General features: G+C 32.6%; 6 protein-coding genes, 1 long non-coding RNA gene and 1 other non-coding gene across 12 annotated transcripts; 3 read left to right on the top strand and 5 right to left on the bottom strand.

Moving 5' to 3' along the window:
- Positions 1 to 2795: 2795 nt before the first annotated feature.
- Positions 2796 to 4718, top strand: LOC132740071 (uncharacterized). The gene has a single exon (XM_060727930.1). The coding sequence runs from the start codon at positions 2815 to 2817 to the stop codon at positions 4372 to 4374; it is 1560 nt and encodes a 519-aa protein (XP_060583913.1). The 5' UTR covers positions 2796 to 2814; the 3' UTR covers positions 4375 to 4718.
- Positions 4719 to 15289: 10571 nt separating this feature from the next.
- LOC132740070 (caveolin-3-like) lies at positions 15290 to 16948 on the bottom strand. Its single transcript, XM_060727929.1, has 2 exons — positions 16582 to 16948; positions 15290 to 15795 (listed from the first exon to the last, which is right to left on the bottom strand). Exons 1-2 carry the CDS (start codon positions 16762 to 16764, stop codon positions 15319 to 15321), a joined length of 660 nt encoding a protein of 219 aa, XP_060583912.1. The 5' UTR covers positions 16765 to 16948; the 3' UTR covers positions 15290 to 15318.
- Positions 16949 to 19750: 2802 nt separating this feature from the next.
- Positions 19751 to 55028, top strand: LOC132740077 (ras-related protein Rab-13-like). 4 transcript variants are annotated; one of them, XM_060727938.1, is made up of 4 exons: positions 19756 to 20254; positions 30221 to 30404; positions 50793 to 51228; positions 52993 to 55028. In XM_060727938.1, coding segments are annotated over exons 1-4 (705 nt in total). In that variant the 5' UTR covers positions 19756 to 20171; the 3' UTR covers positions 52995 to 55028. The 4 variants fall into 4 exon arrangements, with proteins under 4 accessions (XP_060583920.1, XP_060583921.1, XP_060583923.1 ...); XM_060727937.1 differs by lacking the exon at positions 52993 to 55028 and having other exon boundaries at positions 19751 to 20254; positions 50793 to 51809; XM_060727940.1 differs by lacking the exons at positions 19756 to 20254; positions 52993 to 55028 and adding an exon at positions 21902 to 21987 and having other exon boundaries at positions 50793 to 51809.
- A 6604-nt stretch (positions 55029 to 61632) lies between these two features.
- Positions 61633 to 78969, bottom strand: LOC132740074 (cytoplasmic dynein 1 light intermediate chain 2-like). The gene is made up of 12 exons (XM_060727932.1): positions 78837 to 78969; positions 76974 to 77047; positions 76301 to 76417; positions 75084 to 75314; positions 72330 to 72520; positions 71519 to 71612; positions 70370 to 70505; positions 69364 to 69475; positions 68691 to 68792; positions 68027 to 68125; positions 65356 to 65461; positions 61633 to 64726 (listed from the first exon to the last, which is right to left on the bottom strand). The coding sequence occupies exons 1-12, from the start codon at positions 78950 to 78952 to the stop codon at positions 64620 to 64622; spliced, it is 1485 nt and encodes a 494-aa protein (XP_060583915.1). The 5' UTR covers positions 78953 to 78969; the 3' UTR covers positions 61633 to 64619.
- Positions 74115 to 75019, bottom strand: LOC132740076 (uncharacterized). The gene is made up of 2 exons (XR_009627098.1): positions 74807 to 75019; positions 74115 to 74516 (listed from the first exon to the last, which is right to left on the bottom strand). It is a non-coding gene; the product is annotated as an uncharacterized LOC132740076 (long non-coding RNA).
- Positions 78935 to 94426, top strand: LOC132740075 (ankyrin-3-like). 2 transcript variants are annotated; one of them, XM_060727936.1, is made up of 9 exons: positions 78935 to 79017; positions 84083 to 84747; positions 85213 to 85422; positions 85951 to 86160; positions 86660 to 86738; positions 87186 to 87317; positions 87658 to 87796; positions 88803 to 88919; positions 89488 to 94426. In XM_060727936.1, the coding sequence occupies exons 2-9, from the start codon at positions 84499 to 84501 to the stop codon at positions 89741 to 89743; spliced, it is 1392 nt and encodes a 463-aa protein (XP_060583919.1). In that variant the 5' UTR covers positions 78935 to 79017; positions 84083 to 84498; the 3' UTR covers positions 89744 to 94426. The 2 variants fall into 2 exon arrangements, with proteins under 2 accessions (XP_060583919.1, XP_060583916.1); XM_060727933.1 differs by lacking the exon at positions 78935 to 79017 and adding an exon at positions 79137 to 79295.
- A 941-nt stretch (positions 94427 to 95367) lies between these two features.
- LOC132740073 (rotatin-like) lies at positions 95368 to 129104 on the bottom strand (the record flags this gene model as incomplete). The annotated part of the gene is given in 34 exon segments (XM_060727931.1): positions 95368 to 96163; positions 96923 to 97026; positions 97873 to 97995; positions 98301 to 98457; positions 99206 to 99390; positions 99619 to 99745; positions 100371 to 100546; positions 101485 to 101676; positions 102008 to 102178; positions 102618 to 102758; positions 103134 to 103345; positions 104368 to 104533; positions 104845 to 104971; positions 105860 to 105921; positions 106675 to 106957; positions 107289 to 107447; positions 107967 to 108068; positions 108479 to 108683; positions 109548 to 109682; positions 109938 to 110009; positions 110573 to 110800; positions 112234 to 112455; positions 115967 to 116164; positions 116419 to 116466; positions 116937 to 117030; positions 118236 to 118356; positions 118881 to 118978; positions 119535 to 119634; positions 121545 to 121713; positions 124891 to 125030; positions 125344 to 125460; positions 127439 to 127564; positions 128174 to 128300; positions 129000 to 129104. Coding segments are annotated over 34 exon segments (4924 nt in total), but the record flags the coding sequence as incomplete, so codon positions are not given.
- On the bottom strand, positions 111374 to 111446 carry Trnat-ugu (transfer RNA threonine (anticodon UGU)). Its single transcript has one exon. It is a non-coding gene; the product is annotated as a tRNA-Thr (tRNA).
- Positions 129105 to 129662: the final 558 nt, after the last annotated feature.

The raw sequence follows: 129662 nt of genomic DNA, 5'->3' as shown, positions 1-129662 counted from the left end.
TGAAATACCTATTTCTCTCCTATTTTGAGGTTACCTTAGTGTTAATTGACAAATTTTAAGCCTTTCTATATTTATGACGACAAGTGTTGATCAAGATAACTGTACCAGAAACAAACAGTCTGATTCCTGGAATATTTATGATGGTAACCAATGATTTAGTTTCCGTAAGCACAACAATTGCAGACCGAGGCCTCTTGTCCATAATTTATGCAGGTTACTGTTGACAGAGTTAAAAAATATACTAAAATTTCCCAGACTGAACACATTCTAACCCCCCCAACAGATTCATAGTAATAAATAATGACAACATAATGAGGTCTCAATTCTCATACAAACTTAATCATTATTATCAAAACCTTAACCAGGTACATTTGCTAAAACTACAAACAAGTACTAAATCATTTATAGAAGTTTATATTATTTTTACCAGAGATAATATTATGCAAAATGATACATTTTACTGTTCATATCGAAGTTATCTGAAATAAAATTCACCATCGTAGATAATGGGTAGGCTATGATAGATCCACTCCTGAGTGGTAAGTTGTCTTGCTGGACTTTCAAGTCTGTCCAACTGCGTAAAAATTTTTATCCTTTGGAGTGGTTTTTACTCAATTTTGGCTCTAAAGTCCACCTGAATTTCCATAAGACAAGGACAATGTGCAGAGCCTATGCAGCCATTATGAAAAAAAAACACAGGAATACAGGAATCAACAACAAGTTAAAGGCAACGTTCACAGTACGCCAGCCCCCCCCCCCGGACCACACCCAAGAAGGGCACCCAGAAGGCACCAAAACAACAACCTGGAGTGGACATAAGGGCGGGCGAAAGGGAAGGGACATGTAATGTGTTTGAAAAGATATTAACTAAAACAGGCCCAAGGAATTAAAGGGATAAGGGTGAAAAGGGGAGGGGGTAAAAATATGAGAGGTGGGTGAAAAAATACTTACCGTAAACGACAATCATTCACAAAACATGGTAAACATTTAAAAACCAGTAACAATACAGACATGAAAAACAAGTGTTTAAGAGGGGTACCGCCTTGGAACGGTCAGTGGTAGTTTAAATACCACTGGGGAGTTTTTAACGCCAAAGCTCAATGCGAAGATCAAGTGTCAGACAATTGTGTGTCCACTCTGCCAACTGTTTACCCCTTGAAAGATTTTCAAAAAGGTCATATGCAGAGCCTATGTTTTCTCAAGATCAAAATAACAGTTCAAAGGCGATTGCCACACAACTTCTTGTCCACTATAAATATCTTTTATTTTTATACGCCCGTTTGAAAAAACGGGTCACAAAATGTTCACCATTGTGAGGCAGAGTGTCGCATTGCAAAATTTTTGGTCTCTAGCTGCGGCCAAAGTCAAGTTCATACATAGGGGTCAAAGTTCAGATAGAAATATGAAAATGTGTATTTGGGACCATTTAGTCATCATTAAATTGAGGGATTGAAACATAAATGTCATTATCATGACTACGGGTGTGAAACATGTAATTTAGGTTAATATATGCAAGGTCAAGGTCACTAAAGGTGATAAAATATAGAGATTTTGTCCAGAGCATATCAGCTACACATATGGAGTGATACTAATGAGACTTCATAGACATATTCGCCACTATAAGAGGCAGTGTTATGCACATAAGCCAGGTCTCTAGGTCAAAGGTTCTAGGTCCCACTTAGAGGTCATTGAAAAACACTTGGTCCGGAGCAAAACTTCTACATGCATAGAGGGATTTCAATATAACTTGGCACAAATGTTCATCATGGTGAGGCGGAGTGTCACGTGCAAAATTTAGTCCTTGTGGCCAAGGTCAAAGTCACACATTTAATGTAAGGGTCAAAGTTCTGATAAAAATGTGAACAAATGTAAACATCAGCAAGGGAATGTGCAAAACATAGCCGCCGCTGTTCTCAAATGAGTTTGTGTCATCAACCCGATACCTAGCTATTGTATGATTTTCTTAAAACTTACTTTACACCTCATTAATGCTCAGATCCTATGCCACCATTGTGCAGGATCGAAAACTTTTCTGGCCGCAAAATTAATTCGGTACTCTTTTGTAGTTTTTTCTCTAACCCTGTATGGTCATGGTCACCTTTTAGGTCAAATGTAAGACAATTTTGTGTCCTCACTTGAAGGACTTTCTTCAAACTAGCGTTCTTAATTATTATTTGTCTAAAGAAATAACTGGGCCTACATAAAATCATTTGCTATAGATGGAATGGGTTGTTTGACTCTCTTGTGACAGATCTAGTTAAAATTTGCAGGGACTTCGGATTTCATTATTGAGATATATTTTTTTTCTAATTTCTTATGTCAGAGAGAAGAGAAAAAAATACATAACACACACTGTCAAAATGATTTAAGATTCAAATTAAAGTATGTTTAAAGTTTTTAAATATTTGCTCTGTGATTAAATGTGCCAGATCAATACTAGATCTATATTTATCTTGAAAGATCATTTTAACTGCCCTTTACCCGACTATTCAAAGAGGTATGCAAGTTTTTGCTTGCTGGTTGGTATCTCCAAATTTACTGAATACACCGGAGCATAATAGCTTTAAAAATCATGATTAAACTTGAAAAATGGTCGCTATGAAGTTATAGATCCAAACTGTAACCTGATACTACACCAGTCGCTTATTTGATTATGTGTTGAAATTTTAATAAATCGCTTTTAAACATTCATTATTTCAAAATGGACGGACTGTTTTCTTATAGACGTTTAAGCAGAAATGTGCAACGTGCAATAGAAAAAAATCAACTTTGCTCTCTTTCGTGGCAAGAAAAAAATCGATTGACGACTTGCGTATGCAGCATGTTCAGTTTCATTCAAAATTTGGTAACAATCCAGACAAGGCGAAAATTTCCGAAAAAACCTACGATCTTCTTAATTTTCTGGGATATTCGAAGAAGGAATCAACAGACAGGGTGAGAGTTTTTAACAAAATATCGGAAGCAATGAGACGGACTTTTATTGCACTCTCTGGTTACACGCATATAAAGAAAATTCTGGTTGGCAGCAAACGTGAAGGGATTTCTCTTCTGAGAGAAAGTGATACAGATTTAATGTTTGTATTTGAGAATATTTTGTGTATTGACACAAAGAAAAGATATCATCCAACGAAAGGAACGGATGAGTTGTTAGTTTACACTGATAATCGAGAAACGCCGCCTGGATATACATTACTATGTCTCCATGAAGATATTACTACCAATCAAAAGTTTGTTACGGAATCGGTAGTAAGGAAGAACGAAAAAATGTATCTATCTAGTAGCTTATTTCTTGAACAAAATGGAAAAAATCTACGCGCAAATACAGGTTGGATCGGAAGCTTATCTATAAAGCTTCCAAGGCGTGGTCCATCTTTACCAGAAACACTGAAAACAGCCGACTGGTATGATCATATTTTGAAATTATTCAGTGGAGAATCTTTAATCAGCAAAAAAGATTGCACTCCAGCTTTGAAGTTTAAATCCGCATCTGCTGTTAACGAATGGGCAGACAGGAAAAGACCTTACAACTGGCCTACCAAAAGAGTGATCAAACATGCAAAGTCTATCCAATTGTTCCTCGTTCCAGTCGGCGAGAAAGGGTCACCTGATTCAGATTTACAATGGCGTATAAGTTTTATCCTGATTGAGATATATTTGGTTCATCAATTTAGTGATATGCAGATTAAAGTTCTTGTTGTCTTGAGATGGATGGCGCAAAAGGTTTTGAAGCCTATTTACGAAGAAATGTCTTCATATGTTATGAAAAATATTGTGTTTTGGTTGTCAGAAACAGCCAACCTTAAAGAAGGAAGTATTTTGGATCATCTGAAAACTTCTCTTACTCTGCTACTCAAGTTTGTAAAAAAACGACATCTGCCTTGCTATATGCTTCCCAAAAGAAATCTTCTTGTCTGCATGGATGATGAAACACATGCGTTACTTGCGTGGAAACTAGAGTCAATATTAAAAAATGAAGTCATGGAAGCATGTAAATATTTTGTTTGGGATAGACACTTCGAACAACAAAATGATGAATGCCTCTCGAAGTCCGAATTTTCTCGCTACTTGAAGGCCTCTATAGAGGAATTGAGCTCGATCGCGATTGGCTGCAACAAATGCTCTACTGCAATAGGTGCCCAATGGTATCTTGCTAAAGAATATGCAAAAATCGAAGAAAGAAGGACAACGTTGGCGGGCTTATATGCAAAGGCTGAGAAGCTTGTTCGTGAAATAAACTTAAAAGGTGAAGTGCTTCTGCAGGCGGAACAGTTGGGTGACGTCGATGAAGACAAATATTTTCATATAGAAGCAGAAGATGTAGAATCTTTTTTATGCGAATTAACTCTGAAAAGAGCCATGTACGAGCATTCATAATATATACAATAACATGTATGCATAAGTAAATAACTAATTACATAGCAAGATGACGTGACTACAAGTATTTCTTTTCTTTCATTATTATAATGGTTACCATTGATTATATATTTAATTTACAAGTTATTTACTTTTTGAGAGATTCTACATTCAAATATATAATAATAAAAAACAAGATTGCATTTGAGAAAAATGCTATGCCACCGCAATAATACAACACTAAATAGTAGTGTAGGAACAGATTTTTTTGTTTCTTTACAATTGAAGATTGTCATAATGCATATCTAATTCTTATTATCAGATTAGTGGTTAAATCTATTGTTAACTCAATAAAAGATCAGAGTAGGAATATATCAATGCACTTGAGTCTAGTGAATTTGGTAGTGAAGGTCATATTTCACACAGCCTAAAATTTCATGACTGCATCAAAGGACAACATGTAATACACTTTGTCAAAAACTAGGTCAGCTGATATCAAAGTTCACTTTTAATTTTGACACTAGAGGCAAAATTTGAACAACTTTGGTAGAGTACCTATAGATGATATCGTTTAACAAATATTAAAGCTCTAAGACTTGAACCTTCAGACAATAAGATTTTTTTTGATTTTTTACTTTATGTATATATTGAAAATCAATGACCCCGGGGCGGGGGCAATTTTGACCCCAGGGCTATTATTTGAACATTCTTGCTAGAGGTTCACTTCATAATGTTTCATGCAAAGAATCTAACCTCTAGCATTTGTCAATTGCTAGAAGATTTTTTTTTAAAGTTTTTACTATATATAAGTTTTTACTATGTAAATATGAGGAAAATCAATGGCCCCCGGGGCCGGGCCGATTTTAACCCCAGGGCTATAATTTGAACAATCTGGGTAGATGTCTACAATGCCTTATGCAAAATATCTAAGCTCTAGGCCTATGGGTCTTTACAAAAAGGTATTTTAAGTTTTTACTATATGTACATATAGTGAAAATCAATGACCCCGGGGCAGGGCCGATTTTGACCCCAGGGCTATAATTTGAACAATCTTGGTAGAGGTCTACCAGACAATGCCTTATGCAAAATATCTAAGCTCTAGGCCTTTTGGGTCTTTACAAGAAGATTTTTAAAATGTATTCTTATAATTCCTTTTGGTTGCCATGGCAACCAGATTTCTGCATGGAATTAAATTAAAAGCTGACTTTTCTTATCTCACTTTCTCGTATTTCTTTATAGTATATTTTATTTTTTTTGTTGAAATTATGATTTAGAAACTTATTTATGTCTTGTTTTTGTTGGAGAGTAGATCACTTTTTGTTTGTTTTTTTTGTTGTTATTAGATATATTAGTTATGATCTTTGTTAATGAGGAAAATACTACTACTTTAACTATTTAGAGAGAAAAGAATATCATACTTTGTTACCATAGTAACAGTAATGAATTCTTAAAAAAAAGGAGCATACTTTTTGGAAACAGGATACACTTTTTCTATTGTTGCTTGTTCTAGTTTTTAATGTTGGTTTCATGGAGTTAAAAATGGCAAAACATGCATGCATCAGAAGATACTTATATAGAGTAATACTTTATTCATTCACACAAGCTAGTATATCATTGTAGTTACATACGGTATTTGGGAAAAAAAAGAAACATTTTCCAATTGTCTCAACAATTCTAAATGCTAGTAACATAAAAAAAAGTTCATTCTATTTTCAGAGACATTATAGTTTTCAAGTATGAATGAAAGTATTCATAGAAATTTTTAAGTAACAAAAAAAACTGTTTGGGAAAGAAAAAGATCTGTTTTATAAATATTGCTTCTTCATTTTCTTAAACTATAGTAGATATTTCACAATTAATTAAATGAAAAGATTTATAAAAAACTTACTGCAATATATGTAACATGGATATAGTCACATTTCTGTTCCCCTATCTCTGCTAACATAAAGTTTTTATCAACAATATGTGCTGTGTATGTCTGTTATTTTTGAATGACTACATGTATGTTCTCATATTTTTCAAATCTTAGTTTTAATATTGATGACAAAACATGAACGTGTTCAAATAAATGTAAATAACCAAAATAATGTTGTTTATGTCTTCAGAAATCCTACACACATAGTTTAACTAATATAGTCTTTTACCTTATTAGGTTTTATCCAGAAAGAGTTGAATCTGTTACTGGCACTTCATTGTCCGAGAGGTTGAGATCGTGACTTCAAAACCACTTGCCCATCACCCTTAAGTTTCAGTCCTGCCAGGGACTTTTGATTCCTTCATTTGAGGAAGCTATCTAATTTGCATATAAAACGTCAGTGGATCTACTCGGGTGCCCAATGGATGCCTTAATTAATGCAAGGAATGACACCTGAGGTCATCCTCCACAGTAAAGTCGCCATATGACCTATGCTAGTAAAACAAGGGACAAAAGAATATACTTCTGAAAGCGCCATCAATTTTGTACGGTCAACATCAGTTACAATTGTTACCAGTGAATCAACTGGCTTGTCATCACTAGAATGTCCACCTGGGACCTTGGATTTCTGTCACACAGGAAGTTACTCAACTAGCTCCCAAAGTGTGTTTGAAATAATGTACAGATAGTCAGTTTTTGTTATCTCTTTTTAATTCCATTTTAGATGACTGGATGTAAAGCCGAAATATTAGAAAAGAGTATTGTTATGATTACAAGAAGAGAAAACTACAAGTCTACAAGAGACCATTATATGATTAGAAGTTCCGAAACAAGAACAATATTGAACGTATATTTAATTAAGACAATAACTGTGTAAGTTGCAGAAAGAACATAAACTTCGTGGCGATGTTGTCAGTAAAGTTGAAACCTTCGACTTTCATGTTTAAATCAAGTCTTTGTGTAAAACAAGACACTTTAAGCGTGAAGTAAGGTCCTAGGAAGAATCAAAGACGTAAATGGCCTCCTGACAGATACGTTACCACCATTGTTGTAACAGTAACAGTTGAACATTTCAAGACGTTTTTTTTTTCATGAAAAGTGCCAACACACGACTTGCAAATCTAGTGAAAAAGACCATCGAAAACAGCAGGAGAAGGCTTTTTAACCACTATGCAATACTTTGAAAGTTATTGGAAGAATAACATTTTTTAAATTTAAATGTGACTAGGTGTAGTCAAACTTATGAGCATTATGAGAGACATAGAGATGTGGAAATTACTCTTATATCTCTTTTTATAATAAAGAAGAAAACATAAATAGGTTAAACAAGATGTGATGGCATTCAAAGGTGAAATATTTTTTAAAGCAACCTAAATGATACATGACATAAAATTGACATTTTGTACATATAAAATTCTAATTTTGAACCATTACTATAGACATTACTACAGATCACTTTCAGCATTATAAACGAAGATTTATTCTTAATTTACTTAAGTGTTTTGCAATATAGATAGTTGGACAATACTGGCGATGATAAATGTAGTTATTTCTACTAAATTATGTTAAAAGTGATAGTTTGCATAACATTTATGGGTGATATTTCATAATTTGGATGAATGAGACTTTGGTAACGTACAAATACGTTAAATAACACAGCAAAAGACTATATAATGAGTTACTTTCAGAAGTTGAGTATATTACCAGGTGCAGTGTTTGTTCCTACGGATTTTAGGAAAAATAACCGAGTTTGTTCTCTTTATTTTCATAAATCTTTCAACAATAGTTAAAAAATGCTAGAATAATGTCAATGTAATTGATGTAACGTATGTTACATTTTGCTTTTAAAATGTCTAAAGTGATTAAGTTTCTTTATTTATATAAGCTTATGTGATATAAATATTATTTGAACCTCTTTTTAATTGTAAATATTAGGTATTTTTAAGATAATGCAATTTGAACGTTTTGCATTATTATTATGAGTGGGTGGGGTAATAATCGTCTGTGTCACAAGTGAATAAATAGTAAAAATAAGGCCAGACCTGTTATTATTCATTGCAAATTCTATTTTTATGAACACCAAATACATACTGGCTAAAAAACTACCAATCTATAACAGAGAAAGACAAGACAATCGCCATATATTAAACATTATAACAATATTATATTACGATTTTTATCCCTGGACAGGTACTCTTAAACTACCTGCCAAAAGTCAAGTTTCCGAAGGTATATTTTTTTAGGGTTTTACTACAAGGTCCATGCATATATATTGATTACAAAATACTAAAGAAAGCTTGTGTTGCAATTTGTTTGATGTCAAGCTACATATACTCATAACTTTAGTGGCCTAAGAGGGGCATCTGAGAACTTTGTTCCTCAGTTTTGATGGAAGGTCCACATATGGCCTTTACAGTGTTTGTTGTATAATTTGTTCATCGTAGACCAATCCATTTAATAATGGGTACCTATGATATAGATCCAGTGGGTAAGTTGTCTGCTGTTTTTTTCCGTATGTCCAACCTTTAAATACTTTATCTCTTGAAGGACTTTACTCAATCTTGATTCTAATGTCCACCTGAACAAGGCAATGTGCAGAGCGTATGCAGCCATTATGTAAACTCAATGTTAAGATCAAATGTCAGATAATTTCGTGTTCATTATATCAACCATTTACCCCTTGAAAGATTTTCTTATATCTTAGTTGAAATCTTCACATAAAAAGTGATATGCAGAAGCCATGTTTTCTCAAGGTCAAAATAACAGTTCAAAGGCGATTGTCACACAATTTCTTGTCCACTCCATAAATCTTTAACCCTTTGAAGCATTTTTTCCTCAACCTTATCTCAAATCTCAACATCTACTACATGTGGGAAATGGACAGAAACTATGCCACCGCTGTGATGACTGAATACCCAAGGTCTTTTTTGACAGTTAAATATCAGTTTCGTGTATGTGTCTACTCTATAAATCATATATCCCTTGCATGATTTTCTTCAACTTCAAAACATAAGCATCAGCAAGGAAAAGTGCAAAGTTTCAAAGTTTATTTTCAACACACATGACAATATGAGCTATAGCATATTAACGTACATTACATAAAGCATGAAAAATAATGATATTAATACAATTCATCTAAATAAAATGGAGAGAAACACGCATTTTCAAGGACATGATGAACAAATATGTAGAAATGTTAACTATTCTCAAATTTTGTGATTATTTCCTTAACAAATGAACAAAAAAAAATTGTATTCATTCATATTCATTATAGATTTAAAAGTTGATATATTTGGATGTCTTAAATAATTATGATCTAACATTATTTTTCTTAGTACAGATAATTCATTGTATTCAATGCAAAGAGATAGTGAAATTCATCTCCAATACTTCCAGAGCTGTTACAAAGAGTACATTTACGTACATTTAAATCTATACCATTCCAACTTCCGGTTTCTGCAGAACATAAGCTACTGCTGTTCTCAAGGTCAAGTTCATTTTGAAGGTCAAACATCAAATGATTTCGTGTCCTTTCTATCAGTTCGATACCTATTGTATGAATTTCACACCTCATCAATGTTCAGATCCTATGCCGCCATTTTGCCGATCGAAAGTTTATGTGACTGCAAAATAAATTCGATACTCTTTTTTTGGGGATTTTCTTCAACAATATATGGTCATGGTCACCCTTTACGTCAAATGTAATACAATTTTGTGTCCAAGGACTCTTCAATAATTATCGTTCGTCTTCAAAAATAACTGGGCCTACATTAAATCCTGGGCTATAGAGGGAATGGGTTGTTTGTCACTCCTGTGACAGCACTAGTTAAATTTGTATGCTTTTTATTTGCTTCTGTTTCAATTTATATACAAATCAAAATTTGCTAAGGATCACCTTTTTGACATTGCATATTTCAGTCCTATCATCATCATATTAAAATCATATTTCCGCTAACGATACACCTTTCCGGGATCTAATAATCGTGTACTTAAGTTATCGATTTGTCATGTACACCTTGCACGAAAAGCACGTGGAATAGCATTCCCATGGAAGTTTGGTGTTTTAAGGCCATATGCTTTCACTTAAACATGTACAAGCAGCAATACTTCTCTCGTTTTATTTATTGTAAAACTGTAAACTATGGCAAATCGACAGGTTAGACGTCATCTTAGTAAAGATGAGATGAACATGGGTATTGGAATGTTGGAGACTGGCCGTTCACAAAGGCACGTTGCCCATGCCTGAGCGTTGTCTCCAAGATGTGGAACCGATTCCAAATGACTGGAAATGACTTGCAGGGTCACGCAAGTGGTCGGGAACGTCCAACGACTCAAGCCTAGGACCGATGTATTGTCCTTTAGGCCAGACGCCAACGGTTCTCGAACGCTACGAACTTACGTACCGACTCCCAAAATGCAACTGGCGTGCGTGTAAGCACACTGAAACAGGTAGTATGGTGCTGGGTCGAGGTCACGGAGACCAGAAATTCGCATTCCTTTGCAATGGGCGCAGACTCATGTCGCATGGACAGTTAATGATTGGTTACTGATGAGTCAAGGTTTTGTGTGGACTTCACGGACAGACGTACTAGGGTTTAGAGAAGTCCAAATGAACGCTTAGCTCCAGCATGCGTAACACGACCGTTTTCGACCGTTTTGGCGGGGGTTCAGTCATGGTGTGGGCGGAAATAAGCACTCAGGGGAAAACGGACCTACACATCATTGAAAACGGTATACTGACGGCAGCAAGGTGCGTCAATGAAATCTTAGACCTCCATGTACGCACGTACTTTGGTGCAGTTGGCCCTGATTTCATTCTTATGGATGACAACGCACGTGCACACAGAGCTCACATCACAAACCGATATCTTGAGGAGGCAACTATAGTCCGCATGGATTGGCCAACGAGGTCCCCAGATTTATTTCTTCACGCCACATCCAACCAACAACAGTTCAGGAGCAAAAACATGCAATCAAAGAGGAATGGACACAGATTCCTCATCACAAGGTCCACAGGCGATGCCAGGCCGTAATTAATGCCCGCGGACACCATACTCGGTATTAAACACCCTACGCAAACCATTTCCTGATTTGCAAAAAAATTTTATTCCACTATGTGATCTCAAAATTGTTGATTTTCTTCCAGCACATTCTTTTGCAACAGGCACACGTCAAGGAACACTTCCATTGTCATTATTTTAATAAAAATCAATTCCTAACTTATAATATTTAATTCCTTTTAATAAATTTTCAAATTTATTACAAATACACACAAGTAATGCACTGTAGAAAAAGTGATCCTTAGCAAATTTTGAGTAGTGTATAAAGTAAAACACGACAAGTGTTTTACAATTTGTAAGGACTTCGGATTTCATTATTGAGATTGATTTTTTATGTCAAAGAGAGAGGAGATAATAATATTATATAACACAGACTGTCAAACATTCTTTTAGAGATTTTATTTTCATCTGCTTTGTAACATCCACCTTAAATATTTGTATGTTAGGATCTTGTCTAAATTAAGTTATGTTTTTGTTTTTTACCAGATCAGTATGGTGAAAGATCATTTTGGTTATCCTTTATTCTATTGTTTAAGCTAGACTATTTGGAAAGCAGTGTTGGCAATTTTACTTACCCAGGCATCGGTATTAGCGTCCAGCTTTCATTTCCAAACTTATTTGAGGGTATAATAGGAGGTCACTGTCCAAGAGTCATAACTCTGAAAGGATTTTGACAGAATTGTGGCTCTTTTTGAATTAAGAAACTTTTATATTATCTAGAATCATGTTTTACTATAAAGCACTGAGAATAATCACACATGCTATTTTACCGACAGCTATTGTTTTTATTATGACCGAACTTGAAAGAAAATGATTACTAAAAGATGGAGGCTATTCTGGGACAAAAAATAACCGAGACTGGTTACCGCCATTTTACAAATTTAATAACAAAGTGGAGGAAATATTTGCCACGAACATTTACAATGTCGTTTATTTAAGAGATTGAAATGTCCAGAAAGTGAAAATAAAATAATTCTATATAAGAATCATCCTGTTGATTAGATATATTTTCAACATGTTTTTCATAGACTTTGTCAACACGAATTAAATATGAGAAAACTTTTATTTAAAAGCGATTACTGCTTTATATTTGAGTCATAATTATTGCTATTTTCAAATTAATCTAATTTACTAAAAAAAACGATAGCTTAACTTTTAACCTATTTTCAAATAACCGAAATCACCGGAAATTTATGCACATGTACCGTAACTACGGCATCTAAACATTGCGGTTATCGACACCAACATATATAGTGACTGATAAGAATATCATGATTTATCATTAAAAAATTTTTAAGAAAGCGACAGTTACCTGTCTCGTTACCCAGCGATACTGAAAATTTCAAAATGGATGGACTGTTTTCTTACAGACGTTTGAACAGAAATGTGCAACGTGCAATAGAAAAAAATCAACTTTGCTCTCTTTCGTGGCAAGAATTAAAATCGATTGACGACTTGCGTTTGCAGCAGAATAAGTTTGATTTTTTATTTGGTGATAATCCAGACAAGACGAACATTTCCGAAACAACTTACGATCTTCTTAATAAGCTTGGATATTCGAAGAATGAATCAACAGACAGGGTGAGAGTTTTTAACAAAATATCGGAAGCAATGAGACGGACTTTTATTGCACTCTCTGGTTACACGCATATAAAGAAAATTCTGGTCGGCAGCAAACGTGAAGGGATTTCTCTTCTGAGAGAAAGTGATACAGATTTAATGTTTGTATTTGAGAATATTGTGTGTATTGAGACGAAAAGATATCATCCTCAGAACGGATCGGATAAGTTGTTAGTTTACACTGATAATCGAGAAACGCCGCCTGGATATACATTAGTATGTCTCCATGAAGATATTACTACCAATCAAAAGTTTGTTACGGAATCGGTAGTAAGGAAGAACGAGAAACTGTATCTATCTAGTAGCTTATTTCTTGAACAAAATGGAAACAATCTACGCACTAATACAGGTTGGATCGGAAGTTTATCTATAAGGCTTCCAAGGCGTGGTCCATCTTTACCAGAAACGCTGAAAACAGCCGACTGGTATGATTATATTTTGCAATTATTTACTGGAGAGTCTTTAATCAGCAAAAAAGATTGCACTCCAGCTTTGGAGTTTAAATCCGCATCTGCTGTTAAAGAATGGGCAAATAGGAAAAGATCTTACAACTGGCCTACCACAAAAATGATCAATCACGCAAAATCTATCCAATTGTTCCTCGTTCCAGTCGGCGAGAAAGGATCACCTGATTCGGATTTACAATGGCGTATAAGTTTTATCCTGATTGAGATATATTTGGTTCATCAGTTTAGTGATATGCAGATTAAAGTTCTTGTTGTCTTGAGGTGGATTGCGCAAAAGGTTTTGAAGCCTATTTACGAAGAAATGTCTTCATATGTTATGAAAAATATTGTGTTTTGGTTGTCAGAAACAGCCGACCTTAAAGAAGGAAGTATTTTGGATCATCTGAAAACTTCGCTTACTCTGCTACTCAAGTTTGTGAAAAATCGACATCTGCCTTGCTATATGCTTCCCAAAAGAAATCTTCTTGTCTGCATGGATGATGAAACACATGCTTTACTTGCGTGGAAACTAGAGTCAATATTAAAAAATGAAGTCCTGGAAGCATGTAAATGTTTTGTTTGGGATAGACACTTTGAACCACTTTGAATGCCTCTCGAAATCCGAATTTTCTCGCTACTTGAAGGCCTCAATAGAGGAATTGAGCTCGATAGCGATTGGCTGCAACAAATGCTCTACTGCAATAGGTGCCCAATGGTATCTTGCTAAAGAATATGCAAAAATCGAAGAAAGAAGGACAACGTTGGTGGGCTTATTAGCAAAGGCTGAGAAGCTTGTTCGTCAAATAAACTTAAAAGGTGAAGTGCATCTGATGTCGGGACAGTTTATAAACGTCGATGACAAATATTTTGATATATAAGATGTCTCTTGACCGTCAGAAAAAGGTATTCAACATTCTACAGAAAAACTGACCCCTCTTTTTTATAAAATAATGACTCTCTCTAAAGAAAGATTATCTCCCTTTGAAAATCTATAAGTTTGACGCTCATCTAATTGACCTCAAACAGTAATTAACTACTGGAAGTTGGAAGTTGCTTTGTTGTCGCAACTCTCTTTGACTTTTGTTTAACATTAATCATTCCATGGATCTACTTCCTAGACTTAGAAATCAACTTGATGTACCAGAATATATGCAGACTTTTTACAGAAGCTGATATACTTTTACATACTTCATTTGTTGTTTTTTATTGAGTCTGATCAAGAGAGATAGATTAAAGATCTAACATCACTCACAACCGCTATCACCGACCGTATTAAAGCAGTATTCAATCCTTAACAAGATAAAAATATTGAACACATTGATACGGACGACCAGAAAATATGACAGTAGTGAAAGCACTAGGTCATTATTTACTGTTGCCAGATTATATTACTGACATAACCGACATTTTGTCCAATGGTATATTTAATACTCAAATGATCATGAATGAGTATCCTGCATTGTTTTTCATATCAAGTGGATGCATTAAGTTTGTCTTATCGTCACAAAAAGGACCAAGAAAAAATGAGGTGATACACAGGAAAATTTGCAAACAACAATTTATGTAGAAGTACATTTTGTATTGCACTTCTCATATAGTATATATTATAGGCAAGATTTTATCTTTTTAAGATTTTATTTCAATACAATGTATATGCAAAAGTCTTACAAAAGCGATAATACATACATTCACGCAAGAACGCACGCACGCACGCACATACATACATACATACATACATACATACATACATACATACATACATACATACATACATACATACATACTGGCTATTGAAATTTATAACAATTTAAAAAAAAAAAACATTCATACTCGTGTTGTTGTTTTTTGTATTGCATTTATATAGGTTTTCTCTTCCCATATGTACAAGTAAGTTTCGCGTCATTTAGGTATAGTTTTAGCAGTACTATCGTCTTTGTTGTCTCACAGCCTGTATTCTGGATACCTGTTGATCTTTTACACCTACAGTGTTCCTTGCCGGAATCTTTCTGGTTTTTACTTTGTCATTAAATGTCACACCCCCGCGTTTAGTTGTCGCACCTGATCCTTTCTTCTTTCCATCTGTATTGAACGCGGAGAAAATTTCCCCACAATTCTCGCACGGAGCACCAATCACGCACAAAATACATTGTCTGAAAATCGTACTGAATGAATGACAGCATATTTGAAAGGCTTTAGAAAACGGTGTTATACACCACACATGAGGGAACGCTGTGCATCCGAATAAACAACCGTAGATTGTAGCGAGAGGAAAGCCAAATATTAGCGAGACAAACCTATACAGACAGTTTTTACAGCACGTATAGCAGACGAAAGATTTAATCCAGCAACAATCAACCGTTCTAACCCCAACTGGTTCTCCAAGGACGTCCTCAAACTGAATCTGAAAGAAGATGACAAAATTTACTTTTAGATTACATGAAAAGTTCATCTACCTCAGAAAGACAATAGATACAAGCTGGATGTCTGTTGTTATTCAGGTAAATATAAAGGGACAATACAGGATATCCTCTAATTATAAGATATTAATACAATTGTATTTAGATTATTTGAACAACTAACAATGTCTGAATAAATATTTGCTCTACCATGTATTCAAATTCTTGCTATTTTGCGGGTCTTAAATCTAAGATCATTTATACACGACCAAGAACGAGTATGATATACACAGGAACTTAAAATTCTATCAAATAACCAATATTAACGATAATATCCAAAAATAACCCCTATATAGTGTTTATTTATACTAAAAAGGGGGTATTTTTTGGATATTATTGTTAATATTGGTTATTTGATAGAATTTCAAGTTCCAGAGATATATATACCAACTGGTCGAGCGGTTGGTCTATCGCTGCGGCGGCAGAAACGATGAATAAAAATGGCTTCGCTGTCAATGGTACATGTATCTGACGACATGGTGAAAATAAGCACCGAATTCTTTTGAACGCTCGCTGGCAGATAACAAATAATTTAACATCATAATTTAAGTTCTTCTTTGATAAGACTAGAATAAAATATAGTTTTCAGTGTGTCATGCAATGTTTTATTGTGGTTTGAAACCGCTGTACACCCATGCTCCATGATGAAGACAACACATTAAGTAACTTTGGTAGTAAATTATAGTAGCAACAAGAAGATTCTCATAATTAAAAGAAAAAGACAAACCTACCTTGACATGTTCATTGATAGATCTTGGATCTCTTGTTACAATCTGCACGTGTGCCTCGTCTTTCACACGAGCATCATTTCCTTTCTTTGTCTGCGTGCTCTGAAGCGCAGGACGACCGGTCCGTGGTGAGGGTCCTGCGATAGGTTGGACCTTTCTAGAGGCTACTGGCTTTGTTACTCCCATTTTGAAATATCAATTCTTACATGCTTCTAAACAATTGGGTATGTTTGAAATGTGGATGACCTTACGAGGATTGTGAAAGTGGGTTATATTTCAACTATAGACTGAGGATTATGAATTGTATATAATAATCCTCTAAAGAATTAATAACTTTCTTTTAAAGTTTATATATACAGTTGAAACTATCATATTGGGGGCAAGCCAGTAATTTCTACGTCTTTTGTTTTCTCCTTTTTTCTTTCTATCTTTTGTTGTTGTTGTTGATTTTCTTTTTTTTTGTTATCCTGCCATTTTAAGATATAATGACGATAATTGAAAGTTTATACAGTGAGTATATAGTTTATTAATATGTACTTCCGTGCAATAAGTTATTTTTGATTGTTTTTATTTTGATAACAGAAAACCCTAAAACTTATAATGAACAGTTTCAAATATTAAGCCGGACAAGCCCATTAGACATCAAGAAGGGTAAATATAAGTTCGACTACGGCCCATTATGACCAATATGCTATAAGTTTTACTTCTCAAAAACTTTTATTTTGGTAACTTGTTATACAGTAACCAAAAATTACTTATATGCCATAAAGATGAACTTTTGCTTCTTTTGCTCTGTTAGTCAGTTTGGTATAATTATGATAATGAATGAGTATTTTGTATGGAAGTCAAATTACTACTTTGTCTACATTTTGCTACTTTATGACACATTTATTACCGCGTGTTCGCGCTTCTTTCTTCAGTTGATAAACATCTAACATGCTCTCAATCCAATTGTTAAAACATTTCAAACACATGTTTGGCATTCTAAAGAATCTAGAAAAATGGATATCTGAGACATAATGTGCCTTTACATAAAAGAGAAATACCAAACTGACTATAATATTTCAATGCGAAGAGTTATTATAGGAGGTAATTTCAATTATATTGATGAATTATTGTAATTTGAAAAGAAAAATGACACTATACATGTATATCTGTGAACTTGTCTTTCAATATACATTAAATAATGGACAGTTCAATGTCTGATTAATACAATATTTATTTTATTATTCAATTTTACAGTCTTATCAATTCGTCCCTAAAGAATGAAAGTGGGTGTTAAAATGGTGCAATAACTTAAGTAAGACTTCTTTTCCATTTAAATTAAAGAAGATTAAAACTTAATTTCTATCAATATTGACACAGTTACAATATTTATTTTCAAATATTGCTACAATGTGACCATTTGGTCGACAATAATCAATTGAATTTTTCATATTTATATTAATTATATGATAATCGAAGTTCTCCTTGCACATATATAATTAATATAGAGGCCTACAATTGAAATGAATATATATGTATTCTCTATTTGATCGGTTTTGAGTCTCACATTTTATTTAACAAGGAACAGATTTTTTAAATAAAATAATCCCGTGACAATAAAGAACATGTACTGATTTTTTTTTGCAGTTGCAGTTTCCATAAATTTATTATTACAAGGGAAACAACTCTTCTGAGTCAAGAAATAACAACAATTTTTGATTGCCTACCTTTGCAATCTCTTTCAATGTAGTAAATGTTGAACATTTTCATTGCAGAATCGCATTAATCAAAAGTTTGCAAAATTAATTTCTTAATGTAGTTTCTTTTTGGCTCATTTGCCAGAACCTATATTTCTTATTTCATGTATCGGAAAGCACGTGTGTTCGATGTTTAAAACACGTATTTAGTTTCAAGGGCATGTTTACAATTATAATAGACGGGCTACATTATCAGACCATACTTTATAGATGTTCTTTCATACCTATCTCTCACAGTGCATTTAGTTTCACGTCTCTCAAATGACCAATGCTATCTATAAAATGGGCGCAATGTTAATGGAAAATACTGTAAAATTACTTCCCTGACACAGGAGCATGGGTGGTGAGAATCCGACCATTTATCTAATGTGGCGTTATATTATCTGCCACATTTCGGACATTCTGAGTAGCCACAAGCATTAAAGCAGGTAACAGGGCCGCGGATAACATGTATACAGTCTTCGAAAAGTCTGTATGGAAATGATCATTTCCCCATGAATATCATGAGATGCGTATCTAGATATGTCCCGCGTTAAATGATTTTAATTTAGCCGTTATTAAAATGATGAAATTCAAGATGAATACATTAGGTAATCGAGAATGTATACAGGCTGGTCGGACAGCACATGTTTTAGGCTGCCTGGACTGTCCACTGGTTAATGGTGGATATTATATGCTCCAATCTCCTGTATCACATATTGCGAACTTACCGTACTCATGGATTTTAATTATATTTGTAATTGAAGTCCGTGCCGTAACTTACTTCTGAATGAAGTATTTATATATTGAAAAATGTATAAATTTATTAATTACAAAATGTATAAATATGCGAACTATACATAGTAAGATAAAATTATGCAGATTTGAAATATGTTTTATAACATAATTCATAAAAGAAAACAAAAATGGGGTTTGTACGTAGTAATTGCGCTTTAATAAATGAATTAATACATGTATATATTTGATAAAAATAGACAGTCGTCAGGATAGGATATAATGGTTCGTGTATTTGACAAAAAATATAAAGCATGTTTCATGTACATGTTTATCATCATTCGCTTTTAGAACATTTTAAGTAACCATTGATTATAAAATAAATTTGGAAACGAATGGTTAAATAGTTCTGCAACAGAACCGTCCAATGAACGCTGTGCCTGTGTGAAAATATTTAAGACAAAATGGTTGCAAATGTCTTCTTCTTCTTTTTTTCTTTTTTTTTCTTTTTTTTTGCACTTCAGCACTCTCATTCGTTCGGCTTATCACCTAAGTCTACAATGATTACCTCTATGATTTTACGTGCTGATAAGCCTTCTGTTGTTATCAGGCTTTCAGTCATATGAGTTGGACCATATGTGAACTGGACGTTTGTTTTGACAACATCATAATTCTGTTTTCATTTTTTTTTTATTCATGAGTGCACGGAGTCATTTTTAGTTACAATTTTTCCTGTTCCTTTCCACGGTTTATTAATTTTTATCGTTTTAACAGTTGAAGGGTTCTTACACACTGCGTGTATTTTCAGGATTCACGTTTAAAAAGGTGGAGTAAGAGGAGTTCTAGGAGAATTAAAAAGCTCTTTGTCTCTCGCGGTGTGAAAGTGCTCCTGAATTTTGGATGATTGGTAATGATCGGCGTGCAGTGAGTGTGCAAATCGAATATATAATGCTGAAACTTTGTGGTAAGACGAATGCAGCGTAACTTTTAAATTTTGTATATCGTGTTTAATAATACGTTATATTAACGACGAATAATGTGATGAAAAACAAAAGTTCTTGGATTGTTATTTTATTATCATATTTTCATTAAAACGGTTTAAAATTCGAATGTTATTGGACTTATCTGGGAAGGAATATGTCCCGAGAAATGTGTCTCGTGGCGTCTGGGATACAATATAATACCCTTAACAACAACTACAGACAGACGAACGGACGCAGGTCAGTATTTCAAATAATATTTATACATTTTATAATTTATTACTTAGTTTCTGTATATGTTTTTTTTCTCTTATAACATAAAATGACTAAAATTGTGGTCATAAACTGTATACTTATAAACTGTATATTCTTACGCCCTTAATCTAACGTGCATCACAATCCAGGAAAAAGTCACGAGTCCGGAAGGATGTACTCGTTTTTATAAGGACACATGTTTACATTTATATAAAAAAATCCGCGCCTCTAACATCCATATTTAAATCAATATTTTTCTACATGCAATGTGTTTGCACTTGATCTGCAGCAGCTTTGTGCATTTGTACAGTGTGTACCAAATGTACAGTCAGCATGTAATTTATAGCACAAGTGTAAACATTTACTGTTATCGTTATCAGATCTAAGAAAGACGAAAGAAAACTCGATATTACTGTTCTCGTTGTAGCTTAAGCTGCTGCTGCTTTTTCTGAAGTTGCAGGATTTTTTTTAATGATTCAGTGTTTAAAATAGAGCTAACGATTAAAGAAATTGTCAGCATTACTCGATCTGTATCCTGTCACAATATAGAAATAATGGAAACAGAAGTCGTCGTCGTCGTCGTCTTTATATCTTATTCTGTTGCTCATTGCGTAAATGTATCGATATAAGTACTGGCTAGTGCTGCAACTCACAAAATTATTTCAATTTTAAATAAATTGTCATCATTATCAGTAGCTATTATTTCGAGCTTAGGTGTTGCAATCAGATCGTCTAGAATATAATAGGACATAACAGAATAGATATCACGTAGATATCCCATTTTGGATAATTAATATTTAAACATGAAATGGTGATTTTCTAAAATAACTCATTAAATAGTAGAATCTAGTTCATTATAAAATTAGGCTTAGTGAGTGTTATGCCTCAGTATCCTATATATAAATGCAACGATTTTTTTAGAAAAGCTGGGTATTTGTGCTCTGCCTAGTTGAATATGGTCGTCATATAAATTATATAGGCCCTACGTAGCCGAGGTAACTTCAAGTTTGTGACTCTGAGATTTGGAAGTCAACTCTTTTTTTAAACTCCTGCAAAAACTGGTGAAAATTTAGATCTATTACTCATGAGTCATGACCCCCTCTACTAGAAAACTAGTAAAGTGCAAACCTCCTTTGGAATATGTATTACTCCTTTAAATTGTGACCCACTTCGACAAAACAAGCCTTGATCTGCAGGCGCTTGTTTGGTATGGATGACGGTGGATATTTGGTTCTAGAAAGATCTATGTAGTTTGTAAAAGTTAGAAAACCTCTTTTTATTTGTCGAAGGGTGCTTAATAACAAAATAGATTTACATCGAAGCATTAATCTATGTATACAAATAATACACAGCAATCTTATTTTTAACAAGACCGACAAATAAACACGATTCAAATGAAAACATTATATATACACATTTCTTGCATATCAGACTGGTGTTTCCGTTAGTATTACCCATGATGCCATAAATTTTATCTGCCATGGGGGCAGGTGGGGTTGGGGCAGATGAATAGCAAAATAATGATGTCATTTTAGAGCATTTTATGAATGAACCGCGTTAGTTAAAATGACGTCATTTCGGCATTTTAAGAATGAATTAAAGTGCATGCTTAGGACGACGTCATTTCGCTGAGCTGAATTCATACGTCGGCTATTCTAAGAAAATAGAACTTTACTGATGACATGACATTAACTTCCATGAAAAATTGTTTTACTCAGGTAAAGAATTTAAAATATACATGTATGATAGAATATGGTAGAATATGCAAGAAAAAATAGATATATCTGACATGTGTAAAACTTGTGGTTCAGATCGGAATTTAGATAAGATTATGCACGGTCGTGCAATACCGTTTCTACGGAGTTGCAAAAGTGGCACGGGTGTGTGATAGATTATTAGTATCACAAATAGTATATCCTATTTGGTATCTGTTGTAACATATTTGTTCACACATATAATGTATATGTTGTATGGGACATCCGAAAAAAAGACTGCTTTGAGGTTCAGCTTAGAGTCCCGCTAATTATGATACCTGTTACTACTGAACGTTCTCGGACGAGGACAATGCAAATGCATGCATAAATTACTTTATATATAGATGTAATACATAGAGTTTTTAAAAGTAGGAGCAGAAGTTCATGGGCTGTGCTCTCTGTACACGTTTTATAAACTTCTAAACGTTCATGGGCCGTGCTATTTATAATTAGAAATATCTACTCAATGTATATGTTTAACTTCTTTTCTCATGAACAGACCAGGAATGCTTTCATACAACGTGCAAAGGTGTTAGGTTTTTTTTTTTCACTGTTATATTATTATAGTCTATAATAATATAACAGTGGATTTTTTTTTTAATATATTGATGTTTTAGTGCATAAATAACAAGGTTAAACACATTTTAGGTCAAATCAATGCCACTAGCACCTTTGACAACGTGGAGATATACATTAGATACTTGTCTGTAATACAAAAATCACAATTGACACCTGCTACTTCTTTAATTGCTTCCATTTTAACAAATTAACGAACGTAATATATGTGTAAAATCAATTGATGCCACATGGTTTTGACACATTTGAAGATTGAAAAAGATACAGCTAGAAAATAATTTTGCAGAGGACCTTCCTTGATTAGAGAATTAAGCTTTTGGTAAACCCTGTACTATCCATGGTCACGTGCTAGTCACGTGATAAAATACACACTTGAAATCAATAACTTCCGGATTGAGGAAATGAAGTTAAATATTTTGAAGACCTTTTGTTAATTTGACCCAGTTACTCACTGTAAGTTGTTTATTCTTGAATATTTTATCATATTATTCTGTGTATACACGTATGTTAAATTGTTATTATGTTCACGAGAGACGCTGCTTCAAAACAAAAAATGTCAGCCATCTCGACCTGTCAACTGATACTATAATTAGCTTGCGTGTTGCTTTGGTTGTCATGAGCCAGGGTAGAGCTCATGCCAGCCGTTTACAATCTTGCATGGGTGTACAATGACTAATTTTAATGTTCTTTATAAATACATTATTGATCTGTTGATAGTAGATCATTATAACTTTAAATATAAAGAAAGTAAAAGAAAGATTGTATTGTGACATAAGTTTTAACTTTTATTGTTATAAAATGTTTAAAAAAAAAAGAATGAAAATCACACAGTTATTCCATCCAGTTGGTTGAATAGGTAGAGTGTTGGACTGTGAATCGGCAACCTGAGTTCGATTCCTGGATGGCGCAGGTCACTTTTGTTGTGATTGATCATGGAAATCCTTTCTAGAGGGTACTGGTTGGGGACCACCAAAACCGGACAACCACCAAACCCGGACGGCCCCGAAAATGCTTAATTTAGTATTTTCTTTGTTCAGTGGTTGTCAGTCAATTTTTTATCAACGATAAGTGCATGTTTCTTTTAAAATTAAGTAAATAAATTTATTTCAACCTCCGTAAATGGTAATATTTTAATGTTTATTTCAAGAATGTTGACGTTGAAATTTGGGGGCCAAGAAAGCAATGCCTGACCTCATATACCAGCGATAATCATTTGCAGAGTGAATAATAGAATATCCAAAACTTCAGCATTTGTTGCTGACATATTGTATATCATGTTAAAAATCAAAAATCAAAACATCCAAGCTTTTATCTGAATTAAATCATATCATGTACATATCTGTCCGGACACATGGTACTGTAGTGTAGACAATTTAGGTAATTTTGATACCCTCCTTGTCGAGCCTCAGATATAAGTGTCAATACAATCAGAAATGAACAAACTAGTTTGTTAGTTAGGAGAAGAACCTAGCTGAACTGTGTCAAATTTATTGGTCTCTACGTTAAAAATTATGAAATCTGTACGGAAAAATGTTCCAAAAGTGTCCGGTTGATGGTCTCCGACCAGTACAGTCTTTCACGCAGTACATCTGCATTGGCATGTACAAATGTTATCAGTTCCTATTGAAAGTGAAGGCAACTAGGTCTGGAAAACTGCTTGATGAATGATGTGGTATCTGGTCCATTTTGCTGTGTATGGGGGTCCATTTTAATGTTCTGGGTACCATTCCTTAGTTGAGATACTGTATTAAGTATTGGTAGAAAAGAACAAATTATAAATTTTACAAATTTATGATATCAACTTTCCCAACTGAATTCCTTCAGATAAATATCAATAAGATCCAGAAGATCTGTTGATCTGCCCCTGATTGTTGGCATGATTAGTACAGCATTACATAAGCCCTTATGCCAAGGTTCATGCAAATTGTAATGATGTTTTGAAACCTACAGTCCTTCACCTATCATGACTAACATAGTCCTTGTTACTAGTTACTGCAGGAAGTGAATTGTGTAACTCACTTCCAAGTTCAAGCATTTGATTCATGGTTATTGCTACTTTTCTATGAAGGGGATACTACTTTTATCATTGAATCCTCATGTCATACACAAGTTTATTACAGTAGGAAGATATAATCCTTATATATTTATAATGTTCACACCATAGATCAGTGCAGATTTCTTCAGTTGGATCAGCTAGTTTTTATACTAATACTTACTTCTCATAGTTGTGTATTCAATAGGACATTTTGGAAGATTTTGTTTTCATTAATCTTAGTCTACATTTAATGTCCACATTTAATGTGCTTAGAATAGAGATATGCTTTTTTTTTGTCTGAATAAGCATTCGGCAGTAATTATTACAATTTTGTGTTGCCTCTAACTTTTTGTACCATATATATGTGTATATGTAAGGAAATCTTTCTGATGCAGATTATATCTTTGACGATGTATAAATTAATTGAATAAATTATAAATTATATATTTGGATGTGCAGAACTGAACCTTTTCTGATCTATATTATTGTGTGAATGCAAAGGTATCATTAAGCAATTTGAAGTAAATAAGCCCTTAGAATTCTTTAAATATTGTGATAACAAGCTTTTTTAAGTATCTCTTATCTTTGTACCATAGTAGAATATTGTAGTGAAGTTTCAGACCATTGATTTCTTGGTTCATAAGGAAGTATCAGGCTTGCTACATGTATGATGAACTGTGTTTTTTTCCTTCAAAAGCACTGCAAATTATGTCAGATATAGCCTAGTCTGTCAATTTAACAGATGATAAGGATAGACTCACTGGAATATCATTTGATATCATATGACAAAAAGGATCGTTTCCTGCCAAACAAGGAACCAGTGTCATCTAAACATTTAATGATAACTTAATCAAAAATACTGAGTGGTGTCCATGGCCGAGTAAAGCTGGAAATTCCCCATATGACCTATACTAGCTGTGCTGGTGCAACGTAAAACCCAACCAAAAAAGAAAGAAAAGGAAAATAGGAAGTACTGGCTTTGGAGTAATGACACTGTTTATACATTTTTAATTTGCAGAATAAGTGCAACATGAAAAAAATGTTGTATGCATTTCTCTGATACCTATAGCATAAAATATCCATTTAATATAAAATTGTCATCTTGTCAATATTTCTATTTTCAAAAATCTGAATGCAGCTCAATGTTTCTTTTTCAAAAATCTTGAGTTTCAGGCACAATGATTTTATATTTCAAAAAATCTGATGAGTACAGCTTAATATTTTTAATACTTTTCAAAAAATCTTGAGTATGGACATAATAGTTTCTATTTTCAAAAATTGACTGGACAATGCCAGTCAAATATTTCTCTTTTTACAAAAAAATCTGAGTGCAGGCTCGTGATAATGAAGATCATATGAGGAATGTTTGCCCAAATAAACATCAGAACAGAATTAGATAGCTATTATGACAGGAATACTATGTACCTGATGTTACTCAGAGCTCTTATTATGATATGAAACACCATGCATCATGTTATGGACCACAGTGACACAGCTACTTTTAGCAATTTCTTCTACATTTCTCTCTGGCTAATATTTACATGTTAAAAGTATATAAAGTTTCTACTTGGCCCAGCTCCTTTTAAATAGTAACAACAGTCACTGACTACTAGTTGCCATAATAGAGGCCTATATAAGGAATGTGCGGTCCAGCTTGATTCTACACTGTTACCACCTTTAACTTTTGCTTTTTAAAAGCTTCTTGAATTTTTACTTCTTAAAATTGAAGAAATCTGTTAAGTCAACAAAAGATAGCTTCAAATACATAAAATAAAGTCAATGTTTAAAGATAGAAACTAGACAGATGTGTTCAGTAACAATATGTTGCAGCTTAGGAATGGGTTGCTGAATATTGCATTGATATTAAAAAGTTGAAATAGAATAATCATTTTAATGATATTGTAGTAGTTTCAAACCTTACAAGCATTACTGTATAGATGTAGTAAAATTATATGAGATTGAAAATGGCTATTGAGATAAATATGATTAAATTAGATTGATATGCATATATGAGGTTAATATGTTTATTAGACGCCGCTTGTAAGCGGCATCTAGTAGATATGCATTTGTCCATACAGCAATGGGGGAAATTTTAGACTTAATTTTGTGCATTTTTTTTGTTTTAACAAAATCACACTGTTCTCACATTTTCTAATAAAAATAGTTTTTCTGATGTACAACATGTCAGTTTGTCACAGAGCTTTAAGGGATTAGAATAAACGTCAAACTGAAATGATAGTGCCATGTTTGAATATCATATTCTTTTTATCATTATCTAATTTCATCTACATAATAAATAACGTGCCAATGAGCCATTCTATAGTCGATCGTTCTAAAACTTAACCGTTGAAAGAGGTTACGACTGAGGGAGTGTCATTTACTTCATTTGCTCCGCCTCTGTTGAAGTTCGGCTCCGCCTTAAATTGTCGCGAAAATTTAAAATGATGCTCCGTTGACGGGACAGAAGGGAACCAGGACAACTTTGATCAATATCACTTGTCAAATATATCATTAAATTACAAGTCACAAAGCCTAATCCACCCCCGCTATCAGAGAGGCGGTTCTTCCGCAACCGTAAACTCGTTACGCTACGGGCAGTAAGGGGAAATCACTGCAGAACAGTTCGTCCTCAAAATCATTCGAACTGTATGCAATTCGTACCAATATTTAAATGTATATCTTCTCTGCACATATTGTCTTGAATTCATTATAAAAGTATACCAATCATTTCAATTTTACTTGTTATCCAATTTATTTTGCTTTTTCATTCAATCTTTGACATTTCAATCTTTGTCGGCGACAGACAAACATTTTATAATTTCAGACATGGCATTACTTTGTGAATTTATGCATTAGGTTCTACTTTTTCACAAAAATATGCAACTTTATTATTAAACAACGAGCTTAGAGAAAAATTGATTTGTGCTTTGGATATTCAACTGTAATAGAGAAGATTTTCAATGCTGATAGACTGTTCACATCATTTGGCGGGGTCTTTGATGTGCAGCATCAACATTTAACTTGTATAAGTTTGATATGCATACAAATGTATATGTATGTATATGAGATTAATATGGTTATATAATTTTGATATTCATATAATGTATATATATATGAGATTAATATGGTTATTTAAGATAGCTGCATGAGAATAAACTAATTATATGAGAATGATATGGTTATAAATTATAAGAAATTAATGGTTATATAAGAAATATATGGTTATAATATATGAGATTAAACAGCTGTAATTTCATTATCTATTATTAAATATTTGAGGTATCTGTGGATGAGTGGTTGAGGTTGTTGACTCCAAACCAATTGCCCCTCACTAAATGGGTTTGAATCCCAACAGGGACTTTGGAATCTTTCATGACTGTGTCCAGCTAGCTTATGGAATGTTGGTAGTTCTACCAGTACTTAGGTGCCTAAAATAATGCATGGAAGGCACCTGTAGTCTTCCTCCACCAGTAAAGCTGGAAAGTCGCCTATATGATAATGTATATGACTTATACTGTGTTGGTGCCACTTAAAACCCAACAAACAACAAAAAACAAACAAAAAACCCAAAAATCAAATATTTAAATTATAGTACATATTGGCTCACAATAAGTATTTATTAACCCAATTTACATTATTTTATCAAAAATATATAACCTTACATTTGTAGGTTTGAAAATCAAGATAATGATTCTCTTTAGAACCTGATATCTAAAGACCATTCATTTAAAGCCTTGTTGAAGCTTTATGGGTAACCTTCCTTCTATTGAATATAATAGTACTGGAGAAAAACAAAAGTTTATCCTTATTATTTATGGTTATTTACTTCAGTGATTAACTTTAAACAAACTTGGTATTATCTCAGGTTAAGGACCAGTGTAAATAGTATATTATCTATATAGACACACCTTGGTTTAAAAGGTTTTACACCTGGTTGGAGATCTGAAAATGTTATTCTTAAGGAAAACATTGCAAGGGTTTTTTTATCCATTTTTGTATTGAGAAGAAATAAAAATCTGTGCTAAATCCCCATTAGTTCTCAAGAGGGGTTTAAGTTTCTTCTTTTTTTTCCAAAGAATGATTTGTGAAAAATAGTTACTTTCAAACTTTATACTCAATAGAACTTTTATCAGTCACAATAGAAATTTGTGTACATGTATTTATATGTTGAAGAAATTATTTCATTTATACTGTTGTTTTTAAATGAAAACAACAGTGCAAAGTGTGTACTTTATACATTTAATCATTGTATGGTCAGTAACAACAATGTAACAATTGTTACAGCATAATGACACTTTAAAAGACAAAGCACCTTTATCTTATTCATTTTTGAAAAGAACAATGACTAAAAATTTGGTTTAACATTTTTTATCCAATTTTATTCAGAATTGTTGAATGTTTCTTCTATGTGAAACTGTATATTAAGATAAAGTCATGTTTGAAAGACATCTTAAGCTTCTAGCTTAAAAATAAAGAATAAAAAATATCTGCAGTCTTTGACTGTCTAATTTTAAATTTCATCTTAATATCTGCATAATTGATGGACAGCAGTGAAAGGGTTTTGATATTGGAATTCCTTGCAGTGACAATGGACTCTTCCAAAATTCTAAACTGGACAAGACCATTGCTAAATACCCTAATAAAGGATAAAGTTATGCCAACATATATATATTTAATATTGGGATGGCTTCACATGACAGACAAACATTGTTAATCTACCTTTAAATGTTTACACCTGGCTTGAGATTACAAAAATGCGGCCACCATATGAATTAAAATATTTAATACCACGTTCAGATCTGTGCCATCATGGTAAATTAATTTTGTATACAAGGACAAGAAATTAAACAAAAAATTAACATATTATGTGATTATACAGCAATTATTTAAACTGTTTTATGAATGGATAATTTCAGTCGGGAATAAAAAAATAACAACAACAAAAATAAACCATATGTGGGATATTTAAGGAATTATGGACTTAGTTTAGATCTGTTATTATTTACACCAAGACTGTTTTTAAATTAAAATTTAAAAAAAGTTTAAGATGCAAAAATTGTAAAATTTGTGAATATTTGTGGAATGTTATTCAGTGGAGTATAGTCATTGCTTATTGAATTATATCAAATTTGAAGTAAAATTCATGATATATGTTATTGAAGACATGTGTTTTTGGTAATAGTTTTGCTATGTGTGTATAACTGCAAGGCATTTATGTAGAGTGCATTTTATTCATAAACAATTTGTGAAAAAAGGGAAATTCAAGAAGAACATTAATTTTATGTATTATTCACTTTATATTGAAATAGATGTAGGTTTAGTGAGACACTGTGGACACTGAAAATATGATTCACATTTATAATGGAATACATGGAGTTTTGAAAATGGATATCAGACAATGATTTAGGAAGCTGGGTAGTGCAATAGTCAGGGATAGTTCAAGGTTATAAGCAATAGTCAGGGATAGTTAAAACTTTATAAAAAATAGTCAGGGATAGAAAATATGCCTAAAAGTAAGAAAAAGAAAAATGCTGATAAAAATGGAAACACTAACATCACTAATGCAAGTTTGGATGACTATTTTAGGCTCACCATGGCAACCGGTGCTCCTGTCTACAAGATCATCTTGTGCGGGGAATATGGGGTCGGGAAAAGCTCACTGTTCCGGCGGTTTATGAATGATACATTTACGACGGAACGAGGAAAAAAGTCATCTATTGGCTTAGACCAAGCCTCACAGAGTTTCTATGTGGCAGGGGAAGAAGTAAAGGTATGATCTTATTAAGTATCTTTTAATGTTTTATAAAGGGTATAAGCTAGTACATCTGATGATTCAAACAAGTATTATGTTAAGTATTGTGGTTTATGTTTTTGTGAAAAAACACTCCTGATACATTTGCTATTATTAAAAAATGGGTAGATTCATTGCAGACAAAGTTAGGAGGGGTTTCAAACTTTAAACCTACAGCAGATGAAATTGAGAGGAAACAGGACTTTTAATTATCTTTAAAAGAATATCAAAAGTTGTATTAGTTGTGACACACAAAAACTTCAAACAATATTAATGAACCTTGAATTGATTTCAGTGTATGTTTATACAAGTACCAATTTAATGAAGATGAATCTGAAATCTTTCTTTTATTACTTTTGTTTTTAAAGGAGCTTTATAATTCATTGATATACAAATATTTAAATGTTAAAATAAAACTTAATAGACCCATAGAAACGTAACAAAATGGATTGTAGCATGTGACTAAATCCACACCTGCACTATTGTGATTTGCTATTTGTTCACAGTCCATATTGTGACCTAAGTGACAAGGACCCCATGATAGAAATTCACCACATTTCCAGTGCAGTTAATCATGCTGTTCACTTTGATCACGTTTGTATTTAGTCAGATCAAAACATATAAAATATGAATATTTTTTATTCAGACTTTAAAACAGAAGGTGGACCAGAGTAACCATGTAAATGTAATTTTGCTTGGTGAGGGTTAATTAGCTCACTTCTAGATATTCACAGCATTTTAGTTTCCTCTGTGAATGTCAAATACAATGAAGCTATAAAAAAAATGAAACACCATGGGAAATGACTTGCCTGCAATTATTTTACAATTTTATTTCAAGGTTTTTAGTTTATTTGATGTTATTTTTTGTCTGTGATAAATGTCTTTTTAACTTCCGTTGCTTTGTGTCAGTTCATTGATTTAAAGTTTCTTGCTAACAATATGAAATATTGAAATTATTAACTGTAATTAAGTAAGAAATGGAAAATTGTCTAGCCCATAGCTGATATTGCTCTATATGTGTGGCAAAAATAGGTTTGTTATTATAATTTGTTTTTGGTTTAATCAGATATCCAAAGAAGGCATATTTCATATAGCCCAAGAATATTTAAAGTATCAATTTCTTATCATTAACATTAGTCATCAAAGCTCAAGTTATTCCTGTCTGTGAGTTTCTTTTGAAAAAGTAAAGTTGCTATTTTTTGTGCATTATGTTTGTACACTTTTTCATGCAGTATTTACTAATCTTATTTATTTATTATTTAGTTAGACTGTATGGACTTATGTAGTATACAGGTTCCATCAATGACTGGATAATTAGCTATGTAAACAGGATGAACTCAGATTACTTATAATAATTGGCTCTGTTTTGCATTAAGCTAATTACAGAAATTATAGCTGGCTTGTTATATAGTGCACATTATGTACCGTAGTTGTCCTGTTAAGCGTACCCTAGATATTTATGGTAAATTACATATATTTTGGTAACGATTTTAGCTGTTTTACAAAACTGTTTAGAATTGCATGTGTTCAGAAATGTTTACTATATCATGAGAAAAAACATACATGTTGTAGTTTTGTTCAACATTTGGGCGAATAGTTTGTGTGTAAATTGACAATTAGATGTAAGAACCATAACTCTGTCTGTCCATGTACTGTTGTATGACTTTAGGTTAAATACGGTAGGTCCAATGCAGGAATTAGGTTCATTATGAACATTGTAAAATGCCCATGGGATTATCTTGATCTCTTTGTTTGTTATTATTATTTTGTATTATCTGTTGGGTAACTGAATCATATTTGCACTGATGTGTGATATACTGATGATATCTGTTATGATATCACAAATGATATCTGTATGTCTTTATATGATATCTTTACTAGATATCTTTATTTGATATCAATAATAAAACTGTTCCAATCTGCAGAGCATAGAATATAATTGCCATTGATGAAAACAATCTTTGTTCATAGGTGGTCGGTCACCTGCTCAACAGGTTGGGTTACATTTACTTTTTAAGTTCTTTTGATATGAAAAAAGCAAAGCACATGTAGTCACCTTAAAAACACACAGGTTTAAAATTTGTATGATTGCAAATCGTTTACAGTATAGACTTGACTGTAATTTTTTAAGCTTTGGAAACATACTTTTTATTAGGTTGTCATATGGCTTTTAGCAGTTGAGGCAGACAACTTCTGCAATTACCTCTGTCAACAGGCCATGTTCAGAGTAGACTTCTTTATCTGGACTATTCCAAAATTAGGAAGAGCTATTGTACTTACCCATGTGTTGGCATCGGCAACGCACTTTGGTTAAGTTTTTGAGTCAGAGTGCAAGTTGTTATCTCCAAAACTACTGAAAGAGAATGGGTTGAAACTTCACACACTTATTTGAGAGCATAATAGGAGGTCACTTTCCAAGGCACATAACTCTTAACATGAATTTTGACAGAATTATGACTCTTTTGAATCATGGTTACCTGCTTCAAGGGACATTATTCATAATGTTAATGGTTTGAGTAGTACTAATAGGCAAGAACTCTAAAGCCATGACAGCATGTAGAAATCTGTTATTAAACCATTCCAAAAATGGCAAAATCAAATCAGAATATAAGTCCATTTGTCCATTAACATGATGTTGGTTAGCATTATTTATTTATGGAACTTACTGATTAAGTATTCAAAGTTCTAAAGTGTATTTATCATAACCAAGTGAAAATAAGTTGCATTGAAATACATGTATTTGGAAGTGCAATAAATTAGAGTAAGCATTTTTTTAATGTTCATTTTGAAATTATGCACCTTGATTTTTAGTACTTATTAACCTATAATCTTATTTTATGTGAACTTTTCATGAATCAGTTTGGACATTTAGATGCATGTTTATGGTTTATTTGAAGTTTATCAAATAAGTGAAATCTAATGAACTGTTAAGTTTAAAGTATTTCTTATTGACCAGTATTTGACAAGCCCAACATTTCGTAAATCATTAAAGTTTAAGTCTTTCCTGTGACCCTGTTTACTTTACTAAAGTGTTTGTAACAAATATCTGTTTTCATTTTTTATGACCGCTTAAAGATTTATTAACCTTCACTTCAAATTCTTTTGGTACTTTAACTTAATAAAATAAAGCAATTATAAACTCTGATTTACCCCCCTGTAGTATGGATGTAAATATTTACAAAAATATATCATTTATGAAATATTTCATTTGGAAGAAGATGACTTCTTTTAAAGGTCCATTATGCCTCCGAAATGCTTTAATTTTAAATTTTGGTGTACTTTTACAATTTCTAAAAAGTTCCTAATCAGCCACTCACCTGAAAAATCTTTTTCTTTCCAGTATGTTGCTATTTGGCAATAAGTGTAGTTATAGTGAGTTTGTATTTTGTATTTATTGTAAAAATACCATTTTGTTTACATTTTGCTTCTTTTAAAACAAATTATTTCACATTTAGCATTACTTTTTCAGGTAACAAGCATCTAACATGCTGGAAAACCATTATTTATACATTATAAAATTCATGTTTGCAATTTGTAAAGAAGTAAAAATTCATTCATTTTTGAGGCATAATGTGCCTTTAAATGATTAATGCTTGCTATCAGTGTTCCTTAATAACATAAAAATTCTCATATGAATAAACAATACATATATCAGGTTGGCAAATCCACATGGCTATGGGACAAAATGCACAGCGTAAAGAATCACAGATTCTGGTAGATATTAATTTTGTCAATATCTTTTTTCCTTCAAATGAAATACATAAACCCCTACAAGTTAATCACTTTCCTCCTCTGTTACTGGCTATGTGTGAAATTCGATTTATCTGTATTCTATGTTGAATTTTTTTCATTCTCCAATTTGGTTTGTAAAAGATTGGAGAAAATCTGAAAAATTTCACTCAAAGAAGGTAAAAAGGGAATAAAAGTCCGTAACCGTGGCAGGGGTTAATGCAATGTGAAGAAAAACTATTCAATACTAACAAAGATATTTAAGAAGAACAGATCAGAATACTAGTTGGTGTTATATATTTCTAGTGATATCCGTCAATGCCATGTGTGGTTTGCCACCCTATATTTATTTGTTGAGTCAGTGCATAAATATGCAAAGGATAACAAAGAAATATACTTTAAAATCGATTTTTGTGCAATAGTGATTATTCTGATAAAACAGGTTGAGGGAATGATGGGAATATTTGTACACAAGTTATTGGTCCAGACCTTCATCAATTGGTACACAAATCTAAAAAAAAAATAATTTCCATTCCTGTCATCTCATAAAACCTCAGTGGTGTCCCTTTAAAATTCAGTAGATAATAGTTAAAGGTCTTGTCAAGAACAGTCTTGTCTCTATACTGAAGGTATTGGGCAGTTGCTATTGCTGCTTAGTGCCCAGACAGTAAAACTCTCAGGCTTATCAGTATAGATCAATATTAACACCTGTCACTTTGTTTGTATTTACTTTCATGATGTGACTCAACTATTACAGATAGAGTCATTGGCTCTTTGTTCTTTTTATCATTTCTGTTCAGCTGTTGATTATACAAGGAAAATATTTTTTTCTATTCATTATAAATGAGTGAAATGATCAGCTGTTTCAAATATTGTTGATAAAAATTGTTATTTATTGGTCACTTTCACAATAAATTGAGAAGTGTCACGACAAAACCAACATAATGGGTTTGCGACCAGCATGGATCCAGACCAGCCTGTGCATCCACGCAGTCTGATCAGGATCCATGCTGTTCGCTAGCAGTTTCTTTACTTGTTATAGGGTCTGTAAGCAAACAGCATGGATCCTGATCAGACTACGCGGATGTGCAGGCTTGTCTGGATCCATGCTGGTCGCAAACCCATTATGTTGGTTTTGTCATGACACGGCTCAATTAAGTTCTTGTGTTCAACATATTTCATCTATTATAATAATTATACTACATCAAAGTTTAGAAATAAGGTAATTGTTTACATCAAAAACAGTTTGACTGCCTCAGTTTGGTTACACAAATATTGGTTTGCTTTATTTTGTTTAAAATGAAAATGTCAATGCAATTTAAAATTGTAAATTTACAGATGAATAATTTTCACTCGTGAAATACACATGTGTACTTATATCAAATGTGTGTGTTTCATTATGAGGTGTTTTTGACATGAAAATTAATATTATGTTTTGTTTTAAGTTGTTGCAATACAAGTGTAATTACATATGTTTTAACTGAGACATCTTTCTCTAATGATTATGCCATTTATTTCCTTACAAAAAGTGTTGATCTAAGTAAATGTAGAGACTATCCAGTTTGAGTAGATCTACAGGGTGCATCCAAAAATATTTCTGCGCAAGGTCATAATATTAGTCCATTAAAAAAAATCATGACAGGTTGCCATTTAGAACACTTTTATAATTAATGCTGAAGCACATATTTAAAACAAGCAAGGAAATGTTCCTCAAATAGAAACATGGAAAACAGGAAACAAGTTATTTTTAGTTTTCGTTATGCTAACTGAAATATACTGACATGCCGTAAAACAAATCTTTTAGCTTGTTTTATTTGCAAGCATGGTAATTTTTGTGAGCAATCATGTTATGTTTACATTACCTGGAGAGAAACAACTTTCAACTATTGCTATTTATTATGATTTCTTTTCCCCGATCATTTGTAAACAAAATTTCCCCAATCTGCAGATTATCACTTGAACAGCTGGTTGTTGTATTTACATGATTTTGATGACTTTTCAACAACATGTTTCCTTACCTCAATATATCCTTGATTTATTGAATCATATAGTATGCTGGATTCATCATTCATATTTATTTGTAACAAGTAAAAAATTGCTGGGAAATGCAGCAATGTGATTGTCACGGCGAAAAAAAAAGAAAAAATACAAAAAAAAACCAGTTATAAGTATAATGTTAAGGTATCTCCAAATAGCATTGAGTTTAATTGACAGGTTAACTTGTTAAGAAGGTTTTTGTATTTTCTGATCGCAAGATCAGATAAATACATAGCTAACATCCACGGTCTAACACAAAATTTCCTAACAGTCCTAACAACGCAAAGTAGTTCTTACTCAAAACTGCTTAAAAACCAGCAATTTAAAAGACAGAATAATTTTTAATGTAGGCATTTAACGAATTACAGTGCATTGAAAGTTCAGATTAGTCAATAGAAATATGAGGTTACAATCACAAATTTCGCGGATGAATATCATTTTAATCAATGAAAATGCTATTTTTAGCTATGTCGATTACTGAATACTCCAGGGCGTAGTATACAAATAAATCTGACTGCCGAGTATTGGAATATATACATGTCGGACTGTTTTGGCGAGAAGATTTTCGCTAAATTATTTTTTATCAGTGTTAAACAGGTTTATCGTGAACAAAATACCTCGAAATTGATATTGTTTGGTTTTATTAACCTGTCAATTACATACTGATTACGCGGTCGCTGCACACAGTATGTTAATCTTCGGTAGATGTTCGGTAAGTTCCGTGAGAAGTACGCTGTACAATAGAATTTAATTTAGTTTGTATCTACTCAGCGTTATAGCGCAATAGGGTAAATCACGAGTTTATAATCTAAGTGCCACACGTGTTTTAAGTTCGAGGCCTCGTTGGTCCGTGTTTTTTTTCTTATTAATACTTTCAACATTATTGAATCTATATATGATTATTTTATGTTGTTTGTTTTGTTTGATTATGTTTTACTTAATTTTGTTATGCATATACTCTTTTTAAATAACATGTTTTTTTTAAGAATTCATGTTTAAAATTAAAACGGATTAAAATCAATAAATGTCATTTCAATGCCGTAAAACACACTACAAATCTGTTCTATTAAAATATACTGCAAAAATAAAGAAAGAGTACTAAAACAATGGCAACAGTAAGAATCGAACCACAGACCTCTCAATTATCAGGCATTCTCTTTACCGACTGTCCTATTGTGAATTAACGAAAACTTTCACATAAAGCTGGCGTGACTTTCAATCGATGACTTATATACTCCACATTAATTCTCGTAAACTACACGGACCAAACCGAAGTGGGATCGAATATTTAAATGAGTCCTATAATGTATTCAAAATTGACAGGTCAATAAAATCAGACTATAAGGATTACAAACACGAAATGGAAATTCTCAATTTAGAATTACAATGTATTTGTTTTTATTCAGGCTACATATTACGTATTACTTCATCGTGGTGCAGGGGTATCGCGCTCGTATCGCGCTCGTTTAGGGTGTGAGAGGCCTAAGGTTCAAATCCTAGTCGAGGCAACTTTTTTTTTTGAAGTGTCTTTTTTTAGGAAGTAGCCACGATATGCAAGGATAAAGTGTGGCTGTCATAAAAAAATGATTTTTGATGCAACTCTAGTCATGCAAAATTCCATATGTATCAATCTCAAACTGTTATAGAGAAAAATCTTAACGCAGGCGCTGCGTAAGATGAATTATAGTATATAAAAATAAACCTATATAGGAGAATACATACAGATAGTCTGACTAGTCAGTATGATTTAGATTGCAAAGATCAGAAAATACCACAGAGCTTGCAGCCCTTTGATTAAGTATTGTAATGTAACTTGTTACAAGAGCCATGCATATGTTGTAGAGCAGAATAATTTATCATTCTTGTGTACTGCATACCTTTTGAGTGAGATCTATCCACATATGACGTTTCATGTTGATATCTCAAAGGCTTTTGTAGTTATGCTCTGGACGAAATTAAGTATGAAAAGTAACATTAAGGGCAATACCTGAAAAATAATGCACGGTAGGTGTGTGCCGCACTCCTCCTCAATGAGATTTATCCACCTATGAAGTTTCACGTTAATACCTCTAACACTGTTTGAGATAAGCTCCGGACAAAAAGTTTGAAAAATAACAAAGGGCAATAACTCAAAAATTATAAAGGGTATCATTCTTGCGCACAACATTCCTCCTCAATAAGATCAATCCACCAATGAAGTTTCATGTTGACATCTCAAAGACCTTTTGAGTTATGCTCCACTCAGGTGAAAAATTAAGTATGAAAAAGTACAAAGGGCAATTACCCAAAAACTATGAAGGATAGAGTCATCACTCTTTTGCACTGCACACCTCCTGAGTGAGATCTATCTACCTATGAAGTTTCATGTTGATATTTCAATGGCTTTTGTAGTTATGAAGTTGTAACCTCTAACAATTTTTGAAATAAGCTCCGGACAAAAAGTATGAAAAATAACAGAGGGCTATAACTCAAAAATTATAATGGGTAAAGTTATCATTTTTGTGCACAACATTCCTCCTTAATAAGATTTATCCACCTATGAAGTTTCATGTTGACATTTCACAAGCTTTTTTAGAAATATGCTCCACTCAGGTGAAAAATTTAGTATGAAAAATAACAAAGGACAATAACTCAAAAATATGAAGGGTAGAGTTATCACCTCCTGAGTAAGATCTATCCACCTATGATGGCTCATGTTATATCTCAAAGGCCTTTGTAGTTATACTCTGGGACAAAAATTAAGTATGAAAAATAACAAAGGGCAATAACTGAAGAACAATGCACGGTAGGTTATCATTCTTGCATGCTGCAATCCTCCTCAATGAGATCTATCCATCTATGAAGTTTCAAGTTATTCCCTCTTACACTTTTGGGATAAGCTCCGGACAAAAAGTATGAAAAATAACAAATGTCAATTAACTCAAAAATTATAAAGGGTAGAGTTAACATTCTTGTGCACAACATTCCTCCTTAATAACATATATCCACCTATGAAGTTTCATATTGACATTTAAAAAGCTTTTTTTAGAGATATGCTCCACTCAGGTGAAAAATTTAGTATGAAAAATAAAAAAGGGCAATAACTCAAAAATTATGAAGGGTAGAGTTATCACCCTTATGCACAGAACACCTCCTGAGTGAGATCTATCTATATATGAAGTTTCATGTTGATATCTCAAAGGCTTTTGTAGTTATACTCTGGACAAAAATTTAGTATGAAAAATAACAAAGGGCAATAACTGAAAAATAATGCACGCTCGGTTATCACTCTTGTGTGCAGCACTCCTCCTCAATGAGGTCTATCCACCTATGAAGTTTCAAGGTATTACCTCTAACACTTTTTGAGATATGCTCCACTCAGGTGAAAAATTTAGTATGAAAAATAACAAAGGGCAATAACTCAAAAATTATAAAGGGTAGAGTTATCATTCTTGTGCACAACATTCCTCCTTAATAACATATATCCACCTATGAAGTTTCATATTGACATTTAAAAAGCTTTTTATACGCCCGTTTGAAAAACGGGACGTATTATGGGAACGCCCCTGGCGGGCGGCGGGCGGTCGGGCGGGCGGGCGGGCGGCGTCCAATTTTGTCCGGAGCATATCTCCTACATGTATGGAGGGATTTTAATGAAACTTCATAGAAATGTTCACCACTATGAGGAGCAGTGTCTCGCACATGAACCAGGTCTCTAGGTCAAAGGTCAAGGTCACACTTAGAGGTCATTGAAAAATGCTTGTCCGGAGCAAAACTTCCACATGTATAGAGGGATTTCAATATTACTTGGCACAAATGTTCACCATTGTGAGGCGGAGTGTCGCGTGTAAGATTCAGGTCCTTGCGGCCAAGGTCAAGGTCACACATAGAGGTCAAAGTTCAGATAAAAATATGAAGATGTGTATATGGACCATTTAGTCATCATTTATTGAGGGATTGTAACACAAATGGTCATTATCAAGACTATGGCTGTGATACATATAATTTAGGTCAATATATACAAGGTCAAGGTCACTAAAGATGATGAAATATCCAGATTTTGTAAATAGAATTTAATCAAAGGGCGACAACAAAGTTATTACTTTGTTCATAAATGACTTACACAATTACTCCCCTTGATCTACTTTCACTTTCAATTCTAAAAATAGAATTTAATCAAAGGGCATAAAATAATCCTCTTTCTTGGACTTGAGTATGTTCTAAAGAATGTAACATTTATTTACACATGTTTCATTCATTGGTCAAGATTCTTAACTGTGATAACTATGGTGTTCTGTAGACTAGGTATTTGTTCATAAAGATCATACAGTACTTACCTTATCAAATGTAAATACTTTCCCATAGAAATTTAGTTATATTTTAATTTTCAAGTAAATATCAGTTCAGCTCATTCAAAGATTAAGAATTGTAATGAAATGTATTTCCCTAGAATAAAATCTTAAATCAGAATTTTTTAGTTATTAAATTACAATTACATGTACTTTTTATCTTCCCTACTGATTTGTTTTAAGGTTCATTTAACAACACAGTGCCAAGGATAAAAACTTGCTTGCTAGATAACACTTATCCATAATGCCCCCATCTCCATCTAAAGCTTTCGTAAACGGGCGTATTTTGTGACTATGGCACCCTTGTTTAGAGATATGCTCCACTCAGGTGAAAAATTTAGTATGAAAAATAAAAAAGGGCAATAACTCAAAAATTATGAAGGGTAAAGTTATCATCCTTATGCACTGAACACCTCCTGAGTGAGATCTATCTATATATGAAGTTTCATGTTGATATCTCAAAGGCTTTTGTAGTTATACTCTGGACAAAAATTTAGTATGAAAAATAACAAAGGGCAATAACTGAAAAATAATGCATGCTCGGTTATCACTCTTGTGTGCAGCACTTCTCCTCAATGAGGTCTATCCACCTATGAAGTTTCAAGGTGTTACCTCTAACACTTTTTGAAATATGCTCCACTCAGGTGAAAAATTTAGTATGAAAAATAGCAAAGGGCAATAACTCAAAAAATACATGTATGAAGGGTAGAGTTATCACCTCCTGAGTAACATCTACCTCTAACACTTTTTGAGATATGCTCTGGACAAAAAGTATGAAAAATAACAAATGTCAATAAATAAAAAATTATAATCAGTACAGTTATCATTCTTTCGCACAACATTCCTCCTCAATAAGATCAATCCACCGATGAAGTTCATGTTGACATCTCCAAGATTTTTTTTAGTTATGCTCCACTCAGGTGGAAAATAAAGTATGCAAAATTACAAAGGGCAATTACTCAAAAACTATGAAGGGGTAGAGTTATCACTTTTTTGCACTGCACACCTCCTGATTGAGATCTATCCATCTTAAAGGCTTTTTGAGTTATGCTCTGGACAAAAATTGAGTTTGAAAAATAACAAAGGGCAATAACTGAAAAATTATGTAGGGTAGAATCATCATTGTTAAGCACTGCACTTCTCCTAAATATGATTTATCCACCTATGAAGTTTCAAGTTGATACCTCAAATACTTTTTAAGATATGGTCCAGACTAAAATGAGGACGGAAGGACAGACTGAAGGAAGGACAGGCGGACGGACGGAGACTAATTTTATATCCCCAACCGCCTTTTCGGCGGGGGATAATTAAACATTTTCCAGCTTATAGCTAAAGGAAACTCAGAATTTTGCTCACAATAATGAGACATGAATTCTGAATGAAGTTCAGAAGACTTTGTGTAAAAGACTGATTTACGGACCAAATTAAGTTATTGTACAACCTGGTATGGTAAATGCTTACTGTGAAACGCATATGGAAAACCAAGTCTCATTTTAGGGAAAAATGTTTTATTGCGCAAGAAAATGAAATTATTCAAAAAAGACAACAAGAAAAGCATTGATGCAAAGCATCAAAGGGCGACGCCAAAAGAATTTGACCTAAATACTTAACAAAAGATGTGTACTTTATAGCTGTACCATTTCATGTGACCTGGAGGCTAGGCCCAGTTTAAGTTGAAACTTAAACCAAAAAGAATAGACACTGTCTTGCCAAGATGCAAAGACAATTTATAGTCAATTAACCAATCTTAAGATTTATTTTACCAGATACAAGGATACCTGAGTCATCATCATATAATCACATGCACGAGTATCGAACCTGGGAAGAAAATCTTATCATATTTTTTTCTTCCCAGGTCTGATACTTGTACCTGTGCATATAATAAAGCTTAGTATTGCTTAGGGTTGCAGACATGTCATTGACATATTTTAGACATAAAAGAGGACCTAAAATGAACATCAGGGGGACACCATAGGTACTCAGAGCAGAAGTAGAAGGAGTACCAGCCACATCAACCAGCTGCTATCAGAGATAAAACTTGAACCATGTAGGAATGTCATTACATATGGCAGATGCTTGAAGTTCCATTAAGAAGAAGAAAAAGAACTTCTTCATGTGCAGTATAGTGTAATCAACTGTATCAAATGCTTTTGTAGATCTAACAGTATCATGCAATACTGCCTTTGTCCATTTCAAATTAAATGCACTTTATTAAATGAATAAAACATGTGCCAGTCGCAAACCCACTTCTAAACCCTGACTGAAACTGCCTGACCATGACTCGAACCCATGACTTTCAGAAGACCAACTGAGCTATCTGGCCGGCTGCACATTTTCTCTTAAATAATGAAACAGTACTAAACCACAACATATTTCTCCACTATATTGATTAATGTCCTTGAATTTCTGATGTTAACAGAGCATAGTGAATTAAACTCATGGTTATATGCAGTCACAGGATGATAAAAACTTTCAGCTTCACCATAACTCAAACCTGTGACCCACAGAATAATGTACTGAGCTATCTGGCCACTTACACATTTTCTCCCCTAAATAGTGAACAGTTCTAAACCATGACAGATATTTAGATTTTCAAATTAACAGATAAATAATTCTTAATTAATAAATAAGAAAAAAAAAACCCTTACATACTCATATAGTCTTAATTAAGATAACAATTTATATACCATTGTATAATTATTTTTACTAAAAAGGGCTTAGACAGTTATTGGTTGTGCCATTATTTATAACAGGTCAATTTAAAAGTGAACATAACTGTGCTAATTCATGTACAATATCTATTTTTTGTACAGATAAAAAACTAACCTTTTTTCTATGATAAGAAATTTTATGAAGACTGATTTGTATTTTGCATCATTGAGGGCACCGGGCGAAAACATGAAAATTATGCAACCAACGAACCACTTCGTGGTAGATTGTATTTTCATGTTTTCATCTGGCGCCTGGTTACTTTTTGTACTTTGTTGGTTTTCATGTGGCACATTAAATCACCCACTATAAATTTAGTGTACAAATTTATTCAAGGGCAAGTAACAATCTACTCTATGAAAAGTATGTTGTCGGGTTGACTCAGGAGACCTGGAGATTGAGACCGGTGTCCCGCCATTACAAATAGATAAGGCAGAAGCTGTCCGTTTCAACCTATGCACATGTTAGAAAAACAATAGAATGTAACTATTCAGAATATGATTTGTTTTGAGACTTTATCAATTATATTGCTGGATCCAAGATTCAGGACATTTTCAATCAATGCATGTATTATCATTTATAACTTTAAATGAAAGTCTCATCCCTTTAATAATAATGACATAACTGTAACTCTTTAAATTCAGAAATATTATAAATCTCATCATATCAATATACTAAGATATACATGTATGCACATAACATTAATAATTCCCAGTTTCTATTAAATAAATATGAAATCCTAACATTAACATTGGTACTAATGGATGGAATTCAAAATCTAGTAGAAAGAAAACTATAATATATAAACTCTGTTATAGATACTATTATTAGCCAGCTAACACTGGGTATAAACATCTTTAACCTGTAGACTGATCATGTATTATCATTTAGAAATTTAAATGCAAGTCTCATCCATCATAACTGTAAGTATTTAATCTGGTCTAAGGTATATATAAAGCCAGTAAAAAAATATATATCAATATTCACTCATCATGGCCTCTATGCTTTTGATTAATACCTTACAACTGGTAAATTTATGAAACAAAAATAGTAAGTAATACCTAACTTCAACCTAAGATAGACAGAAAAGAACAGATAATTTAGTAAACATGAGTTACTTCCCCTTAAAATAGAGAAAACCTGAAACCCAAAAGAACACCCCAAACATCAAAATTAAGAAATGTTGCAGGCTCAGTTTTATTAAGCCATGCAAATTCATGGTAAAGTATTCATAAAAAAATAGATGGCCATGTTACAGCAGTTTTTGCAGAAAATCGGATAGCTTTCAACATCCGGATACTGGTACACCTTGTAAAAACAACCATTCTGTGCAACAGATAAACGTAATATATAAAATTAATAGGATAATCGTTTATAACAGTCCATTACCTATCCTTATACTAATTGGCAGGTGAACTTTCTTCTTGTAGGAAAATTTTGAAAATATATAAATGAATGAACGAATGGATACATGTACGGCATCAATGTAGACCACAACGATATTCGAAATCCGGGTTTTAGTATTCAAACTTCTCAAGTGTGTCGAAAGGATTTGCGAAATTGTGTAAATATATCACGCTGATATTTCGCGTGTTGATAAAAATACTGTAATGTATATGATTTGAAAGGAAAATATTTCTATGTAACTTTTCACGGAAATGGGCTGTACAATGATTGCGTAAAAAAAACCAATAAAATGTCGGCTGTAGAAATCGAAAGGAATTTTGTCACGTGACTTTTGCCCATGCTACCGAAAACTACCCATCACAATATCACGGCGTTGAGACGCCGTGAAATGACTTTTAAGCAAGGGGGAGATAATTATAAGGAAACTCAAAATTTTCATGCATTATAATACAATGTATTGTATCTGCCGTCATCATGTTATAGCAGTGGCACTTGCAACCCTCGTAAATTACCAAAAAAGGTCAAATTATGCAAAAATATAGCCCTTACTGCGATAGTCTATAACGCAGTAGAAATAAAGTTATAAATACTGAAAAATTAGTCATCAATCACACAAAACATGCATATTATTACTAAAATCTTTTACTTTTCCTAAAATCTTTGTACCTTTTTATCTGAAGTTTGATTTTAGTGAAAATATTTTTTGATCATCCGGAGGCATGTAGCTTTAATGTACTTGTTCAAATGCTGAATGAATAAATTGATTTGAATTGAACACATAGTGTGATGATATATTTTCACAGATCTTATTGTGTGAAATTAGAAATTATGGAAGGAAATTTCACACAGCTTTCTTTTAAGAGGTCAACTAGTTTCTTCTTTGTTTACAAATTATACTTTGAATATCTTATCTGTCCATCTTCTATGACTTATCTCTAATCTGACCATCATTGTGTAACAGAAATACTGTAAATAATGCCAACTACCTGCCTGTCAAAACAACAAAGAAAAGCTATCTGCCCTTTGACATTCGGCCTCTTTTTTGGGGGGAAATATTTATCTGTTTAGTTTTCAATATTTCTTAACACTGACCTTTAGCACTGATAGTTGCAGACTATATCAGTTAAAAATATTTCATTGAATCCCTTAAAGTAAGATAGTTATTTCTTCCAAGCAAGACAATTTGATTAGAGAAAGGTAGGTTTGTTACATATCTTGAGATTGAATGATATATTTTGATTAAATTATTGACTGAGGATTGATGTGCCTCGTATGTCTATACATTGATTTAACTTTTCCCTAGTTTTCAAACATTTGCAATAAACCAAATAACACATTAGTAAAACATCTCTATAAGTGCAACATAAAAGTCTCCCCATCCCTAAACAATTTGGTTATTGCAAATTTGATATTTATGGGTAAGATGAAATGAACAAATTAATGAAATATACCACAATACACCACAATCCACCCACATTCACAAAAAGGAAAGATGAGATGGTGATCGGCAAATTAATAAACACTTTCTGGAATAGGGTTTGCTCATCATCTTTCACACCTGAAGAAATGCTGGAGGATTTTAGGCTGAGCTTATCAGTAAATCACTTCAGATTGCCCTGGATCAAGTGAATCTGACAGAAAAAAAGATTGATATCTGACAGGGTAGAAATTATGTATATGTAGTGATTTAGAATCAAATATAAATGATTACTGTACAGTCTCGTGATTTTGAGGGCATTAAATTTTGTGATTTTGTTATAGAAAACAAAATTGCCACATTTCTTAATGGGGGTTGATAAATTAAATTGATACTGTGTAGAGAATTCATGTAGTCACAGTTAAGACCGAAATACATGTAAACTATGTTCATTATGTTGAGCCACCCTTATACAATTGTTTTGATAAGTGGGTTTGTTTTTTTGGGCCCCAATAATAAGGGTGACCCCATTCATTCTCGCTGACCAAATGATCAGTATGGGTCAGGGAAGCATCCCAAAATCACTTTTGCATATACATATACAGCAGTTATAAATTAACAAGAATTCATTATTTCAATAGCATGGATTATGGTCATACCATAATTGATGGCCCCTTTTTATTGGATTGACAAAAAGGTCGATGGTTGGGATTGAATTCTTTGTTGGCTGCATTTTGGTTTGTTCATTTTTCTTTTCTTTTGCAGAAACATATGCATACAAAGTACTTGCCATAATTTGTTTCCAGTAATCTTACACGCAAAAACTGAAAAAAATATATGCCAGAAATTTTTTGATTGACCGTATTTTGGTAGGTTGGCTGGAAGCAACAATTAAGCAAACACTGTTTTATATTAGGCCTTTTATAAAATATATGAAAATAATAATTTCCTTTTGAATAATTATGATTTTACAGTCTGTATGAAACTGAAAACCTGAATGTATCATATTTTCTAGGATTATACTGAGTGATGTTTAAGCTAATTTAAAGATGGTCTGTTCTTGATGGGTTTCCATTTTGTTAACACCAGGTAGCAAATTGCTGGGGTTTTAAATGGTTCCTGTCATTTCTTTGTCAAGAAAAAAACTAATAGAATGTAAATTGAATTTTAAAAGGAGGAAGAATGAATTAAAAAATTTTCACAAGTTTAATGAAAGTACTGTTCTGAATAAATGCCTTTCACTAATGTAATTACCATCATTCTATTCTGAATGAGAAAATTGTTCATTAATGTCAAAATGCTTCTTATTGGGAAGGTCGTGTTGCCTTTTATATTCTGTTGTTTCCAATAAGTGCATAGGCTGAACTACAAATTCGATGCATATTCAGTTTATGCAATTTAATCAGAATTAATAACTATAGTTATATAGTTACAGTTATCAATTCATAATAATTCTATGTAACAAATTTATGAGAGTTTTATGGGAAAATATTACAATACTCAAAACTCCATGCAATTGTTTCAAGCATCATGTACAGACCTTTTTTGTCTATGGAGAATATAATCTGTCCACAGCAGTGCACTGCACTAATCTATGGTGGCTGAATTTTGCCATTTCATGTTTTCGTGTCTTTGCCCCTCAAGAGTCTAAGGCACTATAATATGCTCACTTATTGTTACTTCACCTTCAGCTTTTGAGGGTGCCGACCTGAAAACAGCGAAATAACAATATTTTAATAACTTGAAGTCTGCAGAATTATCGTGTTGGTGGGTCTTTGTAATGGTGCCCTATATTTGTCGTGTTGTCGTGTCTGAGTTCACCTCCCAATGGGAAAGACAAAAACTAGTTGAATTAGCCAATTATTGTGTCTTGACTTTTGAGGGGCGAAGACACGAAATGGCAGAAATCAGCCACCATACCAATCAGTACAGTAGAGTAGCAGAACACAGTTACCCAGATTCAGGAAGATTTATATTGAATGAGTGAGTTCATTCAAATTATTTCCCCCCTTTAAAATGCAAAATAAGAAAATCTGTGAATATTATTTCAAAATTTTAAAATTACCTTCCATCATTAGTTTTAAGTTCTTTGATTTTTGTAAGACAATACCTCATTTGAATGCATTTTTGAGACACGTATGAAGCAGTTTATATTTCTATAATGTATTTGTCTCACATATTTATTGTTGTTGTTGATTATTATCCCCCGCCAATGGAATCGGGAGGGGGATATAGTTTTGGCGTTGTCCGTCCGTCCGTCCGTCCGCACTCACAGGAGAGTAATTATGTGGCTAGAGGGACAATAGGTAACTGTTCTTTCTCTTTGATGTCATTCTTTCCGTAATGCTTTTATGTGGCTATTTTCTTTTGTGTGACTAAAAAGAACAATAGAGAGAATAATAGAGTAGCCACATAATTACTGTCCTGTGAGAACTTCCGTCCTTCCGTCCATCCTTCCGTCCGTCTGTACGTCCGAATTTCGTTTCCGGACTAGTTCTCTGCAACTACTGGCTGGAATTCAACGAAACTTTATGGGAATCATCAATATCAAGAGGAGATGGGCTTATCATTGCCTTGTTGGGGTTAGACATTTTAACTTAGAGTTATGGCCCTTAATAACTTATGCAGTATACAACCAGAGCATTAATCGTTTCCGTGCTACTTTTCTGTAACTACTGGCTGGAATTCAATGAAACTTTATGGGATACGAAGAGGAGATGTGCATATATACGCCTTGTTCCAGTCAGACACTTATAACTCAGAGTTATGGCCCTTGATTAGTTATGCAGTATGCATACATCTCATTGGCATTTCCAGATATTACTATTTAACACAGAGTTATGGCTCTGTTATTGCCCTGAATATTTATCAAGTTCAAAGAATATTACTGTTTATGCCATGATAAATATATAAATAAAGCCTTATGTCTTCAGTTGTTGTGTTAGTAATAACCAGTACTGGGCGGGGGATATAAATTCAACGAATTTGCTTGTTGCATGTAGGAATATAGGTCTACAGAGTTTCCTTCCAAATTATGAAACTTTGTAAGCTAGTCTGATTCTACATAAGTAATAAGTTTTAATCATCATTTAAATTTTAGAAATGTTTTATGTTTGGTTGAATATATTATTGGAAGTCAAATGGCATCTGACTACATGTATATGATGACTATCTTCTATTATAGACTACTATAAGGCTGTAAACTCATGTTTATACAACTGCAAAACTACTAATAGAGTTATCCATTGGGTAACGGTTTAGGCATATTGTATTTCTGCCTTTTCTTTTGGGTGTTAAAGTTTTATATCAACATCTCATAAATGACAATTGTTAGTAAAACCATACTAAAAGATGGACAAAGATGATTTCCCTAATGTAGAGAGGGATGTATTAGTAATGTAGATGGATGGGGTAAATCCACAGATGGATGTAGGGAGGGTTAAAGATTAATCCAATAATGAAAAACAATGCTCCCGTTAGTCACCGGGATACAAAACTCTGCAAACTTACAGCCTGATTCAGTATGACAGTTATGCCGACTATTTAACTATAATGATACTCTCTGTCTCGAGATCCTGTAAGTAATTAGCTTGCACATCTGTAAGGTATATAGATATGTCAGTTTTCATAGGTAACACTGGAGAATTATAGCACCAGACTGATTATCACTTGCTATAATAAACATATCATTCATGGACAGTTTTACACCCATTTTACTTGGTATATTTTTATTTAATTTGTTAGTATTGTAATGCTAGTATCTGGCTTATTATCAACACCGTGAAAGGCTAAAGTCAGTTCATTCCTTGTAGTTTTCAGGAAGGTTTTCTTCTAGTTTATTTGATGTCAATACAGTTTGTTCTTTGTTTGCATATTTTCACATTTAGCTTAAATTTGTGATGAATAGAGAGAGCTATTTGTAGCCACCCCAGAGTCAGCATCATCATCACACTTTGGTTAAGTTTTTGCTTGAAAATCTGTATCTCTTAAAATACTGGTGAATGTGACAACTACAAAACAAAATCATCGTCTGCACTTTCCATAAAAATGGCTAATGGTTTAGTCCAGATTGAAAGATGGGCAAGTCCATTTAACATATTAAGTGTGGAAAGGGTGAAGGCTTTGTCAAAGTGTCAGGTGTTTGTTGGATAATGGTATCATATCATCAGTTATATCACTGTTATATTATAGTCATTGCATATTAGCAGTATTGAGATTTATTTTTTGAAATACGGGAAAACTTAACTTGCTGGAGCCAAAGGTGATAAGCCTTTTACTACCAAGGTCAGCCAGGCCTGAGCCTACACTTCTGTGCAGCCTGACCTGGTTCTATACTGTTGGTTCCTCACCTTTTGTATTCCAGTATTCGCATCCTTTAAACTTTGAATGGACTATTCCAAATTCAAAACTGGGCAAATCCATTACACAAATTCAGGAGGAGTAGGGTTAAGTATCATAGTTGGTAGAGGCCATGATCCTAAAGTTCTTGTGTTTGTACTTCAATGGGCAATGATATAGTCAACACTGACCTTCTGTCAAATGTAACAAATTAAGTTGACAGATTAGTTTTGTTAACTTTCCCCATCAAAATGACAATGCATTACTTTGACAGAAGAGTAATTGTTTGGTAAAATTTTATGTAATACTGTATGAAATTGATGGCCTAATTTCATGACTTTAATTTATTACTTTAATTTATTTGCAGATGAGTAAATTTAAATGTTTTATTTTTAATTTCAGTTGACGTTATGGGATACAGGTGGGATGGAACGTATGAGCTTTATAGGACAGAGCTATTACCGCGGGGCTAACGCGGCCCTACTTTGTTACAGTATCAACAACAAAGAAACATTTTCCATACTCTCACAATATATCTTAGACATAGTCATGAACGCTGAAGGGGCCAAAATATTTTTGTGCGGAAATTTTGCAGACTGTGAGAGCGAAGATAGGGTAAACGAAACTGACATTGAAAATTTTACGCGCGAATGTGGGAACGTTTTGTCGGGATCATATCAAGTGTCATGTAAAGAAGGTACTAGTGTTAAAGACATGTTTGCAGATATGGCACGTGTCCTACATAAGGAAAATGCGAAGAAAATGACATTACGTAGAGATCTCGTTATTCAGCCAGGTGTCACGGAGGAAGAGGAGGCTTATCATAAAAAGAAATGTTGTACGTCATCCTGATTTTACATTTTGTATTCTAGGTTCATTACTCATTATTTCTATTTACATATAATTTTCTTATACAGTGAAACTGCCCCTCATATAACTTTATTCCTCATACGGAATGTTACTGATGTTGGCAATTGGAAATTGTTTATATGTTTTATAAACCACCATTCTTGCAATAAGATCTGTATAACTATATAGGGAGACACATATAATATCAGACATAATATAATTATAACTTATAATACAATCTGACAAATGGATTGACACAAGACATGTACTACTGTTTGACAAACAGACATATGCACAGACACTAAAAGAAAAAAATACAAACAGAGAGACAAACACTAACAGACAACAGGATTTTCACTGTATATAACTATGACTTTTATCTGAATTTTGAATCTGAAGATTATGTACAGGTTATTGTTGGGGTCAATTTTTTATGTAAAATATTAACTTCCTTTTAATTCATTCAGCTCTTTTTCTTACTTTTCTCCATATAATAAATTTTTGTTCACTTGTTAGAATAATCTATATTTAGATATTCCTCCATGTTCACTTGTAACCCATGAACACTTACAGTTGTATATAAAGAGAGAAAAAACTAAGAAAAATATATTGCTAGATGAATTCCTATATATTTTCTTTTCACTGAAATCTCTGAATATCTAGTAACTTAAGAATGTAGATTGTAAAAACCACAGATCATTTTTGCAAAAGATTTTTCTAAATTGTTAAAGACATTGCCTGAAATGAATAATGTTTAGTTATTATATTATTTGATTATATAAGGTTAAAGGCACACCTAGGACAAATTGTTTTTGATGTCATATGAGGAAAACATGTCAAGACCTCAAGCTTAAAGCTTTGGGCCTAAGATAATAAAGAACTGTTCTAAGCTTGTTAATTGGTCAGAATCAAGCACAGACTGTACATCGTACTAATGAAAATGAGGAGACAGAGTTCAGAACATAAGTTTTATACCCTCGAGGCTGACTTTTTGGTAAATTTGAGGCAACACCTTCAAAAGTAAGCCAAGGTTTTTAGGGCTTTAAAGAGGTTTTTTGGCATAATGTTTGTCACTTTTAAAATATATAGAGTATCAAAACTTTTAATTTTTACCCAATTTATGTTTACATCTTTCACTTATGATTAGTTCTCTTTTATGCATTCTGGAATTACTAGTTATACATGTGATACTGTAAACATTCTTCATAATTATATAATCTAGTCACATGGTAGGTCACACCTCGTAATCAGATATTTATGATATTGTCTCTTATACTCTAATTTGTTGTTTTTATTTTGTTTTTTTCATTTTCCATTTTAATGAATTGTATATATTTTTTGTAATTGTATAAAATATCTTTAAGGATAATGTTTTTTTAAACATTTTCCGATTACCTGTATATTACACACCATTGATTTCATTATGAATTGGGAAATGTCCCTCTAATATTATATATTAGAATTTGCCATAAATATTTTAAAAGCAAATTAGGAGAATATGAATTTTAAAAACAATGATTTTGGATTTTAGAAAAAATAACAACAAGAAACCTTCATTAAATAGATGAAACTTTTTTTTTTTTAGAAATGGTTTTGTTACATTTTGTGTATATATACATCTTATCTTATCTTATATACATGTTTGATATTATTGCATAGTAATCAGTATTTTCTGTGCCTTAGTTATTATATAAATTATAATCATAGATTTTGATTTATTAGAGATTTTAATTTTGTGCCTTATATTTTTCAGAGTTTATAATACAACAAGGACACTAAAGCAGGGAACAAGATCCATGAATTATCTATTAAACAACTAAAAAATTGAGTGGTTTTTGGCAGCTTATTTTGAGTTCTTTGGTTCATAATTTTCTGTTCCATTATAGCGAATTTTCCTGTTGAGAAACTTAATTGTATTTGAATGCAGTTTTCTGGTAATTTTGCCCTCTTTGCATGACAGAGCAAGCGTATAGCATTGTCAAGTTTAACAGAGTTTCACAAATTTTTGTTGGACTTAATTAGAGACAGTAGTTAACGTTTGGCTTACAATAACTATGCTCAGTTATTGTTTTATATAACTCATAGTTTTAAAAGTTTGAACCACGGAAAAATCACATGATTTCTAGTAGAAGATTGTGTCAATTTTTGTCCATCTTCTGCTTCAGACTTCAGTATTTCATTTTGAAAACATGGGAATAACCTTAATACAAACATGAACTTTTTCATGTTTGTAAATCCTTATGTAAATCCTTATGAAAAGAAATGTTAGTTGGTTAAGAAATGTGTGTTGGTTTAAATATTCTCGTCCAAAAACAAGCATGTTCAAAAATAACCGTTGGCATTGCAAGATATATAACTCCAGCAATAACAGCAGCTTTACTATAGAATATACCCCTTCCCAATATAGCATGAAATCTTGTTACCTGCTTTTTATGTTAAAATGCATTTAATAAACAGCTTTTTTTTTCAGGGAAATGACTTGAAACTGTGAATTCATTAAAGTTTATAAGATATTTTGTAATTAATTTCAAAGACTTTCCTGTTCAACTTCAGGAATTTTTTTTTTAATTGGTTTCTGGAAATTAGAACCAATAAACCATTTTCAAATCCTGACATTTGATTGGATGATACTCGGGGCAAATTTGAAATTGACCAATAGAAGAGTTCCAGACAGGTCATCTTTCAAATTCATAATTATCGCATAGAGATGAATATTTTAATGGAAATATCTTACCTTTTATGGATTCACAGTAATTTAAGGTTTCTACATACTTATGGTTGCAATATTTCTGATAATAGTTATTATGTTTATTCTTACAATGCATTTGTTTTCTGATTGTATGCATTTTTGTAATCATCTTTCATTTGCATATCATTAATATTCATTTATTGAAACAGAAATTTTATTATAACATACAACATTGTTAAATGTAAGATATTTTGTAAAGGTTGGATACTATAAGTAAAATTTTATGCCAGTATCATTTTAGCTAGACTATTAAAAGAATAGGGAGAGCTGTTGTACTCACCCAGGCGTCGGTGTCACAGTTCGGTTAAGTTTTTTGTGTGCAAGTTGGTACCTTCAAAACTACTGAAAGGAATAGTTTGGAAGTTCACACCCTTATTTGAGAGGAGCATAATAGTAGGTCTCTGTCCAAGGCCCATAACTCTAACATGGAATTTGACAGAATTATTGCCCTTTTTTGACTCAGAAAATTCCACATTATCCAGACTCGTGTCACACACTTCAAATACCAGTAGTCAAGCACATTGTTCTGTAGACAGCTCTTGTTTTCATGGTATAAAAGTAGTAGACCTTATGCAAACAAACTTCCTCATTTAGGCATTTTGCTAATTTTGTTGATAATAAAATGGCTTCAGATGGAACTGTTTCCATTTTTTTTTTTGATTGTTGTCTGTATGATAAAATTTCTGTTTAAGATAAGTAATGTAAATACTAACTTTATACTCTTCTGAGAAAAATGAACCCAAATGAAGAAATAAACTCAAAGGAATATTATATAAGAGAGAGAGAATGGAACTCCAAGAGGATATTGTACTCAAAGAGGTTATTGTAGATAAAAAGAACAAAAGATATGTAAAGGAATGGAGATGTGTGGAGGCTACAAAATTTATGTGAAATTCAACATATCTGTTGGACAGTTTTTGAAATTCTTGTTATAATAGATATTAATTAGGATGATTTTAGAAGCATTGTTTTGAATTGTGCTATACAAAGCTTTTTGTTATTGGAATATGGATTGTTATATTTTGTCAAATGAGACAGAACTGTATCAAATTTGAATTTTGATTTTTGAAAAGGTGGAAAATTATAATTACTTATTTTAAAAAAATTTAACACCTGAAATACCATCTTTGTACAAATGTATAAACAAATCAATGCCAGTAAAAACTTTCTCCATGTTTTCTATCTTTCTTTGTGATTTAAATACAAAATTTTCATGCTCAAGGGGGATAATTATTTTCAAATTAAAACTGTATGAGTAATTTCCCTTTTAAAAAAATTGTTAAAATCATACAAAATTTCTCAAGAAGATTATTTATTTCAGGGACATTCATCAATAATTTTCACACATTTAGTTTAATTAGTTACTACAGGCATTTGTTTATATCAAATATATTTACATCAAAAGTAATATTTAATATCAATCAATAATCAAACATTCCTTGTAAGTTAACACCCTGTAATCTGTTTTATGTAAGTACATTGTAATGTTAAGATGATAGTAAAAAAGTGATGATTAAATGTAAAAAAGCAGTGTTTGAACATTTATAATTATTTTCATAGACCAAACATTTTGACGTGTTTTTGACATGTAAAAATAAAATATTTAGAGTATTCAAAGGGCGTTGTGGTATGATACTTGATAAGCAACATTCAATTAAGCTTTTAATTGCTTAGATATGTAACCACATATACTTACCTAGTGAACACACTAGTATATAATGATATTGTTGTTTATCTGGCATGTAACCAACAAGTCACAGATCTTTCATTATTCAGAATTACAGTTGCAACTGTGGGCATTGAAAATGTGAAGTGAATTTTTGTTTCCTTTTCAAAAAAAATTGTAATTTAAAAAACTTTTGCAATTAATTTTTATTTTTTTAAATGGAATATTTAAAACCCTTTGACCAAATTTCAAATGATTGGTTTAGGCTTTTTTTTCGCTGCTCAATTTTTATTTTTATATTTAAACCCTTAAACGGGAAAATGGATTGCTAGCTTGACTTTTACCCCCCCATTTAAAAAAATTTTAAGGGATTTCTTCAAAAAATAAATTAAGTTACTCAGAGGGTTTTTGGCCTTTTGCAAGCTCTTCTATCCGTTTGGGAAAAAAATTATACTTTTTGGGTCAAAAATTTACCCAAAAGGAAAATTGTAAAAATACATTAAAAAAAAATTTAAAATATAAAATATATGTAATAAAGTTCAAAATATTTTTGCGACTCACAATGAGATCAAAAGATACACTGCTTCATGGCTGTTTGGACACACAGTTGTGTTAACATGTATAGCTTTTCTCTTGTATTAGATATATCTATGTTATAACTTTTATTTTGTGCCAAAACATGTCAATATTGTTGCTTCATGTTTAATGATATATTGTGTACATATCTGTTCTCTAAAATATTTGAATAATAAAATCTATAAAAATTTATATACTTGTAGCTGTTCAGTTCTTATACTGTGTATAATACAGGTTTAATTATTAAAATATGTGGATCTGAAAGCTTTCAGCCTTTGACAGCGGTACCTGTATATAGCCAGGCCAGTCTGGACTTCTTTGCTGAGTTTGACCAGGTTCTATACTGTTAAAGTTGACAGCAACTATAACCACATATCTCTGGTAGTTAGATAGAAGTTACTGTAACCACATGGCTCTAGTGTAACAACTCTAACCACATGGCATTGGTAGTAGCAACTGTAACCACATGGCCCTGTAAGTAGCAACTGTAACCACATGGCTCAGGTAGTAGCAATTGTAAACATATGGCCCAGATAGAAGAACTGTTACCACATGGTCCTGGTAGTAGAACTGTTACCACATGACCCAGGTAGTAGAACTGTAACCTCATGGCCCAGGGAGTAGCAACTGGCATGGCCCAGGTAGTAGCAACTATAACCACATGACCCAGGTAGTAGGAACTGTACCATATGACCCAGGTAGTAGCAACTGTAACCACATGGCCCAGGTAGTAGAACTGTTACCACATGGTCCTGGTAGTAGAACTGTTACCACATGACCCAGGTAGTAGAACTGTAACCTCATGGCCCAGGGAGTAGCAACTGTAACCGCATGGCCCAGGTAGTAGCAACTATAACCACATAACCCTGGTTGTAGGAACTGTACCACATGACCCTGGTTATAGAAACTGTAACCATATGGCCCAGGTAGTAGCAACTGTAACCACATGGCTCAGGTAGTAGCACTGTAATTACATGGTCCTGGTAGTAGCAACTGTAACCACATGGCTCAGGTAGTAGCAACTGTTACCACAAGGCCCTGGTAGTAGCAACTGTAACCACAAGGCCCTGGAAGTAGCAACTGAAACCACATGGCCTAGGTATTAGCAATTGTAACCACATGTCCTTGGTTGTAGCAACTGTAACCACAAGGTTCAGGCAGAAGCAACTGTAACCACATGATCCTTGTAGAGCAACTGTAACCACATGGCCCAGGCAATAGCAACTGTAACCACATGGCCCTGTAAGTAGCAACTGTAACCACATGGCCCAGGCAGTAGCAACTGTAACCACATGGCCCTGATAGTAGCAACTGTAACCACATGGCCCAGGCAGTAGAAACTGTAATCACATGGCCCTGGTAATAGCTAATGTAACCACATGATCCTGGTTGTAGCAACTGTAACCACATGGCCCTGGTTGTAGCAACTGTAACCACATGGCCCTGGTTGTAGCAACTGTAACCACATGGCCCAGGCAGTAGAAACTGTAATCACATGGCCCTGGTAATAGCTAATGTAACCACATGACCCTGGTAATAGCTAATGTAACCACATGGCCCTGATCTATTACCACCTGACCCTGGTAGTAGCAACTGTAACAACAGAGCTCTACAAACATCAGCAATAGCTATGCTGAACATATTTATTATTAAGGACGTTACATTTTTATTTCCGCGTTATATATTCAAGCTTACAGTCTCAAACAATTGATGGATAAATAAAGAGCTAAAACACTTGTGGCAGTTTTTTTCATTTTTTTATTTTTTGCAGTAACATTTAATATGACCTAGACCCATTCAGTTATATTAAAGATGTAGTAAATGTTAAAGCACACTATAGGAGTACACAAAGTAACAAAGAATAAACAAACAAATATCTGAAGGCAAGTGCCTAACTACTATAACCACCTTTATTTAAATGCTTCTAAACTCATGCCATTCTCGATTTTTCTTGGTGTAAAAAAGTAATAATATATCAAGGTTTATATGTAATTATGTTACTATATAAATGTGGGTGTTTTTTTTCAATATATATTTTTTTTCATATTGAACACTTTTCCTGATAAATATTCGGAATTAAAATTTTTCTCTCAAAAACAGTCTCAATCAAACCAATTGCATAATTTTCAACTATTTATTTTATTTCATTACCGTAGGGCTCTCTGGTTTACTAAATTTTTATACAGGTTCTATATTTGTCATCAACTCATCCGGGGCAATATATTCATACTGTGTATCATTGTGAAAATTTTAAGTTAACTAAATTTTTGGTGGGAAATGTAAAAGAATAAAATTCTACTTGCAAAATCTTAAAAGCAACTATACATAATATATTTATGATCTTAGAAAATAAAACTCAAAATGTGAAAAATGAATAAAGGTCTTTAAACTCTTCTTAGATAACATCTCAATTTGACATTACACTGTTTTTTGTTTTTGGTTTCATTCTTTTCCAGATCTATGTGGACAGAATTTTAACACTTGAAAACTATAGATTTCACTCATAAAGATATTGAACTATATTTCCATCTAGCATAAATTTAACTGAATTTGTATCGCGATAAAATTTATTTTACAAAGTAACAATAAGTCATGGATTCTGCCATTTAATTTATGATATACTACCTAAATGATAAACTTAGCTGATTTGTCTTTAAAGATTTATTTATTCACTAAACAGACAAGTTTCCTATTGAATTAATTATCATTCACCTATGATGCATAAATAATTAAAAATGCCATTTCTTAAGTTTCAGTTTATAATGTATTTCTTGTTTTAACACTAGAACCGGACTTTACGATGGATTAAAGGCTCGTATAGAATAAAGATAAATATATCTAACTCTGCCCGTTACAGAAATAAAAATATATCGGTAAAAATCAAGAGAATAAACAATAGAGTACTTTACAGGCAAGGACAAAAAACAATACAACCTCCTTGTTTACACAGTACAAAATGAGATTACTAGATGATGGTCGGTGATTGGCACAATTACACTTCACACTTGCATTACTTAAAAACATTAACTCGAGTTCCTATCATATTTTCATTCCATGCATGCGTACATTTCTGTGACTTTTATACTTAGAAATATAAGCCATTTTTTACTCAAGTATTCAAATCAAACAAGGAACTTCGTACACATGTTCTTTTATAGCATACATATTTACAGAGACATAGTGAAAGAGCAAAAATTATTGTGGTTTTTAAATAGGCTATTTCTGTCCCATAACCTATAAATAGAAATAAAATTCCAATAAATCTCTAACATCTACGAATAGAGAAAAAAAATTCAACACCAACTAGTTTACAAGTCACTTAACTTAGTTGGAGTTAAGTTTGAATCGTCTTGCCATACAGTATTTAAATAATATCATCAGCCATTTCCTCGCAACTGATCTATACATTTCCAACTGCCACTTTATCATCAACAGACTGTAGATGGGAGCATTATATTTATAGCAGATGATGGAATACTGGGTGTAATAAGCTTAATAATGATGACATGTACAAATGAAAATATTGCAACTTTTTCTGAGGTTCTACAATGATGAGGCCATAAATGATGTCATATGTGATGTCATCGATGATGTAATATGTGATGTCATACATGAAACCATGCATGATGTCATTTATGATGTCATATGAAATGTCATACATAAGAGACCATAGATGATGTCATTAATGATGTCATATATAGAGGATATTGAATGAGTGTAAGTTCAATACTGAATTTATTGCACAAGTTGAATAAAATGATATTATGCCAGCCTCTGGCAAGCATAATATTATTTTATTCAACGAGTGCAATAAATTCAGTAATGAACTTACACGAATTTAATATTCTATTTATCACATACCCAAAATAAAGACCGTTTAAAGTGAAATAAGAGTCATTTTTCTTTGACGCGCCTATATTATAACGCTAACATTTAGCGCGTCTTTACACTTTGTTTGTATAACGCTAATGACGTCACGTCAAAATATATTCACGGCCGTGCAATACCATATTTACAGAGTCGCAAAATCGGCACAGGTATGTGATAAATGAGGTCATATTCAATGTCATATATGATATTTGAAATGATGTCATTAAAGATATTTATATATGATGTCATAATATATGATAAGCATTAAAATGCCAATTAGCGGCAAATCAAATCTAATTACAATAAAATATGACAATAAAATGCTAAAGGAAAATTACTATTTGGTATACCTACTCGAACTAATGTGAATAAAGTAAAAATTTAGAAACATAGCAAAAAAGAAATCTATTAAGTTCAGTAACCATCATAAGTATATTTACTATAAGTACAAAATCTAACTTAAAACTTCCCGCCCTTTTCCCTAACATTTTTTTTAAGTACGTTTTCAAGAAGTCAAATTAAGAATGATTGTAACTTATTAAATATGTAAATATTTGTGTTCACTAAAGATATATAAATTGAGGAAATTTTATGTCAGTTTCTACAACACTAGCACACAAACTGGAAGATTTCATTTCAAATAAGGCCACTTCAAGCTCTAATACTAAAGTTAACAATGTGTATTTAGCTACAAAAAATAGTCTACTTTGTAATTTTGATTATAGAATAAAAACAATAATCCTACCAATCAACAGGAGACCTTATTTAAAGGGATGTAACTCCATTTAAATATTACCAGAGTGGAGCCCCTTTATTATCCTAATATTCTGTAAGATATTAATTGAAATATGAGTATCTGTAAACTGTAAAAATATGGAGTTTTTCACAGAAGGTTTGTTAACATGGAATTGTACTAGTATACGTCAGAAATTATAATTTAACAGAGAGAAGTAAAACCTTTTGTCCAGTCAGACTATACTTGTGACAAATGCCTTGCATTTATTGCTTCTTATTTTTAGAGATAAAGCTTGCAGATAGACGGCTGAAACACAGACAGATGGACAGACAGTGATATGAACACCAGCCTCTGCATCAGAAGCATGAATAATGTAATATGAACTTTTTTGAATAAGAAAAAAATAATGCTTATTAAATTATGTTTTAACACTTAACATTTTACATAAAACCTAACACGGAGACTTTTAATATTACAATTCTTGAGTATATTAAAAACAAGGAATGTGTATGATGTAAATTTTGTGTAGTTAGAATTTCAGACAGGTCATACATATTACATGTATTAAACACATTACACGTTTACACATTACACATTTACACATCAGGGCATATTTCTTCACTGTCAAAGCTTAATAATTATATAAATCTTAATTCCTTTCTATATACTCTATAAATAAAACTATTTTTTTAAATATAAAGAGATGAATTTTATCATTTTCTTGGCAAAATAACATTATTCAGTGCACAAAACCGTATCCACTATATAAATCCTTTCGGGGTTTTTTAACAATTGGAATTAATGGCAAGTTTGTTTGGGGTTTTATTTTGGCCAAGAACAAATTAGAATAGGAAAATGGTAAACACTTCAATTGAAAATTGGACATTGTTTACATAAATTCTTTCCAAGGACTAGAACACTGCTATTTATTCACTACTGAAACTATACGGCATGCATAGCACATGCATGCCTCAATATCTTATCTGTCTTATAATTCACACAAGTCTTAAAGTTCAATCTCTAGCAAGATAACTAAAATATCACAGCAATTCAAAATAATTAACGCAAAGACTTGGAATCAAATTCAAGCAAAAACTAGTTTATATAATCTTGTCAAAAATATTATAGAATACAACATTTTTCCAACACAAAAAGATTACTATTTATATCCTAAAAATCTAATCTACAGAGATTCAAACTAACGAAAAAGGTAGTGTCTTTTGAACATATCTACGTAACAGCAAATTTTCTATTATTATTAACTTCGTTAATTAAGTTTAAAAAAAAATCAGGATAAATCAAGAATATATTGCAACTTCTTCCGGTCTTCCATGGCAACGGAAGACACTTGATGGCTATTAGAATAACTTTTCAGGCACCATGGTACAGTCCCTAATAGTCTTACCAAGCTGGCAGCTGGCCAAAAAATTATATTAAGTTTTACTCAACCACATTTGCCCCATATGCCAAATCTATATAACATAATATCATCTTTTTTCATGTCAAAGAAAAAAGAATACTTGATGTACGTTTTTAACAGAACTGCAAAATAAAATTATATCTACTATAGACCATAACATTCATTATGTATGCATATTGCAATTGGAAATTCCAAGAAAAAAGGTTTAAATCTTTGCATTTTGTTCACTTTAATTCAACTATGTGACTAACTCCTCAATCATCTTTGAACATCTACAATGCTTGTTGTGTTGTTTTTTTTCCCCTTGTTTATTTCTGAAAATCATTAACATATACACACCTTCCATAATCTATATCCCCATAACTCGCATACATATGTTCTGCATTTAAATTTGTACATTATAAAACATAACTTCATGCAATGAACATTTTTTTTTTCAACATAAACATTTTTTTTAATGCAATTAACATTTTTTTCAACATAAACATTTTTTTTTTCATCATCATTTTTGGATAAACATGACAGGTAGCATTTTCAAAAAGACGAAAAAATAAAAATAACATAAACTAAACAAAACAGCACTTTTTTTCATAATTAACATAAATAGAAATGATAAAAATTATAATTTATTAACAGAAAAATAACTAAATGGGTATCTTGGTCATAAAAATGTTTTAATTGTATGATACATTCTGTGGCACCGATATGTATTTCACTCTAATCTCTACATCTGAAAAATTTTGTTTCATTAAAAATTCTCAAATTAAAACCAATGTTAATCTTGTCATATTAACAACACTTCATCTGAAACACTGAAGAAGAAAAAGTTTATAACTTCAATAGGTAATAATGGTAAATCTAAAAAAAAAAATGTCCCTTTGCGTTGAGGCTAGTTTCATCACAGAACTATTTGACTGGTCAATCCTAAATCTGTTATCCAATCAGGAGTCAGTATTCAAAATTGTTCACCAAATTACTATTGGTAACATAAAGAAATGTTAAGGTCCTTGGCGTTATACGTTCTGGGACTTTCAGGACACATTATTTTCATCAATAAATAAAATTGTATGTAAAAAAACGCCAATCTAATAACAAATTGAATGAAATACAAATCAATGCTAAAGTATGCAACATAAAACACTAATCATGAAAACTCAAAATTCTCTTTCCAACTTACAAAGCAATAAATAAACAAACAATACAAAAAGAAACAGTATTCCATTATAAAACATAAAGCACATTCTTTTTGCAATACATGTATATTGAATATAAGTATTATAATTTATGGACTATTTTTATTGTGGCAAATATATCTGGTAGGTCAGATATCATGGTAAACATACATATATATAATAATTAATTTTATAAAAACAACTTCGGCATTGACAAAAAAATAAAATCATGTTTATTTCAAATTTCCCATCCGATCTTTTCCCCCCTTACTTCTCTTCCCTGTCAACTGGAGCCTAAAGAAGGAAACAAAAAGGTTAAATAGGAAAGTCAAGTTGTTTTTTATTTTCAAACTCCCCCCACCCCCATATATTAAATTCTCCCTCCTCGATTCTCCTGTCCGTCTAAGCCGCAAACAACTAAATCAAAAGAAGTTGATACCAGATGTTTTGCTATTTTTTCCCATAATTTTTAAATTTACACTTCTACGTACATGTATAATGTTACCACATTGAAATTGAAAATAAACATGTTTTTAATTGCCTTGTGTTTTTTGAACAACTCACTAGATATAACTTTAACTGACAAAGAAAACAGGCTTCTATATGCATTTTAATAAAGCGAAAAAACGAAAATCAAACAAAACAGGTGTTTTTAAATGTTGATATATATATATAATATATACTCAATGTACATGACCTTAATTTAACTTTTTCTCATTTTTCAACTGTTGATTTCACACATTTAAACAAGACAGTGGAAAAAAAACTTGTTTATATGAGAATTTTATTGCAATAATATGATCTTATACTCAATTCACGTATCAACACACTGTTCTGTCATATAAAAACCTGTATCAGAGACTGTTATCTAGCGAAAAATGTTGTTGGTTTTTTACATATATATTTTTTCTCTCTCTCTGCATTTATGTCAGCAGACTGAAATCATATGAACACAAGATGTGTCTACACATTCCTTATTCTCCTCAAATTTGATTGGCGGAGAGCACTGTCACATGAATTTTGAAAGAGCCAATCAGATGGCAGAAAATCAAGTCACATAATCACTGGTGGGACTGATTTAATTTGGCTCATTCTTATTTAAAAATGGTGTACTTTAAATATAAACAAAAATGATCACAGGATTGACCAATCAGGAAGCTTTATTTAGTCACATGGTTTAAAAGCAACCAATCATGATGTAGAACTTGGTCCATTTGGATTCACATCTGAATGTGCTCTTTTTGTCTGCTTCGTGGATTTTGTCATTTTTTCCAGTTCTGCATGCACCCCAGCAGTATCTATTAAAAGGAAAAAAGATACAGTTAACCAATAATAGTTTTAGGGTTTAAATTGGCAAGTTATTTATTTAAACATTGTTTTTCCAAATTATTGGCATGTGAATAAGAGCCATATTTTTCAAATTTATTAAAATAAATTTGTCAAAAGCATAACCTCTATCACACATTATCACACATCTGTCCTGTTGGATTTTTAGATCAGTCCATTGATAACCCTTACACTAATTTATTTCTGAAACTGTGTATTGCGTATTTTCAAGGTGGGCCACCAACAATAAAAAGCCTGGTCAAACTGAAAGCATGTACACACTGGTGTCATTATATACTGGTGCCATAAACTGTTCACAACAGGTTCAAGCTTCCATGGGGGTAAATATATAGAATTTATATAGAATTGCTAACTAAGTCACTACAACATAATAAATTGCCTAGTCACACTAAATCTCTTTAAAAAGTGCATGGTACTTCAAGCATTCATTGGATTAAACTAAGGGATTAACAATTATCAAATTAAGAAGTCAATGGTAAATATTCTTGTCAGACTGAACAAATGCTGGCCTAGCTTTATAATCATTAATGTAGACACAAGCTAGTCATTTTTATTGTTAGCATTTAGGTGTAACATATACCAGGTCTGGTTGTGCCTGCTGCTCCAGTTTTTTTGTTCAGTAAACTGTTGAAGAAATTGGCCAGCATTCCTTCACTCGTGTTTGGTCCACCAGCCTTATTGTCCATCTGAAACATTCCATACAAATATATTATGATTTCAATTCTTTCATCAAATACATTATCTGCAGGATTATTTCAATAATAAACCAGGTTCATCCTTTTAAATTATCATATTAATTGTCACAGGTTCTTTTTAAAGAAACAAATCACTCTGAAAAATTATTGTGCAAAATTGTTTTCATGACCATATCTTGTGTGCAAATTCAATCAATTTACAATCATAAACCCAGAATTTTTTGTTATGTTCATTGTCAGTCAAGTTAAACAAACACTCTCATATGGCATCTTTCAAGCCATACTAGTGGAAGAATAGTACAGGTACAAATTCACGCATTATTTCTGTATCTAGCCAGTATTTGAGTAAAACCACAGACCTTCTATAAGCTAATTTGGCGCTTTGTATGAGAACAACGCAGTACAGTTTTTATATTACACTAAGTAACATATTATTATCATCTCTAATAATCATATGGAAACTGAAAAAAAATATTAGCAGATCAAGTTACAAGTCATGCTGTTCAAAAGAAAAACAGTAAGAACAGAATAGTGTCAATTAAGATGCAAAATTTCATTTTATATGACTTCTATTAAGCAAAATTTTATCAGAAGAACATCAGCAAATATTGATGAGGATTTCACAGACTAATTACTCTTTATGACAGTAAAACTTTTACTACACTTATTATCAAAGCAAACCAAATTAACAATAAAATCAAAATAACTTTTGTTCAAAGCAAACAGATCTTTGTACAAAAGAATTTATTCCATTTTGATATTTATCGAGATACAAATCAATGATTTTATACCCAAGTTTTATCATCTACACTAGCTTATATCTAGTTTGCGAGGTCTAAAAATATTACAAACATATGAGCCGTGTCATGACAAAACCAACATAGTGCGTTTGCTACCAGCATGGATCCAGACCAGCCTGCGCATCCGCGCAGTCTGGTCAGGATCCATGCTGTTCGCTTACAAACACTATTACAAGTTAAGAAAATGATAGCGAACAGCATGGATCCTTATCAGACTGCGCTGATGCGCAGGCTGGTCTGGAATCATGCTGGTCGCAAACGCATTACGTTGGTTTTGTCGTGACACAGCTCATATATTTTCTCTACACTAAATCTCAAGTTATTGTTAAAATTTAAACACCAATTCACTTCAAAATTAGCAAATTGATACACAAATACATTTTATAAACATATTCCAGTATTTTGACATTACATTTTCTAAGATAATCCCCCACCATCCTGGTATATCATACATGAAATATACAATATAGATAATATCATCTTGTGTAATATAAAAGGTCATTCTAAGACCATATATTAAACTACTTTGATTACATAATCCTATATATATGAGCCTTCTCACTCTCCCCTTGGCATTCCAACACTATATATTATAAAATTTCAAAACAAGTGACAAGTCTATTATCCAAGCACTTAATTGGATAAATCCTGACTGTAATTTGAAATTGACCAATGAGAGAGCTCAATTTCCAGACTGGCTGCCTAATTTTTATTTATGAAGTATCATGATGATAAAGCATATGACTATATATAGAAGATGGTCAAAGTTACTGATAGTTACATGATTCAATGAAATATAATGCTTAAGTTTACAATATTTCAATGGCAAAACCTACTTTTTTCTTTAAATCTTACTTAAAATGTTACTTCTGTTAAGACTATAAATATTGTATTAAATTTTTTTCAGATCTCTTGCCAATGTAATCTCATGTTTTTCACTTCTTTAATTTGATAATTTAAGGTTATGTTTTGTCACAAATATGAACTAAAATATATGTGTTTACATTTTATTGTGAAAAAATCATTAAACTATTTTTACTAAAAGTAAACTTGTTGACATAAATAGATTTTAGGTAACAGTAGATTTTGCCATTTTCTGAAAAGATCAGCATATAATACTTATGTAAGTAAACAGCCAAACAGCTAGATTAAAGCAATACATTCCGGTAACTTACCAATTTCTACAAAAATCAAAATAAGTAATTTTCAAAATATAATACAATTTCATAAATAATGTGCATAACAAAAATAAAAGCAAAGCATGCAATCAAACAATTTATTATTCCTGAGATAAAATTATGGAAATTAGCATTTTATGTAGTCTTAAAACAAAGTATTACCAAGCAGGTGCCAGTCAGTTTCTATGTGTATTTATCCTTGAATAAGTCACTCAAGAAGAATCATTAAATAGCCATACTCTTTGATTTACAATCCAATAAAAATTTTCTCATCTTTTTTTTTTGTCATACAACACTTATGTTGTAACAGAATTTTTGTTTAAACTTAAAATAATTCAGTTTAAATGTCTATAAAACTTTCTCTACCAAAAGCCTGCAATCAACTTAAATTTGAACCAGTCTCTTTTTTTTACAAATAATTAAAAAACTATATCTTTAATATAAAACCTAACAGGATTTGTTTTCTTTGCAAGTATACATGTATAAGTAACCACAAGCAAACAAGGAACGAAAGATGCTGCTGACAATAAGGGAATTGTATGGAAGCATATTCCGACATTTTCTAACGGCAAACTTACCTTCTTGGGAGAGACCATAGAAGGGTTTGGTGTAGAAGCAGCTTTCTGTAAACCCGGTGAAGCTTTCGGCGTCGATCCCGATGGTTTTGAGGGAGACTCCTGTAAAATTCACACTTTATAATTAAACCTCAATTCTTAATTTATAAAATGATATTATGAACACAGGCATTTACCTAGAACTGAACACTATTTCAATGTAATATTTTACTGTAACAACAGTTTATTTTTTATCTATCTCCATTCATATGCGGCTTAAAATTTATTTTCAATTTGATATTTCTACTGATCTTTTAAGTTAGTAACGTTAAATGGTTACTGTCTAGTTACTAAGATGGTAAAGCAAACGTTATGTCTTGCGGGACATGACTCCCTAACATGACAAGCAATTGAATACTATGTAGGGTATATAAATCTAAAATAATCTTAATGTCAAATATATAACCATGCTGAATTCAGGTTACAGACACAGTTCATTGCTAATGCAATAGTCTATTGACAGGATAAAAAGAATTCAACATCAATTACTTAAATTGGACAATTAACTGTGTAAACGTTTAGTTCAACTGCAAGGTAAGCATTTGCTGGTGTAGCTATGTACATGTAGCTAGCTGCATATGGCTAGAATTATCAGCACTCCTGGTGACCTAAAGATTTAATGACGTACCCCAGCAGCACCTGGTGATGGTGCTTTACTTAAATATGACTGTTGTTTCATGAGGAACACTTGAACATCTTCTACTGTCACCTCCGCATCTCTCTGTACTGGCTGAATAATTATAACAAAGAAAATCATTAAAAATCAATTGTAACGCACATATGATGGATAGAGCTTAAAATCATCTCAAAGGGACTGTAACTCAGACAAGGACAAGAATCAAACATAGACAAACCTGTAATATTTTATGTACAAGAATCTGGAAGAAATTTGCTTATTTTTGTATAAGAGTTCCTATGACTGCATATTCTATGTCCATAGAAATTGGCTTCAACTTGGACATGAACAAGAAATTAATATATACATTTCTGTTTTTACTTTTTTAATTTGTAAAAAGACTGCTGGCTATTTATTCTTGGTTCTAAGTCTACTACGTTTATAAGACAAGGGCTATATATAAATAGTTTTATTACGTCTTTAACTTGACAGCACCTCATGATTATTGCTATGTCTTGAATTAAATAAGGAAGATATTTTGAAATAAAATATCAATTGATGAAACACTATCACTACACTTATTTTCATCATCTTTAACCTTCAGTTTTCAATGCTAAAAACCTTTTAATGTGCTTTACAAATGCAGCTTTATTCAGCAACAAATGTGACAGTAAGATAAGCTTACCTTCCTCGTGATAGGTTTTGATATAACATCTTCAAATGATTCTTCTGGTTTTATATTCTGTAAGTTTTCATGTAATATAGCTATCTTTTTATCATTATCCCAGCCTGTTGGTCTGAAATTAAACCATGACATTGTATAGTGAAGTTATTTTATATAGCAAAGCAAATAATTGATAAATCTAAAGACATAATCCTTCATTGCTTTTAAATCTGTAGATGTAATCTTTGAATGGATTTCAGCAGATATTATGCAATTCTGGTCATATCTCTTCACTCATTCCAAATCCACCTAACTCGCTCTCCTGGATAATTGTAAATATTGTTTCTTCAAGTGACCATCTACTACTCGCACATGATTTCTGAATCAGCGGCAGGAGGCAAATGACCATGAGTCTCAGTCACAGATAAATCGTCAGGGTTGGAGAAATTTTGCCTCACAGAGGATCAAACCAGTAACTCTTGTATTACAAATGTGATGCATTCCCTAATCCCTATTGAGCCAAGTGGGCAGACATATAACCCTTGAGCAATATACAAGTTAATCTTAAATAATATCTTTAACATAGATCATAATATCATTACACATAGTCTATTCAGTTATAATTTTATTCAGTGCCTTCATTACAATACACTACACATTTGCTTCCTTCTGGCAAAGTGTACAACAATCTTAAGTTTTCTTTCAATTTTCAACTTTGCAGTTCTTACTTATTGATCAAAAATATATTCTCGAAATAACCCACACCATCTGAGTATGCTGAATTTTTCTATTCTTTAAAATAGTTAAATCATTGTAACATATAATGAGTTGTTTCAGTCTTACGTGTTTGAATAACTTTTTTACTTGTTCATGAAGGGTTAACCATATACTTTTACTTTAATCATTCGCGTTTTACACCCAATTGATGGATTAATTGAATTGGTTATTGGAAATTTTTTGCCCAAGTCTAATATCTCAGACTTACTAACAGGTCTCAATAATTCATCAGCTGCTATATAATACTTACATGAACACGCTGTCTTTTTCAACAACATATGCAGGCATTGTAAAAGGAAAGCCATAGATTCTATGTAATAAATATTTATGTAGTAAGTCACAATTCTTTTCTTCCTTTACTGACGTATAAAACAATGCAGCACCATCTGTCGATCCGTTAAGGAAAACTGTTGTAACAATGTGCAATTTGAACACATGAATCGGTTTCCCTCCCTCTCACATGGCTAAATACATACAATCCAAACAATGTTAATTGATATTGAATTGCTACACAACACCTGTATCTGTTTTTTGCACCTTGTTTTGTGAAATGTATTTATATTGATTAATCTAGTTTGTTGTGCAACAGAACAAAGCAGTATTATACAGCTCATCTAATTACCTAAGTTAACTCAATACTTTAACAGAGAAATGATGTCATTCTCCACTATATTGCACATACAAAATTGAAAATAGCATGTTTGTTGTTTTTAATGCACTTTGTGAAATTTGAATTTATACCTTTCTACACTGTATGTTCCCACAAAAAAAATCTGTTAAACAGAAAACTCTTCAAAACAAACAACAAAACTGAATTTGAAAATATTAAAATGGAATTCAAATGCATCATTTGCATATTAAACTTTTCAACCAAAAATTGAAAATGACAAGAAATGAAATATGTGGCATGAAATAAAGGATAGAAAATGTCATTTCCAAGAAGCCTAAACATCTATTTCTAATTAAGATAATCATACTGCTAACAGAATAAAATGTATACTTCAAAAGAAACTAAATAATTACAACTAAATAAGTTCAATAACCAACATCTGCCATCTAAATGAATATATTTCATTATAAACAAGTCGGATATCACAATAAAACAAAAATATTCAAGCTTGTTTGACCAATTACACTTTCACTAATGATAACATATATATGCCTCGGAATTTGTGTAATTGACTAGTCTTGCTTTGATTCTGGAATCGTCCATTTTTAATTTACTGGATCTCAATGTCTATATGCTAAAATTATATAGTCAATAACATTTAACACATAGCCTCATGTAGAAATGTGTGCGCTGACCTGGTTCAATGCTGTACTATATGCTTTACCATCGCAGCTAGCCCTTAAGGAATTTTAATTTATCTTTGATCTTGCGTACAATAATAAAGGATACAATGCAAACAGAAGTTTCTTATATGCATTTGAATAAAATCGAAATGTTCTTCTCTAAAATCATTTTCTTTTTCTAAAGTCGAGATTGCATCTGCCTGAAATTAAAAATCAAAATTGAGCCGCGTCAGGACAAAACCAACATAGTGTGTTTGCGACCAGCATGTATCCAGACCAGCCTGCACATCTGCGCAGTCTGATCAGGATCCATGCTGTTCGCTTACAAACCCAATAACATGTAGAGAAACTGATAGCGAACAGCATGGATCCTGATCAGACTGCGCGGATGCGCAGGCTGGTCTGGATCCATGCTGGTCGCAAACCCATTATGTTGGTTTTGTCGTGACATGGCTCAAATCTAGAGAATAAGATAAAAATCAACTTTACATAAACCAGCAATATACAAAAAGAAACGAGAGCTCTTGGTAGGACAGCGTGCTCAACTATTCTCAGCGCTTGATAGTAAAAACAAGCCTGGATACTGTAGAAGTAAAACAAGAGCCCAGATGATGTAGGATTTTTAAGTTAAAAACATTTTTAAAAAGGCCATAATTCTGTCAAAATCAATGTTAGAGTTATGGGACTTGGACAGTGACATCAAGGAAGTTACTTGAAGATTTAAAGATGCACCACCATTTAATGCACAATCATGAATCCTCAAAATTAAAATTTTTAGAATATATAATATCAGATACAAGTACTAACAGAGAAAATACTTTAATAGACTAAATTTTTTCCATAAGAAGGAGTCCATAACTTTCAGCATAATAAAGCTAATATATATAAGTTTAAATTAAACAAGAGTGAAAAGTTACCTTTGTTAATACAACTATAATTGGTATTCCTAAATTTTGTGCTAGAATATTTTCACCAAGAGGTAACAAGACTTTATCATCCTCTCCGGTCGGAGCTTGCGGATGTAGAGGGTTGACATCTCGCCGTAAAGGTGCTTGACTTACTGTACTGTTCTCATCTGGTTCAACATACTCCTGGTAGAATCTTATTACTGTCAAAATAGTAATAATACACTGGTCAATAAATGATCTCATCATGATTATAAATACGCTGCTTGCCTCCAGATATGCCAAAATATTTCAATACAATCAAACTCTGTGTAAAATGTACTAAGATTTTAGGAAAAATAACAAGATTCAAGATTAAGTATATTTTTCATGCTATGTGAGATTAACAATCAATTTTTCACTATTTATAACCATATTTCTATTGTGTGACTAATATAGTAAAGGTTATTTTGAACATTTTGACCACATTTTGTTAAGTTATGTGGGTTGTGGGTGCTCTTTATAATGTGTATATTGCTTTCTTTTGGTTACTTCACAATATATATTTCTTTTAAATATATTTTCAAAATTTTCATGAAAATTAGCATGAATCTGGAGGCTGCTGCTTTAACAAACACTGATTAAAATTAGTTAAGCTGAACTTTGTTCTAACTAAAAAGCCTAATAAATGCATAGTGAATTTGTATGTGCCGAATAAAAACAAATATTAATTTAAGGCACATGGTGACTTTTAAACTTTAAAGCTTTCTAGATGAAGTAATTTACTTACTGGTACACATCTCAATTGCTTAGAAAATTCAATCTCTTAAAATTTCTGGAGTAGTTCAAACAACTTAAGAAATAATTTCATTTAAATCAATTTCAATTGGTTTTCCTATCATGATTATGATATGGAAGTAATAAGGCTACTTTACTTTCAGGGTTATATCATGTCTAAAAAGCAAAGACAGTCTTAATACTACATGTAGTTCAAGATTAACTTAAAACTTATAGTTTAGATACTTGAAACATTATATCTTGTATAATCACTTTCATTTATATGAGAAGGTAGTAAATGATATATTTTCCTTGCTAGTTAATTACTCCTATTTCAAGAGTGATTTCATTCCATCAATGACTTCATAATAACTTGACAATAAAAACAGATATCATGGCCAAAAATATAAACAAGAGCACCGCTAGGCGGAGCATTATATGCCCGAAAGTGTTTTTTTTTTAATAAGGATGAAGCATTTATAAGACATGGGAATTAGCTGTTCATCCTATAAAATTTTACAGCTGTAGGTTGATTAATACTCAAGTTATTAATAATGACCTTAACCTTTGACCTTTTGACCCCAAAATCAATAGGGGTCTTCTACCTTATATGGACAATCATCCTAAGAAGTTTGAATATTGTTGGCCAATTGGAACTTTAATTATGCTCTAGAAACTGTTTTCAGTATTAAGGTAAAAGTGACATTGACCTTGACCTTGTGACCCCAAAATCAATAGGGGTCTTCTACCCAATATGGACAAAATCATCCTACGAAGTTTGAATATTGTGGGCCAAATGGAACTTACGTTATGCCCCGGAAACTGTTTTTGGTTTTAAGGTAATTGTGACCTTGACCTTTGACCTAGTGACCCCAAAATCAATAGGGGTCTTCTACCCAATATGGACAATCATCCTATGAAGTTTGAATATTGTGGGCCAAATGGAACTTAAGTTATGCTCCAGAAACTGTTTTCAGTTTATAGGATATAGTGACCTTGACCCTTGACCTTTTGACCCCAAAATCAATAGGGGTCTTCTACCTAATATGGACAATCATCCTATGAAGTTTGAACACTGTGGGCCAAATGGAACTTAAGTTATGCTCTGGAAACTGTTTCCAGTATCAATGTAATAGTGACCTTGACCTTTGACCTTGTGACCCCAAAATCAATAGGGGTCTTCTTCCCAATATGGACAATCATCCTATGAAGTTTGAACACTGTGGGTCAATTGGAACTTAAGTTATGCTCCGGAAACTGTTTTCAGTATCAAGGTAATAGTGACCTTGACCTTTGACCTTGTGACCCCAAAATCAATAGGGGTCTTTTGCCCAATATGGACAATCATCCTATGAAGTTTGAACATTGTTGGTCGAATGGAACTTAAGTTATGCTCCGGAAACTGTTTTCAGTTTTAAGGTCATAGTGACCTTGACCTTTGACCTTTTGACCCAAAAATCAAAAGGAGTCTTTTACCCACTATGGACAATCATCCTATGAAGTTTGAACATTGTGGGTCCATTGGAACTTAAGTTATGCTCCGGAAACTGTTTTAAGTATCAAGGTAATAACGACCTTGACCTTAGACCTTGTGACCCCAAAATCAATAGGGGTCTTCTACCTTATATGGACAATCATCCTATGAAGTTTGATCATTGTTGGTCGAATGGAACTTAAGTTATGCTCCGGAAACTGTTTTCAGTTTAAAGGTCATAGTGACCTTGACCTTTGACCTTTTGACCCCAAAATCAATAGGGGTCTTCTACCCAATATGGACAATCATCCTATGAAGTTTGAACATTGTGGGCCAAATGGAACTTAAGTTATGCTCCGGAAACCAAATTGCTAACGGACGGACGGACGGACGTACGGACGGACAGACAGACAGACAGACAGACGGACGCCAGGGGGTATAACATAATATGCCCTTTCGGGCATATAAAAACAAAAAACGTGAAAGTGTGTATATAAAATTATAATATGAACATTTTCAACAAACATAATACTTACAACTTTGTTCATAATCCCTACGATCTTCTGGTGATATTTTCAACCTGTCTATATGCTGACGTAGCACTGATACCCATTTCTCTATAGAATCCAAAATAGCCCATGGACAAGCCATAGAGGCTACTAATATGACTAGAGTATGTTCGAAATTCTCCTCTGTGAGAGCGTACTTTAACAACCCTGTATGAGTGGGATCTCCATCTAATGCCCATATGCCCAATCTTCCTTGATCTGGAATAAATTCGCAGGAAATTACACCCCCAATTAAACAATTTTTTTTTTTTGAGGTTAAGTATATTTTTTTTTATTTTCAGGTTAAGTATAAATCAAAATGTTTGAATAGGTGTGAACTACTGGAAAATGAGTGTGTAAAATAAACTTCAAATGACAATGCCCTCATGCATGCTTTATTTCACATTTAATATATGTATTAGTCAGAGTGCTAAAAAAATATTTGAGTATTTCTCACAAAAGGAATTTTGGTCCAACAAGATGCAATGGACAGTCTTACATGTGAAATGCAGAGTCAAGAAGCAAGGTAATTAACTTAAAGAAAAAACTTCTCAACAAATCAACATTTTATTAACACAAATTAATTCCTTCATTTTAACACTGCCAATACTGGAATCACATGCGAATGAAAACTATTGATTTCTGTCTGCACCTGTCTTGAAGTGTTAAAATCGGTTCTATATATTAAGCAGTTTACATAATAATATTAAATAAGACACTTTTACTTTGATATAAATAAATGACACAAAAACTGTTTTGGGTTTTTCAAACTGCATCTTCATTTACTATTTCATTATGTAAGCACAACACATTAGAGAATTCAATATTCCCAGCAGAGCTTACGCAGAACTTAAATAACCTAAATCATTTATTACCCTCATCAATTCAACAAACAGCAATGAGGGTGATAGTCAATCACATGACAATAAATGAGCCGCGTCATGACAAAACCAACATAATGCGTTTGCGACCAGCATGGATCCAGACGAGCCTGCGCATCCGCACAGTCTGATCAGGATCCATGCTGTTCGCTTACAAACCCTATTACAAGTAGAGAAACTGATAGCGAACAGCATGGATCCTGATCAGACTGCGCGGATGCTCAGGCTGTTCTGGATCCGTGCTGGTCGCAAACGCACTATGTTGATTTTGTCATGACACGGCTCAAATTTGATCTTTTTACTTTCTAGTATGTTTAAACTTACCATCCCTGTATTCATCTCTGACATTCAAGTAGTAATACTCCAAACCTATGCCCTTCTTAGGCTCTTCCACACCTTGTAATTTTGCTATCAATGTCGTCTTCCCACACTCATTATCTCCTAATATAATACAAAAATTTAAATGTCATAAATTGTCATGACATTTGTAATGCTGGTTTTGCTTATATTTTGTTGTTTTTTCTTATTTTGAAAATCAATGATCAATTTAATTGCCTAAAAAAATTAAATGACAGTATTCATATAGTTCTGAAATATCATAATTATAAGAAATCAATTAGTACTTTTTTTTAGATTTTTTTTATCTAAATCTATACTGTACATTCAACTGTTTGAAAGCATTCAAGTTCAAAACCAATTCTTAAAAATATCAAAGCAACATCTAGGATAAATATTATTAATAGCTTACCCTTTATCTATAGCTTATCATTTACTAAGTTTTGGAAAATTTACAACACACATAATTTTTATTTTTTAAACAAGGAGTACTATAGCACAGTTAATCTACTTTTAGTTCTTACATTAGTACAGCCTCCTTAAAAGCGTTTTAAGATCTTAAATGAAACATTACTGAACAGTAAGTATTGTGAACTTACTAAGGAATTGAAACTTTTTTTCAAAGTTTTTCCTTTATTTTATAAAATATAACAAAACTTACCTAAAACAACAACATTTTTTGTTGTAGGAAGTTTGGAAGCAGAGCTTGACTGAACCTCACTCAGAATGGTTGACCTGTCAAATGAAAAGAGAAACAAAATGAGAACTAAATCATGTATTTCCACTTGACAGCTACTGAATCTACCCATGTGACCAATACAGACCAAGATAAGCAATAATTTTAGTAATGTTTTTACCCAGAAATACTGAATGAATGCAGCTACGGAAAAGATCTAAAAGAATGGAAAACTGTCAGAAAAGGACCATCAGACAGACCAAACAACAGAGTTATCTTAGGCCTCAGCAGTGACATACAAGTGACAAGTTCCAGATCATATGACACCAATGTTTGCCTCACCAAAGGATCAAACAAGCAACATCTTGATAACAAAGCAAATTTATGCTTTCACTACTGAATTCAAAGGGCATACTTTGGCCAATGATTTTACATGTTTGAAACTTTGAGCACCAGTGAATTTAGACAACTGGTGAGAAATAACCCTTTATTTTTTGTTGTTAAGAAAGATGTATACCCTATATTTTATATATATGACACAGGTACCTTTACAAACAGAACTTCAAAAATATATATTTATTCATATAAAATATAGACGAATAAACTGTAAAAGCGTCCTGTCATCTTGCAGCAAATGTCAACACATAAATACTGCAAAATATGAAAAAAAGTGACATGGTTTTGCCACTCAGAGATATATTCCTTAGATAGTGTAAGGTATTAGGGACAGACAAAATGTCAATAAATGTAGAAAGTGCACAACAAGATTTCATACCAATTATTTAACAGTAATCAAGAAATGACAGCAATCTACCAAATTTGATGTGGATCCTAAATCACATTCGTCAGTTTAATTGAAATCAGTATCTTTTTATTTGCATGATTTCCTCTTAATTGTATATAGTCTCAGTATCCTGGTTGTACTATCTACCGGGAGTGTAAGCCTTATTAGGCTCACCATCATATAATACAAAAGAAATCTAATATAAAATAGTTATTTTCTGTAGGAGGTACCATTTTTTGATGAAAATAACAATCATCCAAAAGAAATTTTAACTATACATCAAAAAGATAGTTCTGTTAATAACCTCATATGAGTGGCAGCCATTTTTGTTTTAAGTACTTAATACCAGGAATGACTTTTAAGCAATCAATAAAAAGTTAAAAACATATGTAAATGGTCCATTACTGTTAATGATACTGAAGTTCTATTCAATATTTATCAGTTATCACACAGTAAAAGGGTAATAATTTGATAAGCATTTGCACACACATTCAAAATATCATGATGGGTCCAAATTGTTAGCAATATTACTGGTTTTTATTCGTAAAACCCATTTATGTGAATAGGGTTATTAAAACTTTGAATTTTCTTCAAAAAATGCTATATTTTGTATGAAATTAATGTGAAAAACACTTGCATACAAAAGAAATTTTTTATGTAAGTATTGTTTGTTATATCTGGACATTCCCGGTACAAAGTACCTCCCGGTATAAAGTACCTTGAGGATATAACTTATTAATATTAAGACTTTAAGTGGGTGGGGTAATGTTGGGTGTTGTCAGTTATTATTTCAAAACTTTTCATTGATCAAACAAATAAAGATATTAAGAACAATCGTTTCCTTCCGATAACCTCATAATATTGTTTAATCATTTTGTTTGCAAGTGAACATATGCGACGACAACTACGTGAAAATGCTAATTTCCAGTTTCAGCGGAAACAGAAATTCCGCATCCAAAAATACAAAATGCATTACTCATATACGTTTTTGACGTTACTGCAAAATAAGTACATTTTAAAAACCATTAAAATATTTCAAGAACTAATTTTGGTAAAACATATACCAAAGATTTTGTGACTCAGCGTCTTCATCCTCCCCTACAGAATTCATTTTATCGTTTCTTTCGCCAACGGGAGCCATATTGGATCGAAAGCTCCCGGATAAATGTGATGCACGCATGCGCACAATTATAAATGAATGGTCGTGGCAGGTGAATCATCACGAATGATGTCAGAGTAAGAAAGGTCAAGCTTATTTCTGTTATCAAAACTAAATATGCATTTATCAGCTGAGATTATTTATTAACTACTTTAAGATTTATCACGAATGTATAAAGTTTACAGCATGTGCATTTTAAGCAAAACTTGTTTCAACTTTTGTTTTGATTGTACCGGAAGTTTACATTTGACAGCAAAATACCGACACAGATCGAGGGGTTTTCTCAAAGTTGACAGTAATATGAAAGAAGTGAACATCCTGTCCAAATCGAAACATTTTGTTCTGTTTTGTGTTTAACCGTCAGGTAACTTTTGTTGGAACAAATAGCCTCATTTCAATGTATGTCAGTTTCTTCAAATGTCTCATAAAATGTACTGCACATGGCATGGGCTAGCCCAACAAATTGTGCGCTTAAAGGGCTTTTTATTAGAATGACAGACTATTCTCTCCCTTACCAGTTCCTCTCCCTGACGGTTCTCTCCCTAACCGTTTCCTCCCCTGACAGTTCTCTCCAAAATTTGAAATATGCAGACAGTTCTCCCCCAATTTTATTTTTATAAGTTATCATTTTAGTTTTGACTTAATCTAATTATATCTCTTAATGAAGATTATTAAAAGAATGTGTTTGATATTAATAAACTGCATTTTATGTTTTATGTTTATCAGCTGAAAAGTGTTTGTAAATTTAACACGTTTTTTCATTATTTTAATCCTATCAACACCTTTATTGTGAGAGATATAGATCATTGGACAGTGATTAATATACACCTGTAATTATGTTAAGGTCTAGCTTGTGATGTTCATTTATTTGTTTAATAGTGAATAAGGTGGAAACAAGTATGTTCTAGAAAATAAATAAACAACAACTGGTATGCAAACACATTCCACATTTACTTTTTTACGAAATTGATTTAAAAAATGTATTCATTAACTTGAAACAATATATAATACCAAATAACTAATATAATACTTATTCATCAACGCCTTTTCACAGCTATTTTAATCTAATCAACACCTTGATTCTTGAGTAATGAATTAATAAACACCTCAATTATCACTGACAGCAAACTTAATACATACATCATTACATGTGTGTATTGAACTCCTTTTATCATTATACAACAGTTTAGCAATTAGAATTTATTAATCATTTTTTGCCTATAAATTTCATTTTTATTTATTAAAAAAAAAAAAAATAAATAATATCTTATGATTATCCTAATCAAGTAAATTATTCATTAATTATTTCAATGACTAAACTGTCTAAACACATTAAAAAGTATACATTACATCTAATTAAAAAATCAGAATAATTAACTAATATCATCAATGATCAATTATTATTATATGTTAAAAAAAAAGTTTAAACATCTAAATACTTCAATAAAATATTTATTTCTCTAATTTATATTAATTTTTTATAATAAACTTACCGATTTATTGTTGCTGATGATGCTAACAAAATTGAAACTTGAATTAAACATCTGAATACTTCATTAAAGTATTTTCTCTCTAATTTATATAAATTTATAATAAACTTACCCATTTATTTATCATCTAAATACTTTAATAATAATGTAATAATAAAAATAAGAATGGGGAGGAACTGTCTGCTTATTTGCAAATATGCAGACGGTTCTCCCCCAAAATAGGGAGAGAACCGTCAGGGAGGAAACGTCGGGGTAGGAACTGGTAAGGGAGAGAATAGTCTGACTACCTTTTTATTATATAGACGATGGTGGCATAACATTTGAAGCCAAGGCCTCATGTGAATGGTTTTATTAATTTTGAAAGATCTGTTATAGTTTTGTTTTTAAAGTTCTTTTAAGATTTCTAACCTGACTGAGTGACATGAGAAACAACTTTTCAAAGGTTAATTTAATAAGGAGGAATGGTCAGTAATCTGTATGCAGGGAAACATAGGGTAAATGCAAAAGAACAGGTTACATATGTAATACAGTTTACAGGTGTACGGCCAATAGCCAGGTCAGGAACTTGTACCCCTAACCTGTACCCCTAACCCAGACCTCTGTACAACCTAGAAAAAGTAAACAACTTTATAAATATCCTTATATTTTTTATCAACAAATAGTTCCTTACAATATTAATAATCATTAATACTTCAGGGTTCTCGGGGACGCTTATTTCGGCGTCCTGGTATGTATGTTTATTACAGCTGGATCCAAATATTTCAAAGCAAGGATTCTACGTACACTTAATTTTGCCTGGGGAGGCATAAACATTACCGATTGTTTACAACCACAAATACGTCAGTGGGTGTCAAACTATAGGTAGGCAGTCCTATGCACATCGACCAGTGAAGCGATTAGCCAATCAGTGATAACGCTTTCGATCGTTATCACGCAATAGAGATCAGACTAATGTATACATGCGCTGTACATGTAATTACCAGATATAACACGATGTGATAATTTTTTATCTTTGATCAACAGTTGATTGGAAGTTAGCAAATTTTACTGACAAAAGGATAAACTATTGACTATTTACGCCGCAAGTTTAAAGACTGTTTTTTCAAATTACAAATGAGTGTAATTTTGAATTATTGTCAAATATTTTCTGCATTTTCTAGGCAAAACTTTGCTTTACTGTAGTTTCATTCTTGCAAAAATGTTCTATAGATAAGAGTATTAAGAATTTAAGATATTGTGCCGAAATGCCAGGACAACAAACCAAAATACACATTATCACATACGCTTTTCTTTGATATTTAGATTCTACAGAACATCGGCGATTTCACATTCGCCAGAAACCCTAAAATTTCGCAAAGGGCACAAAAATTCTCAGTTTCCAAGCCAAACATGTGAATGAATTGTTCCTTTGTTATTTAATCAACATTAAATTTTTAAATATCGATCTTCAATTTGCCCCCTTTTGAAGATATTTGCTATAATAATTGTCGATCGGATGAATCTCTTACACACTATGTGAAGCTGTACAGGATTTTCCTATTTATTCCGCTAAACGCTGCCTATATACATTAACGTTTTTTTTTACAAATATAAACTTTTGGTCTTTAGAGTTTACTTATTCAACCAGAATAAAATTTGATTTGGTATAAAAAATATGAAAAGAAACAAAAAGATTTCCACTTGTTGATGCATTATAATTTTATTGTTTCATAATAAATATTAACAACAAAACAATAATTGTACTATGTAGTTCAGAGTTTGTTTTGAATAACTATAAACTTTGAAAGTCTCTTGAAGATTCAAAATATCAGCATTCAGCAATGCTATTGTGAGCATTAAATGACTAATCTGTAAACATATTAATTGCGACACGCTTTTGGACTCCAACTTTTTCAGGCTTGGGAGTCCATGGACTCCATGTTTTAAAGACCTAGTGAGAACCCTGATACTTTCATACACATACGTACATGTACAAGGCCGTCGTCGATGGTCCGGCCGGTCCGGCCTTGGCCGGACCAATATTTTGGCCAAAAATGAGTTAAAAAAAAAAAAAAAAAATCTAGCACCTGAGACGCCGGGTTTTAGAACTCTGTGTTCTTTATGTGTTGTAAACAAACTAGAGAACTTGGTTTTGTTTGTGATTTCTATGGTAACGATATATTAACCGAGACATCTTAGAGGTGCAGCTTCAGCTGCTACGTTCACATTTTGATAAATCAGAAAATAGTAAAGTAAAAACTATTTTAAGTGACCTTCGATGGGAGGAAAGAAAAAATGCCATTATAGACAGGGAGTCACTGTGAACAGTCTCTAAAGAATTTGGATATACGAACATATGTTGCCAATATTTTGTTTAAAAGCAGGATAGTACCATACTTAGGGTTTAATTATATTTTTCATTTATATTATACATATATTAAACACACCACATATCATCTTTTTATTTCACTTTCTTTTTTCCTTCAAGCCCCATTATGCCGGAGATATGCTTTAATCTTAATTTCGTAAAAACTTAATTTTTGGTAACCCATTCGAGCTACTCCCCTTGCAAAAGTCGCTTTACACGGCTTATATAACGTAACGGGAGACGCTAAATCATGGTCGTTGTACGCACTAGACAGGGAGTCGCTACATACAGACCATTTATATAGTAAATACTGTTCGGTGCACCAAACTATGGTCTTTACTGTACTGTTACTCTACCGGACGTTTTGAAATTTGTATCAGAACAGTTGGTGCTAGAACGAGCACTGTTCTCTGAGGTTATTGTGTTGTTAAAGATTTTGTTAGTTATACCTACTACTAATGCTACCAGTGAACTCAGAAGAATAAAGACATACCTGAGATCGACAATGTCTCAAGTACGCTTGAACAATCTAATGGTGTTACATGTTCATAAGTACAGGACAGATTCACTCAACTTATTTGTAATTGCCGATGAGCTCATTACCACCAGAGAACGACGGCGATGTGGTTTTGGAAAATTTACATAAAATGAGACTCTGTTGTGTAAGATTATTGTGAACAAAATACAAGTTACTGCTAAACAAAAAGTGGTTATTGTTGACTCGTAATGTACTATTTTTCCATCATGTCATTGATTGTTTATTGTGTGAGTTTTGTTAAACAATAATCCACGTACTGTAATATTTCTTGTAGTTGTTTATTTGTAATTATCAGATAAAAATGCATCTAAAAAATTATACAACATTAATTATTGTTTATTTTTTATTTGCCAAATATCAATTACATGTATTCATCTTTTATGTACACCTATGCGAACCTTAAATTTCACCCTTAAAATCTGTAAAAAATCGTTGACATATTACTATAACATGTACTAACGGCAGGCTGTAAACTGTGCCAAATATACGGTAAAACGGCCCTGAGAGCATCCTAGAATAAAAAAAATTCCGGGGGAGCATGCCCCCGTACCCCCCTAGATTCTGGCTAAAACCAACCAAATTGGCCGCACCAATCACAAAATCGTGACGACGGGCCTGCATGTACTATATTTAGCTCTATGGATTCAGTGATACACGCATAATTTTCTCTGTTAGATATTTGTATAACTGTATGGTAGTTATTTGTTATTAATTGCTTATACAAATGACCTTTTAATTGATACTAATAATTGATCAGAATTTTTTTTTTAAAACAGGTGTTGGTCTTGAGGTGTGATACATATTTCACAAACAAGCAGGACTGGTGTTACAACGTTAAAAGTCATACTAAAAGAAGAAATAACAGTTGACTTTGACATGTGTAATAACTTCCATATGTCTACCGACTACTGATTCTTCATATGCAATGATTATTTATGTGATTGAAGGTTTTTAGTGTTTTACTTCTGGCAATAATAAATGGTGTGCCCATAAAATTTGATAAGTAATTACTTATGACAGATATTTCATGAAATTCTAAAATTTCTGTTGCATAAATTGGCAGAGTTTGCCATTCAAACAGTTCGTGTTTGAAGATATTATTTGGAACAGTTAACTAATAGAAATAATAGAACTTACTTTATATGTGTTAGAATATTAAAATTAAAAGTTAATATAATCATTTCCTATTGATATGGACATTAATTATACTTTCCTTGGAGAAAATGTTAGTCGTCCTGGTAGAACTATTTATGAGACTGGGGAAAGTCCCCTCTTGGATTGCCTTAAATATGAAGGGGAGGATGCTGTGTGTAAGTTAAAAGCTGTGTTAAAAAGTGGAGTGAACTTTGATAGGAGTTTCTACGGATATACATTTCTGGGAGCAGCATGCTATATAGGAAGATGTGATATTGTGAAGGTTGTGATTGATCATATAAAACAGGTAAATTAATATATTCTTGATAAAAGTGTCAGATCCTGAAAAAAATATTAATTAATATTATAGATAAATAAAGTTTTTTTATTTTACTAATTCAAATAAATTTATGTCAAACATTTCAGATGTTGTTTAACATTCTTAATTATGTCACCAAAAATCTGTTGACAGAAAATTATAGTTGACTGACCAAAATAACGTACGAAAAAAAATCGTTACTTTGGTTACAGTCAGCATGATTATGCCAGTCATTGACAATTGTTACATTGACATAGTTTCTTTTTGCTTAAAGTTATAATGTGGAATATGCGTAATCTCAGAAAAAACAATCTTATTCATTGTTTTTATCAGCTACTTCAATGGGTGCTATTAACTCAATAAAACAAATATGAAATATAAAGATAATATTTTGCAATGTATATTTTATATTGATATTACATGTATAGTTATAAAGAATATATTTTATTGCAGAATTTAAAAACAAGAGGTAACAGTGGTTGTATAAGACGGAGATCTGCACTTGATGACCATGACATTCATGGGAATACACCATTACTGTATGCAGTTTGCAAGGACAATTTGAAGATATGTAGACTACTTATAGCAGAAGGTGCTGATCCTAATATACCCCATCAAATGTCCAGACAAACACCCCTGTTGGTAGCAATAGAACAGTCCCAGGTAGGTACATATAATTTATGATGTGTGAGATTAAAAATAAGTAAAAGGGATGTTGATTTAAGCTGTCATTATAAAGTGTCAGTAATGTTTTAGAACTGAAAACAGTAAACATTAATTGTATCATAGAATTATTTAAAATTTGTTTAAGTAAAACTTGAATCATCTAGTATTAACTGTAATGTGTTGAACCTTTAACTTGTAGTAAAATTTCTTAACCAAAAAAAACAACCCACTAAATGTCATAAAAGGGGCATTTTCAATACAATCTTTCATTTTCAATAACTTTAATGCAATATTATGTAATACATTTTTTCTTCAGTTTTGAAAGAAATAATATTACTCTTTCCTGTGTTTTCTATGTAATTCTAATTAAAATGCTATTTTTCCACTGTAAATTTATATCTATTAAAGTCCCAGAAAACACTTAAAAATGCTATACATTGAGAAAGATTTTTCACTTTGAAAAGTTTGAAGATATAAATGGAATAGTCAGACAATGTTTAATTTTGATATTAACGTTTACTTTAGGATGAAATGGTGACATTCTTGTTAGAGAATAATGCTGATGTACAGATATGTGACAATGTAGGTATCACACCACTATATACTGCCATCAAGTGTAGAAATGAGGGTGTGGTCAAACAGCTTATACAGGCAGGTTGTGATGTAGATATTGGTAGCCAGGACCATACACCTATCTTCCTAGCAACCAGGACTGGTCAACTTAATATTGTTAAGGTAAAATGCAAATTCATTCTAGTATTTAAATAACAACAAAAAAAACACTTAGACTAGAATTAAAAAAAACTTAAGCGAGAATAGTTAAAATGATTGTACATAGAGTTTGGAACATGCAAAAGCAGTCAAATTTAGGTTTTAATTGCACAGCAGAAATATATTTTATCTGATTTTTCAGGGCATTTTGGAATTATTATTATTTCTCGTACTGAGTAAAGTGCGACTAGTTTTGCTTAAAAACCAACTCGATTTCAATTAAACTTCACAAGAGTTATCAGTTATGCATGTTAACATGAGTTTTCAGTTCTGAATGTACTATCTGGTTTCATACATTAATGAATTTTACTTACTCTGTATGGTTATTTTTGTATTCAGTGACGCATATTCATTATTTCTGATACAATTTTATTAGCAGTCTGCATGAATTGTTAATGTTGGAAATTGAAAATCACTCTACTGGTTTCTATCATTTTGAAATTGACTCAGTGATAAATTTCAGATGTTATGTGGTGCAGGCTGTCACAAAAATGTTAGCAACAAATATGGTGTAACACCTGTATATGAAGCTTCTCTGAAAGGTAGGTAAATGGGATCTTGTTTGTAAATGAATCTTTTGAATAATTACAAAAATAGAGATGAATATTATGAACTCATCCTTGCATAAAATATTTTACTCACAGAAATTTATTGAGATCTATGAAATTCTTACTGAATATGTCTAATTTGAATAAAAGAATGAAAAAACTATGTATGGAAAGCTGCATTCCCTATTATCAGTCAAGTAAATCTGATCTTTTCTTTAAAAAAAACTGCCATCTTTTTTTTGATGATACTATATATTCATATTGTGACCACCTATTGTTGTGTAGAATTTTAAACATAACATATATACTAAATGTGTGAAGTCAAAACATCTTTTTTTTTTCATATTTACAAAGAAACTGTTTAGCAATTATCAATATTTTTTAATATCAAATTTGAATATCTTTAAATTAAGCATGAAATAAGTCGTCTTTATGTTTCAGGTCATGAAGCAGTGTTGGAGTACCTGTTAGATGTAGAATGTAGTCCAAATGTTGTAGATATGTATGATCAGTCCCCACTACATGTAGCCGTCATGTCTGGTCATCTCAGTTGTGTCACACTGTTAATGCAAGGTATAATTCTCCTCTTCTTCTTTTTTAAGTCGGGTGGTTTGAAATAAATTATTGGATATGTTTTGCTACAGATATTCTAATCCGAAATGCAAACATGATACAAAATTTAACTTGCATATTGTACCACTTTCCATCATATTTTAAATTCTTATAACGTAATAAAACATTTTTTCATGAAAATTTATGTCATTACACCCATAACTTTTCTTACAACAGCATATGAAATTACAACTTAATTCATAACAGCAGTACCATTCTCATTGATTGTGTAAAGTTATATTGAGAATACATGAGAATACAACTTTACACATGTGTGCAATATTTTTTATATTTAATTCAGCTGGTGCTAATTGGAAGCTGAGGAATCACAATAGAGAAAGTGCCTTTGATCTTGCCTTACAATTAGGCAAGTCAGAGATTGTACAATACTTCCTGGAAGAAGGTCTTAATGTCTTACCTAGAACCTCTACTCCCACTGCGTAAGTACACTTCTCATAATTTGTCTACAAAATTGTTGGTATTTTTAAATGCAATTTTCTAAAAAGTAAACTCTTTGCTTATGTGGCACAGAAAGTTATATTTAGATAACCTCTTTCAGTTATTGCATGAAAAATATATATTGCATATGAAATCCTTTACAGCATATGATAAAAATTGATAAAGAATGGGAAAATTCAAACATTGATAAGCTTTGATTGTTATATAACTGAAATGGATTTCAGATTGCTTCTATTGAATCAGTTTATTTCTCGGTATTTGTACTATATGCTATGATAATGAATACTGTAACCTCAATCTCTTTCATAGAATGTTTTCTTGTATAGAAGCTAGCAAGCTTATGTGATGGGAAAACTGGGTTTTACATACACTTTCAGTTAGGTGTTCCTCAAATATCCATGTGCTAAATCTGAAAAATTACTGCATGTATATATTACTTGTTAGACGTGACTCGAAACTTTACACCATGAACTGTTTGCCCTTGGTCACCGTGGGTTCAAATCCTGGCAGGAACTTGGCATTTTTTCATATTCAGAAGTTATACAGCTAGTTTTTGGAACAACAGTGGTTCTACTCAAGTGTCTACTTGTACAGGTCTGCAATAAAAGATGAAGGGACACATAAAGTCTTCCTCCACATGTAAAGCTGGAAAGTAGCCATATTGATTGTGTTGTTGTGTTGGAAGCTATAAGCTTATCGAAACACTCTTGATTCCGTCCCTGAACCAACCAGTAATAAGCAATGAGTGTAAACTTTCTTCTTGTTTACCGAAATAACAGCTTATCCCTGATGGTGTTTGAACCTATGCTGCCAGCAATCTTTAGATTACTTGTCTGACGCATTAACCACTTGGCCATGCCACCACTCAAAGTTAGACTTAATAGCCAGCAAAAAAATAAAGTATGAATTTTCAGGCTACTTTGGCTTAGAAAAAAATACAACAAAAAAAAACAACTGTTGTTAAGTTATGGTTTTGAATGTTTACAGGTTGAAGAACATAGTGGCAGTGTTTGAGCAGGGACATACAGCAACTCTTAGTGTTCTTATTAAAGGATGTGCCAAATTACCTATGCTCCATTGTATAGGAGTTTTACCAATGTTTAGGTAGGAGATGCTTGTATTTTAATTAATATAGTTATACGAGTTTTATGTTTATATGCATGGGCAAATGTTTTAACAGATTTTGTGTTTAGTTGTTGATAACACTAAATCTCTTAAATGTAAGTAAGCATAAATGGTTTGTGAAAAATCTGAAAATGAAGATTTTATGTGAGGAGAAATTTTATTTTTACAAATCCACACCAGATAATATGGGTGATACTGGCTTTGTTGGGTCTGTCTGTCTTTAAACTTCTTCATTCTATACTAATAGACAAAGGCTTTCATTATTGGACAAAACATATCCGAATGAGAGCTCTAATTTAATGTATTGATATACAAGATAAACAAATATAACCTTAAATTTTCTAATTTTGAAATTGTTGGTCAACTTGGTCTAGGATATTAAATTTTTACCACAAATTTGATTTACATTTACATATTTGAGACTATTATATATTTATGAATGATGTCTTGTTTTACATTATCTTCTTATGAAATTTCATAGATATGATACTTTTGATAGATTTATTAACTACAACACATCATAATTAATTTTGTCTCCTTTCTTTAGAAATCAAACTGACTTGATGAAGCTTCTTCTTCACTCTGGCATCCAGACAGTACCTGCAATTCTATTGGCTGCTGACACTCATCAAAGTAAGGAGACATCTGATTGGCTGAAAGAATTCAAAAGCAATCCCAGAAGACTACAGGACATGTGTAGAATTAGAATCAGAAGAACTCTGGGAAATAAAGTGTTATTTGGCGCCAAACAGTTGCCCTTGCCAGCAGACTTGAAATCTTTCATCACTTTGAATAGACTGTGATAAATCCATATTCGCAGTAATGCTATTTGTATTTGATACAAAAATTTAGTCCTTTTTTCCGGTGCCTAAATTTATACAGCAGAAGAATCTGCTCTATTATTAGTCAGATCTCAAAGGTCAGTAGAACACAAATTTTCATTAGTTACTGATATAACATTTAGTTACAGGAAAGATCATTTCATTCACCAAAACCCCAATTTAATTTTACAAGCTTTAAAAGCGGACAAAGCTTTTATTTCTCAGATGTTTTAATGACATTTTATAATTTTTTATTGCATTTCTTGTTTGTTTTTACCTTATTATTGAATGTTGTTATTGTTGACTTTTCACATATAGGCAATTTTTTGTTGAAAATGTTTGTTTATACGTTGGACTTTTAATATTTTAAAGTTAGCATTTATCATGTACATGTTTTAAACATATCATTGTAAGCATTATCCCAGTGACCTCTACCTGAATTGTCTTTCCATGACTAACCTCCATGTTTAATTTATAGTCACAAAAAAATTACAATTTATAGTTGTTAACCAATACACTTGTAATAATAGTAAGATAATCAGGCCATTTAGTGTTGATGCTGTTACCAGTGTAAGATAATGTGCCATTTAATATTGTTACAATTATTAGAATGTAAGATAATTGGCCATTTAGTATTGATGCCATTATCATAGTTTCAGATATTCGGCCATTTAGTATTGATGCCATTATCATAGTTTCAGATATTGGGCCATTTAGTATTGATACCATTATTACAGTGTCAGATATTGGGTTAGTAAGTATTGATGCCATTATTAGAGTGTATAATATTGGGTCATTTAATATCATTGCCCATTGATATGCAATTAATACAGATTAAGTATGTGGAGAAATATGATTGTCCTGTTAAAATAGTCTCATCATTCATTAAAACTTGTTGTATTTCAAACTAAATTTCGAATTTCAGTATATAGGTATGTGAAAATGGCCTCTGTTTTAAAAATGGCAACAAATATTGGTAAGCATGCATATATAATTATTATATCAGGAAGAAATCTAAACATCAATGATTTGATTTCCATGTTCTAAACAAAATCATTTATCATTCGATATACACCAGTCATCTGAAACACTGCCCACCCACCCCAAGAAAATAAGGCGTGCTTTTACCTTTCATCTATTCCAGTTCTGCCCCAATTAGGTGGTGGACTTGTTTTGGTGATAAAATGTGTCCAAATTGCAATGCCGGGCTTTTAAGCAGGGTTTTGAAAATCACAAGACAAGGTTGCCAATATTTTGGAGGGTGTATGGGTCCTGGTTTCAATTAACTATGGCATAATGCTAGACTTCTGCCTTGTATGGCTGATATTTGGGAAACTACTTATTTTACTGATTTATGTGATTGCTTTTAGCAGATGTAAAAAAAATATATCCAAAACATGTAAAATTTGTTTGTTTCTGCTTTATTTTAAGTGATTGCTTTTAGAAAATGTTCCAAATATATTTTAAACATTCAGAATTGTTAAAAATATACATGCTTTATTGATGGTTATATATACAAAAGTGTCATGTAGGCATTTCTTGTGTGCAATATATATACATGTGTATTAAATGGTAAGCCTTTTCTTTTGTATATGTTAATGTTCTTCTTTTTACTCCTTCTTTTTACTGTTTTGTTATTTTGTTAAAAGAATCGCTTGATTTGTCATATTGTATTTCTGTTTACTTGACTACTTACAGAAAGGTAGTAAGAGACATTGTCTGCATGAAACAATTTTTATGCCCCCACAATGTGGGAGCATATAGCGTTGCACTTGTCCGTCCGTCCGTCCGTCAGTCCGTTCGTCAGTCCGTACGTCCCGAAATCTTGTGAACGCAACTCCTCTTAAACCGGATGGCAGATTTTGCTTAAACTTACAGGGATGAACAACCTTAATGTGTAGATGGTAGTAAAGGAAGGAATTTTCGCTGCGACCAAATTTAACAGAATTATGGCCCTTTGTTGATTTTTTCACTAGATACTATGTAGAAATTTTGTGAACGCAACTCCTCTTAAACCGGATGGCAGATTTTGCTTAAACTTACAGGGATGAACAACCTTAATGTGTAGATGGTAGTATAGGAAGGAATTTTTGCTGCCACCAAATTTAACAGAATTATGGCCCTTTGTTGATTTTTTCACTATATACTATGTAGAAATTTTGTGAACGCAACTCCTCTTAAACCGGATGGCAGATTTTGCTTATACTTACAGGGATGAACAACCTTACGGTGTAGATGGCAGAAAAGGAAGGAATTTTCGCTGCGACCAAATTTTACAGAATTATGGCCCTTTGTTGATTTTTTCACTATAATACTATGTAGAAATTTTGTGAATGCAACTCCTCTTAAACCGGATGGCAGATTTTGCTTAAACTTCCAGGGATGAACAACCTTAATGTGTAGATGGTAGTATAGGAAGGAATTTTTGCTGCGACCAAACTTTACAGAATTATGGCCCTTTGTTGATTTTTTCACTATATACTATGTAGAAATTTTGTGAACGCAACTCCTCTTAAACCGGATGGCAGATTTTGCTTAAACTTCCAGGGATGAACAACCTTAATGTGTAGATGGAAGTAAAGGAAGGAAGTTTTGCTGCAACCAGATTTAACAGAATTATGGCCCTTTGTAGATTTTTTCATTATATACTATGTAGAAATTTTGTGAATGCAACTCCTCTTGAACCGGATGGCAGATTTTGCTTAAACATCCAGGGATAAACAACCTTAATGTGTAGATGGTAGTAAAGGAAGGAATTTTTGCTGCGACCAAATTTAACAGAATTATGGCCCTTTGTTGATTTTTAGTTTTCAACTTGTGGCACATGTAGTCCAAAAAATATTTGACCTAGAGTCATAAGATTGACAGAACAGTGGCGTGTGGGGGCATCCGTGTCCTATGGACACATTTCTAGTTTTATATATGAATATAATTACATATATCCTTTATTGGAAAAGACAAGGGTGGTTGCCTGACTTGAAATGAACAATGGATTAATGATAGCAAAATTTACCTCATTATTTATATATACTATATATACTAAAGATATACTATACTCATCTTTGAGTAAAATTTGTCAATCACAGAAATTTATTGAAATCTATGAAATTCTTACTTAGTAAGTCTAATTTGAATATAAGAATAAATAATAAACTATGTGTGGGAAGCTGCGTTGGATATTACAGGTCAAGCAAAGTTGTGCCTTTCTTAGAAAACACTGCCAGTTTTTTTTTAATGAGACTATATATTCAATTTGTGACCACCTAAAGTATGTAGTGTTTTAAACATGACATCTCTACTTTGTATGAAGTCAAAACATATTTATTTTATATTTACAAAGAGACTGTGTAGCAGTTACAACATTTTCTAATATCAAATTTGAGCACTGTATATCTTTAATCATTTAAAATTGACGATTCTAAATTACAGATATATAAGTAGCATGAAGAGAAAATATACATTTTATCAGAAGAGATTTTGATAAAGTGTGGCTTGCCATTACATGTTAACTGTTTGTCCAGTTTTTACACATTCTGTTTTAGAGTAAGGGCAGTTTGTATGTACAAGAGTAGATTTTGTATCAATAGTTCTAGTAGTGGTGTTGTGTACCCACCTGCTTGTTTTGAATATGTAGTGACAATATTAGGTAAGTGATGGATTAATAAAATGTTGCTTGATAAAAATACATTCATACATTACAGGAAGAACATGATTATTAAAATGCCAGTAACATGAATCATTTAATGATCGATATATTTGTTAGCAGAACATTAATTTTGTATTATTTATGATATGCATTTACTTCTACTTTATTATCCTGCCTTTGAATAATTTTTACTTCAAACTTCGAATAATTGATTTTTATTGACCACAGCAAATTTTTTAGACTTTTGCACAAATATTTAAAAGTTATCTGCCTTTAAACTTGATATTCTATTTAATATAATAATGTAAAAACTTTTACTTTTTAATCTATTGTATTACTTATTGAATTTATTTCAGACTTATTATTTCTATTATTACGTTACATATGACAAAGTTGATATCACTGACACCTATATACAAATGTTTTAAGAATGACCACCATGAATGTGCCATCTCCTATGATAGCTTGTTGTTTGAAATTTCTGTACAGTAAAACCTGTGATAAAGACCACCTCCACATAAAAATCATCCTGTAAATAAAGACCAATTTTCAACAACCTGCCATTGATAAATTAGAACATAGTAACCTCCAAGTTAAGACCTCGTCTATAAAGGCCATGTCAAGTCTCCTTTGAATGGCCTGTGGTCATAGGTTTGACTGTATTTAATTCTTGTGTTAATGATTAACTTTCTTTCATTTAAAGTGACTTGCTCGCATTTATCAATTTAAGACATTCTTCTTTACGAAATAAAGAAAAGTCCCCATGAAAATCTTTTTGTGTAATATACATTTAGTTAGTAAATCATTTTTATTTCAATGTATATTTTCTAGTCTTTTTCACATTCTTTCATTATTTCTCCATGCCAAAATGTGTTCTTGATGTAGTTTTAGTAGTTGTTAGGTTTTTTTATTAAAGGTAGATAGGTATACAACTTAGTTGTTAATGATGTTTTTGCATGTTTATGATTATTATTGCATGTTTTATACTTGGTAGATTAAAAGATACAAACAATACTCTTTTTTCTGTGCTCTTTACACTATCGCCCATACAATTTGTACTTCAAACCTTTTGCCCCTCACCGCTGTGGGTTCGAACCTGGACAGGGACTTTGGATTCTTTCATGTGAGGAAGCTATCCAGCTAGCTTACGGAAAGTCGGTGGTTCTACTCAGGTGCCCGTTCGTGCTTGAAATAATGCACGGAAGGGCACCTGAGGTCTTCCTCCACCAGTAAAGCTGGAACGTCGCGATATGACCTATACTGTGTCAATGTGACGTAAAATACAAAAAAAAAAATCTACCTGTACAGAAAGGAAAAATTCTATGTCACAGTGACAGACTTAGACCTGTACATTCTTTGAAATTATCACTACTTTTTAGCTCACCTATTCAAAGAAAACAGAGAGCAATTGTACTTATTTTGGTAAAGTTTTTGCATGCAAGTTGGTATCTAGGGAAATGGATAATGGTGTAATATACTATGCAATAACAGAAAGTTAAAAAGCCTAGTAACTCTTTCCTTTCAGATTCATTAGTCAAGGGCTTCCATTAAATTCCAAAATTTTGGAAAATCAAGACTAAAAAAAGTTTTTGACATTATTTTAGTTTAAAAAATGAAAAAAATTTTCAATTTGTTTAAATTTACAAGCCCAAAAATTAAAAAAAGTAAAATTTACTTTCCAAAAATTTTCCCCTAAAAGGGAACTCTTTTAAATCAAAATTTTTAAAAAAATCATCTTTAACATTAAAAATTCAAATTTCCAAGGGCAAATGATTTTTAAATAAAAGGGCCCCAATTTAAAACCCCAAAATTTGTTAAAATGGAATTTTTCCCCAAAAAATAAAAAACCAAATTTGGGCTTTTTTTTCTACCAAAGCCCCCCCAAAAAATTTACTTGACATGAGGGGTTTAAAATATTAAAAAAATTAAAAAAGCTATGTTTCAATATCAAAGGGAAAATGACCAAACTTTCATGTCTCTAATTTATAGTAAAACATCTCTTATTTGTATGATATTTATTCAGAATATTTTCTAAAATATTCACACTGCAAAACAGGTTAATTGACTTTTTATATTTTTTACATTTTAACCCTTGTTGTACACATTTCAATTTTTTCATGACTGTTCATGTTCAAACTTTAAATACTAGATAATTAGACTATATTTTTACTTTCAATAAACTAAATTAGGAACATATTTTTTTTTCATTTACTGGCAAAAAAAAGCTTAAACGTAAACGAACGTAGTTTGATAGGGAAATCATATACAGTTCAAACCAGTTTTAGCTTTATTTCATATCAGCAGCAACTGAACTAATCTCCAGATAAAGAAACAAAGCTTTCCAAAAAGAAGACAGTGTTAGCACGTGCTATGACTTGCTGCTTTATATGTGTATATACTCCATGAAAACTTTTCCTACACAATACTTGTCTAATGAAAAAAATTGTCAAATATGTGTCACTATTTACTATTCTTCTCATATCCACTAATCACTAGTATTGATCTATCAATTTTTTTTATCACAGTCTACAAAAATATATACAAGTTGGACGGATTATCACAATAATTTAATCAAACATACAATACACAAATCATGATCTGACTGTACATTTTGTTAATATAAATTATTCGCTGACAGTTTGAATAATGGCATGTATATCCATCACACATTTGTCAGAGATTCCATCCTCTTGTCCACAACTTAAAGCTTCCTGTAGTTTTGGCACCACATTGGCATTCTTCATCACAACCTTGGCCTGAAATGACCAGATAAACAATTCCAGTTGTAAACAAGCCAGCAAAACTGAAATATATTTCTGAATAAGATTATTTGTCTAAGCATTATTAAAGTCATTATGTTATAACCTCTACAAAGAGGTTCTCTGTATAACAATCACCTCTCTACAACAACTGTATATTTTTTTCCTAAATTTAAGCTTCATAAAAAAATAAACAACGATGTAACAACACCTCTTGCCAGAACCAAAAATCTTTGTCCAGGATATTGCACTACAGATGATCACATAATTCTACCTTCTGATGTATTATTTCAGGCACATTCATGCAGTCTGATCTGGCTCTTTAAAGTTGGGCTGCTAAATTCTATTATTTCTATAACAATATCCCTCAACCTAACATAGTACTGTTCCAGTAGAACAAGTCCGTCACAAAGATTCAGTTTGTTTTTTCTGTCTCCTTTATGCTGATTTCAACGCATATTTGGTCATATCTCTGCAGTTAATCCACCTAACTGGATTTCCTGGATAATTAACCAGTAATGACCAACTACTAATCACTCATGATTCCTGAATCAATGTCCAAGATTAAATGTCACAGAGATATTGCGCCTAGCCAAAGGATCGAACCAGCAACCCTTGGATTACTTATCTGACAATCTCCCTATTGAGCTCAACGGTAGTCCCAAAGATTCAGTAATACAAGGGTTAAAGGTGATCATTGACCAATTACACTAAAGGTCATGGGTTCTGAAATAACAAAAGTAAAAGTCGGCATACCTTCTGATTATTGTAGACTAGTGCCCACAATGCAGATGCCCCTACAGTTTTCAGTCTTTCCTCGTCACATTCTACACACTGTAGTAGTCGTGGTAACAATTTGTCTAAAATGAAATATTGCTTTTTCTTAATTCAAGGTGGTAAACTTTTGGACAGATTTACTATTATCACAATTCAGAAAAGTTTTAGTTAACATGTATTTATGTGGGAAAAGTTCTAAATGTGGAATTTCCTCATGGAAACATTCTAGTATTGCAAGTCTTACAAACATAGTAAGTCTCACAATCACAATGTTTGTCATTTTGAACCATTGTTGGTAATAGGAGAGCAAACAATTGATACAATCAAAATAATATCTCATAGAAATTTCAGACTGTAAATTACATGTGAATAAATGTTATCCGAACTCAGCAAATGTGCGTTTTCCCCAGCTAATTCATAGGTACAAATAAAACTTTTACCATTATAGTTCCACGGTGCACTACCCGTCACAATATATATTAGCACAACCTGTTGCGCTTATTTTCAAAGCTGTTACTGTAAAAGTTTTTTTGTACCTACGAATTACCTTGGAAAAACCCAAATATTCTTAATTCCGGAGTTAAGCTATTGTAGAAATCAAAATAAAAGTTAATGCAAGTATCAGCTTCATACAGTCATTTTGGGGGTCAAGGTAAATTGAAAAACAAAATGTGTTTTGTTGAAGAAAATCTTTGGTGAAGGCATAGCTGAGCTGCTAACACTTCAGACTTGTAATCTAATGATATCTAACCATATGGGTCAGGGACAACCGTTGTTTCCTTGAGCAAGAAACTTTACTCTTATTGTTCAGTACTGGTTTGTTCCAGGAATGGATTTGAGAGTTAGTCTGTAAGTCTATAGCTTCCTATACTACACAATCAAACTAAAACACATTCAGTATAAACTAAAACTATAAAAAATGCCCATACCATTGGCAAGCACTTTTGGTTTATTACTGGAATGACAGCACAGATTTCTAATGATGATAACAGCACATTCTTGTTGTCTAGCATTTGGGCACTCCAGAAACTCTAACAATATGGCTACAGCATCTACAAGGGTAATACTTTTTTTATCATCATGTTTTCTTTTGAGAGGAGACATTCATTATAATATTTCTAATAACTGTTTTCATATAAGGATGTTCAATAATCGGAATGTTTTGTAATTATTTTTTTATATCATACAAACATTCTATCAAATTTCCTTGTTAACTTAACAGTTAGTTATCAAAGAAGGAATTCTGTATAATGAAACAACCACTTTGAAATTTGAGTAAAGTGAGTTTGAGTTATTGATGATCAACTGTATATGGGGAAAAACTTTCCAACAATTTATAAATGAAATGACAACTTACCAGGAATTTTAAGAATCATCTGTTGACCTTCTAGAGAAAATGACAGGTTGAGGAGTAACTCGAGCCACAACACTTCATGCAACACCTGCTTTACTTTAGCTTTTGCTGTTTTTGATCTTTTAGGGTTTAAACTTCCAAATTCTTGTAAAAAGTTACTCTGTAAATTAATAAATAACACTTATTTTACCATTTGAATAGACAGATTTGTTAATGCTAGTTTTTCAAAAACAATTTTTTCAAGTACATGTACATACTGGTAATTGTTGTCTTGTCATTTTTTTTACCATTGAATTCCTATATAATTATGAATAATCAAAGTGTCAATCTTAAGTAATCACGGCTGTTGAATAACATTTTCAAACGATTTAATTTCTCAAATCACTTAAATGTGCTTCACTGTTATTGCTGTAAGTTTGGTTATACATATATTAAGCATGAGGAAAGTTTATTAAAACCAGACTCAGCCCTGGAATGCGAAAAAATACTGGTTATGATCCTAATATGACACAAACATATAATCTCTAGGTTGAAAGGCAGACATTGTCCTAACCACCAAGCCACAGGTTTTTTTTTTCATACTGGTAGGTTTTACATAACTTGCCAAATAGTCTTTAAGTTATTCAGTAAGATTTGTTTCGGTACTTGGAAAATTTATCATAAGTTACTTTCAATAAATGTTTTTGTATAGCACAAACACAGATGCCCTAACATTCCATTGGTTTTTTAAAAAAAAAAAAAACCCTGTAAATTACTATAAATTACAGTACACTGATGGACAGCTTGACTGACAAGGGCAAATGTACATGTATATGATGTATATGCCCCCTTCTACACCCCCTTCCCCTCTAAGTATTAAGTGCATAAAAATCAACTGTTATAGATAATTATCATAAAACCCTACAAACCTTCCAAATAATTGTTCTACACTCTGAGGACAATGCTAAATTAGCTAACAAACCAAACAAGCATTTCATCAAAGCATCTTTATGTTTGCCTTTCTCTATATGTTTGATAACACAGTGAACCAGGGATTTCTGCCCGGCTGCCTGCCCCGTCACTGTTCCACTGGAATGTGCCAATGAGCTGGTAGCTGCAAGTGTAACCCAATTACAATAATAAATAATAAATGTTCAAATTAAAGACTTAGGAACTAGACTTTGTACAAAAAAATAGGGTGACTGCTTAAATACTGAAATGTTCAATAGAGTTTAAATTATATAATTGGTTACTTTCCTAACATTTTAATTTGTCTATGTTTTACCAAAACTAAAAATAGCAATAAAATCTGTATCAAAACCTGAAAAAGAAGGCAGATTACCTGATGGACAGGAGGCAGTATATGAAGTCAGGAGGGCCAGTACACACATCATGAGATTATAATCTAGCTGACACCAGGACCATAATTTATGTACAACATCATGTAAATTACTGTGAAAACACGCCATCTGAAAACGTCAAACATAGAGAAATAATTCATGAATGTTTCACTTACTTTGCTTTAATTAAAATACAGACAATGGGTCACTACTAAAGTTTAATGCATATCAAACATAAGAATCAAATTATGAATATACATGTAATTCAAGAATATTGCAGTTTTAAGAAATTGTTGCTGTCTCTGTGTGGTTCATTTTAAAAGATTATTTTATATCAACATCTGAAAATGTTTTTGCCTGTATTAAACCAACCAATTTTTCTTTTGGGTTTTTTGTCGCACCAACTCATAAGAGGCCATATGGCGAGTTCCCAGCTTTACTGGTGGGGGGAAGACCATAGATGCCCCTCACTGCATTATTTCAGGTATGGTGAGCATCTTAGTAGCACCACAGATGTTCAGAAAGCTAGATGGATAGCTTTCTCACATGAAAGAATCCAAAGTCCCTGACTGGGTTCAAACCTACAACAATGAAGGGGCAAGTGGTTGAAGTCAATGACTTTAACAACTCGGCCACGGACACCCCAACCATTTTAGGTTAATCATTAATTTTTTTTTCAAAACAAAGGATGAATTTGATTATTACCATTTAAATAAACAAAGACCTATTAAAACTCGTAACACTATTTATTTACCTTGACATCCTCATTTCTATACATGAAGTTGCGTAAAAGGTCAAAGGTCAAGATGAGTTCATTTATTCCAGGATCATCTTTCACTTTGTTAGATTCTTTATGTACCAATAACATATTCATGTTCAGCTTGGAATTTGTCTGTTTTACATGCTCCAACAGGTTTTCAACAAGACCAGCTGAAAAATATAAAATCCAATTATCCTAGCTTATAACTTTGACCTTTAAAGGCTGTTATTTCTGTTATACAGTAGCCTTATGAAAAACTTATTGAACTTTTGCATAGACATCCATTTCTCTAGGGCTTTAAAACACAGAGACATAGTTTCAATACTGGTTATATCTCTATTTCTTATAAAACACTAAATATACAACTTACTACATACCTTTCAGTACTGTAAGTTACAGGTGCACTAACTTGCAATTATAGTTCTTGAAAAGCTTAAATCTTCGGATTTTATTATACCAGTATTTAGTTTTCATTTTCCAAAAATATTCTCTTACCTCATACAAAGGATTGTTTCTCATGATCAACATGGACAAACTCTTAGCATAGTTTCAAAGACATTAATAATTTGATCATCTGATACTGAGTAACAACTACTTATGCTCAGTAACAACTATTTATGCTGAATAATAATAACTACTTATGCTGAGTAACAACCACTTATGCTGAGTAACAATAACTTATGCTGAGTAACAACCACTTATGCTGAGTAATAACTACTTATGCTGAGTAACAACTACATATGCTGAGTAACAATAACTTATGCTGAGTAACAACTACTTATGCTGAGTAACAATAACTTATGCTGAGTAACAACTACTTATGCTGAGTAACAATAACTTATGCTGAGTAACAACTACTTATACTGAGTAATAACTATTTATGCTGAGTAATAACTACTTATACTGAGTAATAACTACTTATGCTGAGTAAAAACTACTTATGCTGAGTCACTTTTTTGGGATCCATTGATTTTTGGGACTCTGTTAGTGTCAAACCCTGTGAAACAACAATAACAAACAGGTCTATATGTTCATACCTGTTGGAAGGATTTTCACGTTTAAAATGGTATTTTTTTTTTAATTTTAAAATGTCGCATATTTTACTTACATTCTAAAGCTGTTGTCTTTGCTGACTCTGATACAGCTAGGAGACACTTTAATGCTGTTATTACATGAATTCTCTCCCCTGGATTAGGACTCTCCATCTTACGAAGGATGTATTGGTCATAGGAAGTAATGAGAGCCTTACAGAAACGTGTACCCGCTGTAACCTGGCTAGCGTCTTTATCTTCTACATCACCTGCACAAAATATAATACATGTAAATCATGAAAATAAGTTAAACATAAACCAGATATGTGTCCACAGGACACAGATGCCCCCACATTCAACTTTTGTCAGTCTACGGACAGAGGCTTCTCTACATGTATTGCAATTTGTATATACATCACTTTATTGATTATTCCAAAAGTATATAGTTAGCAAACACATCAACTGGTATAACTTATCTATATTTGAGCCGTGTCATGACAAAACCAACATAGTGCGTTTGCGACCAGCATGGATCCAGACCAGCCTGCCCATGATGCGGCTCATTTTTTTCATTCAAATCATAATCAGAGATATACACACCTGTTTGTAGAGGAAGATTTAGAAGTTTAGTAATGGTTGCTATGTTGTCGTCTGCTGTATTTCTACCCTGTAATTTTCCCTCCTCACTACACAACACGGACAGGAAGTTCACACAGTACACATACAACTCCCTATTAGCAAAATCTCCTTCTAAAATTCTTTGCAGATTATCTGAAAAGGGGGACATAAAAAGAAAGAAATATAATTAAGATATATCTCTAATGATAAGGAAACAGAGATAAACATTTATATGCCAATATCTGTATTTCTGAGAAAAAATTGTTTTATGACCCAAGACCCTCCAAATACTGTGGTATAAATAGTAACAATTATTTGATTAACATTCAGAAAAGCTAAATTCTCAAGGACAAGAGACAGACAAAGTTGCTTTATACCTGCAATAAGAATACAATGGGAACCAAGATATAGTGGTATTATACCTGCAATGGGAACCAAGATATAGTGGTGTTATACCTGCAATGGGAACCAAGATATAGTGGTGTTATACCTGCAATGGGAACCAAGATATAGTGGTATTATACCTGCAATGGGAATCAATATATAGTGGTATTTTACCTGCAATGGGAAACAAGATAAAATGGTGTTTTACCTGCAATGGGAATCCACTGTTTCTGTAACACCTGGGCTAATACCTCCACAGCCGGGGCACACTGTACCTGTATCAATGTGGTCAGATATGATAACACAGCTTCCCATAATGCCAAGCAACTTGCATGAGTGTCCTCAGTTACTGTAATATGTAACACACAATATAATGTTAAATAAAATAAGATCATTTCAAGTACATTGTACAGTTTAATTTAACAATTTGAGCTTTATTTGAAATTAATCTACATATACAACAGCACTTGCACTCAAAAAGTTTTCCTCTATATTTCTTTTGAAAGTTTAACACAACTCTTTCATATTTTGTACTAAAAAGGCAAGTCATGTTTTTGTAGCTATGATAAAATATGCTGTAATAAAAGATTTTCTTTCCCCTTATTTTTTCTTTAAAATATTTACATCATCATCATCATCACACTCATCACCTTTTCATCACAAAATAAATTGAGGATACAAAATCAAGTCTGCTTAAAAAACTTAAGTAATAATATGTCCTTACCATCTGAGAAAATCCTAAGTAAGGACACAATGCCTCCGAGAGCTACTTTGTCTTGAAGTATATCTATCCTGGTTTGTGAGTCATGCACGAGACATGTACGTAACAGATGTAAGATATTAACATGCATTTCTACCAACTCTGAGAAAAACAGTTCTAGCTGCTGAGATGATGTAAGCACCTGAATTCCCTCTAAGAAACTGGCATCAATCAGACTGTAATAGAATATATACCATGTATTTTGTAAATACAGAAAATACCATGGATTTTAGCTGCTATAGAAAATACCATGGATTTTGTAGTTACCAAAAAGACCATGGATTTTCTTTTAACATAAAATACCATGAATTTTGTCAAAGAAAATACCATGGATTTTTTTGTAGTTACAGAAAATATCACTGATTTTTGTTAAAGAAAATACCATGGATTTTTTTGTAGTTACAGAAAATATCACTGATTTTTGTTGTTAAAGAAAATACCATGGATTTTTTTGTAGTTACAGAAAATATCACTGATTTTTGTTGTTAAAGAAAATAGTCAAAATACCAACGATTTTTGTACTGTAGTTACAGAAAATAACATAGATTTTGTGGATACGAAAACAGCACGGTTTTTTGTTGATACAGAAAATACCATGGATTTTTTTTATAACATAAAATATCTGGATTTTGTAGTTACATAAAATACCATGTTTTTTTTGTTGCAACAGAAAATACCATGGATTTTTGTTGATACAGAAAATACCATGGAGTTTTGTAGTTACAGAAAAAATACTATGAATTTTGTTATTACAGAAAATACTATGGATTTTTGTAGGTAAAGAAAACATCATGGATTTTTTTTCAAGTTACAAAAAAAATTATGGATTTTGTAAATACAGAAAACACCACAGATTTTTGTTGTTACAGAAAATACCGAGGAGTTTTGTTGTTACAGAAAAAAACACAGATTTTTGTTGTCTTTGTTATCGAAAATACTATGGATTTTAACATTTACTGAAAATCGCACTGTTTAATCACAGAAAATACCATGTGTTTACAGTTATTTTATTAAACAAATTATAAACTTCTGTTTTGCTCTTCTTTGCTAAACCAAAACATATAAGAAATATTGATTAAATCAGTGTATTTTAAGTTAAGGATTAACAATCATTACACAGTCTTCCAAATTTGACAAATATCACAAAATTTCACTTCTCTCTGCAAAGCTTAAACAAATTGAAGAAATATTTACTCACCTAACAAAGAATGGTATAAGTGATTCATTTTTTAACGAAGTGACAGTATCTTGTGGAGCTTGTATCATCATATTACGTACTAGCTGAGATATTGACGATACCAAACATGGTGTTGTAACATTCTCATACGTGATTACCTCCCTTCCCTCATCATCTGCTCCTTGACCTGGCAAAAATATCAATACAATTGCATAATTGAATTCAAATTATACATTTCAATTTTTTTTAATTCTTTACAATTTAAGTTCAATTTTTTTCATGCTGATGTAATGAAAGCGAATAAATAACAAGCACTTCCGGCTATACAAGTATTCTAAGTGACATGCTACTTTTCTGTATCAATTCAAAAACAAAAATATGAACAAGGAAATAGAACCTAGGCTTTTATGAACAATATTCAAATATGTTCATTAGACAGATACTTTGATCTTTGGTGGTAATTGGGGTATGACAAAGTAGATTTAACAATATTTTTACCTTGATCTCTGGTGGTAATTGGGGTTGTTCTGCTACTACTATTTGGGGTTTGCTGGGTAGCTGTATGTCCATTAGCACCAATAACACCAGGTCGCTCTGACATTCTTACTGACGATACACCAGATGACTGTGGAAACAAACAAAATACTACATCTCTTTATTTGAGCCGCGCCATGACAAAACCAACATAATGGGTTTGCGACCAGCATGGATCCAGACCAGCCTGCGCTTACGCACAGTCTGATCAGGATCCATGCTGTTCGCTTACAAAATCTATAACAAGTAGAGAAACTGATAGCGAACAGCATGGATCCTGAGCAGATCGGCGGATGCGCAGGCTGGTCGGTCACAAACCAATTATGTTGGTTTTGTCATGACACGGCTCATTTCATTTTATACAAAAACAATCAAATATTTATAGTCTTATCCTCTTAAAATTGTAAAGTATCATTTTAATTCATGCATAGCTGACTTCTAAGAGTATATATCTGAACCTTATTATAAAATATACAGACAGATAAACCAACAGTATTATAACTCTGGCAAAATATGAAAAAAAAGGTTGACTTGACATTGGTGCAGAGAACTTGTTGTTTTAAGTTGTTGTTTTTTTTGTGTTTTTTTTTTTTTTTTTTTTTTTTGGGGGGGGGGGGTTCTTTTGTTTTTAATTGATACACATCAATACATTCTATAAACTGTCATTCTTACTTAAGGGCAGCCAAAAAAAAGCAAAAAAAAATTACTCTTTTGTGTTTTTTTTAACACTTTTAAGTGCTAGCTGTGATTGTTAAAACATAAGCTAAAACTATACAGCTAGGCCTGCCTACCTACACTGCCAAACACTCTAACAAAACACTATTATCCTTGCAGCTTCATATTTATTTTGTCTTTATATTGAAATCAATACAACTTCTAATGAACTCTTTTAAAATTCAAAGCACTGAAAATAAGACCATTACCCTAATTCATCAGGACACACAGATTATATGAATGAATAGAAATAATCATAACAAACCTGTAACAGAGACATGGTATTGTGGTGGGAACTTGTAGGTTTAGGTACCAACCCGGCATCAGCTGAAAAACAAACAGTTGTGCGATATTCATAATAACAGCAAAAGTTACTGTAACGTAGTATAGAAAAATCTATGTATCTTTATATCAGTAAAGCCATACCTTTCCCATGAAATTTTCATTTTCTGTGAATTGATAGATTCTTTCAATTCTAGGCTTAAAGTCAGCACATGTGCAATAAAAATGCTTCATCATAGGGCATTCTTAACATAAAATATAAAGTAAAGTTAATACTTACAATGTACCATAAACATATATATAGAGCATACTGAATGAGGTGTAGGTTTAATACTAAATTTATTGAACGAGTTGAATAAAATCATATTATGCGAGCATCGGACAAGCATAATATTGTTTTATTCCACGAGTTAAATAGTTAGTATTGAATCTTCACAAACATAATGTTTTTTTAATCACATATCCAAAATCATAACAGCTTAGGGTCATTTTTCATTGACATGCCTATAGTGTAACGCTAACATTAGTGCGCTTTAACACTATGTTTGTATATAACGCAAATGATGTCACATCAAAGTGTTATTACACTAGTGTATTACTGTTTTTTGTTAAATGGCTTTATTAAACTCCTGGGCCTTGGTTTATGTGATAAAAACATATATGACAAACATACACACATACATATAACTTATACATATATATATATATATACATGTAACAGGTTTAATTCACAGAAAAAACAAAATAAGCAGGGAGTAACAAGAGATTTAAACAAGCTACATATACCCAATAACTTACCTAGAACTGACAGTGTGTTGTCTGAAGCAGAAGCTGATAATTGGTAAAGGTCAGAGGTCACAGATGGCTGGATAGTGGGTTGTGGGTAATAACTTGATAACAGTACTGTCATCTCTCTGTAGAACTGACAATGGTGTAACAGGGCCAGGAGGGCAGTGAGTCCGGTCAGGGAAACCTGAGATTCTGTATCCATGACAACTGGGCCTAGCCAGGTTTTGTGGTCAGACTCGGAGCTTCCGCTGGGTAAACTGTGTGATGTCAGGTTGACCAATAATAAAGCAGCCTAAAAATATTTTTAATTCATGCATCAGCTATATTGTATTTTACAAAAGTCATGAAAAATTTACATATATGAGAAAAATATCAGACCATTAAATCATTTTTTCAAACTTTAAGGCATTTCAATAACTAATCTATTTTTAAATAAGAACACTATTTCATTTTTAAAAAGCTTATAATAATTCTATATCAAGCAGGAATTTCACATATCTAATATTTCAAATCCTGATTATATTGAAATGTAGAACTTTTATGACACAGAAAACTAGAAAACTATAAAATATGCCTAATTGGATACATTATCTTCAGTCTCTTGCAAACAAAAATTTACTTACCTGTTGACGAACCATACTGCATTCTGATTGGTCCAGCAGTATACTGAAAGCTGCCGCCCAAATGCCTCCTGGGATATGTTTACAATTTGTAGTCAGCAGCAGACGACCTTCCTCTGTTATACTCAAGGTCACAGCAATACCAAGGCCAGCACTCCTTACCTGCGGTTTAAGAAAAAAGTATAATCAACATAATAATGATTCTTTAAAGGCACATTAAGCCTCAGAAATTAATACATAATTTTCTTTTCTTTGCTTTGTTTTACAATATTTTAATTACGTAGACAAAGTTTATGGTGTTTTACAATGTTTGCATTAACTCGTAAAGTATTAGGTTGATAAATTATTCAAACATAAACTTTATCTTAGAAACATACACATGATAAATGTCTACCCAAATGGGGAAAAAACCCACTACTAGTAAAACTTTCAACTGACATAAATTCGTCCTGGTATTAGAGAATATATGCTTAGAGATTATTATAGTAAACATGTTGTGCATCATAAAGTAATGTATGTTCACAAAATCATGTACAGATTAAAAATTTCTACCCATCCTATTAGAGGGTCTTATTAAAAAGTGCTGTTTTTTAGTCAAAATAAAGGACCTGCGTCTTATAAGTGGTTCGTGTTATGGGTGAGTAATTATAGTACTACATGTACACTGTCATATAATCTTACCTCAGCATCTCTGTATGCCCACAATGTAAGCATCCAGTCAAGACCCAGGTCTCCACTCGCATCATCAGCATGTCGGGAATACAACCATTTCTTAGGCCACATCTACAAACAAATTCACCCTAATGTTGTTTAACTTTGTATCATAATGTATCGAGTCACAAATCAAATGCTATAAAGGACTTATATATCAGACTCAGCAATTTTCTGTCAAAATTCTGACAGACATTGGGACTTAATAACATAATGAGACAGGTAACAACATGTGGTTTTGTGAAATTGATTCCTATATAATTTAATCGTTAATCATTGTCATAGTGATGCTGCCATAAAGGTGTGAAAAATATTACTGTACGTTCACATTCGACAGTATTTCGTGAAATATGTTTAACTCACATCAAACTAATCAACAGCTAATATTATGTATCAAATATAGCATGAACATTCCGAAAACCTCTTTTTCAATGATCATAAAAGATGGCTGTTTATAAAAGAATCAAATTATTAAACAGTACCTGATTATCTGACAATGTAGCCATTTCATACGCCAGGTGACGCAGACATAGAGTGGCTGCCTTGGTTACACCTTTCCCCATAAATGACATAGAAGTTCCACCACGCCCAATGTGAAATGCCGAGACAACTTCAAGTAGACAGTTGAGAACTTGACAACATAGAGGACCTCTTTCTTGTTCTGTACATTCCTGACTCCAACCTGGCCTGAAACATAAATATCTTACTGTTACCTTATAGTTTATATTCCTACAAGAGGTTTAGCACAATTGAAAGACAGCCAAATCATATATGTATATGTTCTTTTCCTTGATAAGAGATCTCTAGGACTTTCATTATTAACAGATTTGTGATTTATACTATCTGTTAAATGCTGGTAAAATTGGTTGTTCTTTCAGCCTGTATAGTAAAATATCATCCTTGACCCCTGTCAAAATCAGTTGTTTTCTTTGTCACATCTGTTGCCTCAGATAAAAAAAGAAAATCCTAGATCTCCATCATAAATGGCTAATGTTTCCAGACATTGTATGACTTGCCATCCACCAATGTGGGTTCGAATCCCACAAAGGAGTTTTATATCATTTTATGAGAGAAATGTATTCAGCTAACTGATGGATTGTTGACTTAACTAATCAGGTGCTTACATCTGCCTGAAAGGTTCTCTGCTTTTCATATGCTAGATATATTAAAGGAACTCCACTAAGGATTTTTTGATATGAAGGTACTGGAAATAATTTGTAAAGCTTAATGTTCCATTTGATGACCTTCTAGACCAATAACTTGTGTGTAAAATTTTAAATCATTTCGCTCACACTGTTTTCCTGAATAATTATTTTGATTGTGAAAATATACCCAAAATAACAACACTTTTCATTCAATTTGGAGTAAGAATAGCACAAAAACACAACTTTTAATTAATTTCTTTATATATATTTTCTATTTATGTTTTGTATATCTTTCTGTTTTAAGTGCTCCAGCTGGACTTTGTAAGAAATTCAAATTTTATGTATTTAGGCTTTTGGACCTCAGTGAAGTTCCTTTAAAAAATTTGTATTCAGTTCACACACATACCTTGCTGTGATGTGCATGAGACACTGTAATGTTCCCTCTAGTGACGCTAGGTTATAGAAATGTGGAGCATCTGTCACATTAAGTCTCTGTATTAACTTGTAAGCTAAATCTCCCCGTAACTGGTGAAACTTCAACCTGGTAAAATTATTAATATGTTGTGTCACAACAATATCATTTATAAACACAGATTTGGAAAAAAGGATGCAAATATAAAGAAATATAGATATAAAGACCTTTATAACTGGAAACATTGTCCTTTAAAATATACCAGTGGGTTACCAGGTAAGTAAGCAAATTGCATTATATTGAATTTAAATGATATAATTTAACACAATTGTAGTCTTATCAAATACTAATATAAATCAAGACACTAGGGTACCTAGAACTTACCTGACAGTAAGCTGATATGGCAGGGAACTGTTGTAAGCTGATATAAATGCAAGGAGAGACTTGTCCAGGCTTCTGTAATTTATCAAATAAAACAAGTGTCACTCAAATGTCACTCAATACAAGTATGACAATTACAAGTTTTAGCAAAGGATTTTATTTTTCTTAGTTTTGTAAAGGAGACTATAATAACATGGATAATATTATTAAATAATATTTATTGCTTAAAGTACTATTGCATATATTTGACTATGCCACCTATAATAGAGCCATGCTGGTATGTATATCTGACCTTACCCAGTCTGACAATATACTGTAGACTGCTGAACTTAAATACATAGTCAATTAAAAATTATATGAGGAGCAAACCCGTTACCGCACTAAGGTGACAATATGTACAATTACCTTCATATTCCTCTGATTTATAACAGTCCATCTTAAATCAAACAAGTTCTTTACACATCTATATTAAAGAAGTTTGATTAATCTCTAACAACGCATGTGCATGTCAGGTGTTTCACAGCTTTAATGCTAGGGCATCTCAGGTGTTTCACAGCTTTAATGCTATTATTGTTGTATTCTCCCCTTAATCTCTAACTATAATGACATAATTACTGTGTATGAGTGCATTTGGATACCTTTTGATATTAACTAAAGGCTCAGACACTTCCTCAGCAGCCTCTCTTGCTGACTGTCTATGTAGCAGACCAATCAGGGGACCTTTTGGATGATAGAGCACCTCTCCGACCCACTGTAAAATGTTATCTGGCGCATGATTGGTCAGTTTCAGAACTATGCTGATGAATCTCAGTATGTCTAACAGGAGGGACTCGTCTGCTGATGATGAAGGTGTCACTTTAACAAACCTGGAATTAAATTTAAGAAATAAATTATTCTTACATACACTGTACCCTCCTCACATTAAATTCATTATATAAACCAAAATATATTTTAGTTTGTGTAGGAAGCTATAAGTTTATACACCTGGAATCAACAAGTATTGAACTATTAGTGTACAGTTTGTCGCTCAAGGAAATAATGACTTGCCCCCTGACAGGGTTTGAACTCGTAAAATTAGCAATCCTTTAATTGTTAGGTAGATGCATTAACCACTTGGCCATGCCACCACTTTCAAGATTTGAAGAAGGAAATATAAATGTTTTTAAATAAAGGTTTCTTTTTTTATCAAACTGACTTCTGGTTACAGATTTTCAAAGCTACACGCTTAACTCTGTCTGATAGACAGTGAGTGGTTGCTGGGCAAGTATTGATAACTGTTTGATACAAGACCACATTTTGTAATTGAATATCATACTTCTAAACATTTGTTGCATAATATAAGTTTAAAATCACTTAACCAGCAAATATTATTTCTTCCACAGGACAATTTTTTCATGATTTACAACAAAAAAAAAATTTACAAAAAAAACTTTTGAGACAGCCCCCAGTGAGGATCGAACTCACGACCCCTGGTTTACAAGACCAGTGCTCTAACCACTGAGCTATGGAGGCAGTTGGCCAACTGCACAGAAATAGGAGATAATATTTGTAGGTATAGAGTTTTTTATATTTCTTGTTCTAAATATAGGCAGAAATGTCATGTGACCAAATATTTATAAATAGATATCTACATGTATGTTATATAGCTATATATAGAATAATCAATAAAATGTATGTATAAAAGAGTATTATATGTATCTGTGTCAAAATGATATTTTAATCTTAATGAAATTAAAGCTGCTTGGTAGCATATGATCAATTAGAAATCTACAAGAATCTATTAGAGATTTAAATATCATATCATAATTTATTCAACTTGTACATGTTTACATTTTTGCAAGGGAAAAACAAACATTTCATGTTCAATAATAAAGAGCACAAATGAGATCAAAAAATAAATATGCTTATAGGGAACTCCTTTTTTTATGAAACCTACAAAATGTATTAAAAGATGAAATAAATGAATGACTCTGAAAACTGATTAGTTTTTCTGAAATATGTGTTACAACATTATCAAAGTACATCAGGAACTACTCTTGATTTCAATTTCTACAGAAACCAAATTTCAATTACTACAGAAACCAAATTTCATTTACTGCAGAAACATCATTTTACTTCAAATACAGAAAGAACAATGTTCATACTGCAGAAATTACATTTTATTTCATTTACATTTCATCAACTGCAGGAACTACATTTGATTTCAATTACAACAGAAACTTCATTTCAACTACTACTTAAAATACATTCAATAACCAAGGAAATAACATTTCAATTACTGAGCAAGGAAATTACTCACCTAGCAATGGCCCCACACCAGTCTAGTGTATGGAAGATTGTTGTTACAGCTTTATCACATCTTACCACCAGATAACTGAGTAATCTGGTCAGTGACCTTGACACGGCATGGTGAGATGTAGAGTTAGATATGTCATAGATTGCTGACTGAAGTCCCTGTTTCACATGACTTGTCACAGATACAACACGATCTGTTGGGGTCAGCTTTAACTTGGGAGAAAATCTGCAATAATGAGTAAATTATTTACACTTTAAATCAAGTGATTGCATAACTACAGTTAATGAGTCTTGTCTTAAACAAGAGGGCCATGATGGCCCTGGATCGCTCACCTGACACAACCGCATCCAAGCAATGTCTTAAACAAGCATCATGGCCAAGTTTGATGACAACTGAGTCAAACATGTGACCTCTAGTGTGTTATAAAGATTTTTCCATATTTGGGCAATGTGACCTAATTTTTGATCGGACACGACCCATATTCAAACTTGACCTAGAAATCATCAAAACAACCTTCCTGACCAATTTCCAGGAAATTTAGATCAAAACTGCAGCCACTAGAGTGTTAAAAAGATTTTTCTATTTTTAGCTCCTGTGACCTAGTTTTTGACCGGACATGACCAATCTTAGCACTTGACCCAGAAATCATCAAAACAACCTTCCTGACAAATTTCCAGAATATTTGGATCAAAACTGCAGCCACTAGAGTGTAAACAAGCTTTTTCTATTTTTAGCTCCTGTGACCTAGTTTTTGACCTGAGATGACCCATCTTCGAACTTGACCCAGAAATCATCAAAACAACCTTCCTGGCAAATTTCCAGAATATTTGAATCAATACTGCAGCCACTAGAGTGTTTACAAGCTTTTGCTATTTTTAGCTCCTGTGACCTAGTTTTTGACCGGAGATAACCCATCTTCGAACTTGACCTAGAAATCAACAAAACAACCTTCCTGACAAATTTCCAGAATATTTGGATGAAAACTGCAGCCCCTAATGTGTTAACAAGCTTTTCTATTTTTAGCTCCTGTGACCTAGTTATTGGCCGGAGATGACCCATCTTCGAACTTGACCTAGAAATCATCAAAACAACCTTCTTGACAAATTTCCAGAATATTTAGATGAAAACTGCAGCCACTAGAGTGTTAACAAGCTTTTTCTATTTTTAGCTCCGTGACCTAGTTTTTAACCTGAGATGACCTATCTTCGAACTTGACCTAGAAATCATCAAAACAACCTTCCTGACAAATTTCCAGAATGTTTGGATGAAAACTGCAACCATTAGAGTGTTAACAAGCTTTTTCTATTTTTAGCTCCTGTGACCTAGTTTTTGACCAGACATGACCCATCTTCTAACTTGACCTAGAAATCATCAAAACAATCTTCCTGACAAATTTCCAGAATATTTGAATCAAAACTGCAGCCACTAGGGTGTTAACACGCTTTTTCTATTTTTAGCTCCTGTGACCTAGTTTTTGACCGGAGATAACCCATCTTCGAACTTGACCTAGAAATCATCAAAACAACCTTCTTGACAAATTTCCAAAATATTTGGATCAAAACTGCAGCCCCTAGAGTGTTAACAAGCTTTTTCTATTTTTAGCTCCTGTGACCTAGTTTCTGACCGGACATGACCCATCTTCAAACTTGACTTAGATATCATCAAAACAACCTTCTTGACAAATTTCCAGAATATTTAGATGAAAACTGCAGCCCCTAATGTGTTAACAAGCTTTTCTTTTTTTGGCTCCTGTGACCTAGTTTTTGACCAGAGATGACCTATCTTCGAACTTGACCTAGATATCATTAAAACAACCTTCCTGACAAATTTCCAGAATATTTGGATGAAAACTGCAGCCACTAGAGTGTTAACAAGCTTTTTCTATTTTTAGCTCCTGTGACCTAGTTTTTGACCGAAGATGACCCATCTTCGAACTTAACTTAGATATCATCTAAACAACCTTCCTGACAAATTTCCAGAATATTTGGATCAAAACTGCAGCCACTAGAGTGTTAACAAGCTTTTTCTATTTTTAGCTCCTGTGACCTAGTTTTTGACCGGAGATGACCCATCTTCGAACTTGACCTAGATATCATCAAAACAACCTTCCTGACAAATTTCCAGAATATTTGGATGAAAATTGCAGCCACTAGAGTGTTAACAAGCTTTTCTATTTTTAGCTCCTGTGACCTAGTTTTTGACCTGAGATGACCCATCTTCAAACTTGACCTAGATATCATCAAAACAACCTTCCTGACAAATTTCCAGAATATTTGGATGAAAACTGCAGCCTCTAGAGTGTTAACAAGCTTTTTCTATTTTAAGCTCCTGTGACCTAGTTTTTGACCGGAGATGACCCATCTTCGAACTTGACCTAAAAATCATCAAAACAACCTTCCTGACATATTTCCAGAATATTTGGATAAAAACTGCAGCCACTAGAGTGTTAACAAGCTTTTCTATTTTTAGCTCCTCTGACCTAGTTTTTGACCGGAGATGACCCATCTTCGAACTTGACCTAGATATCATTAAAACAACCTTCCTGACAAATTTGCAGAATATTTGGATGAAAACTGCAGCCTCTAGAGTGTTAACAAGCTTTTTCTATTTTTAGCTCCTGTGACCTAGTTTTTGACCCGAGATAGCCCATCTTCGAACTCGATCTGTATTTCATTAAGACAAACATTCTGACAAAGTTTGATGATGATCCAATCAAAACTGTGACTGCTAGACTGTTAACAACCCAATTGTTAGAGTGTTAACAAGCTTTTTCTATTTTTAGCTCCTGTGACCTAGTTTTTGACCGGAGATGACCCATCTTCGAACTTGACCTAGATATCATTAAAACAACCTTCCTGACAAATTTCCAGAATATTTGGATGAAAACTGCAGCCTCTAGAGTGTTAACAAGTTTTTTCTATTTTTAGCTCAGGTGACCCAGTTTTTGACCCACGATAACCCATCTTTGATCTCGATCTGTATTTCATTGAGACAAACATTCTGACAAAGTTTGATGATGATCCAATCAAAACTGTGACTGCTAGACTGTTAACAACCAAATTGTTGACGACGCATGACGCACGACGACGGACATAGCCCCATCACTATACCTCACCTTGACCTCTTCGTGGTCAGGTGAGCTAAAAATGCAACAACAAAACATTTTACATGTATCTTGTTTGTTTGTTTGTTTCATTTTACGCCTTTTCCCAAAAGTATTTCAGTCATATATAGGCGGGTAGTTTCCTAACCATCGTTCCTGGAGAGTTACATCAGAACTATACTACCTTCCTCCACAGTAAACTACCAAAGCATCCCCCGGGGATCGAACCCACGCCAGAGAGGTAACTGGATTAGAAGTCACCGACTCTAACCCCTCGACCACGGAGGCGGTTTTACATGTATCTATGATATGTTAATTTAACCAACAATTTAAGTAAATAGAAAATGTAATAATGATATATGTAAGTTTTATAGATGTCTACTACATGAAATCACCAACCAAAAATATCTTTGCTTTAGACTTTTTTTGTTTCAATCAAAATTTTAATTTTTTTTTTTTCATCCATAAAAAGTAAATGACAACAAAAGCAACACTACGGCAGAACCATTTATAACTATAGGGCCATGCTTTCAACAACTATTGTAGAAATCTCCTGAAACAACATGTACATAACCAGTGTCTAAGCTGAACTTAAAACTTAAGCAGTCTCTATTGAATGGCAAAAAAACTTACTCTTGATTAGCATCCAGTGATTTATTCTCTGCTAATGTTTTAACCAAGGAATCCATCCCAGAATGCCATGCTGCATTCCATGTTATCCTCATCATCTCTAGAGGCTGTCCGGTCATTAGAGGATCTGGGTCCGGTGGGGACGCACATCGATTTGGACTCTTCTCAAAATGTGTGTGAGCACGGAACGGTAGTTTGTACCTGAAATACACATCATTATAAATACATGAGGATAATTTCACTTTCATTTAGAAATTTTATCTTCATTTTTATAAAGTCCTTAAAAATGATTAATAAAATTTACTTTTGCTTCATCATTAAACTAATAAATTTTTTATAAGTAATAAAGATTAAGTATGCGCTAGCAAATATTTTTAAGCATATTTAAAATATGTACACTAATTATAAATATTATGTGTATCAGCTGTACTAAAAAAGTAGGATGCTTTCCTTACCTAAGTTTGACAATGTTTGGAACAGAAAATGTAGTAGTTTTGCTTCCCCTGGAAAAAAAAGTTAAATATATTAAATCATAAAAATATAGAAACATACAGAAGCACCATATGCAGTGTTAATATTTATCTGTTAAAAAGGGGTAAAAACTCCAAAAATATAGCTTTCGGATGATGCCCCCTTGTCATAATAAGCGAGCATTCCAAGTTTATGTTGATAACTGTAAAATTGTTGAATAATGGCTTATATTTGCACCATAGTGACAACGATCATTCATTTTATTGACATTTTACATGCTATCAAAATAGAAAATATATTTTCAACAAAACTGACACAATTTAAATGATTAGCTCATTTTTTTTAACCCTTTTCATAGCTCAATTCGTAATCTCCCAACTTTTAAGACCCTTTGGTAACAGCTTGTGGGTAGTCTGCCGGTCCTTTTCCTTCCTAGTATTGAGGGAAAAGGTAAAAACATTTTTCTTTTTTAACTAAGGGTAGAAAAATAAATGAGACTTACCCCGAGAACCTAGCTTGCTCATCAAACAAGAGTAGAGTGAGAACATGAGAAACTTCGTAACATGTTCTCTCATCTCTATGATGGAGAAGTGCCACTGAAATTTATCAAATAAAACAGTAATATTGCAATCATTAATTGTAAAGAATAATGAGCCGTGTCACGACGAAACCAACATAATGGGTTTGCGACCAGCATGGATCCAGACCAGCCTGCGTATCCGCGCAGTCTGATCAGGATCCATGCTGTTCGCTATCAGTTTCTCTACTTGTAATAGGGTTGGTAAGCGAACAGCATGGATCCTGATCAGACAGCGCGGATGCGCAGGCTGGTCTGGATCCATGCTGGTCGCAAACGCACTATGTTGGTTTTGTTGTGACGCGGCTCAAATGTTCAAAACTTACACATATAACAGATGTTACTCGAAACAGTACACAGGTAAATTTTAACGACTAGCCTTGTCATGTGAATTGTTAGCTACTCATCACTTTGACAACAAGAGCTGTCAGTAGCATGCTCAACTAATCTCAATGCTTGTTAGTAAAACTAGAGCCAAAACAAGTTCAAAAACAGCCATTATTTTGTCAAAATTCATGTTAGAGTTAGGGGGCTGTGTAGTGACCTACTTTTATGCTCTCAAATAAGTTAGTGAAGTTTCAATGCATTCTCTTCACTAGCATTGGAGATATCAAATAGCAAGCAAAAACTTAACCAAAGTGTGATGTCAACACCAACTCCTGAGTGTGTATAATAGTTCTCTCTATTCTTAAAATTGTTGAGTTAATGGTAACAATGGAGGAACCATTATATTACCACTTATCAATAATGAAACACCATATGAATAAGGGACCCACTTATCACAAATTTTGTTATTAACTCTTGATATTTGCCTCATGAATTAATATATCACATGCCACTAAACTTCTAAATGATGTCATTTATACCATAACTTTCTATGTCTGTTATCTCTTAGCCAACCAGCAGCAACAGATTTTACCCATGCGACCAGTGCAGACCAAGATCAGCCAGCACATCCATGCCATCTGATTATGGTCTGCACTGTTTGCTATTCAATCAGTACATATTTCAAAACTGTCCCTACAAATCATAAATGGTTTTGTCCAGACTGAAAGATGGATAAGTCCATTTAAGATAATTAATAGTTTCAGGGGTTAAATTAAAAGGATAGGACATTATAAACCTCCTATAACACACTTTGATTATGTAATAGAATTGTCTTGCTGTGAAAAGTAGAAACTGTCTACTTCTAACTGAAGGAATATCAATATGAACTATTCTTACCTCTAAGGAGTGTATAATACAAGCTGGCATTATGAGCCATTTTATGTCTCAGTGAGTAGTCATGGTGTATCAGATGTCTCAATACTGTCATACATCCAGGTAAATACTGTATATTGTTGTTCTGTAAAATAAAATGTACACATAATACTACATGTTTGTAACGTCACTTTTCATTGGATTATCATGATATTTATACAGGATTTTATAATACTGCATGTTTTTAATAACGCTTTTCATTGGATAATCGTGAGGTTTATAAAGTTTAATATACATGGCTGCTGTTAATTTATGAAGAAATCTCACTTTCTTTGTCTAAATGTTCAATGTACTTCAATTATGACGATGGCTTTTGAAAGCTCATCACCCGATAGCATGTAAATAATTTAAAAATGATCAACATTTTTACCTATTTGTGATAATTTAAATCATAACATATTTCTAAAGCTTCTCAAATCATAATGATGGCAAACAGTAAACTCATGAAAGATTTCCAATTGCATTATTTGACTACAATGCCATACATAAGGTATAAAATGAGTTATTATTGCTGGGAATTATTGTTATTTTATTGATATTTTTTAAGACCAGCTTTGAAACTGACATTACCAAGAAAGAGTAATCATTTATAGGTAACCTAAGACTTACAGTATTAGAGTCACCATCTCTCAGTACACCAAGCTGAAGATGTGCCAATATCTTCTCAAATCCGCCATCTTTTTTAAATGCTGGGTGAAGAGTAGGGTCTGTTAAAATAAAAACAATTTGATAAAATTTGTGGCATATACTGCTTTCACGGATTCACATATTTTTTACAAAAAATTATCTTGAGTAGAAATTTTCATTTAAATTGCATATGCTATAAAAAAAAAATCTGAGATTATATAGTTACGTAATGACAATGAATTAAAGCGCCTTTCAGCATTTCTGTTGGAAAATCAATTCTGTGTTGTTTCAAACTAAGTTTTCAGTAATGTTAACTTTAAAAAGTGCAAAATATCACTTTTAAGTCTTCTCCAAAACAGCGTCTCGAGAGCTATTCATATGTTAGTGATGTTCTTTTCTAAAATATAGAAGATCGGGAAACGAATTGTCCTCCTTACTAATTTAAATATAGAGAGCGGACTGGTATATTACAGGTATCGAGGGATTTCCTAATTGTTGATGTATTTTATCGTCAGCAAATTTCATTTTCCACCTAAGTTCTTTTGATTTGACAATTATATGAAACAATTTGTCTAAAAATAATAGATTAAACCTTTAGAAAAGCTGAAGATAGCTTAAAATGAAATGTTTTTTTACCTTGCAGTATAATAGCAAGCTGATCTACAGCCGATTTCTTCACACCAGGATCGACAGAGAGTGATGTAAATATTTCATAAACTTTCCGTAAGCCATCAACCTTTAATACAAAATGATAAACAATGTATACAAGAGCTGTTCAACAAGTTCGAGGAATTTTGCAGTAACTCCTTTATTTTCTAATATTTTCTCTTTATATTTATCTTTATTTTGTATTGACATAATACATATACATTGAATTCAAAGAATATTTTAAATAAACACCCAAAATACTCATATCCATAGTAACCCATGTCTTGCTTGTTGCCAGGCTCCATTTTTCATATTTGATATTCTTCCATTATTAATGCAAAAACATCATTTTTAGAATAGAAAAAATTAGAGTGAAATTATTAGACATTCAAGTAATGTTATGACGTAACAATGTATACAGTCAAACCTGTATAAGAGAGACAGTATTGGGAATTTGTAAAAGTGTCTCTCTTATACAGGTGGCTCTCTTATACAGGGCTGAACTCTGGCTAGGAAAAGTGACTATTTTTAACTATTTTTTAGAATATGACGTAAAACACCTGGTGTCCTTACTTAATTTTATAAACTAAGTGAAAACGTAATCAAATTATTTCATTCATACGGAGGTGAACTCTTAATCAGTTTTCTTGCATTCATTTAGATGAAATCTCAAACAGTTTTAGAAATAATGGCCATTTACAATAAATGTTTCAGTGAATTCAACAATTAGACTGCCATGTTTATATAACTGTGATAATCTCAGAGGCATAATTATTGTTAAAACGTCGGACATACAAAGTTAACTATGCTCGGTTATTGATTCAATTTAATTTCTTTTAAATCCGTAAACTGTAGGAAAAGATATCAATTACGTTTTATTCATACAAAAGGAAAGTAAAAACAAGTTGTTCTTAATACAATTGAAGAAATTTGCCGAGTAACGCTTTGATTTGCGACAATAAATAGTTACTACTATACGATTTATGTGACGATGATTATGCAAACAAAGAAAGGTCATGCCCCGTTGCATGTATTAGATTGATACCGTGTACATATTACACATGTATGTTGACACGTCTTCAAAACAATCCGATTAGTGATTATTAGACATTGAAAGGTATAGATTCAGCTTAATAAATTGGACAGCTTAAATTTTACTTGGCAATTAGATTTCCTTAATGTGGTTTATTTAAAAGAAATTTCCATGCACAATTATAATTTCACTTTACTTTCGTTTATGGTACGAAAACGGTATGGTACGAAAACGGTATGGTACAGAAAAAATATTGGATCCAAAATGGCGACAAACGTTCTTGTACTGGCCGTTTTATCTGGTAATTTTGGCTATTTGGGGATGAAAATGGGTGGCCGTTGGCGGCGTTGAGCAGGTGGCTGTCTTATAAGAGACAAATATATAGTAATTTACATTGGGGATGTCCAAAGATGGCTCACTTAGGCAGGAGGCGCTTTTATAAAGGTGGCCGATCGGCAGTTTTGACTGTACATATATTCAACACTTTATCACTTACTTTTGAAAGTCTAAAAAGACATTGACATAAGATTGCTTGCATTACATCCCCTTACATATGAATTCATTACTCATAAAAACATTTTAACCATTAACACGATAAATGTCTAATATGGACTTGTCTGACAAAACCATTTATCATTTTTAGTGAAAATTTCAAAAAAAGTTACTGAGTGAATAGCACAAACAGCACAGATGGCTGATCTTAGTTTGCACTGGCTGCATGGGAAGATTTTTGCAGCTGTCCGCAGGCAAAAGATAAATAAACAGGAAATAAAGACAAAGTATCTTCATAGCAAGTATTATTGAGTGTGTGCCTTGAGCTTTTTCTATCACCTACTGCTAAATATTAGGATCATGATAGTTCTTATTTCAATTTTCTCTTATAATTTTCAACTTAATCTTGTAAACATGTTGTTAATTCTTCTACTTTGGCATAAATTTGGTAACAATTATGAGTTTTTTATTACCTGAAAGACAGATCTCCCGAGGTCTTCTTCTACAGATCTTTGTGTATCAACAATAAAAATGTTGGATAGATTTGAGACATCAAGGTCAGAGAACACAGGCAATTTTTTACCACTGTTAGTCTCATTTGATAGATACCAGGAAAGTCTCTTTAATGCCTCAGCTCTGACTCTGTAAAAACAAATATATTGCTAACATTGCCTTATATTTATGTCATATACATATGATATATCCAGTGCTCAGCAAATCATCAAGTTGGTGATATAACCCCACCTTTATAAACCAATTAGTGTCTGCAGCAATAACCCCTAGAATATATCCAGTATATAACCACCAGAACACATCCTGTATATAACAATCAGAATACATCCAGTATATAACCCCCAGAATACATCCAGTATATAACCACCAGTATACATCCAGTACATAACACCAGAATACATCCAGTATATAACCCCCAGAATATATCCAGTATATAACCCCCAGAATACATCCAGTATATAACCACCAGTATACATCCAGTACATAACACCAGAATACATCCAGTATATAACCACCAGAATATATCCAGTATATAACCACCAGAATATATCCAGTATATAACCACCAGAATATATCCAGTATATAACCACCAGAATACATCCAGTATATAACCACCAGAATACATCCAGTATATAACCACCAGTATACATCCAGTACATAACACCAGAATACATCCAGTATATAACCACCAGAATATATCCAGTATATAACCACCAGAATATATCCAGTATATAACCACCAGAAAACATCCAGTATATAACCACCAGAATACATCCAGTATATAACCAACAGAATACATCCAGTATATAACCACCAGAATACATCCAGTATATAACCAACAGAATACATACTGTTTATAACTACCAGAATACATCCAGTATATAACCACCAGAATACATCCAGTATATAACCACCAGAATACATACAGTATATAACCAACAGAATACATCCAGTATATAACCACCAGAATACATCCAGTATATAACCAACAGAATACATACTGTTTATAACCACCAGAATACATCCAGTATATAACCACCAGAATACATTCAGTATATAACCAACAGAATACATCCAGTATATAACCACCAGAATACATTCAGTATATAACCACCAGAATACATTCAGTATATAACCAACAGAATACATCCAGTATATAACCAACAGAATACATACTGTTTATAACTACCAGAATACATCCAGTATATAACCACCAGAATACATCCAGTATATAACCACCAGAATACATACAGTATATAACCAACAGAATACATCCAGTATATAACCACCAGAATACATCCAGTATATAACCAACAGAATACATACAGTATATAACCAACAGAATACATACTGTTTATAACCACCAGAATACATCCAGTATATAACCACCAGAATACATTCAGTATATAACCACAAGAATACATCCAGGATAGTCAACACATCCATTCAATTTGACTGCCAGTGATTTTTTTTGGTTGATTTTGACCCCGAAATAAGGCCTCTTCACAATGCCAAAAACACATAAAAAATTCACAAAAATGTGTAAAAAATTCACAATTGGCAGGATTGCTTTTCAGTAGCTAATAAAACAAGCAATTATCATAGTATTGCAAGCAATCCATAAGTCCCCTACCGGTTAGAACCCCAGCAACATTCTGATGGGCCATTGGCCATTCAATTTTACCAGTGAATGAATGACATGAATGAACTTAAATCTTTTGAGTTCTAAGTTTGTCTATATCACAGTAATGTGTTAAGTTTCCCTGCCTAGTAAGGAAATTATGTTTATACAACCTTGTCAAATTATTACGATGTGGGTTTTTAAAGTAAATCCTATAATGATTGAAGAAGTTGGAGTAAAAAATACCAATTTCTCGGAAAAAATCTAAGTTCAAGGGGGACATAATTCTGGAATTAGTCTTGCTAGAGTATTTAACATTCTCAAAAATGTTGAGTGATAATAAGAAACATATACATGTATATGAAGTTTGAAGTAGATACATTAGGAAATAAAGAAGTTATTTAAAAAAGACAACATTTTTTTTCATAAAAATTCTAAGTTCAAGGGAGGTAATTCTGATAATTTTTGTGCTAGAGTTGTAAACCTTAACACATATGATGTGGTTGGTGACCAGAAACTTATATTTAAAGTTTGAAGTAAACACCTTAAGAAATAAAGAACTTATAGTGAAAAAGCTGAAAAATTTAAATCAGAAATCTTGAAATTCAGGCTATTTGTTGCCATAGCAACCAGAATTTTCAACATAAGAAGAAAAGAAAAAAATGTGCATAATCTCCAGACTACCATCTACCCATATACCAAGTTTCATAAAAATATTTTCAGTACTTTTTGAGTTATCAGTGGATCCAGTTTATGTGTTAAATTTGCCATATTTTCAGACTATTTGTTGCCATAGCAACCAGAATTTTCAACATAGGAAGAAAAGAAAAAGATGTGCATAATCTCCAGACTGCCATCTACCCATATTTCAAGTTTCATAAAAATATTTTTAGTACTTTTTGAGTTATCGCGGGATCCAGTTTTGTGGACGGACGGACTGACGGACTGACAGACAGACGGACGGACGGACAGACGGACGGAGGGTAAACCTAAAGTCCCCTCCGGTTAAACCGGTAGAGGACTAATAATGAACTGACAAATGACAATCTTGAGAATTTTTTGTTTGTTTTGGGTTTTACATCACATCGACACAGTATAGGTCATATCGTGACGTTCCAGCTTTACTGGTGGAGGAAGACCTCAGGTGCCCTTTCGTGCATTATTTCAGGTACGAACGGGCACCTGAGTAGAACCACCGACGTTCCGTAAGCTAGCTGGATAGCTTCCTCACATGAAAGAATCCAAAGTCCCTGTCAGGATTCGAACCCACAGCGGTGAGGGGCAAGTGGTTTGAAGTCAACAATCCTTAACCTCTTGAGGATTGATATATTTGAGGGAATAAAAAGAAGAAAGCTGAAACTATGAATATAATTATTAAAATGTATGAATAAAGTGACTACAGGTGATGATTTATTTTTGTTTATTTTTTCACAATTTGACAGATTATCGCACTAAAAATTCACAATTTCAGGGGTATGGGTTGTTGCAAAAAAAGTTTTAAAAATCACTGACTGCTGCTACTAAATTTTAGTACACAATTTCTTAACCACAATAAAATACTAATGGACTGATCCATATTCAGAAACAATACAAGTCCATTATGTAAGGTCAGAATGGTAAGTGGTTATCATCAAGTAAAGTCATAGATTTATAAGCAAAAAATTTTCAAACTTTACAGTACTCACTTTAAGTCTGAAGACAGCATACATCTTAATGTACCCCTGAATTTCTCTATGTGTGAAAGTTCATTTGGGGATTCTGATGACTTTGGTTCCAACATAGACAACACTGTTGTCCCAATAACTGTTGTAGGTCCAGCATAGGACTGTAATTATAAACAATTTATCACACATTATGAAAAGGTACACATTATTGTGTTAATATTCATTCATTCTAATTCAGCTAATCAATGGTTTATTTTTTAATTGTTAGACATGACAATTACAGATCTTTGCCATAGTGTTGTCAAGCATATCTGTACTTCCATGCAGTCAAACATAACTTCTTATTGCTGAAAGCTCACTTATAAAACTTCAATTCTGAAACCCTTTGAATTACTAACAAGCAGTACAATCCATCAATTAAAACAATCATCAGATTAAAGATTAACCATGTATCATAATGAAAAGTTTACTAACTTGTAATATAGGTAATCCTCGCATTACAGCTTGTAGGAAAGCCTGCCATAATTCTGTAGACATCAATAATTGACTCTTCAAAAGGTGACACATTATATCTGTAGCACAACTTGCTATCTAAAATCAGAACATGTACTTCTTTTATATATAAGCCGCGTCATGAAAAAACTAAAATAGTGCGTTTGCGACCAGCATGGATCCAGACCGGGCCTCTGCACCCCGCGCAGACGGGTCTGGTTTCCCATACTGGCCCACAAATGCACTAGGGGGGGTTTTTGTCGTGACAGGGCCTCTTTTTTAAATTAAAAATAAATAATAAAGTTTAACATCGTACTAGTTATAAAATTGTGAAGGGACAAAACTTAACTTAAAAAATCTGGAACCAAAAGCGGTTAGCCTTCGCCCCAGTATATACATGTAGCCAGGCCAGTCGGCACATCTGTTCAGTCTGACCGGGGGCATTTTTTCGTTTTGATATTCCTAAAAATTTGATAAAGAGTTCTAACAAGAGGGCCATGATGACCATGAGGTGTCGCTCACCTGTATATAGGCCCGGAGCAGGGGGCCAGTTTTAACCCCAGGGGCTTTTTATTTGAACAAACTTGGAAGACACCCATAAGATGTTTCATGCTAAACATCTAAGCTGTAGCTCATTGGGTTTTTAAAAGAAGATTTTTTTTTCAAGCTTTTACTAATACACATATAGTTAAAAAAAATGACACCCCTGGGGCGGTGGCCAGTTTTTGACCCCAAGGCTTTTATTTTGAACAAACTTTGTAGACACTTTCTAGAAATGTTTCATGCTTAATATCTAAAACTCTAGCTATTTGGGTTTTTTCAAAGAAGATTTTTAAGTTTTTGCTATACACATATAAGGAAAATCTATGACCCCCGGGGCAGGGCCAATTTTGACCCCAGAGCTTTTATCTGAACAAACTTTGTAGACACTCACAAGAAGATGTTTCCTGCTAAATATCTTAGCTCTAGCTATTTAGGTTTTTCAAAAAAGATTTTTGAAAGTTTTTGCTTTACACATATATAAGGAAAATCTATGACCCCCAGGGCGGGGCCAATTTTGACCCCAGGGCTTTTATTTGAACAAACTTGGTAGACACACATTAGAACATGTTTCATGCTAAATATCTTAGCTCTAGCTCTTTGAGTTCTTTAAAAGAAGATTTTTAAGTTTTTACTATATGCATATAGGGAAAATCAATGACCCCCTGGGGCGGGGCCAATTTTGACCCCAGGGCTTTTATTTGAACAAACTTGGTAGACACTCATTAGAAGATGTTTCATGCTAAATATCTTAGCTCTAGCTCTTTTGGTTCTTTAAAAGATGATTTTTTAAGTTTTTACTATATGCATATAGGGAAAATCAATGACCCCCTGGGGCGGGGCCAATTTTGACCCCAAGGCTTTTATTTGAACAAACTTTGTAGACATTCACTAGAAGATGTTTCATGCCAAATATCTAAGCTCTAGCTCTTTGGGTTTTTTAAAAGAAGATATTTAAAGTTTTTTCTTTCGGTTGCCATCAACCAGAGTTCTGCATGGAATTAAAATTCTTTGAACAATTTTTAAAGGTGACCACCAAAGGAACATTCCTGTGAAGTTTGGATGAAATTGGCTTAGTGGTTTATGAGGAGATGTCATTTAAAGTAAAAGTTTACGGATGGACGACGGACGGATGATGGACGGCCGGACGCCGGACGAAAAGCGATCACAAAAGCTCACCCTGTCACTTTGTGACAGGTGAGCTAAAAATGGAAGATGAACCATTCTTTTAAAGAAATAATAGTTGTTTCACACAAAATAATGTTACCCCTCACACATATTCATGAGCAAAACCAAGATTTATTTCTTCTTCAATGAGAACTTAAATGAGCCGCGTCATGACAAAACCAACATAATGGCTTTGCGACCAGATGGATCCATGTTGTTCGCTATCAGTTTTTCTACATGTAATAGAGTTGGTAAGCGACCAGCATGGATCCTGATCAGACTGTGCGGATGCGCAGGCTTATCTGGATCCATGCTGGTCGCAAACGCACTATGTTGGTTTTGTCATGACGCAGCTCCAATGTAAGCTTACCTTTGCATCTTTGTCAGCCAAACCAAACACTATAACCTCATACAGTACATCAGCATTGATGATAAATTTTACCTTCAGACATGACGTAGAGGTAGGGTCGGATGCTTTAGCTACACTCAAGTGAGTCTGAAATATAACGGTCACCTTCATCGTAAAGGAAATTAAATATAATTTGCTTAGAGAATGTGTCCAGGTCCATTGAATTGGAAATTAGTCATGATAACAGGGAAATTAAAATTAAAAAAAGTCTTAATAATAGCCAAAATATGAATTTCAAAAAATTATCATAAGAAAACCAGAATTTTTAAACTATCAGGAATGGGTCAATGTACTTTAAGTAGGGGAACACACAGTTAGTATTGAACTGGTTATGACTATAGTGTACTTAAATAGAAAGAAATATATTTAATAACACTTTTTTTAAAACATTTAGTGCATTTATGTTGGACCAAATTAGCCTTCTTCCTTATCCAAAATAGAATTCTCCAAGAAAACCTAATTGTAATTAATGATTTATAATTCAATTTTCATATTTGACCTTGATAGTCAATGTTTCATAGTAAGTGTTCTTTTGTCAATGAAAAATAGACCCAAAATGGAAGATAATGAACTTCTTAGACTGCCTATTTATTTTAAAGCAACTTCCATAATAGTTTTTACCTATGCTAGTTGTAGAAATATTTATCAACTGTATTTCAAAGACACAGGACTTGACATTGGAATAAAGCAACTAACCTTTACTGTATTTAGGACATTTATATAGGCATGAAGTCTGATCTTATCTATGGGATGAGACAAACATTTCAACACTAACTTCCTATACGAGTCTTGTGCAACCTCATAATGCTGGGATTTGGAACACCTGAAAACAAATATACAGAAAGCTTGTCAGTTAAAAATTCTTAGTTAAAAAGGGTCAGAACTTCAAATATAGCTTTCAGAATTATGCCCCTTGTCAATATACTGTGTATTGCCATGATAAACAAGCATTCGAAGTTTCATACTTTTTAAAATTGTTTGAGTAATAAGCTACATGTAAGTTTTTGGATGATGACAAAAACGTCAACACTGTCGCACCAAAAATAATAGCTTGACTTTTCCTTTGAAAAAGACAAGCTAAAAACTGCTTACCCTCCACAACGCAAAAAACCAAAATTGTCCATATTTATAACCCTATTATTACATGGATATTAATGTTTAATATCATCTGTGTGTGTGAGTGTGCAATAATTCCTCTCCTCAAAGTAATTTCTACACACACGATGATCCAGGAATAAGATGGGAAAACTCCCAGACTAAGTAACATGAACTTTACTTAAAATTTCTCAAATTAATATTAGTCTCACTATCTCAAATGCAAGTAAAATTCCAATGCAAAAAAATCTTATTTTATCCTCAGTTTTCATACCTGATCAATTACTCACTGGGTTTCCCCAAAGAAAAAAATATTTTAACCATACATGTAACTTTCTAAATTTCTTGGTTTCAAAAAACAAGATCAGAAAGAAATAACTGTGATGATGAAAAAAGCTTAAAATCAGTCAAGTATTATGTAACTTACACATCTGAGCAAAGTTTGATGATTTCTGTGACATAGTTTAAGTGTCGATGGTATGGTAGGCATATAAATGCTCCCTCGCACATACTTAATGTATCCTTAGATAGCCTTGAGGCCTGAAATATAATATCACAACAATATTCTACATGTCCTACTGAAATCAGTGAAATTATTTATACATCTGATACTGAAATTAGTGATTTTATTTATATATTTGCTACTGGTATCAGAGAAATTATTTATACATATGCTTCTGTATTCAGTAAAAATTATTTATACATTTGCTACTTAAATCAGTGAAATTATTTGCATTTTATTTGCATATAGCCAGAGATTTTTACTGACACAATAACCCACTGGCACAAATATTTCCATGGCGGCATGGCCGAGTGGTTAACGCGTTGGACTACTAATGATTGCTAGCAGCATGGGCTCAAACCCCGTCAGGGCCAAATCATTGTTTCCTTGACCAAGAAACTTTACACTCATTGCTCAGTACTGGTTGGTTCCAGGAACGGATTCGAAAGTGTGTCTATAAGCTTATAGCTTCCTACACAATCGAACTAAAATAAATTTCTGTATACACAAACTACGTAAGGAAAAATAAATCTATCAAGGTTTGTTTTTTTCCACTTTAATACTTTCAAGTTTTCAAGAAGATATTTT

Source organism: Ruditapes philippinarum, unplaced genomic scaffold, assembly GCF_026571515.1.
Source record: "Ruditapes philippinarum isolate M1 unplaced genomic scaffold, ASM2657151v2 ctg3017_1_1_1_1, whole genome shotgun sequence".
Classification (NCBI taxonomy): domain Eukaryota; kingdom Metazoa; phylum Mollusca; class Bivalvia; order Venerida; family Veneridae; genus Ruditapes; species Ruditapes philippinarum.
This window is presented reverse-complemented; position numbering and strand designations above follow the sequence as displayed.

Excerpts from the sequence above, each read along its gene's own strand:
- LOC132740077 (XM_060727937.1), top strand. The coding sequence starts at position 20,172 with ATGTCCCGAGAAATGTGTCTCGTGGCGTCTGGGATACAATATAATACC. Across the intron at positions 20,255-30,220 it reads AGACAGACGAACGGACGCAG|GCTCACCATGGCAACCGGTG; the intron begins GTCAGTATTTCA and ends TGACTATTTTAG. Across the intron at positions 30,405-50,792 it reads TGGCAGGGGAAGAAGTAAAG|TTGACGTTATGGGATACAGG; the intron begins GTATGATCTTAT and ends TTTTAATTTCAG.
- LOC132740070 (XM_060727929.1), bottom strand. The coding sequence starts at position 16,764 with ATGGGAGTAACAAAGCCAGTAGCCTCTAGAAAGGTCCAACCTATCGCA. Across the intron at positions 15,796-16,581 it reads CTATCAATGAACATGTCAAG|ATTCAGTTTGAGGACGTCCT; the intron begins GTAGGTTTGTCT and ends ATCTTCTTTCAG.
- LOC132740075 (XM_060727936.1), top strand. The coding sequence starts at position 84,499 with ATGGACATTAATTATACTTTCCTTGGAGAAAATGTTAGTCGTCCTGGT. Across the intron at positions 84,748-85,212 it reads TGATTGATCATATAAAACAG|AATTTAAAAACAAGAGGTAA; the intron begins GTAAATTAATAT and ends ATTTTATTGCAG. Across the intron at positions 86,161-86,659 it reads GTCAACTTAATATTGTTAAG|ATGTTATGTGGTGCAGGCTG; the intron begins GTAAAATGCAAA and ends GATAAATTTCAG.
- LOC132740074 (XM_060727932.1), bottom strand. The coding sequence starts at position 78,952 with ATGCGTGCATCACATTTATCCGGGAGCTTTCGATCCAATATGGCTCCC. Across the intron at positions 70,506-71,518 it reads AAGAAACTTCTGTTTGCATT|ATGGTGCTGCATTGTTTTAT; the intron begins GTATCCTTTATT and ends ACGGATCGACAG. Across the intron at positions 68,793-69,363 it reads CAAAACCTATCACGAGGAAG|CCAGTACAGAGAGATGCGGA; the intron begins GTAAGCTTATCT and ends ATAATTATTCAG.
- LOC132740071 (XM_060727930.1), top strand. The coding sequence starts at position 2,815 with ATGCAGCATGTTCAGTTTCATTCAAAATTTGGTAACAATCCAGACAAG.